This window comes from Meriones unguiculatus, chromosome 19, assembly GCF_030254825.1.
Source record: "Meriones unguiculatus strain TT.TT164.6M chromosome 19, Bangor_MerUng_6.1, whole genome shotgun sequence".
Classification (NCBI taxonomy): domain Eukaryota; kingdom Metazoa; phylum Chordata; class Mammalia; order Rodentia; family Muridae; genus Meriones; species Meriones unguiculatus.
Genome location: NC_083366.1, coordinates 49,186,458 through 49,306,054, shown reverse-complemented (window position 1 = coordinate 49,306,054; position 119,597 = coordinate 49,186,458). Strand labels below are relative to the sequence as shown.

The following is a 119,597-nucleotide window of genomic DNA, read 5'->3' as shown; positions in this document are numbered from 1 at the left end:
ACTGGATAAAGTTGGTTTTCTTTAAAAAACACAACTGTCCTTCTTCAGTTTCATCATGCAGTGGAACAATAGGTTCTTGTCTAAACTTTTCTGTCTGTGTCTGAGTATTTTTCTCATTTTTATTTATAAGTCTAATTTTTCTTCTAAGGCTTGTATCTTATCAATCCATTTTTCATATTTTTCTTTTTCTTGTATATCTAAAACTTTTTTTTGAGAAGGCAAATAAAGCCACTATGACTATTAAGGATAAAATATGAAATATCAAAACAATAATAATCATAATTGGGGTTGAGCCAATTTCAGTTAAGTCATTTAGTCCTTCATTTTCTACTTTCATTTTTCAAGCCATCTAAGATAGCACCATACAGGGTCCTAGCACCTTGTATTATGGTATTTCCCATCCTTAACTTTCTCCTTGACAACTTCCCAGGTGACTTACCAAATCTTATGGCCTCTTAGTTTGTCCACAGCTAGAGTGATTTTTCTCTGTCTGTGTGGTGATCATGTTATGCAATGGAGCACCAAATGTTTTTAACAAAATCTCAGTCATTTGATTTTACCAATGAAGACTCAAGAGTCAGATACTGGGGTGAAAGCCTGCTATCTCAGAGAGGCAGAGAAAACATCCAGCTGACCTTTCTCCTCAGCCAATGCCCCAAAAGAAAAAGGGAGTTCTCCTTCTCAATGCAACCTCAAAAGAACCTCAAACGGAATGTCTCTCTCTGTGTGTGCCTCCTGACTTCCGTTTACTCGGTCTGATTTTTTTGTATGTTGACTTCCTGTCAACTGGTTGCTTGTTGCTCCTTTGACCTATACTTGACTTTATTTAATCTTTCTTTTTTATTTAATCTACCTTTCATTAAAGGTGTGTGCTAGGGCCGAGCCACAGTGTGGTTCACAGTGTGATCAAATATCCTGCAACAAAGAGCAATGCACGTGCTTCGAATATACAGTGGCAAGTGCACATTCCCTTTCCAAACAGAGAGAATGGGAAACCGTAAGGAGGAATTGGGTTAGTATGAGAACCAACCCAGCTCCACAAAGGCTAAATCCTTTAGCTTTGTCTGGCAGCCAGAGTAGGTGACAGCATGATATAAGCTCTAACAAGCCTGGGCAGTCCCATTCCTGTGGCCTGGCTGGCCGCAGTTCACCTGGTCTCGCTCTTTGAGGCTGAATCTATTCTTTGTCTACAACTTTCCTAGGCAGTGAAAGTTGAAGGAGTGAGGAACATCACCTTCGCTCTTACATGCCCTGACTGGCTTCCTGAAGTGGCACAAATACTTCCAAACCCTGGCCTCTCAAGCTTTCTTTCGACATCTCAGTAGAAGCCTACACAACCCCATTACCCTCTCAGATATACAGTGCCAGTCAGCAGTAGCAGAGTAAGGATCACTTGCACTGTGGCTGGGGTGACCTGAGTAATGGGATAGCTAAAACATGAGGAAATGAACCTAAAGAAAAACATTCCCTAGACAGCTCTGTGCAAGCAGGATAGGTCAGAACTCACTCATCAGAACAAAGTCATTCAAAAAAGTTCAATACTCCTCAGTCCGTGATGAGTGGAAACTTGCGAATTCCTGAGATGTTATCCAACTCTCTTTCCTGATATCCCATATAAAGCACTTGATTGTGTGTGTGTGTGTGTGGGGGGGGGTTATCTTATAGGTTTACATGTGGAAACCAGAGGTCAACATCTGTTGTCTTCCTCTGTTGCTCTCCACTTGGTTTCTGAGGCAGGATCTCTCACCTGCAAGTGAGGCCTAGGCATCTGCTTGTGTTCCCACCACCCCAGTGCTGACGACATAGATGCTTGCTTCTGCCCCTGGGTTAAACCTGGATGCTGTGGATTTGATGAAGGATTTGCGGTCTTCATGCTCACAAACACTTGACCCACTGAGCCATCTTCCAAACCCCTACTTGATTTCTTTTTAATGGTGTTAACTGCTTTAACAACTACACCCACCATTTTCTGATAAAGGAGAAAGTTTAAGAAAAAGAAATCCTTCCTTTCTGCTTTCCTGACTCTCACTGTAAGTCTTACCCACAGAAGCCAGCAATATCCATGCTACTGTCTCCTAGCTGTGGTGCTTTGCGAGGTCTTCCACATAAGCCTAAATAGTTCAGCGCCTTTGAACTTAGTCTTACACGAAGTGTTGGAAGACCCCGTTACTAAGGTCTCAGTCCACCATGACCAAATAGCTGTCTGAACTCAGCACAAAATGGAGGACTCCCTTTTTAGTGGGCCTTTCTTCTCTCTGCCTGATTTATCTGGACAGCATCTCTACACACAGTTGCCTGACCTTATTTGAATGACCACACAGTGCCTCTTACAAACGCTAAGTGACTGAGCATATCAGTCCTGCTGTTTCCCCCTGCCCTTATGATAATTATTATTTTCTGAAAGACCAGTCTTTCCTGCCTGTATAACAACTGGGTACTGTGTTGTGTCCAATTAGTCTTCCCCGCCTATATTCTAAGAACTCTCATATACCTTATCCCTGATACAATAAAGTGAGCTGTCTCTCTGAAGACTGACTCCTGGAAGTTTCCTCCATCATACTCATGACTGTCTAAACCCCATTAATTGCTTTCGCTCCCTTTGTCCTTGTGGCCCAGTGGCCAATGACCCCTAAGGAAAGACAGGACCACAACAAAGTTTCAGGGCTTGTACAACAGGAAGACAAATTCGTTGCCAGGATGTCATGTAAGTGGCCTCTGATCCAATTCCTAACAGAATGTTCATTTTTATGTAAAACAGGAGAATAGCCTTGACTTGGCACACTCCACATCAGCATTCCGAGTTCCCATTAGAATTTCCTTGAAGCTTAGACCTCAACATCTGAAACTTTATCTGGTTTCTCCAAACACCTCTCAACTCCTATTGCATGCCAATTCCCAGGGCTTCTGAAGTACCTCATTTTATCTAGTTTCATTAATGACTCAATTTCTCAGTACCAATTTTGTGTGTGTGTCATACTTCTCTCTATTGTTATGGCATAACAACTTACAAGAAAAAACTTGGGACTCCCATTATCAGTGTGTGGTTGCTCAGTCATGTTGTCTGTGGGCTGTGATATTCTATACATTATAGTAAGAAGCACAAGGCAGAGAAAACTGCTCACTTAATGAATTCAGGGAGAAAACGAAGAGGAAGAAAAGGAAGAATAGGAGAGGGAGATGATGATGATGATGATGTAGAGGAGGAGGAAGTAGAAGCAGAGAAGAAAAGAGAGAAGAGGGGGAGCAAAAGCAGGTGCCAATACGCCCTTCAGGGACACACCTCCAGTGACCCACTTCCACCAACTAGGCTCCGCCTCTTCAACTTTCTACCACTTGAATCACCAGCTCAGGTTCTCGCCTTCACCACGTGAGGAGGTAGAAACTTTAAGAGGTGGGGTCTAGTTTGAGAAAGACGCAGTCTATCTATAGAGCCCACAGCTCTCGCAGCTTTAATACATTTCTTAAGAAAAAAGCATTCTCCCAAAGTTTCCAAGCATACAGCTTACCCTTCCATTTTCCCAAATAATCTCTCTACCCATTTTCTTTGTGTTGTCAAGATGTTTAAACCATAGAAAGGCTGGACATCTTCACTGAAGATCTTTATCCAGAGAGCTAAATAAGATCAAAAGAAAGCTTGTAGAGAGTCATTGAGACAACTCATTACACCTTTTAGTTGGTTTTAATTCTGGATATAACTGAGCTGTAATGCCATTAGCCTCCCATTACCTTTGCTGTAGATAGCACGTGTTTTATGTGGACGGTCTCTGCTATCTTGTGGGCTCTTCTTTCTTCCACCCATCCCCACCACTTTTCTCCTACCCTTTCAACCCACTAACACTACTTAAGAGAGTGAACAGGATAGAGAGAAAGGAAAAACCCCTGAAAAAGCCAGGTGTCGGAAAAGAGGCAATGGGTATCATTAGACTATTTCCTGCTGATTAGGAGCGTCAAGCTCCTTGGGTTAAGTCTGATCTTCCCTGTCAGAATATCTAATTTCTTCTCCTTGTCTTTTCTTTGATTACTTAACAAACCACGAACAATAGCAACTAACAAGCCACCAATGATCCACCACGCCTCTTGGGGCCCTGGAATTTATATAGTACGTGAAAAGTCCCCAGAATTCCAAATGTGACCCAGTTACAGAAACTATGCAGCTGGCAGAACCATGCTTCTGCTGGAGTATGTGACAGATCATACACAGCATCTGCAAAGTATTCCCATAGCCCCAAACCTGGAGTTAAAACATTCTTATTTTTGTGTTTAAAAAAATTTTTTTTAAAAACTCACTCTACTTTCTATTGCAGTATTAATAAAAGTTGGGTTCTCACTTGGAATTGATGTCTTAGTTAGAAGATGGGTACCTTGAAAAGACAAGTGATCATTATTCTTACAGCTTCAGGAGATTCTCTGCAAGTCATTTACATATCATTGAATTTTAGCGTGCTGTACCAGGGTAAACCAAAACCCTACACCCCTGGAACATAAGGAATGAAATGTTTGGTGTTTCCCATTGTTCTTCAGAATTGCAACATGACCTTAACACATGGCAACACAGGATACCAGCCTCCAGTTGTCAAACGCCTTGACTCCTTGTACATTGAATAGAACTGGTTTTTCCTAGTTATGGGCTGTACTCTTAACATTCATGTGTCTATACTGTTTTGGGCAGTGAAGGTCTACCTTTAAAAAACTTGTTTTCTTATTTTAACATTTGTTGAATCAACCAAAACAAATGTTCTGACTTCTACACGACTTTAAAAATGAGGACAGGCACCATGCCTGTTTCAATACCATGATGTTCTGGGCTGAATGTCTAGTAAAATGATCTTAGATGGTTCAATGGCTTGCTAGCTTTAAGGATCTCACTGGTAGCTCCTCATCAACCCCCAAGGAAATAGGCCAAAGGGAATGGAAGGCTCATTTGCAATGAAGCCATTTCTAATTTCCATGACAAATACATTTCTAAGTGACTTTATCCCCATGTTAGGGGATGAAAAATCAATAAAGCACTGAGTAGTGAATCCTAGTGAAATATCAGTAAAGCCTACGAGTCCCACATGAATTTTGTATTTTCCTAAGTTTCATAGAACTATAGTGAAGCAATCTTTAAATCTTGCATCCATCCCTAGAAAAGTGGGATAAATGCCTAGCATGGTGACACATGTCTTTAATTCTAGCACTTGGGAGGCAGAGGCAGGTGGGTCTCTGAGTTCAAGGCCAGCCTGGTCTACAGAGTGAGTTCTAGATCTTGAAAAACAAACAAACAAACAACAACCAAAAAAAAAAAAAAAAGAAAGAAACAAAGAAAAAAATGGGGTAAACAAGGGAGTTTGTGGCCATATGGTATTGAGGGTCAAGAGATCATGGGAAAATCCAATGAGGAAAGCAAAAAACCTCCTTTATCTCTGAGGAAGTTGTTTCAAAAAGTTTTGGGGTCACTCACAAGGCCAACGGCAATCTCTTCCTACTCCAGGCCACTGCAGGACATCTGAACTGTAAAACTGCAAACATACCTGACAGCTTGGGTTCCATTTGGTTACCAGATCGGAGGTCACACCTGACTGATGTCATTTCCCTGCTTGACACTAACCATGAAAGGAGCCGAACCTTCACCCACAGGCAGATAACAGAGGGGGCTCCCACTATCTAATTGGAAAGCCCTAAGGATTGGACTTCCAGAATTCTCAACAAACAGCCTGAATAGGAACAAAGCAACTGCCCTTCAATGCTATGTTCAGAGCTTCCAATTTCATGCCTGACATGAGGGGCGTGTGTGTGTGTTGGGGGGGAGGGAGTCACATAAAAGACATCAAAACAAAGACGGAAAAAATAGAACAAATTAAAAATTAATATCCTTGGGCAGTTAAATAGTCATCAAACAAGTAATACAACAAATTCAGGCTTCCAAAAAATAATAATAATAAAATAAAGGGATAGAGAACAGAAGGAAAAAATGAGGGGAGAGATGGAAGGACCAGAGAGGGAAATACTTAAAAGAAAAGCAGGCCCTGGGAAATTTAAGACAGGGCGGCGACAATGAAGGACCAAAAAATAAAGGTGATGAAATTTCCCAGAAACTACAGCAAGAAGGAAAAATAAACAGGGTGGGATTACAGTAGAGGGAAAGATAGCAGTATATCCCTCCCATGAGGTCCCCACTGGTTCTCCAGCTAAATCTAACCACACCTCTCTACCTTGTCCATCCCACTCCTGATTCAGTTTCCTATGTAGCATAACATTGATTCAATAAATGCAGGACTGTCTTTCCTTCATTGGTGTTTCCAACATCAAGATTGATTAATGTCAAAAAGGCAATATTTAATGATGTTTCTAAAAGAGAGAGATGTCTTAGAACTGTAAGACAGAGATTTCCATCTGGAAAGGTCCTAGGGGCTAGAGATGGCTCAGTGGTTAAGAGCATTGTCTGCTCGACCTGGGTTCAATTCCCAGCACCCACATGGCATCTCACAACTATCTGTAATGCCAACTCCAAGGGATCTGACACCTTCACACTAATGCACATAAAATAAAAATTAAATTATTAAAAAAAGGTCCTACCAAACGCACATACAAACTTGAAAACTGTGTATACACCAGAAACAGAAGGTTCTATAAGCTTGTAGTATTTACAAACCAAAGCTACCAGATCAGAATGTTCTCAAACTTCTAAATAGCAGGATGGGAAAACAGAAGACAATGGACAAATAAATCCTTACATAAAATGTATTCCTGGCCGAACTATCAGAAAACCTAAAGGAACACAGACTATCAGCACCAAGTACAGTCTTTAAGGGTCTATACTAGCTCTTCCCAGTACCCTTCAGTGACAAAGCTACTGAAAGAAGTATGCTACCTTAGCAAGAATGAAAAGTCTCTGGAGTACATTGCTTTTCTAGGTTGATGGAGCTAGACATCTCAGTAGTGGGACACCATGTGCAGAAAACACGTATTCTCACCAGGAAGGCAGAGGCACTCCCAGGATGACAGCTGGTATCAACTTTCACTGGCTAAGGAATCTCTAGGAAAGATCACATTAAAGGAGTAAGAAGTGATTCACTAACTCTAGTGGAAATGTCTACAAAGTGGTCCCTGAAATGAGTCTGAGAATTAGTATCTAGTCCAAAGGCAGCAGGCCCAGTGATAGTGGCATACCTTCAGGAAACACAAAAAGTAAGAAACTGTATTTAGGCATACAATCCTACAGGTAAATAAGGACTATTGCACTTGGGGTGAAGTGTGCTAGGAACACTGGCGTCTTTCACAGGCCACTTAAAACTACACAGGTGCAGTCCTTTAAAAGAATAAAATGAGCGGGGTGTCCTGGCATACACCTGTATGATCCCAGCACCAGAGAGGCTGAACTTAAGGACCACATACACGTTCAAGGGCAGTCTGGGCTATCCAGTGAGATTTTCTAAACTATGGTGTTTTTTCATTCACCGGTTCATTCATTCATTGATTCATTCATCTGGTTCTAGAAGTGCAGTGGTGGCAAGCACTAGTGCCATCAACCCAAGGAGGAACATTGAAGAACTGAAGAGTACTTTGAAATAGTTTTATTGGCTCATAAGACCTTTGCATATAAAAAAAATACCCAAATCACTATGCAGTATTAAATCACAATTACATTTTCTCTTACCAATTGGAACTACCCAGAATATACATTTTTTAAAAGAAAAAAAAAAAAAAGCCTACTGAACAGAATTTTGAAATGACATTATGACTTAAATACTATGACAAAATAGATAATTCCTTATAACATTAATTAATTGCACAAAGCTGCCAGGTATTTTCATAAGCATAATCATTGCACAGAGTGCAAATGAACACAATTTCAATGGTACACATTTAGCTCAAGTAACCACCTTCATCTATGGAACTCTTAATTTCTGGCACAAAATGTTGGTCTGTTTTAACTTTCCCCAGGCAACCAACTCCAAGATCCAGTGACCTCTGGCCCTCCTCAAGGTACGAGCATCCTATTCAAGCCCTAAGAGTCAACACCGCCTCTGCTTGAAGAAGTCAGCTCCTCTCAGTTCCTCGGGCAGGTAGTCCTGGTCCACAGGCTCGCTGTACATGGGGTTGTACTTGTAGCCTTTGCCATAGCCCAAATCCTTCATCAGCCTGGTGGGTGCATTCCTCAGGTGCAGGGGTACAGGAGGCAGGGGCCCCTGGTGACTCCGCAGGCAGGCTTTTACATTGTTATAGGCACTGTGCACCTCAATGGACTTTGGGGCTCTGGCAAAATAGACCACACACTGGGCCAGAAGCACCTAGGACACAGAAGGGCAGATGCCATGAAGTTCTGTTTGGCAGAGTACTTTGATTCCTCCTAGCTAATTCTTAGCTGATGTCCGTGTTTGTTTGTTTAAATTAATTTTTATAGCCCCCCTTTCCATTAGTCTAGACAGTTAGTAACAATGGAGAAAGTCCTGTGAGGTGAGAGGAAAGCCAGACCAGTGGTTCTCACCCTAAGAACATCTCATAATCAGATCTTCCCCCGATTCATAAAGCAAATGAGTGGGAAGCTGTCCTGCATAGAGGTGAACTCGCAGCTTCCTGTCCCCAGAAAGCCTAGAACACTTCTGAGCCTCAGGATAGTTTAAAAACATGGCCTTGTTTCTGGTAACAGTCCTATAATTTTAGTCACGCAGGAGGCTGAGGCAGGAAGGTCTTGGGCTCAAGGCCTGCCTGGCTAGGGTTAAGGGTTATTTTGAACAACATGTAAGACCCCTTTTCAAAAAGTTAAAACAGGACTGTGAAAATAGCACTGTGGTATAGTACCTGACTAGTAATACAAGCTCTGGGTCCAAGCCTCAATGTTATAAAAACAAAACCAGACCACAACCTTACTGATAGGAAGCTCTCATCTCTCTAGGAGGCTAAGATTCTACATAACGAAGTATATAAGCTGAGCAGCTTGCTTAATGTGCCTAATGCACTTATGATGAAGGCAGGACCTATATTCAAATCCACAAAGAACAGGACACAGAGTGAAAGAGATTTGCAAAGAACTGAGCTGATATCTTACCTCACACTCGGGCATGCCTATAAAGTGACAGCCTTGGTAGGCAGCAACTGCTTGTGCTAATGCTGATGGATCTGCCAGACCTGTCATATATAAAGAGACAAAGTGAAGTTTAAGTCACAGCACATCATTGTTCTGACCCGTAAAGGATGCTTTTGCAACCAACAACCAATGCTGCATGCAGACTTAGGGACAGAACACCCACCACAATTACACAGATTTATCTCTGATTTCCAACCACATTAAGCAAGAACTATTTATTGAGCTACTGTTGGTGTCAAAAAATGGCCTCTTTTGGAGAAATACATTCTAGTTGGAAAAAGAAGAGACTACATATGACAGAATGAAAGTCTAAAGGCCATGAAGCCATTATAAAGATGGATATATTAAAACATGGAATCTACTAAGAGAAGAAAAAAAAAAACTTTTCTGATCTTTGTCTTGAATGGTGTTCAGAATCTTCTACAGCAAGAACCCACTAGCCAATGGAAACCTTAACATCTGGCTGCAAAGCAAACCAAAAATAGCTCTCGTATTTCAATATTATGAATATTGAGAGATCACCTCCAAAGGAACAGAAGCAGTGACTTTCTGAACAGTCAAAGCACATGCACATGAAGCAAAAGACCACTGAGCTCAAGACGAGTCTTCTTTTCCCCTGCCTATTCTGCATGATTACATGACATTAGAGTAAGCACACACCCCCTCTCAGAACCCCAACCCCACAGACTCTACTCCACTCACCAATGTCCTCGCTGGCAAACCTTACCAGCCTCCTGGCCACGTAGAGTGGGTCCTCCCCTCCCTCAAGCATCCGTGCCAGCCAATACAGGGAGGCATTCTGGTCAGAGCCACGCATAGCCTTGTGTAAGGCAGAGATGCAGTTGTAATGTTCTTCTCCTGTACACCAGAGAGAGCACTGTCACATGACTGTCTTATGAGCCTATATAATACACAAAATAGCTCTAAAGCAGGCCCCAGTCGTGCTGGGCAAGACAGGCATGGCAGCTGCCCTCCAGCCATACTCAGTAGGGCAAAACCTGGATTAGCCCACACTCACTCAGAGCCCCATAGCACAATCCTGTTCAGAAGAGAAATTCCTGATGGCTATGCACACTGAGGACATACAGACACAGAGACTGGCAAAGGAAATGGAGAGGACAGGCACTCTCAAGCATGATCTCTACCACAGTGGATTGTCAGAGACAAGAGAGAGAGGAGAGATTATCTCATGTCCGGGTTTCATCTTCTGCCCACAAAGTCTATTTGAGTCAAACTGACTGGGCCTGATCATAGTCATCAGGATGGAGGGAAAGTGGCCAAGACAGCTGATACAGCCCATTTGTTCCTCAGTGTCACTGCCAGCTGACACCCTGATATCTGAAGCCCATGGTCATTAAACCATAGACTGTGTGGGGACATTTGTGAGGGAGGATCTGAGGGTATTGACAAATCAACTAAAGACTCTTATCCTGAAAGTACTGTAGCTCATCCTCACCATTTGGCTTCAGTTCATCTTTAATCCTAGATTTACAAGCAAACAAATTAGCAAAATATGCTTTAGAAAAAACATTTAAGGTCAGGAAATAGCAGCTAAACAGTTGTCAAAAATAAGCAGTACTCTTTATACATGTTCCATGCCTATCTGACCCTCCTCTCATGCAAGTTTAAGGACATGACGCCTGAGAAGGGAAAGTATGCTGGTTCTAAGTCCTTACAGAGAAGCACCTGCTCTGCGGTCATCAGGATCCACATCAACAACGCCACTGTGTTCTGGTGGGCACAGCACTCTGGCTCCAGAAACAAATCCCAGCAGCTGCTTAAGATGACATTTGATCTCCGAACGGAGTGACAAGAAACTGGTTTACCCAAGAGAAAACATCTAATAGGCTGATTGCAAACTCCAAACCCTAAGGAAACCCATGCCAGGTCAATGGCACAAGTCCAATTACTGAACTTTTATGAATAAGCAGTATCTCCTATCTGGGGCTTCTCTAGTGAAGTGAGCCATGGCCCCTGACTGGAAGTGTCCTGGTTCTATCTTCTGCCCACAAAGTCTATTTGAGTCAAACTACACAGCTTTGGCTCCTTTTCTGACCTTCTGGTTTGGGCACTCTGAACACGGCTCTCTCTGCAGGGAATGGCCTAGGTTTGGGAAGGGATAGGTAACCACCTCTAGTCCACTCTCTACCTGTCAATCCTACACCCCCTAACATAGCTTACTCATCTTTACTGGGTTAACACGAGAGGTAAGCCAACTGCACAGTACAGTGAACTAAAGCACAGGCTCTGACCCAAGGTAGTCTGGACCTAAACCTTAAACTCACTAGCAATGCAGACTATGGCAAGTTCTCCATGCCTCAGGGTTCTTACTGGGTAAAAAGTGGCTGTTCTAAACACACAGGCCTTATACAGAGCAAACACTACAGAAGAACTAAACTTGTTAGTGTTAATTACGAGCCTAACTAGTAATAAGTCTATTTTTGCTTGTATTACATACTGCTTAATAATTGGAGATTTCATATTATTAATCTAAAAGGATGAGGTCAGTGTAAGTCAGACCATTAATTCCCATTCAGAAATTACTTCACTCTGATGTAGACACATCTGATCTAGTTATTGGATCTTAATAGTGGGCAACTGTGTAGTTTGTGACATTGAAAGAAATAACAATAATAATAATAATAATAATAATAATGCCTTCTAAGGGTAGTTTTTTGCTTGTTTTGGTCTCATCAGAGTTATAAAAAGTCCCAAGAGTCTAAGCTGACACATTTCCAGGGAAATGGTTCTACAATTTTTATTTCTGGAACAACCTGTAAAAGCACATGAGAATGTGAATTAAATTTGCATATCTAATAATCCCCTGTGGAAGAGACATGCTGATATGGGTGGGCAGTGTAAGCACACAATACAGACGGGCATGATGTGTAGGGTCTTCAAGGTTGTGCTACCAAGTAGCTTCCACTGCCTTCAGCTCCTCCTGGGACAGCAAAGAGCTAGTAAGAAGGTCCTCCTTCATACACAGCTCTCTAAGGCGAAATACCTCCTAGAGTCTCCAGTCAATAACACGTCTAGATAGAGTGACTTAGTGACTCTGTGAGGCTGGCATGAAGGCACATTCATGCAGTCAGTGAGGAAGTACATCTTCTTGGGAAGTAGATAAAGCTGGATTTTAGGATCGGTTTTAGTACATGCTTTGTGAACTGAAATGACTTTTATGTAAAGTAGGGATAATATTAACAAGCTACCATCTAAAGTTGTTTGAAAAAAAAAAAAACCTGTAAAGCACTCAAAGACCATTCATGAATGTTCTATGGATTTTCACTAGTGGCCTGATAAATGTAAAAGACAGTGCAGTCAAAGGAAAGACTCTGGAACACTCACAAGGGGAGATGAAGACTATTGCTACCGGACTTCCAGAAAAGGGTGGATGAGAAAGTGTTCACTTCTGAAAAACGTTCAATTTGCTCTCATCTCATATTTGGGTAAAAGCAAAGTAGGGTGCTATGGCTAGATGTTTTACTTCCCAGAGTTTTTGAAGGACCGAGAAGACATTCAAGGGAAAGCATGTGAAAGGGACTCCAAGCTGGGGCCTAGCACAATACAGATGGGATGAGGTATCCAATGTGTCCTCAGCACCATTTACACCACACAGTACTATCAGCTAGGAGTACTTTGGTCACTCAAGATGTGCAGCAAGCCAGCTCACTCATGAGAAGCAGGGCCAGGACCAGAGTCATTCTATAGCCCCCCCCCAATTCTCTAGCCTATAAGGAGAATGCTCATTATCAAGAAATGCCAGAATGGAGCCTTAGGCAATGTGAGACCTACAAGGTTCAATTATCAGCTTCTTTTTCTGGCAGGACTTTGAAAGGCATGGAAACTCCACTCCATAGTTATGCAACATGATACCATCCAGAGTTGCACAAATGTTCTAGAATAACAGTTCAGTCTAATCTTCAGTAAGCCATCTTCATCTCTACCTTTCATACAAAAGTTACAAATATGCTGTGCTTATGAAATTTAATATTGCGAGCTCACAGATTTAATAAGAGCTGGGATATCTGCCACCTATAAACATTTTTTCTACAAAAACACCTAGTACACACAGCAAAATTAAGTTTCAGATCTACTACAGACTAGCAAAATCCTGTAAACTTAACTTTTAGACTAAAAATGAAGGATTTTTAACTCTCAAAGCAGTAATTCTTGACTCCCTTATTGACTTTGTAAGTGACCGCAAGAATCACTGTCCACTGAATTCACGGGCTTTTAAGCTGCCATGTTTTACCAGGTGCTACCAAACAGCAAGAGGAAATCCGTATCTTACAACCTTATAAGATGAAAGGCAAGCCTCTGATTCAAACTCCTCAGCTCTCATTGATTCTTATCAAGGCAGCTTGTTTACGCCTGTCTGAAGTTCAGCTCTGTGTAGGAGGCTTACTTTTATTATAATACGCAAATTAAGTTAAGAATCTGGGGCTTGCTTTGGACCCGGCTGAAGGTCAGAGGCTGTGAACTGTGGACACACATTTGGCCCTGCAGCTCTACTTTTCCCGCATTTCAATTCCTCACCTGCACGGTCATATAAAATGTGAGAGCGCTGTAGGCCTTCTTTCACATCGTTCTCAGTAATCAGAACTCGGCTCGGAGAATAAGTTTGACCACTCTTCTTACAGAACATCTTTCTAGAGCTTAGCCTGGCCAGCACTGCCAGTTGCAGTCCATTCAAGCCAGTCCGGGCATCGCCATCACTGAGGTAAGCCAGAGTGTCCACTGCTTTATCTTCTATGAAGACAGAGGGCCTGCAATAGAAACCAGTGTTCATTACCAGTACATTCAAGTCTCACCTTCTCATTTTGGAGCACATCTTAAATTAAACTTTAACTTCACAAAGCATTCTATTTCAAAGGTTTTACTATTTATTCTGAATTCATATTGCTAACATAATTTAGCATTAGACTAAGAATTGACCATATTTCCTACGTCCTGAGGGTATGTCATTATATGAGCTACAGGGTATCTCTACTGAACTGGGCTGAGGAAGCCTCTTGAAGGGAAGGAGGGGACCCAGCCTGTATGCTGCAGTCAATATTGTGTATGAAACTACCTACCCACCCACAAAAGTAATGTCTGATGCTTTAAAAACAGCCTCTGTGGAAGAAGAGAAACAAAAGTAAACCCAGCAAATTTTATTTGAAAAAAGCCATAATGACACTTAATTCTTTGTATGATAATAAAAATAATTTTTTAAAAAACGGCATTCTTCTCTTTACCAAAGGTGTCCTAGATTTCTGGTTATTCACTATGTGTTTTAGAGTTTCCATTGTGTGATTAAACACCACAACCAAAAGTAACTTGAGGAAAAAAATTTATTTCATCTTACAGTTCTAAGATAACAGTCCATCACCAAGGGAAGTCAGGGCAGCAATTCAGGGCAGGAACTGAAACAGCAGCCGTAGGGGAATGCTGCTTACTGCCTTGCTCTCCATGGTTTCCTCAGCCTGCTTTCTTATACAACTGAGGACAACCTGCCCAGGGGTTGCCATGGCACCGCCTCCCATAGGCTAGGCACTCCCTCATCTAGCATTAATCAAGAAAATACTCTACAGATTTTCCTAGAGGCAATATGTATGCAGGCATTACATCTTTTCCCAAATGACTCCAGTGTGTCCAGTTGACAAAAAAAAAAAAAAAAGCAAGAATACTATAGTTCTCATCATGTAGTTTTCTAACACTGCTTTCTTCTCAGATCTTAAGGACCACATGAGTCCTGCAGCTCTCGTGACAAGCCTTTTTCCTTTTTAATGGCAGCCCCAACAAGCAGACACTTCACCAGATTCAACACATCTAGACTACACCGTTACCATTCTACAGAGCCTAGGAAACATTTATCAACTAGAGATGGGATTAGAGATGGGATTTTTCTGAAAGACGAATTAAAAGAAAATCAGAAGACATATACTGAACAAAACGTGTAAAGCAAGGGCCACAATCAGAGGGGTGCAGCCCACTTCGCCTGAGTGAGAAGGGCATGTCAAGGAGGAAGGGGATGGAAAGAACAAAAAACTGCCTGACTACCTCCTTTTTGCCTTGGAACTAATAAAAGCAGTGTCTTCCATCTCCTAGGAAAGCCCCCTAGTGACACAAAAAGTGGGAGTTCTAAACCGTTAGATGAGCTGTTGACGACCATTCTCACCTTAGCATCCCCAATAAATGCTGAGTGTAATAACTGAGAATGTAGTTTTTGAAATTATTTGTACTATCCTACAAAGCTGTCATCCAGGGGCAGCAGAAGTCTATCCTTCTGCTGCAGTCCTGATGCCTGGGGGATAACAGGCATTCCATGTCTGTGTAATGAGTGGAGTAATTTATTAAGCTTCCTTACTATCTCATAGTGAGACACTCATTTCTTAAAAAAAAAAAAAAAGAAAAGAAAGCATTAGAAAACAAAACTCCTATTTCTATCAACCACAGATAACAACCACATTTTCATTTGTTAATTTCCCTTTATGATTCAACCAGCCATTAACAACCTAATTTTTTATGTAATTTTTTAATTAATTAATTTATTAGTTACATTTTATTAACTCTGTATCCCAGCTGTATCCAGCTCCCTCATTCCCTCCCAATCCCACCCTCCCTCCCTCATCTCCTAACTGCCCCCTTCCAAGTTCACTAATTGGGGAGGACCTCCTCCCCTTTCATCTGACCCTGTTTTATCAGGTATCTTCAGGACTGGCTGCAAAGTCCTCCTCTGTGGCCTAGCAGGACTGCTCCTCCCTTGGGGGGAGGTCAAAGAGCCTGCCATTGGGTTCCTGTCAGAAATAGTCCCTGTTAACAACCTAATTTTTTTAATAATTTATTTTATGTACATTGATGTTTTGACTGTCTGTCTGTCTGTCTGAGGGTGTCAGATCCCTTGGAACAGGAGTTACAGAGAGTTGTGAGCTGCCATGTGGGTGCTGGAAATTGAACCTGGATCCTCTGGACCAGTAACCAGTGTTCTTAACCACTGAGCTATATCTCTCCAGCCCCAGTATAGCCAATTTTTAAAGTACAATTGGGATTACACTGTATAGTTTTACATTCTTCAAATAAATAGCTGCTCAGACCTCATTTCTAAAGCAAATACATGTTATATTAAACCTACAAAAAGTCAAAGGATAGAAGCCACACAAAGCTGGACTTTAAAATTAGCACTGTGGCACATATTCCTTCTATGATTGTGTCCTTTATTGCTTCAAAGATTTATAAATAGCACACTGTAACTAGGGCTTCAAGAGTGGACATGGGGTACTCTTAGAGAAACTAAGCCCCTCCCCTCCTTTAGACACTTAAACTCTCAAGCAAAGTATGTGTGCGTGTACATGCCTATGTATGTGTATGCGTGCACAAGCGCACATGTGCACATGCACACGCCCATGCGTATACTAGTGCATGTGGAGGCCTGAGGTTGATACACAGTAATTCCCCAGCTGCTATCCAACATCTATACTGAACCCAGAGCTTGCCTATGGGGCTAATCTAGATAGCTGTCAGTACAGGTTCTAACACGTCATTCTACTACTCCAGTGTGGAGTCACCACTCCTTCATCCCTGTAAGTATGATTCATATTCACAACTTCAGCCCTGTCCAGAGTATTTTAAAAAATAATAAATCTGTCAGCAACTCTGTCCAAATAATGAAAGGGGGGTTGCTGGTGGCATTCAACGGTCATAAACAAATCACAAAATGAAAATCTCCCCTTAAGAACACGGTACAGGAAGTCCTAAGGTTGTACCCACCACTCAGGTATGCCCTAACTCATGTTTCTATAAGCTGCAGAATAGTAACAGTAACACCAGGTGTATTAAAATACTCTAGGGCAGCGAGAAAGATCAGCAAGCAAAGGTGGACGGTGTGTGGGCAAGTCTGGAGACATGAGGTTAATTCTGAAAACCTACATAAAGAAAGAACCAACTCCACAAAATTGTCTGGCCTCCCATATGCTCCACGATACACATCACTCGCACACCCACACACTCTCTCTCTCACACACACACACACAAATACAAAATAATAAAACATTTAGGGGCTGGAGAAATGGCTCAGTGGGTGAGAGCATGTAACACACTTGCAGAGGAGCTGAGTTCAGTTCCTAGAACCAATGTGGCCCAGCTCACAGCCATCTTTAACTCCTGCTCTAAGGGCTCCGACGCCTGTTCTTGTCCAGCACCTGCATACCCATACAATGCCAGTGACAAATTATTAATAGTAGTAGTCGTAGTATCTTTAAAAATTACTAAAATTTAAAAATAAAATACCTTACGATTGAATGAGTTGAGGAAAGTAAAGTAAAACAAGAGCCAGTGAGATGGTTATGTGGGCAAATACGCTTGCTGCCAAGCCACGGTCTGAGATGCCCACCCGGAAGGACTGATTCTAAGAAGTTGCCCGCTGTCCTTCACATGCATGCTCACACACAAGAGGTGAGGATATTTCAGTTCGGAAAGAAACGTCAAAAGTTAAAGAGAATTAATTGGGGGTAAAATCTACTTTAGATTTAGAGTGAGCAACATTTCATAGTATCCTCCTGAGAGAGGTAACTCCATGGTAGGTCATCTAATTGTGTGCATGAGGTCCTGTTAACAGCGGTGTGAGAGGGGGAGGGAAACAATATTTATGGCTCTCTTGTTTTGGGGTGATGGGTTTATCTTGTTTGGGATTCCCAGATTCTAGAGAAGAGCCATTACTCCGACACCACAACTTACCTAAGGACAGGCACCTCATTCACCTTTCATCCTGCTCTTAAAACCCTGCCTAGCTGGCCAGCCATAGAACATTCTGGTTTTCATTCTACCCTCTTATCTCCACAGAGATGCACTTATGTGGTTCACAAACTGCTTCATCAGAGGTCTTCTATATGCAGGCAAGTTCTGTTATCATGGATCTGCAGTCTTTACCAGCAGCAAGTAGTGCAGGTTAAGAGCTAGAGTTTATACTCTGTCTCAACAGTACACAGAGCACCAACCACAGACCACACTCGGCATCAACCCCAAATTAACTAGGCACACAGAGAGCATGCTTTCTTCTTTCTGTCATTTAATCAGTGTGTGTTCATTATCTAATATATCATATCCAAAATATGTTTATAATCCCAGCATATGGGAAGTAGAAATCACTACAGATCAAGTTCAAGACTAGCCTGGCTACATGAGACTCTGTCTCAAATAATTAAAATTTAGATAGACACATAGATAGATAGATAGATAGATAGATAGATAGATAGATAGATAGATAGGCAGACAAATAGAAAAAACAAAGACTCTTCTTTTTTAAGATAGGGTTAAATGTATCACAAGCTAGCTTTGACCATATAGTCTAGGATGACCTTGAACTTTGTATCGTTCTGCCTCTACCTCCTGAGTGCTGAATTACAGGCATATGTCACAAAGCCCAATTTTTGCAGTGCTGGGAAACCCAGGACAACTTCATGCTAGGAAGTCACTCTATCATCATTCTATCATGTGAGTTATAGTCCAAGGCAACAAAGACTTTTAATATTTTTCTATTGCCATTCCTGAGCATATAAGTTTCAATCAGCATGTATCCTTTGTATTGTTTTAAACAAATAACAACATCCATCTCATCATTAGGCAAATAAGCTTTCATCTTTAGTTAAAAAAAAATTACATGTACACTAAACAACTGTCTTAAAATAACTTTAGCCAGGCCATGGTTGGGCACACCTTTAATCCCAGCTCTCAGCAGGGAGAAGCAGGTGGATGTCTAAATTCAAGACCAGACTGGCCTACAGAGTGATTTCCAGAACAGCTAGGCCTATATGGGGAAAATAAATAAATAATAATAGCAACAACTTTATGAATTATTACCAACTTCAGTTCGACCTGTGTACACCTCTTGTATACTCGGGGCCATACAAATTCTCGGATGAAAAGGGTCACTGGCGTACAGACTTTAAGCGGCTCTCTTGTACAGATGAACAAAGCAGTGGGCTACGAGTCCTGTGCTCATCTGGCTTTTATCTACTTGCTCTCTACAGGCACAGGGATGCACTTTTCAACACTCAGCCAATATCTAACATACGCAGGACTCTCAATGCCTCAGGAATGCATTAAAGGCCTAAGGATTTTTTTTTTAAGAGCATGCAGGCTCGAGTGGAGATACCTGGAGTTTATTAGCTAAGTAACTGAGAAGATCTGAGTAGGAATTCCAGCACCAAAACAAGCAGAAACTGAAACATTTCTGTCCTGTTGTAATGGAGATAGACAGTGTGAGAACTCAGTTTTGCAAATATAGTCAAACGGCATAAGCAACACCTGGAGCAGTCCTAGATGTCCTATTACTATTTCATGTACAGCCTTCAACAGTCTAGAATTTCTCTGTACATGTTCTAGTTTCTATCTAGAGCACCAAAATTCAACACATCAACACAAATGCACACACAGTCTTCCAGAGCGGAAGCAATGATGGGGGTCAGTCTTTTTTTCTGCTAGTTTAGTGTAACCAAACCTGATTAACGTGTGATAGAACAGATACACAGTTGATGCCAGTAAATAGAGTTTAGGTGAAAGCAAAATTTTATCCACAATAACTGAAAGACAAAAATCATGCTTGGCAATTGAGGTGGCACCCACTTCTTTCCGGAAGTCACCTAAATGTGTTTGGTTTTCTGTGACCTACGACATCTGTAACTTCTTGTCAGAAATGCTAGCAAGTGGGCCAATTAATGGAACTAATAATAATACTTATTTTACTAAGCTTACAGAAGATAAAAAGGGATAGTTTTACTAAAGAAAAGTTCTCATACCTGGCCAATTATCTCCTATGAAGGACAACGAAGAATAAACCATGTCTCTCATCTTAAAAGCTAGGATCCAGTCACACCCTACCTCATCATCAAGCACATAAAATATGCTTGACAGGGTGCTGAGGATATTGTTTGCAGGAAGGTGGAGGACAGAAGCAGCAAGCAAAAATAAAAAGAAGCCATAACTAGGATCAACTCTAGAGGAATCACAGGAGACAATAAGACCTGTTAGATATGGGAGGTCTGCACTGACTGCCATCAAACCATTTCAGCAGGTCTGTATCTGACTCTTAGTTCTTAATTTTCACACTTTATATGCCTGCAGATCACCTAGAAACCTCTCAAGGCACAGAACCTCTCCTCATGAGGATGAGCACCACATTTCTACTGACCTCATTTCATCATGGCAAAGCAGTGTGTGGGAAACCTAAGGGAACTTGGACAACTCAGTCCTATGAAATGTCATGAAATGCAAATGACCCTGAATATGCAGGACATAAAATTATAGGCTATTAGAACAACCAGCACACAGGATAAATATAGTCTCCTAAAGCTTAAACAAGTTTCTTTTCTTTTCTTTTCTCTTTTCAATTTGCCTTTACCACATGCTGACATGAGTCTTCAGTTGGCCCATGGATTCTCTCTGCATCCTCAAATTCCAATAATCTTTGAAAAAAAAATTTTTGTTTTACCTAACATTTGCAGATCTTTTTTCCTTGTCCCTAGTCCCTAAACAACAGAGCATAACAACTCTGAATAGAGCATTTTTTATCATATTAGGCATTATATTCTAGGGAGGGTGAAAGCACAGCTCAGTAGTAAAACATTTCTCTGTCATGAGCACAATATTGAGTTCACTGCAAAAATTATTTTAAATGGAAAAACAACAATTTACTCAGAATTTAAAGTACATGGGAGAATGTGTGTAGATTTAATACAAACACTGTATCTTTTTATATAAGAACATAAGTTCCTGTATCTTTATTTGTGAAGGATCCTGGAACTAATCCCCTATAGAGACTAAGAGATTAGATCAGATACAAAGACCTGAGACCCAGCCCGCAAGAGCGCAATGGTTGGATACCAGCAGATCCCAAACTTTTTTTTCTGGCCACAGTCCTCACTCTACTAACTCTATATTCCATCATAACTCTACAATGAAGCAACCTCATTCTACGCAGGGATCCTGGGCCAACTATTTCAAGGCTTTCACAAAGCATGGAGGCAGCATTCTTCCTACATGTAAGACAGGAGCAAATGGGAGAATCCAGACATAGGGAGAAACTGTTGAAACCTAAAACCTGAAAGTACAACTATGCCTTGTACTTTAATCCTTACTGAAAAGTGGCCCCAGAACTTGGCCTTGGAGCAACCACAAGCAGCTGTCTGGTCCACAGCATGAGGAGGTAGGCAATGACTTCTCCTCAGACTACCCTATGTTCTACTGCATTATTTCAGTCAGTACATGAACAAATGACTTCTGAAGAACATTTCTAACAATAAAGGAAAACCTCTGACCCAAGAAATCAAATGGATTAACCATGACAAAAGCTACAGGGTGGTCATGATGCAGAGCTAATCAACAAAAGGAATAAGACAGCCTCTTATACATACATCACTTTCTGTTAACACTTCTTTACTTTCATGGAAATGAGTTTTGGAGTATGCAAAATGTTTTAAGTAATTGTATGGGCAGTTACATTAAGCCTTCTCCGATACTTTGAACATAGAAATCTGAATCTAATACAAATCTCCAAAGATTAAATATGTATCAATTTCTTCTATTTAGTGAGTGGCTTGAAGCCTTTAAAAGAAGGCTTCCTATAGTCTTTCTAAACCTTTAAAACAAGTAAACAAGGAAAACGCATTAAGCATTAAAGCAAATGCCCAGGTAGCTACAATAACAAAGCAATATTAAAGCTCAAAGAGATGTAGACACACCTATCAGTAGCCACAAGATGTACCTTAAGAGAAGGGAACCCTGAGGGAGGTCTTGCGGGCACGGCAGGATAAAGCACTTTCCTTCTCTTTAATTTTCCTTGCAGGCGGATCATCAGTTTTCTGCCTCCACCCCCTCCGCTGGCCGAGGCCCAGCCCTCTTAGGCCCTCTGCCAAGAGATTCTCAGGGAGCTGTGGGCACCCAGGGGCTGTGCACAATCTACTTACTCAGAGCTGCAGTTGCTGCTGTGGCTCAGAGGGTCAGTAGGACGGCTAGAGTCTAGGACGTGGATTCCCAGGGAGTTGATCGCTCTCATTAAAATCGTCACCATTGCCTCTACTGGAAGCTTTTCAAGAACAATTACCCGGCAGCGGCTCAGAAGAGCGGCATTGACTTGGAAGGAAGGGTTCTCGGTGGTTGCGCCAATCAGTGTGATCGTCCCACATTCCACGTGAGGAAGGAAAGTGTCCTAATCATGGGAGGAAAAGAGAAGAAAGGGATTCCACCCAACAGCCATGGGCAGAAGCCTACGTAAGTTGTCTACCTCCTATTTCATTTTCTAATTTTACCTTTTCAGGATACTCATCAACATTGATTGATTTCATGTATCCCTCTTCGTTAGTATATGTAAAACTCAACTTTCGGGTGCCAGTATCTTAAGGTGTGGTCTTTTGCTGGAAGAATATGGTAGAATACCTACCTCAAAGTATAATTCCAACAGTTTCAACATAAACTACTTCCTTGCTTAGAAAAGTACCTTCTACCCAATGCTGAACTAGTACACAGTGCATGTACATGCACACAAGCTCTTTTGAGAAGACCACAGTGTTACTATTTCCAAAATGTTCTTCCCTTATAAGTATTCAATCATCATGTTCTTAACAAACCACCAGACATTGTCTAAAGGGGAAATGCCAAGTCAGTGGTCCTATATGAAACCTTTAGGTCAGCATCAGGCAGAACTCCTAAGTGTTGCTTTACGCACAAAGATTCAAATCAGGAAAAAAAAGGTTTATTAGTTTTGGGAAGTATTCATACCTGTAGTTAAAAAGCTATGACGACAATAACAAAAAAAGTGTGCCTGAAAAAAAATTTTTTTCTGTTTAGGTAATTTAAAAAAAGTTTTCTTTATAAAAACAAATTTATCATTTTTATTTCTTAAGGCTTTTTAAAATAGAGCATTAATATTTACCTTGACAAGAGCTAGAAGGCACGAAGAATAGAAAATAATCTTAACATAAAAATACTGGAGAAAGATAAAGCTAAACTTAGAGGGGAGTATGTGTGTGGACTTAGAGTCCAGGGTTTTCGTAAGGTAGATAAGCGCTTTGTACCCTAGCCCTAACTAATAACCTTTAGATTGAGTTCAACTGGTCACAATGTCTTTTTAGATTAAAAGCCTCTAAAAGTTGGAAACTGGATCAAAGGACCCTTTTCTTCCACGGGCAGCTCAGAGATATAGCAATCATTTCATTTATCAGAGGGAGAGAGAATTCTCTTGTCATCTAAAAATACTAAAGAAAGAAAAAAAATGGGCTTGAAGTTGGGTGGTAAGCCTGTATGTCTTGAGAATAATTAACATTTGTTTCACGTGTATATTGTGTTGTGCTTCTCAACATGATCTTACAGTCTATGTATCTTATTTTATGTACTTTATATCTAAAAAACAGTAAAAAGTTAATATACCTGCTGAGATTTATTGAACCGATGAATCTCATCAATAAAAAGGATGGTTTTTCTTTTGAAAAAGCTCTTTTCATTCTGAGCTTGCTTTATGACATCTCGCACGTCATTTGTCTTAGCATTTGTTGCAGATAATGTCACAAACCTTATGCTGTGCTTCTTGCTGTTGTTGGCTATGATGTGGGCCAAGGTGGTCTAGAAAAAAAAGAGTTTGAAAAACTCATCAGGAGGACTGGGCAGCATGCATAGGTACCACAAACAGTATCATAACTACTTAACCAAATATACTGGACATGAAAGAATGCTGAAGGATAGACTATAGAATTAAAAAAACAAACAAAACTAAAGCATTACAATGAAAATAGGAAGACAGTTAAATCTTAGGCCTATTCTGCCACCTCCTCCCCCTCCTTAACTCCTTTTGATTCTTTTTTGGTGGACTCTTTAAGATCTATGAATCCCAATAAAGAATGGCAGTCTTGATTTAGCAAAGCCAGGGTGACAGCTGTGACCTCTCACCAAAGAGAAAATTCTTTTGCCTTTGGCCAAGAGTATAATGCTGAAGGCCCTGGGATAAGAGTTGATCCCAGAACCTAGCTCAAATGGGAAGCCAGCAGATTAGCTGAGAAAAGCAAAATGAATGAGTTCTGAGGGCAATGATAAACAGGTAGCATGTGACATGGCTATATGCCACTTCTGAACGTCCACTCTAGAAGGAAATTAAAAGCAGCAACTTGATCTTATTAGTACTTACCAGAAAACAAAGGACTCAAGAAAAACTTTTTTTAAAGAAAGAATTTATTTTATGCATATGGGTATTTTGCCAGCATGCATGTCTGCACCAAGTCTGTGCCTTGTGCCCTGGGAGGTCAGAAGAGGATGTCAGATCTTCTGGAAGAGGGCATTGGATCCCCTGGAATTGCAGTTAACGGTGGTTATGAGCCACCATGCAGGTGCTGAAAATTGAGCCTAGGTCCTCTGGAAGAGCAACCAGTGCTCTTAATTGCTATCTCTCAGGTCCTCAAGAAAAACTCTTGATTCAGTATCTGGCACTTAATGGGTGCTCAATAAACACTTATTTCCTTCCATTACTAATACTGTTAGCAATTCAGTATTGAAAACAGGACAAAAGAAAGAGAAGGCTGCTTACTGAATGACAAACTGTTACTGAATAGAAAGATAGTACTTTATTTTCTAAAAGTTCTACAGCTGAGTATCATTAGACTCTGGCCGCTTGGTAACAAGTCCCAGCTTACCTGTGCCTTTTGGATTTAGGCTCCCTTGTCATATAGGCTTGTGACTATCACCAACAGCCTCACTGAGCAGCCTTGGCCCAGTAAATCTCTTGCAATCAGTACTCCATGACTCACCACTCATCTCCCTGCAGACCTTTTCAAAGCCTACAAGCATCAATAGCTGAACATTCTCATGTTGTTACACAGATGTCAGAATTACTACCAATGCTACAGACCAAGCCCCTAAATGGTGTAACCAATAGATCTGGGAGGGGTGGGCAAATGTTAGCAACTAAACAATTAGCATGTTATTTTGGAGGCTGGAGGTGTAGCTCAATGATAGATCTCAAGCACCAGAGCTTAAATAAATAAATATAGATAGATAGATAGATAAATGTCATCTGGGGTCCATTTGATTTATGCTTGACCAGAGAGAACACGAGTACAAGGAGGCACAAAAGGAATGATGTATTCCAGAAAATAAAGAGGTGTGGCTGAGAGATGAGCTGCAAAGAAAAACAGTATAAACATCAGGAATGTGCCTGTGTATGAAGCAGTCTGAACCTTAAATAGAGAAGGCTCCTCTCTATTTACATTCCTAGGCTCATTCTTTATCATCCATAGGACTAGGCATCCTATAAACAGGACTGTCACTTCACATTATCTCAACTACTCTTTCTGTGGCCTGTTCTTTAAACCCATGGTATCCTAAACAATCTCCTATGGCCCTGACACGATGATACACAGAACAGGACAATAAAACATTGGTGTGTTTCCAAGTAACAGGCAGTAAGAGAAAGTTATAGAAATGCCTGTTGAAAATGATGCACAGAAGGGAGATTTCTATTAGTTCCAAAAACCAGTTAGAATAAACCAAGTAGTGGGAGGCAAAGGAAGTATAACAGAAAGAATTTAATTACTTTTCCACAACAAATGAAGCATACAAAATGTTTCTTCCCCAATGTTTGCAGCACGCCCTTTGCTTGGAATTAGGTCACTACAAATCAGGGAAGTGGGGGTTCGTGGGAACACAGAGATAGCTCAAATCCCAGTCCCCATCTTCGTCTAAACCAAGAAACTGGCATTTTCCTTTGGAAAACGCCCAACAAGGGGGTCTTGGGAATCGGGGGGAAATGACATACTTGCTAGCTCATTACAAACTCGGCTCACGCACCAGGACCGCGCCCCCAAGCCTCAGACTCCTGAGGAGGGGTCAGGAATTCTGAGGACCGCACCCGGCTTAGAACACGTCCTCGGCCCCTCTGCAAGAGCGGCACTCACCTTGCCGCAACCTGGCGGGCCCCACAGGATGAGTGAGGGGATCTCGTTGGTCTCCAGCAGCGAGCGGAGCAGAGTCTCCTGCCCCACGGCCCTGCTCTGCCCGATGTAGTCCTGCAGTGTGTCGGGACGCATCTTGTCCGCCAGCGGTTTGCCCTCCAGCATCTGTCGGATCTCCTCGGCCGCCAGCGCCCGGGGATGCGCACGGCCGGCGCTGACTCCGAACGAGGCATCGGCGGCGTCCGCGTCCCAGTGCCCGGGGTCGTCCTCTCCGTCCACGTCCGCGTCGCCATCGCCGTCCACCCCCGCCTCCTCCTCTTCCTGCGCCTCCGCCTCGTCCCAGCTGCGCGGAGATGCACTGCCCGCCGCCGCCGCGGCCGCTGGCCTCTTCCCCAAGCCCTTCCTGGCCGGGCTGCTGGAGCGGGCCACCGGGAAGTCCGGGATGAGGCGCGCGCCACTGGGCGTGGGCGGTGCGTCGTAGCTCTCCCGGCTCTCGGTCTCGCCGCCGTCGTCGCCGTCCTCGCCCTCACCCTCGCTGCTCTCGGCCGCCGTCGGGGTGGCGGGCTGCTTCAGCGCCGAGCTCTCCGACAGCCGACGCCGCTTGGCGCCGGGCGGCGAGGGCCCCTTGGCCCGCTCCCCGGCGCGGTGCGGCCCGGCCGCTGGCTCCGCGTGCCCCGCGGGGTGCAGCAGCAGGCAGCGGTCCAGGTGCGAGTTGATATGCGCGGCGGGCATCATCTGCTGGCACACGGGGCACTGCACCTGGTGCAGCTGCGACAGGAAGGGGTCGTCTTCCGGCCCGCTCACCTCCATGGTGGCAGCGTCCCTTCCCGGCGCCCGCGCGGCTGCACCTGTCCCTGAGAACGCCGATGCCCGCCGCTAGGCCCCGTGCCGCGCGACCCTCGCTCGGGGAGGCAGCAGGACACGCACGGACCGAGGGAGGGCGCCGCTCATGCCTCACGTCCCGAGCTCCCGCGTCAACTCGCCCTCGGCCGGCAGCTGGCAACGCCTCGCGCGTCGTGTCGGGAAGTGTAGTCCACAGCGGGCAGAATAGTCCGCAACCGTTTGCCCCAATAGCCGCCGGCAGTTTTCCGCGTTGCACTCTGGGAACTGTAGTTCACTTTCATTTAACCGGGCCTCCTTTTTTTTTTTTTTTTTCGTCGCTGGGAATGGCCTGTCGGAGGCGCTGCTTGAACAGGAGTGGTGCGCGTGCGCACGCCTGCTCAGTGCCGGGGTGGAAAACAGCCGCCTTCCGCCCTTCGAGTAGCAGGAAAGCAGAGAGCAGCTCAGGAACCTGGCTTTCCAGGATTTTGGCCTTCTGGGTGTTGAACCAGAGTGACAGTGTAGTCAGGGAGAATTATTTTTAATAAAACGAAAATGAACTGCAAGTACCCCAGAGGTGCCTAGAAAACTGGAGAAAGGTCTTCCCCAGACTTTTGAATGAACAAGCAGCTACACAGGTGGACAAAAAGTTCTACTCAGAAGGCTGCTCAAGGAAATGCAAATAAAAGAGTTCCTCTCCTCCGTCTCCTCCTTTATTTTTACTTTAGGGCCTGTCACCCAAAGTACTTGCGTAAGAGATATGTCATAGCTGATATAATAGCTGCAAACTGGAAAACAAGCATTGTGTCCCCATAACAAAACGATGGCAGGCAGCCCTTAAAGGTGAATTGTAGCAGAAAGGAACAGGAAATGAGTTCCATAGACATTTATAAAATATTCCCTGGGTGTGGTGCTGCATACCTTTAATACAGGACTCAGGACGGACAGACAGTTGGATCTCTGAGTTCCGAGCTGGCCAGTGCTACATAATGAGGCCTTGTCTCAAATTTTTATTTTTACTTTTGTTAAAAACAAACAAAAAAGTAGTTGTGGCACTTTACATCTATGTATTACTGATTATGACTTTATTATGCGTTTCTGTAAGTCACTCCTTAAAAAGATGCGTACAGAGGCTAGAGAGGTGGCTCGGTGATTTTAAAAGCACTTGGCGGCTCTTGCAGAAGACTCACGTTCAATTTGTAGCGCCGTCACGGTGGCTCACAACTGTAAACTCCAGTTTCAGAGGCTCTGCCTCCTTCTGGCCTCTAGGGGCACTGCACCTAGATGGTGCACAGCTATTCATGCAGGCCAAAGACACACATACAAAAGTGATAAATCTTTAAAAGATACATGAATACACACGTGTAGATTGTGAGGAGTGAGACTTCTTAAGTTGCTAAGGCTGGAATTCTCCTCAACCTCTCAAATACCTAGGGGTACTGAAAATATCAAACTTTCGTTACTGTGTTGTTGATAATCAGAACTTAAATATATTAAGAGAAAATGAAGACTTTTAGGAACCTTGACAAAAAAAAAATGAGTTTTTGTTTAATCTACTACCCAACAGCATACCATCGAGAGCTACTATAAAAACTCTTTTTATTTGCTTTTTTTCCACTGAAGGTTTAATTATCTTAGTCTATGAAGTAAACTGGCAATAGCTAATGTGATGTGAAACTACAAATTCTGTTACATACCTAAGATCTGAGAATATTAAACTCAACGATGAACAAAATGGCTGGTTCATATAGGAAGTAGAGTTTCAGGGGTAAAGAAAGATGGTCCAGTCTCTGGGAGACCCCTTTTTAGTTCCTGTTGATGTTGTGATATATATTTGATCCCAAAGACAAGAATAGAGTTGACCATTTGAATGTACTATGTGGTGAAAATTCACTATATTTAATTTCAAGTTATCCAGAACTGAGTGAATCACAGTGTGGCCCTCTGTAAATCTGCTTAACTTCTGACTGTTTCCAAATATTAAGGAAGAACAATGACCTTACAGTCCATGTGAGAACTGAATGAATAAAATTAGTATAATGCCCCTTCCTGTATTTCTTCTCAAATCTTAGCTCTCTGAAGTTCAAGGTTTTCTCCACTAGATGGCGATAGTACAAAAATAAAGCATACCAGCAAGGACTGAAAAAAAAAAAAAAAAGAACTAGCCAAACTTTGTTTTTGAATCAGCATAAATACAAATGCATGTAAACACTGCTGTAAAATTACAGGAAATTAGATGTATTCACACCAAAACCTAGACAATTTTCCCCTTTAAGAAGTCACTAAGGGTTTTCAGCGGTCCTTGAGTGCTTACTTTGAACTGTGTACACCTTCCCTCTCCTGCCTCAGAGTCAGGGGGGAACCATGGAGTCATGAGAAGCTGGAATGCACCTTCTGATTCGGAAGTTCGATGAGCATTACCAGGATGTGACCCTGCTGTGCTTGGACACGGGTGGACTGTGAGCTTCCTCTGGCCCTTGTCTGGCCCCCTCGTGTTCATGTTCAAGTCTAGTTAATCACACATGGCAAGCATCTCAGCCACCTTCAGCCACCTTCATCAAAGCTGCCTCTGTGATCATCTGCAGCCGTTGCTCCATGATCCCCCTACCCTACCCAAAGCTCACGTTTCTTTCTCTTTTCTTCATCCTCTTGATTCTATGGCACATTGAGTATTACATTTATTCCAATACATTATAGATATTTTTCTTGGTACTGCAAGTAGGACCTTTAAACTCTATTCCCCTACCTTCATTGATATAAAAAAAAATGCATGGATTTTGAAGAGTCAATTTCTTTCATACTTGTGACTTCCTCGTAGTTTTAAGTGCTTTTAGGTTGACAACTGGTAAGACCAGCCCACGGTCTCATGCACATAAAAGGCAAGGCTGAGGCATCCGATTTTGTAAAACAGAAAGCTCCTCTGCTGAAGAGAAACTTACGCCGACACAAGAAGCATGTTCAAATCCACACACACTGTGAGCATCGTTGCGGGTTATGGGAAGAGGGGAGAAACTGCTTACTAACTTGATGGTAAGAAGGAGAACCGTTTGAAGTTGTGCTTGGGCAGAGACTGTCCTGCCTTCTCCAGGCTGCGTATTTTGCAGGCTTTTTTGGTGAGACGTACCTTGTTTCATGTGAGTGGTGAGTTTGTAACAGCAGGGGGCATCAGCTGAGTGAGCAGCTTTCTTCCACATATGCTCAATTAGAGATAGCTCATGGGGAGAGATAGTCCTTGCAAAACATCTTCAGAGAGCTTTGTGCTTATTTACTTTATACCTGGTCTCTAGCCAATTTAATTTGTAACATAGTAAAAAATAAATAAGTAAATTTATCTGATCTTTTTCCAGCTGGCACAGATCTTCCAAATCTGGGGTTTTCCTGAGTGATAAGAAGACTGTGTTATGCAAATAAGGCAACGCTTAGTGTTCCCTGGGGTTGAAACCTGGGAGGTGATTTAATCAGTTTTGCCTAGAAGATGAACCTCCACTAAAAAGCTCAGCAGAACTTCCTGGTGGCGAACACAGTGAAGTGAGAGAGGGTGGTTTGCCTTTACGTGAGGAAAAGAGGGCGCGGAGCACTACACCTGCACCCTGGGCCTTAGTGCTCCAAGTCCGGATCTGGAGTGTCCCCCGAAGACTAGTCTGCTAAAGCCTTATTTGTCAGCCTGTGGCACTACTGGGAGATGACAGAACCTTCATGAAATGAGTCCTAGTGGGAGGCCAGTCACTGGGGTCACTGGAGAGGTGTCTTTGAAGAGGATATTGGAATCCTAGCCCCACCTGTTTCTTTCCTAGCAAGGAAAGCTGCTCTGAGTTCAGCTTTCATTTTCCTATTCTGATGTTCGATTGCCTCACCTCAGGCCTGATGACAATGGAGTCAACTGATTCTGGAAGGACCTCCGAAACTGCGATTCCAAATAGACCTCTTCACAGCTATCTCAAGCATTCAGTTGACAGCAATAGAAAGCTGACTAACACACCGTGGCCTGCAAGGCTCGGGCTGAGTAGCTAGCTGCAGGGATGGAATGAAGAAAGGACAGACACACATACAGAATAACCGGGACACGGCGGGAGTTTCTTTTAACTCTAGGCCCTGCAACCTGAAATTGCAGCATGTTTATTACGTGCACCCCAGACTGTGGCGTGTGTGTGTGTGTGTGTGTGTGTGTGTGTGTGGCAGTCAGGGTTAGTTAGCCTGGATAGGAAGGAGGTCCCTGGAGGACAGCAGTCTCAGACTGTAAACATCGGGGAACAGGAAGCTAAGTTGCTAGTCTTCGTATACACTGACCAAATTAAAGCACTAATACTAATACTCTTGAGGAGAGCTTTGCCACCCCTCTCGAGCCTGGCCCACATGGGGAGCCAATTTTGCCAGTGTCCCATGGGTCCAAGGCTTTGGAGTTCTTGATAGGGCTGTGCCCATTGTCGACAATACTCAGGGCTTGCCCATCTCCCTGCACACTCTCCCTTTGTGTCTCCTCTATGATGAAACCTTAACCACTTAAGCGTAGTTTCTCTTTTCAGTGAGTTCTGTTAAGATTTTCTACTTAACTATCCCACATTTGCACTTTCTCAGTTAGGAGCGAAAGTAATTCCTAGCGAGTCAGCTCAGTGAAAAGTGGGAGGAGCCATTGTGTAGAGAATGTGGCTTTTCCACCAGCAAAGGATGTACTACCTGAGCAGCATAGTGTCAGAACTGAATTGCAGAATACACAGCTGATCCCGGGACAATTCTTTCTGAGTTTTCCATCCTAGTACTAAATGATGCAAAATTATTGGAGAAAGCACGCATCTTTATCTTATGAGCAACTGACAACAATCTGTATTAGTCCTTGACTTACGAACAACAAAACTCTGTTAAGGACACCCCCCAAACTCTATGATCTCCCCCTCAGCGAGCAGCTGTTATGATGTTTAATGATCTGAAGCACTCAAGGTGGTTTTTATGTTCAAATCCAGCTCCCCACCCTTGCATACCATGCCTCCTCACCCTAGAGTATCTTTCTAGCCTTCCACTAGGTAACCCTGGGTTACCTTTCTACATAAAGCCGCTATTGTTAGCCTCTCCCTGGCCCCGGGCCACTCTGCTGCTCTTTGCCATATGCTTCTTTGACCCCAACTATCCCTCCTAGCAGTTACTTGGCAGTTTCCCAACCGCCAGTTTCTATATCTGTTTCCACTCCTCCTGCCAACCTCCACCAGAGGGTAAAGCTCTTCTCCTCGCCAGCCAAGTACTGGGCCTCACATGCTGTGGACTGTGCTGGAATAGAATCAGTGGGTGAAAGCAACTGGGCAGACTTAATGTGTAGGCTTAACTCATTTTGCCCAAGGCTAATGCTTTGGAACATTCTGTTTCGACTGGGAAAACCACCTGACTGGCACTTTTAAACTAGTAAAAGTCAGATGAAGGCTTACTGCTGATTTAGATATTTCGAGAAGCCTTCCAAAAAGAAAAAGAAAAAGGAAAAAAAAAAAACACACATTTTCAGAGGTGAAAGTAAAATAGCCATCTAGGAAGAATGAAGAGATGAAACAAACGAACAACAGCAGGTCCTTTCTGAAAGCAATGAGCTTGACTAAAGAGATGTTTGGCAGCCATGTCATACATTTTCTTCTCCTGATACTGCATTAGGTCAGAAGTCCAATGGCAAGAAGGCTGAAGGTGAGATATGAACAAAACTTTCAGGAAAGCAGGTTTTCTCCAAGATCTGAAAAGCCCAAAGCCATGTTCCCGGGCTTTGCTCTGGCCACAAAAGATGGTGGTTCGGGGAACAGCTGCTTCGGGGAAGCAGCTACAGCACAGACCTTTGAGGATGTGTGTGGGTGTCCTCAGCAGGCCACTAGTGGGGTCTTCGTCAGTGGCCTCACTGATGGATTGGTTGTGAATACAGTTGAGTCTTTGAGGAACTTCCAGAAATACGTAGGGGGACACGCTGGGCTCTGCTGAGCTGAATGGTAAAGAAAAAAGGAAAATGCAACTACAATCAACACACAAAGAAATAGAGAAAACAGATTTGTGTTCTGAATATGGAAAGAGATCTCACTGCAATAGTAAAACAAAGCCCCTTTGTAAATACGTAAAAGCTCCAAGACACAGTATGTGAATAACCAAATAGACATGAAATTTAAATGCAAATTAAAACCATAGTGGATGTCACCCCATTCCAACAAGAATGGCACAAACAAAAACTAGTGAAAATATTACGTTTCTGCCAAGAAAATACGTAATAAATGTCAGACCTTTTCTGTTCCGTGTTGTAAAGAATAAAAGGCTGGGAACTGTAATGGAAAAGTGACACATCTTTATTTGTAGGTTGTATGTACCAAAAATTATGTATGGAAAAATTATTTTGAGTGATATCAGTTTAACAAGTTGTGTGCTTCAGATATTCAATATTGTAAGTAGAAAAAAAAGCTTAAGAACAAAAGCAGGAGACAGCACAAATATGCATTACCTAAGAATAAACCTGATGAAAGATATAAAGAGATGGTTTTCTTCCTACATTGGAGGGAGGTTGTAGAAATCTCCCTGAAAGAAAATGAAAAGGAATGTGATAAATGGAGAGATATTATATACTTGCAGTTCCTAATGCTCGTTAGTGTAAGATGTGAATTACTGCCAAACTCATTCATAGATTCAGTTCCATCCCAGTCTATAGGTGTGTGTGAGTGTGTGTCTGGGTGCATAAACTAACAAGCTGGTTCTACAAATGTTTTACATGTGCTAAGAAGAGCTAAGACATCCTCAGTGGGTTGGGGGAGCCTCTCAAAAGATAGCCCTAAACATGAGTATTACTGCAGGAAGCAGGCTGTCTTAATAATCAGTGAAAAACGGATAAACTTTTTTGTAAGAGATGATGAGAGAACATATGAGAATACTGGATCTAGTTTAGTTCATAACAAATTCCTAAATGGGAAGTTCAAATTATGAAGTACTCAGAAAATAAAATCTATTAAACACAACATAAATAAAATTATTTATAAATGTTATTAATAAAATATTTCAAACATAACATTTAAGACATATTTGAAAGTTCTTACTTAATGATAAAATAATAGAAATGTATCAAAGCGGGATATTAAAATCTTTGTATATGCATTTAATGGAAGCAAAATATGCATATATGTGAGAACTTCAACCATTTAGTCATTAGAGAAATACAGTTTAAGTGTTTAAAATGCTACATTGTTACATGCTCACTAAATTTGCAAAAAGCATTAAAAAGAGTAAAAAGTATTACTGGGAAGCTGGTGGGAATAAATTACTATCTACATTTATGTGCATTGTAGAATTCAGAGCAGCCTCAAACCAAAACATCCACAACATCAGTTAATAAGTAGTGTAATAAAAGCATAATTTGTATAGTTATAAAATGGAATATTACATAAGTAAACCTAGCAGACACACAAAAAAAATAGTAAACCAGAGAAAGACTGTTGGAAAAAAGATACAAAAGAACACAGGCAGTATGGCTACACTCACACACAAATCCTAAACTGGCATGAAGTTATTTGTTTCCAGTACACATGTAAGTGGTAAAACTATGAAGAAAATCCAGGTAATCATCATCTAAAAACTCTGATTAGAAGTTAGTTTGAGAGGAGGTAAAGAAATGAGATTTAGGGGTGCTGTCAGTATTCTAGTGTGTGACCTGGTGGTAGCTTTATAAATGATCATTATTCTTCTTAAGCTATATTTACAGTTCATATTTTCTATATGTAACAGCCCAGTGTGGGAAAAATATTTTACAGGTGCATTGTGGAATAGTAAAATTAAAACACTCGGAAAGGTTTTGCCTTTTAGAATCTAGGTTAAAGTTTTAGCTGATATCTTTTGTTTGGGGGGGCGAACTTAGTAACATTTATGGCAATAATAGTATCAATAATAACCATAACAGTTGCCATCTGTCAAGTCCCTGGGACACATCAATCACTTTCACTTCATTTCCCATGCCTCATCTCTGTGAGGTAAATATTGTTACTCTCATTTAACAGACGAGAATAACCAATGCTTAGGATGACCACGCAGCCACTCTGAATTTGCACAATGAGCAAATCTCAACTTGAAACCTCAGCTTACTCTCTTGAACACCCACCAGTTCTCACTGGGCTAGCCTCTTTTCTGTGTTATCGTTTTATTAAAATAGAATTTCATTCAGGTTAAAAAGAGAATAAACACTTATAGACCAGTGGATAATGTTAGAAAAGCATAAATTGTACCTGTTGCAACAATCTTGTCTGACATGACATTTTCTATTATCTTTTCCAGATATTATAATTTACTTAATATTTATGGACTATATCTACTTAACCATAAAAATTGAGATTGTATCTGAGTGCAGTCTTTTAATCTAACACTTGGGAGACAGTGGTAGGTGGATCTCTGTGATTTTAATGCCAGCCTGGTCTACATAATGAGTTCCAGGACAACCAGAGCTACAGAATGAAATCTGTCTCAAACAAACAAGCAAACAAATAATTTAGAACCTACTGCAAATACTGTTTTGGAATCTTTCAATTTTTTCTCTCTCCCAACTTGATCATTAGATTTATTCTTATATTGTTAATTATGACTAATGATGCTACTTTCCTCATGGAAATACTGTGCTGTTTAAACAACTCTTATATTTACATTTTATTTTAATGTTTTATTGCAAAGTCTTATTATTATGTTTGGCAGTGCTGGGGATTGAATCCCAGAGGTACATACTCTCACCACTGAGCTAAATCTTCAACCCTCATTAATGTTTTGAACATTAAAAATGTCACTATTATACCTTCAAGGATAATATCTTGGTACAATCCACTCCTTCAAAATCAAGCTTTTAAAAATGCTTTGATGTGGTCCAAGAGTGTGCTCAAGGTGCCTTTCATAATGATTAGCCAGGACTTCGTCTTCTACCCGGTATGTGAGAGTAGTAACACCCCCCCCCCCCACACACACACACCTTGCCAAGCTTCCATCACAGTGAACATTTGTTCTGCGTGGGAACCGCATTAGCAGTGCCTTCCATTCTCTTGTTAGCTACAGTGAGTCTTTACAGACTACTGAAGTACTTGCAACCACATTCTTCAACTCTTTTGAACATACAGAATAAACACTGGCAACTCTGAACTGTTCTGAAGTTGCCCAGTTTACATCTTGCCTAAAAATCTTTTACCTTTCATAGCAAACTCACCCCAGCAGCGGGTGAGGTGTCCCCAGCATCCCCTTCCCCCAGCCGTTACCATCCCCCCAGCACAGTGTTTTTCCTTGTAGAAACTTTCTCCCCTGAGCCTTGCCGTCTGGGAGAAATCCTCCAGCTTTGGTGAGAGAACATGTCTTAAGGTTCGCACTTCTGTAATTTCATGCCTCGTTGCTATCATAAGCTGCTTCTGGCTCCTCAAATCCTCTTCCAATTTAGAAGGTAGAAAGGCGTTTCTAAGCACGTAAATCCACTGTTCCTCTACTTCCTGAAAGTGATGATTCATGCCATAGGATGGGGGTGGGGCTTGCAAGTGGACAGCAGCCTCCTGGACAGCCATCACTTGCTTAGAACGAATAAAACAAATAGCAGCAGTGTGAATTTTACCTTGTAGCAAGCATCTTACTTTCCTCCTTGGGCTTAAAGAACAGACGAAAAGAAATACACGTGGGGAATGTGGGGGAAAAGGCAGAATCCTACAGTGTTGGGGTGGAATCATAAATATGTGTGAATGAGCACATGATATAAAACACTAATGATTTTCATTGTCATGACCGGAAGCAATCAAGGAGCATACCTGTGCCCAGTTCTTGATTTTTAAAGAGCATCTTTGTGGCCTAGTTTTGATATTGAAATGTCTTTCAATGTTCCTTGAAGAAATGGAAAATTAAAGAAATAGAGTGGAAAGGTTCCAAAAAAAAGTAAAGAGTAATCAAAAATAGTATTGGTGCATCAAAAGTACACAATAGCTAACACAGCAGCTCTGTTGATCAAATATGCAACAATTTGACAATGTGAGCATCAAAATGAAGAATGTAAGGTTTTGTTTGTTTGTTTTACTTTATACTGACACTTCAAAGAGAGATGCAGGTTCAGGAAGGAAGCATTGTGATTTAGAATAATGCAAGTGAGTTTGTAAGAAGTGACAGGCTCAGTAACTCACTGTATTACATAATCACCATGGTAATCCATCCAATCAAGATCGCTATTACATAATCAGCATGTTAATCCATCCGATCAAAAATAGATACCAAGGGCCTGGGCAGTGAATTGCTGGGACACAGGATTCTCAGAGTCCCATAACTTAGGTATCGTTTGAAAGAGAAACAGATAACCTTGCATTAGAGAAATCTGGTGGACACCACTATACTCAGATCATCAGATTTACCGTTACTAGCTAATGACAGCATGGATGGCATTGTGTGCCACCTGTTGGTATATCCTGAGACAAATTTTTCTTGCCACAAATCTTACTCGGGTTCTATATATAAAGACACAATCAGGCAATTCAAACTGTGATAATTTATGAAGCTATGTTTGTCTGGAGTTTTCAAAAATAACAATTCCAAGTAGAATAAAAGCCAAAAGAATAGGTTGATTGCTTCCTAAATAAGGAAAAGGGGATTAAAACATACTTTACAGCAAATACACTATGGGATATTTGACTGGTCCCCGTTATGTGAAAATGTCTTCCGTCTGAGGAGATACACTTGTGCGTACAGGGATGAAGTCTTGGGAAAACTGCAACTTCTGGAAGAAAGACAGAAACAGCAACTGTGGAAAACACTAACATTTGGTGATGGCAAGAAAATCATAAATAGCTGCTTACTGTACTCTTCTCATAAGGCCTGTGCAAGTTTGAACTTGAAAATGTTTGAAATTTATCTATTTTTACTGTACTGGGGACCAAACCCAGAACCTCATGCACCCTACACAAGTGCTTTCCTACTGAGCGACATCTTTAGCCTCCAGGTTTGTTTTATTAAAGGTTGAGAAGCACAGGTAGACAACAAGACGGTGTAAAAGTCATAGATAGCTTTGGGGACTTATTGGCCAATTTATTTGTGATGCATATTGCATGATGTACTTTGTTCCCAATGAAATATCATGTGCTGTTTTCTAAATAACGTATCAACTCAGTGATAGATATTTGCATTCAACAATAAATAAAATGGCGTATAATTAAAAGAACAGCTAACCCAACCATTACAGGAATAATTCAATAGGACAGTTTTTAGTGTGTTTAAAATAAACTAATCTTAAACGTTCTTATTTATATTTTTATGTAGTTTTATAGCACCTCTTTTGTTTTCACGTTTTAAACAGTAAAAGAAGCAGAAAATGAATTACATGCCTAAGAAATATGACTTTGTTTCTTTGTTTGGTTTCTGTGGCACTGGAGAAAAACTCAGGGCCTCATATATGCTGGCAAGAACTTTACCACGTAACTAAGCCTGTAGCCTGCCTGGGAGTTTTACCCTCCTTGGTTTTTGTTACAAAATATTTAGCTACTTACTCACTGTCACTTGGAAATTTTAAAGGTCTAATATCAAATGGACTGTAAACAAGTCTGGACATTAGGTAATAGCATTCCCCTCTTGGCTGAAAGAATTCTATGTCCAATGAGATAATAGTGAGAGAGGCTAACTTCATAAAGCTCGCAGTTTTAACCAATTACAAAATCTCACTTCATATGGCATTTGTACAAGAGGAGAAGTATGGAACTCATTCTCCCATTCATCCTTTTCCTTTCTTCAGCCCCAGCTGCCCCAGCACTGTGGGTTTTATTTATGTCTCCCTGGATCCCAGCCTTGGTCACTTGGAACAGCTGGTTCCAAACGGCCCAATATCACCCCCTCCCTCCTTCTTTTGACAAGCTTATTTCTTTATGAATCATATTAAAACTGATTTTCTTTCTTTCTTAGTGACATTAACAAAGTGTACTTTGCAGATCACAAAATTCACCCTTCTAACATATACGACTCAATGGTATTTTAAGACATTTGGTGAGTTGTGTAATTGTTATATCATTCACCACCCAGTGAGATCTGTTTACAGCTGATTCTTGACACCACACTGTTTTCAATGTCTATGGACTGATATGTATATGGGACATATATATATATATAAACTTATATATATTATATAATATATATATAATATTATATATAAATCCCATAGTATATGGCCGTATTGCATAGTTTCTGGCCTTTGTTTCTGGCGTTTTCATTTAGCACCATGTTTTAGTTCATTCATATTATAGGAAGTATTGGTATTTTACTTCTGACTAGTATTCTATTTGCATAGAAATACCATTTTTTATTATCCACCTCACCAAACTAGCTACTGGACATTTGGGTTGTTTCTTATTGTGGCTTATGTGCAAGGGTTTCATGTTCTTGTGTCTTCATTTCTCTTCCCTGTGTACCCAGAAGTACTAGACTTATGGGAAGTAACTTAAACTGATATCACACTTTCAAAAGCTTCTGTGCCATTTTTCTATTCCCATCTCCTGTCTGATGAGAGCTCCCCTTTCTCTCCATTCTAGTCATGTTTGTCTCTCTCTATCTCTTTATCATTAACCCTCTCCCATTGGGTTCAAAATGCTATTTTGTTGTGATTTGAATTTGCATCTTTCTGATGACTGATATTCTGCTTGTTTATTCAAATCCTGTGTCTGTTTTTAAAATTGGGACGTATGTCATCCCATTAGTGAGCTGTAACAATCTGCTGAACACAAGCCCTTTATCAAATCTGTGCTACCAAAGCATTTCCTCCTGGCCGTAGCTGTCTTTTAAGTTTTCTAATGCTGTCTTTTAAAGAGCAGAGTCTTTGAATTTTGATGGAGTGCAATTTATCAATTTCTGCTTTTAGGGTCATACTCTCTGGTGCTTTGTGGAAGGCAGAACACATGATTATTAAGTAGACAGCTGGAATGAGGTGGCCTTTTACCTGCATTTCGATATCCATGATGATTCCTCCACTTTTGTGTGTAGAAGCCTGTTTTTCAGGAGAAATTCAGAAAGCTGTACACAAACAGAAATAATCTACATTTTTTTTCCTGGCCTGCTTTCAATGCAAAGAGAAGGTGAACGATCAATGATACTGATTCACGTGGCTCCTCAGCTTAGAGTCTCTTCCTCGGGTAGTGGGAATGTTGCCTAAAATAAAGTTAAGAAATTCTGTTTTTGTTTCCGAGAATTTCATATATGTATACAATGAAAAATATATCCGCTCCCATTTCCCTCCTTCAACTTTCTCATATTCCTCCAACATGTCCCCTTTCCAACGTCATTTCCTCTTAAAAAGATTTTCCTCTTAAAATAATTTTTCCCTCCCCCCAGCAGCTATCAACTGCTAGTAAGGGGTGAGGCATGGAGAGCACCCTTTAGACTGGTTTGATCTTGTACAGATCTTGTACAGGCAAGCACAGCTGCTGTGGGTTCAGAAGTGTGAAGCCACAGGATGTCCAGAAGACAGCCCATCACAGCTCCACTCCTTTGAATCCTCCAGCTCTCACATTGCCTCCTCTTTAGTGATGTTCTCTGAATCTCGGGATAGTGGGGGAAGGTGGTGGTTTGAATAAAGATGTTGTATTTAGCACTGAACACTCAAGGTTTACAATCAAGGGTTTACAATCAAGGTTTACAATCAATGGTTTACAATCAATGGTTTACAATCAAGGGTTTCTTAGGTCTGTGAAAGGCTGTTCTCCTTCTGTTTACATTTTGAAAAGTCACGTAAGTCCAAAAATGTCAAGGAAACAATGGAAGAGTATTTCTGGGACTTTTTGTAGCTTTACTTTTAATTTTTCTAGGCATAACAAGCATCTTTAAGCATTTCAGAGCAAGGGAGAGGAGTATGAGAATGCACATAACACCCAGACAGGTAGATTTTTGTGGTCAACTATTGTGCCAGATACCTTGTGTTCCCAATCATCAAGCTTGAAGAGTGTGACTTAGCATAACTGCGTCACTGTCACCAAAGTTGATAAGACAGACAGCATGGATTCTTTCAATTAACTAAAAATTTAAGACACTAGATACAGTCAAGTCTGTCTAACGATTAAGTAGCAAATACTTATTGAGTACATATTATATATGGCAATATCCATAGGTAGATGACTGTACAAACTTGCATCTCCATCCTATACCCTTCCGTAGAACTCCATTTCTATGACTATTGAACTTGAATGCTCAAGGCACTTGTCAAAAATTGAGCTCCAGACTCACTCCCCACCCCCAACATTGCACCTCCCACGGCTATCTCATTTCATATCACCTTCTTCCTTCAGGTGCACAGAAGGAATCTGTAAATCCTTCTGTCTACCGTCTTCCCTTTTTACCTTGTGTCTAATTCATCACAAAGCCTGTTAGCTCTAAATGAAATGTGGAAGCATGCCTGGGATTCTAGAACCAAAAAGGGGGAGGGTGGGATGGTGAAAATTAACTATTGGATTATAGTAGTGCATCTTTTGGCCCTGGCTGTCTAATGCTTGTGGCTAGGAGCCAAAAAGATAAGAATTATGGCTTCATTTTTACAGTCTTACTTGAGGGTGTGGCCACCCAACACACATTTTCGTCCTTTATTCTGAGAAAGATTTGCCTTTGTCAGCATTTAGACACAGTTTAATGATGCCTATAAATGTTCCTAACTTAAAGTCAGTTTAGCCTTTTGGGAATATTTTGTTGAATAATATAATATCTTAACATTAATAATATAATATCTTAATAAGATAATAACTTCTTCCTGAAGAACTAAGTTTTTGAATCCTAGAAAAATAGCAACAGTTCAGCTTTTCAAAGAAGATTCTGCTAGAATCCATCAAATGCTACTTAAAATAGAAAACATCCATTTTCGTTTTTACTGACGACATTAATCTAAATAAAAAAAAAATCAAGGGTGCCAGAGGCTGCTGGTGGCAATGGGTCACACAGGGCTCAGTAAGGGCTGAATGGTGACAATTGTCTGGGTCGTGAAGAGTTCCAGAGCTGTCTATAATGTCAATTTTAGTTTGTCAGCAACGTAAGTTTTATATCAAGTATATAAATCTAGAAAAAGTAGACCTGGGAAGATGGTTCTTTCCATGAGGATTCGGGAAGAGTCCTAGTGTTGCTTATAAGAAGAATCTGTGAGAAATACACCTCTAGTCTTTGTACCTGCATGCGTATGTGTGCCTTTGATCCTCCCCGTAAATGGAGACCTTTCTGATACTATTAAGACTGAGTCAACTAAACAATACTTGCTACGTGAATTCAGAAGGACCCCTTGCCACATTTGGATCACTTCGTAACACGTCCAGACAGATGTGCATGTAACTTTTGGCTTGCATCCCTTGCATTCTGGCAGCTGCAATCGGGTCTGAGTGGAGTATGAGACCACCAAGCACAAATACAGCCCAGTGACTACAGGGGTACCGAGAGGGGAAGGTAAAGGTGATATTTCATCCAGTGTTCTCGGTTCGTCCTCTCCTTACCTGACCTTTGAAATGGAGCCATCAGCTTTGAAAGGCCTGACATCTAAAATTAATAGTCTTCCCCATCTGACCAAGAAAGCAACAGCTGAGCAACATGAGATCAAGGAACATATTAGTTATAACAGGGGCTCAAAGTGGCATTTGAGAGGGAAGAGACTTCCTCTGGTGGTAGACACTTGTCACTCCAGATCACTTCTGCCCACTGAGAGTGAAGGATCTTGCCAGAGAGTTCTGCAGTCCGTTTCAGTTCTGCAGATTCCTCTTCTCTGCCGGAAAGAATCCTCTACTCGTGGAGTGGTTCAGGCTCCAGGATGTCCTCCTACAGATGGTAATCACTTTTTGTTTATTGCTGTATATGCTCCAATCTCACTTTTCTCCCTGGGTTGCTTTAAATAACAAGTCCTTCCATACTTCAGGCAGAGCTCAATGCTCAGTATTTCTTTGTGGGATGGTTATGTTTTAAACCTAAACTTCTGTTGTAAGGTGTCTGTTTTTGTGGCTCCCTGATCCAGTTTTGGCAGGGCCTGCAATTCAACATTATATCTTAGCCACAGCTTACTGTTAAACAGACAAGCATCGGTCTACTTAGATTAAAATTTCTTTCCATAGAATTTTAAAAAATACTAATTAGTGGTGTACAATGAATTAGTAGAGGTCTGGTTGATGTTATTTGCATTTTTTTTTTTTTAAAAGTAAGTTCTTTAGAAATTTGTAGAACATTAAATTTAACTCTAGTAGGGTATTTTACTCTATGAATTGTAAAAATAAAGTCTCATTGGCAGAATTAAAAGCGATTGTTATTAGAGAAAATGCAGCAAATTTCAAAGAATTTCAAGCAGGGGCCTCGAGAGGTAGCCATGGAAAAACACAAATCCAAATCTTTTCTTAATCTTTGTCCCCCTATATATCGGAGTAGTTATATATCCAGAACTGTGACTTGTAGCATGTGTGTAACCTAATTTGTATGGAGGGCATTTCAGAGAGAGCATGCGAAGCTGAGCCCAGTGCGCAGCTGTTAGCAAAGATGCAACGAAAGGTGTTTGGCTACATTCTTCATCTGAACCGACTTTCTGTTGAAAAATCAATACCACATGTCTCAAGCTGTAGGCAGGAGGAGTTGGTGTGTGGCTCAGAGGTAGAGCTGTTTGCCTAACATGGGTGGCTTGTTGGGTTTAATACCAAGCACTGAATAATGTAAAGCGGGGTTTGCATGCAGAGAATCGCTGTGGTGGAGACAGTGCCCAAGAAGGAGGCCCAGTTTCCCGAGGGAGAAGGGGAAGCCCCTCTTCCTAGACAAGTCTTTCTTTCCTGCAGGACTATGAGGAGCAAGCTATGCACAGTCAAATCCCCCCGGCCCTCAGACTGTGTGTTAACTGGCCGCTTGACATGGTGGTGGAATTTTCAATTTGCCTCTTATCTCCTACAGCTTCCCTAATTTTAGTCTGTGAAGAAAAAAAAAAAACACAAAAACAAAAACAAAAAAAACACCGATAATGAATAGTATCTAGGAAAACACACACACACACACACACACACACACACACACACACACACACACTACATCTTCACAGCATGGGAATATGAAACTCAAAGCAGGGCAGCCTGAAGGGACAGGAGTTTGGACTTCCAGGGTGAATGGGAGTAAGAAGTCTCTGGAAGGACAAAGGAGGGATGCACAGACATCAAGGGTGCAAATGAAATCTTTCAGATGGCAGCTACCTGAAACGGTCATTTCTATCAGCATAGGTGTCTTGCTCTCTGTCTCCTCTTCCTGTGACTGAATCAGTCTTTTCTTGGCATCTACAAAGGGGGGAGGGGATGTATCAGATAGAATTAGCTCTATTTTCATTTATTACTTCTCAGTGTAGATGGCTCTAAACTTCCTTTAACAAAGGGATTTTATTTCCCCAGCCATTCCTGTATGTAAACGGTCTTGTGGTTTACTTGAACAACCAATTTGAAAGATACTGCATAAACATAATTGGGGTTTCCCTCAGTGTATGTCTTATTTAATGTAGTGAAGGATATTCATGGTCTTCTGGGAGGGCACGTCTCACTATTTGATTTTTGTGTGAAAATGTGTAATATATATATATGTAAATGTATGCATATATATATGTATATACACATATATATATTCCTTTAATATATATATATTCCTTTAAATGTTCTAGCAACAGGAAAAGTTTTGGTGTGAATATCCACATTGCTCCTGATTTGGAAAGTTGATGGTGAATATGTGGCCTGAACTGTTTTGTTTGTTTGTTTGTTTCCTTTCTTTATAGTCAAGAGAAGAGAGTACTGAAAAGCCATGATTGTGTCCTGCTCTACCAATCCGAGACAGAGGGAGATGAAAGCCCCACTTCGGACAGCAGCCTGCTCAGACTCACTACCAGCATGCTGAAGGTGAAGAGGCTGGAGGAGATCAGCTCTTGCCACAGCAGCAACCCTCTAGAGAAGGTGGCCTTTTTTCAGTGCATGGAAGAGGTGGAGAAGGTGAAATGCTTTCTGGAAGAGAGCTCTGGCGATCTGGATCTGCAGTCTGGAGACAACGAGGTAACCATGCTCTGCTTTATCCCATAGGTGGTGCTACTTGTGTGGCCCCCTTGGGGTTCCGTGTTGTCCCTTGTGTGTAGAGCTGAGGAAGCCTGGGAATGGACGGATTTCTGTTCCGCTTCTCTAAGGACTGTGTGTAGACTCTACACTTGAGTTGCGTTGATAAGTTCAGAGGCCTTTGAATGTGTATTTTACCTGCAGTGGTTGAGGAGTTCTGAGGTGAGCTTCTGGGGACTGGGAGTGTAGCTCAGTGGTAGAGGCTGTGCATAGCATGCTGGAGACCCTGAGTTCCCCACCATCACCCCCCTCAACCAAATTCGCATGTACACATACACACACTTATATAGAATGTGCTGGGATGACAGCTTGTGGGCAGAAGGCGGGGGCCCGGGTGTGCAGCTTCTAATTTCCTGAAAACCCTGAGCTCTGTGAGAGGTAGAGCTATTAACAGCAAAGTCCAGAGAAGGGGAAGCATTTCTTGCTGATGATGTGATGGTAGAGCCTTGTGATCACCGTGCAGAACAAGGGCTCTGGGCTGCAACAGATTCGCACATGGAGTTGCCTAATCTGATCAATGAGATGCTAGGTGCTGCTGAAGTAAGTTGGATAATACGTCCAAAGCATGGAAGCATTTATGGTGCGTGTGTGTGTGTGTGTGTGTGTGTGTTACATAGGGAAAACAGCACATATTCAAGATATGGGTATCTAGGTGTATCCACAATGTCCTCATATCTGATTCTGTGGATTTCTAAGTTACCCTGTTCAAAAGATGTGCGCCAGAGAGACGGCTAAATGAATACAGGTGCCGACCACACAAGTGTGTCAGCCTGAGTTAGAACCCAGGAACCCACATAAAGGTGGAAAGAAGATCTGACTCCACAGAACTGTCTTCAACCCCTCCCCCGACTTGTGGCGGCACGTCTGCCATCTCCCATCTCTCTCACATGCATAATAAGCAGAAAAAAAATGTAAAAGATTAATTTATAAAAAGGTTTAAAGATGAAGCAAAATTTAAAAATTGTAGGGCCTAGAGAGATGGCCGCATGCCTAAGAGCACATACTGGCTTTGAAAGCACCTGAGTTTGATTCTCAGCTTCCAGGAGAGGTAGGACACAAGAGCCTGGGACTCCAGCTCAAGGGACCAGATGCCTCTGGACTTCACAGGCACAGCACTGCAGTGAGCACATAACTCTAACTCAGACACATAATAAATACAAAATGGTTTACTTATTTTTCTTATCTTAAACGATTTCCTTTTGCAAATGAATCTGTGATGTTATTTCACAATGCATATTGTATAAATTTGGGATGAGAAGAGTACTAATTTGGTAAAATTCACGGTCCTAAACTCCATCTTCCTGCCACAAATAGCTGGAGCTATTGAGGTGCATGCAAACATCCAGCTAATTAGATACAGAAGAACAAATTGCCATAGGCAAAATGTAAGTGAGATATGAAAGACGCCCTCATAGGGACCATTAATAAGACAAATAAACAGAATTTATTTTCTCCTCACGATTTCTCTAGGAAACAGAAAAACACATCATTCAGCACATTGCAAGACAGAAATAAACTAGTGGTTTATATGGGTTTGATTCTGACATAATTTTGTTGTTATTATATTTGTTCATTTTTTTGTTTTGTTTTGTTTTGAGACAGGGACTTGTGTAGCCCATCAGGTCTTAAACTCCATAAACTCACTTAATATGGCCTTGGATTTCTGATCCTCCTGCCTCTACCTTCTAAGAACTAAGATTACAAGGTGTGTGCCACCGTGCCAGGCTTATGTGACAAAACTTCTAAATTAACTGCCTTTAAAGTGTGAGGTAATGGTGAGTTGGACTATACGCTTTCTTGGGAAGAATTGCTTTTATGATTATCAACTGTTCCAGATGTTAATGTTAGGAACCTAATTTGGAAACTGTATGTTTTGGGCTTTGGGTGAAAAGTCTGCAGAGTCTGCAGAGACCCTAAAAGAAGGGAACAAACATTTAGTAGCAGGGTCCTTCTGGCTTCCCTTCTACAGCTGACACCATCAAAGGTGGAAACAAGTGATAGGGAGTGCCATGTGTCCAGCGCAGTTTTTGTTTGTTTGTTTGTTTGTTTGTTTTGTTTTGTTTTGTTTTGTGAATGGAGAAGGGCCCAGTGATGTCAGCAGTCAGTATCTCTGTCCTTCTCTGGCTGTGTGCAGAATGGAAGGTACAGGTGTCAGAGGCTGGGTGTTCTCCCTATGGTGGTCAAAGCCTAACCTGTGAGTGAAGCACAGCCTGCAGGCCTAGCACTGCCAGGTAGAGAAACCACCTCATCAGCTCAGGTGTATAGACACAGCTGTGCTGCCATGGCTGTCTCTATCTTCTTCAAGACCGCAGTAGATCTTTACTGCACCACTTTTTTCTCTCCCGGGACTATTAAAAAGGCCTGTCAACTTTCTCACTTTACTCTCTTCTCCCCCCGCCTCCCCCTTCTCCTTCTGAGAAGATTAGGGCTGCTAATGGCAGAAACATTTGCTGGCTGCACTGAAAGGCAATTTTCACTGGATTTCAGACACTCTGGGGACGCAGCTTTGTTCTGGAAGCTTGGAGAACAGTTTCCAAAAGCAACTTTATCTCCTCTCAGTCCCAAGAGCAGAAAAACTGTATATAAATTTAACAACCTGTATTTGTTAAAATAGCTCAACGAAACTCCGGATTCTTTTTTTTTTTTCTGCTCTTAACCAGGATTTTCTATTTCATTTATTTTCCTTTCCTTTCATATTTTAAACTGCCTTTCTCTTCCTCTAGTTTTTGGGTGAATTATTAAATACTGTATATTCTACTTCCTTGTATTCAAAAAATTGAATTTATTCTATAATCTCAACTTTTTTTCTTTGATTTTTCTTCATTTTCCACTTGATTCTCTTTTCTAATGCCATTTTCTATTACAATACTGCTTAATTTAGGAAGGTTCAAGACTTAAAGTGGGAATTCACAGGCTTGCTTCCATTTTCTTCTTCCTTTACATCCCTTATCTCAAAACTAAAGACTGAAGGGTGGCGGAGGCCTCTCCCTAATCACGGAGCTGGCAATAGAAAGGAAGTGATAGCCACCTGCTGTAAGAATAAGGCCAGAGCTCAACTTCCCTTCCTCCAGATGTTTCCTCTTCTTCCTTTACACCACATTTACGAGCTCTGTAAGTCCAGTCCTTGAGCCCAGTCTCAACCTCTACTAGGCCACCATCAGCATCCTATAGTCATCACTTCTGGGTCCTCTCCAACCTGACTCCCCACCAGCATGATTATCTTACCTGCAAGAATTTTGCACAGGTCAAGGACTCTCTCATGCTCTCTGAAAATGCTCAGTACAAAGCTAGATTTTACATTTTGTGCCTAGGTCAAGCCCTTGCCCAAGCCCTCCCACGAGGACATCTGAAACACTCCTTCAAAAGAACATGCACATATGGAAATTAAATAAATGATTGAATAAAACAGTTTGCAGCAGAGAACCACGGAACACGACACACCAGCTCTGGACTTGTTCAAAACATATATTGAAATCAAGTAGAGCTTAGCAAGTACTTGATCTTAGTAGCTACCATGTACATACAGTGAAGCTGTAAACAGTGATACTCCTCACATCTGCAATTATAAATACTTTGATATAATCAAGTGTAGAGACTTAATGAAGTAATTATATTCATACTTTTGGTGCTGGAGACTCAACTCCAGGTCTCGAGGATATGCTGTACCCTCAACCCATAGTTCTACATTTTATACTCAAGACAATTTATGCTCCCCTCTCTTGGTTTTCCCCATCTTCCTGTGTGATCCTACTTTCCCTGTCATTTACCTGTGAGGGTAAATTTCCCAGTCACTTACCCTGAAGGCTTGGTCTCAAAGTACAAAAACTAAGGAGCATTAACATGTAGACGGTCCATTTGCGAAAATGTGTCTTTGTGGGCCACTCCTCCAGAATTGAGCTTAGAGGGCTTTTTCAAGGTGGATTACCTCTGAATCTATGCTAATCATGATTTGTACAGAAAAGTCCTCTTTAGTAAGCTCCACATTTCAGGGCTGGGAATGCACTGCAGCTGGTGAGATGCTTGCTTGGCATGCACGAAGCCTGAGTTTGAGCGGTAGCCCCACATAAACTGGGCATGACGACCCATTCTGTGCTTGTAAACATAGTGCTTAGGAGGTAGAGGCAGGAGGATCAGAGCTGAAGATCACTTTGAGCTAGACAGAAAGTTTGAGGCCAGCCTGAGGTGCATGAGACCTTATTCAAAAGCAAAAGAAGAAGGAGAAGGAGGGGGAGAAAAAGAAGGAGAAGAAGAAAGGAGAAGGAGAGGAGAAGGAGATGGAGAAGGAGGAGACCTCAATATACAATACCACCACCACCACCAAAGACAAGTGCAGTCTACAGACAAGTCCCATCTACAGGGGAGAAGATTAAGATGGTCCAAGTAGAGACAGGCTCTCATAATCTCTGGGATGTTTAAATGCCTCTTAGAGATATTCAAAGACTGAACCAAACAAAATTATTTCTTTGCCAGATGGGCAAAAAGACCGGAGAGGTTTGGGTAAAGAATGGCTGTCCCTATTTTGATTGAGTTGGCTGTTTTAATAGCAGGTGGCATTTCCTGACAGCTGCTATGAAATTGTGCCATCAGCTGTGTTCATGAATACTATTCTTAGGCCTCAGAATTGCATAGTTAAGAATGGAGGTTTTTAATTTTTGAAGTTACATTCTTTCACACACCCCTTCTTTTTGCCCCTTGCCCTGCAATGTAAAGAGAAAGCTTCCTAGGTGACATTGGCCCAGGCTAGGCAGTGGATGCCGGTTACAATGCAGCTACTAGTCCTTGACCCCGGGGACAAGCACATGTGTATCAGTGTAAATCATGACCGGTGATCTCCCTTAGTCCCTGCACCTGTCGCCGATCTGTCACCAAAAAGCCATCATGTGTTTCCTTTTAAAGAAGTGGAGTATTAGCTGATGCTGTAACCGGAGACGCTCAGTGCAGGACTTCACAAAGAATCCCATTGCGGTTCACAATTGCCCACTCCTCAGAGCAGAACAGGGAGCACGGGGGAGCTTAGTAAGTGGTTGTGCTAGAACAGGGCAGGGAAGGTGCCTACCAGCCCAGGGACTTCACAGCTGCTGCCCGAGAATGAACTCCACATTTGGAAGAAAAGATGTCTGGATTGTAGGTAGCGTGTGCCTTCTGTCGTCTTCAGTCTTCTGGCGCCTGTTTCGGTCAGTGGCGACGTGGGGAGGCCCCAAGCAGGCATCTTCTCTTGAGGATGCGCAGGTAGTGAAATCCTTTTGAACTAGAGCGGATTCATTTTGCAATTCTCTTTGAACATTTCCAGCCCAGGAGCGGTGCTTGCCAAAGGCTGTTGGTCCATGCCTTGCTGGATCTTTGCCCGGGGCTCCTTACTGTCTTAGGAGAGGCTGGGATAAGAATAGTGACACGTGGCACCTTTCATCATTTCTAGCAATTGTACCAACTTTCGGGGAATCTTGAAGCAGCTGTGTCTGGAATTAATTTAAAATCGGTGGTCTGTTTGGGGTACGAGAGCTAAAAAGATTGCTGGCATCACTTCATTCTCGTCCTTTTTATATGTCCTTGTCATAAAAGAAAAAAAAAAAAAAGATGTAAGGTCTGTCCTATTCATAGGAAATCTGTTGCAGGCACAGCACTGAGGGGTGCTGAGTGCTGGGAATGTCACCCTTCATGCTTTGGGCTGCTGCTGATATGGCTTTCCATCAGCTATTCCTAGGATGGAGTTTTATGAACCACCACAACAACAAAAATCTAGAAGAGAAATAGTTTTCAGTGTAACGAGTTTAGTACTTTGGGAGAAGTTGTTCATTCCTAGGAAAACAGTTCTTCATTATTTTATTAATTATCATCTGCTAAGTCATTTTTATACACTTCAAGTAGCAAACACTACAGACAACCATGTGGAAGAGCCCTCCTACTAGAAGGTGGGGCTCACAGCAGTGTTTCTTAACACCTTTTTCGTTATCCTCTTTCAGCTATCCCTCCCCCAGTGATCTGGTCCATGAAATTTTATTTCCTTTTCTTATTTATTTTTTCCTGAAGGGCTAGAGAGACAGCTCAGTTGGTGAAGTATTTGCTTGCATGAGGGCATGAGTTTGACCCCAGAACCCATGTAAAAATGTTGGGGATGGTGACCTATCTTGTAACCTCAGTGCTTCCTGGCCAGCCAGTCTAGTCTAATTAGTGAACTCCAGTGAGACCTTGTTTCAAAAGGCAGTTGGTGATGTTCCTGAGGACAGTGCCCCCCCCCCCCCCGCGACCTTACACAGTGCTAGGCATCAAACTTAGGGCCTTGAGGCTTCTAGTTGAGTGCTGTGAGCCACATCACAGCCTTTTTCATGAACTTTATTTCTACAGATACCCTGGTTGCAGTATATACTGTTGGTTACCTGGATGCATTCTCTCTCTGTGTCTCTCTGTCTCTCTCTGTATGTATGTATATATGTGCACATCCTTTGCACATACAAAAAGTAAGATTTTTCTACATCCTTCTCCACTAAGAACTACGGTGCTATTGCCCCACTGTCAATACATTACTTATAGCTTAAAAGATTTCCTGAAGGGGTGGTTTGAGAGCATACTCTGGTGGTCTGCATACTTGTGTTATTTACATCTTATCCTATGAGAAGCTGCAGGTCCGGTTTTTGATGGTGTTCAGATATCACAGTTCTAGGCTCCCCCAAAGCTTGAGTGTTTCCTGAGGTCCCTGCAGGAAGCATGGACACTTCTGTGATTATCAGGTTTGTGTTCAAAAGAACAGACAAGTCTTGAGATAACAGTTGAAGACAAGGTAAAATCAGTGGCAGAAAAACGGCAACAGTAAAAAGAAAGAATGAAAGAGAAAGAAAGAAAGAAAGAAAGAAAGAAAGAAAGAAAGAAAGAAAGAAAGAAAGGTCCAGAAGTATACACAAACTTATCTTTAGTCCAGTCATGGTTGTCTATCACACCCAGTCACTGGTGTCTAAACATTCATCATGTCTGGATGTTTAATATTTCCTTTATGGGAATTATCAGGAGGGCTACATTTCTTCCGTGAGAAACACTGTGAAGGCATTCAGCTTTTGTGTGGAAAAGAATGACATCCGCTTAAGCTCTGGACCACTGGTATTTCTACCTCTGGCAGCTTCCAGTGAAAAGTTTAACAAGCATTTAGAAGTACTGCTCATATTTTTGTAAAGGTCTTTTGTAGCTTTTTAACCATAAAGAAGAGCTCATTTATGTTAGGTTTACAAAATAGATCTTACCTTTTTTTTCCCCCATCACCAATGATTATTTATAATGTTGGCAATGGATTATCTTAAAAATTTGCCCAAGCACAACAGCTTGTCAATTTTCTATCATGGAGGTGTCAGAGAGCCCATTTGTAATGTTAACATGCTGCCTCCCTCCAGTCAAGGGGTAAAGGCTTTGCAATGTGTTATGTATAGATTCCAACTCACATACAGTTCTGATGCTCTTGAAAATGTATACAGATAAGTACACAACGTGTGTGCTGTTCTAGTGTCTCCAAATAATCAAAATCATGATTACTTTATATAATTTCTGTTATACTATAAAGAAACATCTCTATTTTACCTATCTCTATCAAAGTTAAAAGAACATATGTATATAATCATTGCTAGTTATGTTTATGTTTCTAGGAAAAAAGAATGCTTAACACATATGTTAATGAAATTCTAAATATGATTTATCAAACTGTGTTCTTATCATTTCCCCAAACCATTATTGTCATAAAAATGTACATTTATCTTTTAGCATTACATGGACTTCCATTTTTCACAGGCTATCTTCGTGACCTTTGCTACACAATTGGCCCTCTATATCCCTGAACTGCACATCTGTGGATTCAGTCAGCCATGGAGAAAACATTCTGTCTGTACAACATCTGCTGAATTTTTTTCCTTGTAATTATTCCCTAAGTAATAGGGATATCAGCTATCAGCATTCACACTCTTAGGCACTATAAGTAAGCCAGAGATGATGACTTAAAGCACAGGAAAGGAGGTATCCAATCACATGTGAACCCTGTGCCATTTTATACAAAAGACTTCAGAAGACTTGGGAGGGATTCCGGAAATAGATCTCCCAAGTATACATGCTAAAGATGTCCTTTCATGTGACTTTTATTTTATTTTTTTGCTAATATTCCAATACACCAACCTATTTAAAGCAATTTTAGCAAAGCAAAACAAACAAAAAACCAGAACAAAACACAATTACAATTTTGATATGCTAAGTACAGATTTTCCAAATGCACAGCAATGTATGCACAGCACAGATTTTCAAACGATTTGTTAGTATGTGACCTCGGAGAACCTGAAACCCTTCATGACTAGGTAGTCCCTGATCAGCCTCAGGCACCTGCAACAGGAACTGTTTCCAGGTCTTTGCCCAGTGGCACTTGCTTCTTTTCCCTTTGTTCGGTCTATTATGGGGATAGCAATAACAAAGTCCAAGGAAACCAAGTTAAACCAAGTTTTCTAGAGAAAAGAGAAACTAAGATGAGGCATTTACTAGAGAACGTTGATATTGGCGAAGTTTGCTTAGGGTTTCTATGTGGCCAATGCTGTATATCTAGCGTCTCCAAATTGCCATTTCTGAATTCTCACCAGAAAGCAGATCCTGAAACCAAGGCTTGTGTTTGGATGCTTAATTTGAGAATTGGCTCCTAGGAACTGGCGTGGGACCCTGGAGTATGAGATATTGAAAGAAGGAAGCCCCGACTTGATGCTAGCTGAGTTGATCACTGTGGACAGGAGGACACGTAGCTGCACCCCTGTTGTAGGACTGAAGTCCACCACTCTCTCTCTCTCTCTCTCTCTCTCTCTCTCTCTCTCTCTCTCTCTCTCTAAGTTTAGCAGGCCCTATGGCGTGTTAAGTGGCATCTGTGTAAACATGGGTTTACCTGGTGTTCTCTCAGAAATGCCAGAGAACTCTAGGGAGGAGGCAAGATGCAGTAGTGACAGGAAGAGGGTGACAGGAAGAGTCCCCATTTAGTGGCTTCAGCAACAGCTGCAGCAAAGACCAGACTGTGTAAAGAACACAGAGAGGAACACATACTCGAATACACTGATGTTTCAGAGGTCAGCCTTGGAGGTCTTGCCAATCAAGATAGTGTTCTTTTGCTCAGTTTGTAATTGATTTTTTTTGTCCCTGTTCCCAGCATCTATCAGTTTCCAGCTTGTAGTGTTACCAACTCATTTTTGGTATTATTGGCTTATGTGAGGGAACTTTTGCTCAAATTAAGATGAATTTAAGAGGAGGCAAGCACTAACATCAAAAATAAGGGTTCACTGAGACAGGGTGTGGTCTCGGGTCTCAGGACTGCTTCTTGAGGCTTTAGGAACAAAGCTTGTATATGAAAGCATCCAAGGGGTGCACACCTTTAATTCCATCATGCAGGAGGCAGAGGCAGGCAGCTCTGTGTGTTGGAGGACAGCCCGAGATACAGGGTTAGACTCTGCCTCAAAATAAGTTTATACAGAAAAGGTGTGTGCTTACCAGACACAGCGCTCACTGTTGTACAGGGTCCAGGATGCCTGTCCACCCTGTCTGGTCTCTGTCTACACACGATTTTGCACTCGACACAGCCATGATGCTCATGAACACTGTGTCCTTCTGCACCAGGCTCATAAAAAATGTTGGTGGCACATACAATCATTACCTATCCGTGTGTGGGGTGCCTGTTATGTGGGGAGCGTCAGCTCTCTGAACCTGGCTGTTGGTGGAAACCCCTTCTGAAAGCAGCCAGTTTTCAGCAGGCATCTCCAGTGGGCACCAGGGCCTTCCCTGTCCCATCTCAGAGGATTACACTAGTGTTTCTGCAGGGAGCTGGGATTATCAGGTTGGCTTGTGCGCACATCTTTGGGAGGGGTGGTTATTTGACTGTTAATTGTATATGGGAGGGGCCATTTTTACGGGCTGGACCCTGGACTGTGTAAGAATGAAGCTGGCCGCATCACACCAGCAGTTAACAAACAAGAAAAGAGCAAGCATGAACAAGCAAGAAAACAAGTGCATGCCTGGTTGCTGCTGATCCTCAGCTGGCACTCTTGACTCCCTGTGTCAGTGTGCTTGCCACAACAGAAATGAAGGACGCCTGACTGCTGTCCACATGTGGTGAAAGGTAAACTCAGGGTGGCGACCATGCTTGTTCTCAAAACCAGCGCAGAGGGTTGCCCTGAGTTTCCCGACAGTTTCCAGTCCCAACCCTTCCGCTCCAGGGGAGTTCTTTATGTTCTTTGAATAGCAGTGTGACCTTGTCCCTTTTGCTCACACTGACATAGTCTTTGGATAAAATAACGTAGCGTGTATATGTGAAAATGCTTCGTCAAATGGGAAAGGCTGTAACTGTTACATGCATTGCTTTCTTACACGCGTGAGCCTCGGGCCCATATGTCTTCTTACACACAGAGATGGCCCTGAACGTGGAGACAGTCTCTGTATATGTGCTGAATATTTTAATATTTCATCTATTGTTTTCGGAGGGGAAATTACTTGATTTATGAGTTCATTTTCTAGAATTAAGATGATGTATGCTTTTTAAAAATACCTTCATAAATCTTCACTGCTGCTCCCTGGCCCATGGCCTCACCCAGTTGGATGTTCCGCTGCTTGCAGGTCATGGTGGTGCTTTTTGTTAATGACTTTGGTGTGGTTGCAGACACTCTAAAGTGCTGTGCTGTGACATGCTGATTGTGACTCAGTGACTGGAACACACACACACACACACACACACACACACACACAGCCTTAAAGCACAGATCCTGAGGTACCTGACCTTGGAGGCCAGCTTTGAAAGGAGGACTCAAACCCCAAGGGTAGTGAATTGGACTGCTCCTGAGATTCCTGACAACAAGGAGGCACTATCTTTTCTGAACTTTTCTTCCAACCCATCTTCTGTGCTGCCAGAGCCAGCTCTTTTATTCAGAGCTCTTGTCTCTCCTAGGGGTTTCCCCCTGGCTTCTTGCCACATTGGATCTATAGATCAAGATCTGGCTCAGTTCCTTGACTGGCACCAGCCAGTCCCTGAGGTTTACACCTTGGCTCGTGGGTTTTAGCTGTGCACCGTCACTGGTGCTTAATTTCCAGGAGCACACCCAGGAGTTCTCTGAATACCTCAGCATCTAAGCTGAATGCCTGCACAGCCGGGGGCGAGTCCAGAAATTCAGCTGTAACAGGTGCGGGTTTAATGATCTTGTCAGTGGACCAGGCATCAGGAAATTCTAATAAAAAAGAAATAACTAGGCTAGGGGCCAGTGGAGTGTGAGTTCACATTCCGACTTGTCTAACCCTTAGATTCCAGTATTTGTGTTCCGCACATGAGCAAGCTAGGTCTATTCCTACCTTTCCTATGGAGTTTAATGTACATTATTAATGAACTTAGGATAAGGATTAGGCATAAAAATGAAATAATCATGCAAAATTTAAATTCACAAATGTATCTAAACTACCCATACCAGAGTCTAAGCATCCATTTGAATCATTACATATAGGTTTTATATTAACTTAATTGAAAAACAAGTTTTTTTTTTTTTGTTTTTTTTTTTTTTAAGCTGGAAATGTTCTGTGTTGGTTATGCTTAGATGCTGATAAATGTTGTCAAAAGACAACTCGAACTTGAAGTGAAAATACATGAAACCCACTGACAAAAGCAATTTCATTTGCTCATGGGCCCTGGTAGTCTCTCTCAAAGAGAGGCAGAACCTGTCAAAACAAGACTGTTCCTCTAGGTGTTAAACAGGATTAGATTCTGTTCGTGAGTTCTCTTTTCCCTTCAGTAGAGATGTGTGGTTCAGGGACCCGTTCGGATGACTTGGCAAGCGTTATTTAGAAGCGTAAGAACTGATGGCGCTGGGTCTCATTGAGTTCTGAACCTTCTAGAACGAGCACCTTGCACCAATGTATTATCCCTCCCTAGGGCTGGGGGCACAGCCCATACATAGCATCTCGCATTTTGCACACGCGTGCTGCATCCATTTCAGTTCTGTTCTTGGGGCTGTGTATGCTGATTACCTATTTAGGGTCTATGCCTCTAACCTGGTATTTCTTTATTTACCCAGATATTGACCGATGTGTAAGTAGTCCTCACGGTCTGTCTTGTAATAAATACTTTATAAACGGGGATGGAGCTCAGGCCCATGCCTAGCACTGCAAAGCCTTGAGCTCAGACCCCAGCAATGCAGCGGCAAAACCTCTGCGATAACCTTAGGAGACAGATCCATCCCTGACTGATCACCAGCGTTTATGTTGCCATAGTCCAGCCACTGAGTTGGGCACCTCGCACACTGTGTGTTGATTTTCACAGTCGCCCCCGCAAAGTTCTCTGTCTACAGATAAGTAAGCGAAGGTTTACTGGGACTAGGAACTTGACCAAAGTGATACAGCGGCCTACAAACAATGGTATTTCTTTCTGAATTGATTCATTTGCTCAACATTTAAAACTGATACATAGGCTTAACTGCAGAAACTTTAACTAGAGTTTTTTTTTTTTTTTTTTTTTTTTTTTTGTGGAGAAGTTTTTGGGTTCATAGCAAAACCAAGAGAAACTTAAGAGAGCTATGCCTACATTCCCATTTCCCACAGCACAGACCTCCTAGCAGAATGCGCCTTTGTTCTAACCAACAAGCCTACACTGATCTTCTATAGTTTGGAGCAAGGCTCACCGCTGGTGTTATACAGTCTGTGGGTTTGAACAAATATAAAATTTCTTGTGTATCCCATTATAGTAATTTAAATTAAAAAAAAAATTAAATATTTGTAGAAAAGCCAAATTTTCCAAGGGCAATTTGTTTTATCCTTACATGATCTGCAGCTTTTTTTTTTCCGATTTAACGACCGCTCTCATTGTTTGCTTTTCGAATACAAACAGAGGGCCTGGGTAGGTTTTAAAGCTCTACATTGCCAACCCGCAAGCCAAGGCTCTTGTCCGCAAATGCAAGGTAACAGCGCCCTCCAGTGGGCAGAAGCTGGAAGAGCTAGTGTGAGTGTTTGGTGACCTTCGAGGCTTTTTTTACCCCGCTGGTGTTGAGCATGGAACCTAGGCCTTTCGCATGCTTGACAAGGGCTCTACCTCGGTGCCGCACCAGCTCACGGTACTCTTTGCGATTGTTCAAACCCATGATAGCAATGACAGGGCAATGACAGAAGATTACATACTCCACTGTTTTGTCAATAGCTCCTATGAGCTCAGAACTTTGTCTTGATTATCAGGTGCAACTGACATTTCACCAAAACCAGCTTTGGGAAGGTAGACAGTCTCAAAAGACACTGTTTCTCTTTTTGTAGCATGGCTTGGTATTTTGTTTTCCTTGCAGGCTTGCCTATTTGTATTTCACTTCACTGTGGTTGCGGGACGAGACATTTTCACTTGCGGTACAGATGGACATGTATGACCACGTATTTGCATTTCATCTGGCCTCTTGCTACCTCTGTGATGCTGGGCATGTTCTGTACCCCCTTTCAGTGTACTCCATCGCGTGAGGTTAGTACTGTTGACCTCACCGAGGTGTTGCCTACTGTATTTTGCACAGCGCTTGGCACAGAGAAGACACCGTAAAGAAGACAATACCCTTCACTTGTGTGTAGCTTGTTCGAAGGAGTTCACACAAGCCCTCTCTACCTCTCGGCTCTGCCCTCAGCCCAGCTTTCACTACCAGGAGCCACTTAAATGTCCCCCAGCTGTGTGCACCTTCTCTTTCTCCTGCTCAGAGCCCCATTTACTTTCCTGGGAGACATTTCTCCTTTCACATTCTTTGTTTTCCGTGGGTGGGAATTTCCATGTTTCTGAAGCACCCAGGGCCAGTCCTTTAGACATCTTGAAACTGCACTGCCATGCTGGACTCTTCTCATCCCCACCATTACACTCCATCAGACATTATCACAGCATGTGACCTCTTGAAATGTGTCTTATGATTCTTTTCGTCCCTCCTGGAGTGATGGCAAAATGAGTTAGCTTGCCTTACTCTCATGTAAGGATATATACAGAAGAGCTGCCATCAGATACCGTGAGGAGGGAGAAAGGAGTTTCAGCATGAATGAGCTGCTCTGCAGTGCTAAGATCATACACCATACATGTGAGGATGCAAATACTGTGTGAAGGGATCCTGCTACCTGATGCGTGACAAGGGCTTCACAGACACGAGATAAGGCAGGGGTCCATCGGTTCAAAGGTACACACTACTAAGCGGCCCTTAGGAGCCAGGTGGTGCCCCTCAAGGCCAAACCTGGTGCAGATTGTTTCTAGAAATCATCAGCTCTGAAATTACGAAAACCACCCTCATCAGCCTAACGAAAGTAGCAGGAGAGATTCTCTCAGTATCTAGAACCCTGTCTTTTCAAATAACGTAGGGCTCCACCCAGCTCACACAGCCAAGTCTCTGTTCTTTACTTTCTACTCTCTGTCTTCGTTCCCAGAGAACTGTCATGAGAGCTCAGGAGGCCAGTTACTAATGTGGTATTGTATCCTAATGGGATTTGTTGGGAATAAACGGAAGGCTAGAAAGTCAAGAGGCACAGCTCTTAATCTGGTCAAGAAAATGACACATTTCTGCCTTTCTTCATGTTCCATGAAGCCTGTGCTACCCAGTTCTTACAAGTCAAATGATAGGATCTCGCCACACAGTGTTTACTTCATGCTTTTGACCTTACAAAGGTACACTCTCACTATTAAATTAGGTCTTGTTTAACATCTTTTTGATGCTGAGCCATACTATAGCCCATGAAATAAAGAGTTATAGCTGAAACCCATTAAAGTTTACTTTCAATTATTCTACTTCAGTATTGTTTCTCAACTCAGAAGGAATAGCCCAGGGGACTGTAAGATGGGATGCAGGACTTCATTTCTTGATCCCAATAGTCTTTCTACTCAAATTCCTATCCCTGGGGTCCACTCAATAGCTGTGTGACACTAACCATTTTTTTTCTTTGTCTCAGTTTTTGTATCATCACATTGGTATAAAAATGGCAGTTTTGTCAAATAATTTGGGGGAAGGATTACATTAGACGATGATAAGCAAGTGGCTTGATGCCTGGCGCAGACATCAAACTCCACATTGACTCCTGCTCATGCTTCTTGATTCTCCACACCTTTGATCATTTTTCTCCCCAAGATGGCTTTTTAAATCCTTGAAGACCAGATTCAAACTCACCACGGATGGTTCTAATCTGGCCTTTCATATACACTATGCCAGGCCTGTGCCAGGTCTGTGGCTACTTCGGGTACCTTTTATGATCATTACTGTTACGCAGGCAAACTTCCATGTCCAGAAGGCTAGGGCTCTCTCTCCATGCGGATTACTCCCTGTTTATTTATTTTTGTATCATATCCTTCAGTGAGACAAGTCCATTTACATTTGTGTGCTGTTTAGCTATAGCTTTTAGGTATAATTTCTTATTTCAAGTTTTAGAAGTGAAGGCGATTAATACACTTAGTCAAATATTTAGACCAAGTCATGAGTATTTGGTCAGTAAGGATATTTGCATAACTCAGGTTTGCCTATTTGTTCCCCCCAAGATCTTCAAAGAGAATACACTGGAGTGAATTTTAATCGTTTCTCTGCAGATAGGATCGATTTTGCAAGGTCAGTGTGGTCTGACACATCTCGACTGTCTTCATTTAGTATCAGCAATAAAAAAGACACCCGTTATTCCAGGTGCCTCCTGTCCCCTCTGGAAAGGAAGGCAATCAGCTTCTCCATCAGAATTTATTAACTTTTACTCCCGCAGTGGCGTTAGCACACTGGAAATTGTTTTTAACGACAGCAGTAAGGCATTGCCCTGTTTCCGGTGTCCCTTTTTGACCCAACCGAGAAAGAACAAGCCAATTTAAATAGTTTGCTTTATAGATTCTACTTTGTCAGTTATTATTTTATGGGGATGCAAAAAGGGCCACTTACCATAAGCTGGGATTTCATTCCTCAAACAGCAGCCCATGCCTGCTGGGCAGCACTGATGTGGACAAGGGACTTGTTCCGCATATGAGCGCTCAGGCCCACCCATGGGTTGCTACCTGGGTGAAGGCTAACGTTCGAAAAGCATCAGGATATTAATTACCTCCAGAGACTGAAGAAAATGAGGAATTACTTTTTTTCCATGACAGCTGCTGAAATGTGATGATGGTACAGCTGTGCATATGTGCTTAGCTAGGTAATAGATGCATACACATTCACATTTCTATAGCTACATATATGTAGATCAAGTATGTGTATTTATGGTGGCGTGTATGTGTGTGCCTATGTGTGCAGGAGTGTGCATGCTTGCGTGCTCTCAAGGCTCTCTCAGGCTAGTCCTTGAGAACTAGGCAATATCCTTTCTTGAACATTTTAAGAGCATATTTTCCTTGATAAAATAAATATGTCTATTAATAGTTGTTTCCATTAGATTTCCCAGGCAGACAAAACACAGAACTTGTCTCTCAGCCAGTCAGATAAGCCGGGGTGAGAGGACATGTGACTGGCAGCACACCCTGCCTTCCCTGGAAGGGTCACATTCATCCCCAGGGAAGGTGGTCTGGACACCAAGTTCTTTACCCATTTGGAAGAATGCTGTTGTGTGACAGGACAGCAACAGACTGTGCATCATGGAAATTCCTTGGTCTGCCCTTGTCAGCAAGGCAGCAGGTGGTTTAACTGAAAGCCATTTGTGTGCCGAGTACAAGAACAGGCTGTGAGATTCTCCGTTGTCACCAAGTTACTCTGGCCAGGTGCCCCCTGGCAGGGTGTGGAAACCTAAGTGCTGATGGTAGGGAGCCGCTGGATCTTACCGAGTTCTGTCGGTGCTAATGTTAGGCTCACAATTCCCAGGAAAGGTCAGTAGGGTCTGGAGCTTACGGCTCCATCTGGGCTGTGCAACTTGTATTAAATAAGCAACCTTGGCTTCTGCGCATTTCAAGACACTCTGATATTTCGTATGGGAGAAGAGCTACTGGAAATAAGCACCCCTTGGGGTAAATATACAGACGCCTAGGCCCCACAAGAATCCTGCAGAAACTGCTAGAGAGGGACTTGGGAGTCCGTGTGCTTAATAACGCCAAGGTTCTGATGAAGAGCGTGGTTAGCGCTCTTCCTGGGTAGCTGTTGGATCATGATCCACATCTCGTTCTTTTTCCCTTCATGCTTGTGGCTGTTACTAAAAAGATATCATGTTACTTCTCGGGGATTTTTTGAGGCTATAAAAACATTACATTTTAAAATATTGACCTATTTCTGGCCTGCCTCCTCATTAACCCTGCCTCTTATAGTTAAGTTAGCCTTGTGGCTCCTTAGGTATCTTGGTAGATTCTAGCTGGGGACCAGCACACATCTTAGATAGCTTTGTTTTGAGTAGATGCTCTAGGCCTAGGAGCTATTTACTGAATTTTTTCTTCCTTCCTTTGCTTGCTTGGATTCTGTGGTCTTGGTTTATAGGAACTATGACAGAAAATTGTGAGGACTGTAGTTGTCATGCGCACTTTTCCACTATCACTGTAATATTTCCTTTCTCTGACTTGCTGCTGGGAATGGACATTGCAGCCCATGTTTCCTACCTTTGTGTGAGTTACATCAACACTGGGATAAAAGATGCAAGTGGGATTAAAATTTTGGTTATTTCATTGGTCATTGAGTGAGAAGGCTTTCTTTAATAGAAGACTAGCTTGTTGGTCTTAGTACAAGAAAATTAATAGGTAGCTGAGGTAGCAAAAGTGAAATGTGCACACAAGACCAGTAGGATAAAAATAATTCTGCAGAAGAATATAGATGCCACTAGCTTTGAACAAAGACTAGAGACTGCCTTTGCTCTACGTGAAAGCAGGGAGAAGGCATCTCCCTGAATAATTACAAAGCAGCACATCTTTCTGACAGCTACTTGAGAACTGACTAAAATCCAACTCCATGGCATTAGCTTAAATCACATCTGAAAATAGATTGAGAGAGCAGACAGGGACAGAGGTTAAGGAAGGCTTCTCGTCTGGGAGGAAGAGCCAAGACTGGATGGAGGGAAGCCCAAACTTTATGCAACATGGGTCACTCCCAGGAGAACCGAGACACCAGTCCAATTCCTTTGGCCTTTCTTGCAAGACACTCTAGAGTTTCAGTTTTAGCATTAGAAGATCGCAGTCTCCTGAGATTTTTGATCCAGCACTTTCCTGGACCCGTCAGCTTTGCAGAATCACATCTCGCTTAGCACACATAGCAATCCCAGCATCATTTCAGAGCTGGCTGATGAACTCTATGAAGGTCAGGGTCTTTGGGGGCAGACCCTGTGTCTGTACGTGGGGCCCAGGTTGCAGCTCCTGTCAGTTGAAACAGGAAGACTTGTTCTAATCCGCTCAAGCTGATTCGAAGTCTTCATTAAGCGCTTCCTCTGTGCCCAGATATTCACGACTTGTAGAGGAGGTTAAAGTGACAGGATTGCCTGTGCCTACCATGACCAGCTGTGGAACCCATTTGCACTTCTCCAGCTTTCTGGGTAGATACCAAGGCATGTGTTAATGCTTTTCTCTCATCTAGACATCTGTGGAAGATAAACAGAAGCTGTGCACAGGCCTGTGTCCCGCTTAAAGTCAGCACTCAGCAAATGCTAGCTAAAATAATTACTATTACCATCGTTGGTGTTACTCTAAGAAGTTGTTATTTTGTTAAGGTTGAAATGACTGATTCTACAAATCTGGACAAAAACAAGACTGAGAAAAATTGAGTATGGGTTTTGGATCCTGTAACCCTCCAGGTGTGTTCTGTCATCCTCCAAGTGTGTCTGTTCTCCTTCAGGTGTCTCTTGTATAGGCAGGACCAGGTTGACTTCTGAGCCAGCTAGGAGCAATTTTGTGTGTGTGTTCACTTATGTTTCTGTAAAGTGAAATGCCTTCAGTACCCAGCAGCCTGATGGGCTGTTGGCCTAACCACTATGTAGAGGGACAGCATTGTGACTATCTATTTTTTAATGATTACCTTCCTCTTGCTGCTACTTCTTCTTCTTTTTTTAACCAATATCCATAGAAACCTGACATGTGTTTTAGTTGATGTGTTCCCCCTCAAGCCGATGTGTTAGTCAGGCGTGATGGTGCACGCCTCTAATCTCAGCACTCAGGAGGCAGAGGCAGGTGGCTTCTCTGAGTTTAAGGTCAGCCTAGCTTATATAGTGAGGTCCAGGACAGCAGGGCTGTGTAGATAGACCCTGTTTCAACCCCTACCCCTATAAAAACCATATGTTAAAGGCTTGTCACTGAGTTATACCTACCAGATGTATGCTGCTGCTGCTGCTTCTGTGTGTGTGTATATGTGTGTGTGTGTCATGTGCATGTGTATGTGAGAGAGACAGAGTCAGAGAGAGACAGAGACAGAGACTCACAGGAGGTAGCAGGCCTTTAGAAAGTGGGGCCAGCTTGGCACGATGGGAGATGATGGATCTTTAGGAATGGCACTATTAGACGGCACCCAGGACTTTGGGAACATGTACTTTGAAGGGGTAGAGTGACCCTAGTTTCTTCTTATTTCTAGTTTTACTTCTGTGGCTATTTTTCTCTGCCATACATTTCCACCATAGTGTGCTTTGTCACCCCCAAAACAAGACCAATCTATCATGTCTTGGAACCTTAAGAACTATGAGCCTGACTCAAACATTTCTCTTTACAAGTTGATTGTCTTGAGTATGTATAATAATGAAGAGCTATAACACAGCATAGAAAGCTGGAGTCCTAGGGAAGGACATTCATTTACTTCACGAGGATTTACTGCGTATGCTGGGTGGATAAACAAATACAGTGGGGAGTAAAAGCACCAGCCTAGCCACACCCCACCCTGACTCAGTGATGGAGAAGGCTGCCAAGGGTTAAGGTAAAAAAACAGGCATGGGAGGAGTATACAGCGAGGGCTTTTAACTTAACCTGTAGGATTAGAATGGCTTCTCGAGCAAGTGTAATTGCAGCTGGCATCGAAGGATGTCCAGGTTAACCCAGGGTGGCCCAGAGGAGGTGCCCCATTGAAAGCTCAGTGGGGAGTTACAGAGGGTAGGGCAGAGAGTAGGGATGGTGGGGGCCCAGTGGTTGGGGACTTTTTCAGACCTGCCTTACCGGAGTCTCCCGAGAGTGGGACACCAAGGTGAGACAGTTTCCATCCTTCAGGCAGGGCCCATGGCCTGTAATATTCTTCCCATATTTTGGTTACCGTTAAAAGTTAATTCTGGCAACCCCATAGCTCATTCCTGGGACCTCTTTGAAATAAAATTATACGTGGTACCATTTCCCTTCCCTCTGAAATTCCTATTGCTGTATTTTTAGTACATTGGGGGGGGAGTAAAAAGCATCACTTACTTCTAGTTTTCCATACAACCTCTTCTGATGACTACCTTCTTTTAAAGAGTTTTTTTTTTTTTTTCAAAGGCTGAAGCCTGAATTAACTTCTCTGTGAGAAAAGGTCTTTTGTGGTTTATAAATTTTAATGCAGGATACTAACTGCCAGGATATTCTTGGACCACAACCAGGGCTTTAAGCAGCCTTCTGTAGCAGCTGAAATGAGGCCAGCCTGACCTGCACCTGGACATAGGGTCCTTTCATCCTTCACGTTCAAAGTCAGGGGACCTCCTGGTTTCAACCTTAGGACACCAAGACTTTCCTTTTAAAATCCATTTCCTGGAAATAAGTCTTTGCTGTGCTGATGGATAATTTTTCACTTCATATTTTCTTAAGGTGCATAAATTCAACGTTTTCCTCTTTAAAATAAGGGAAAAAAAACAAGGCATGGGAGTCCACGGTAAGGCTCATCTTTGTATAAAACAGCACAAACCATTGCTGTCCTGGGATTTTAAACTATTCATTAGCAACAGGGGATTCCTTCACAGCCTTATTCATTCACTATTCCTCTTCAGACCCTGAACTTTTTGATTAAAAATGCTGGGTAAGAAAAGGGTGCCTGGAAATTACTCTTACATGAACGCCTGAGCAGTTAACCGCACAGGGACCTGCTTTGCTCCCATGCCTATTTGGACACCCTTAATCAATGTGGCAACGAAGAAAAACTGGGTTTCCGAGACGTAGTGCCTGCCTTGTGCTTTAGACATCTCCAGCATCAGCAAATTCTTTCAGAACAGAGCCACTCTAAGCCAGCCAAGTGCAGTTTTACAAAATTTAAAAAGGCATTCCCTCTGGGTCTGTAGATTGACAAGGACCTTCTACGTGCACTGGAGACTCACATCTTGGCCAGCTGACATGCACCGGAGACTCACATCTTGGCCAGCTAACATTCTGGACTTGGGCTTAGCCGAGGGAGCATAAGCTGGCCTACCTTAAATTCGACTCTCCAAAGAGCAGCTGTGTTCAGTGTGTGACCCATGCACTATGGGTGGGCCTTCTCTAGAGACATCCCCAGCGCTTTGCCCTTAGCCAGCTGCCCATTGATTGCCGCTGAGCTGCTGACACTGTTCAGTGGGTAGGATGGATAGTGGGGCTCAGGTAAGGCAGTGCTTTATGGAGAAAACCCAGCATTTAGAGATCAACAGCTGTGTTTCTGGGTGGAGGTGTGACCATCTCGTGAGCTCAGTGGTTCTGCTGGAGGAAAAAAACAAAACAAAACACAGTAAAGCGACCCTTTGTGGTTATGTGAATTAAAAAAAAAAAATCACAGAAGGCATTGCCTCTAAGATATATCCTAACAGTGTCCTTTTTGTGTTTGTCAAAAACTCCCCTGCTGATGATCTCAGTGTGTAAATGCTAAACGAGGCTCCTGAAAAGGAGCCTCCTAGAGAGAAATAAAATGTGACCTTTACCTCCTCTAAAATGAGGGTCAGGCTTATAAAAGCACATTTGAAGAGCAGAGTTTTATGTGAGCACAGATAGTGGACATTAACATAAAGTGGGGACATCCTGGGAACCATCGCACTGCAAAAAGGAACAGCAGCCAGCAGAGATTTCATTATCATACTGGGCACTGGGGTTGCAAAGTGAGGAGGCAGCAATGCAAGGTGAGAGGGCCCAAACCGCGCTCTTGCTGGGCACAGTTAATGTTCTCCGTTTCTTTCTGGTGGTTCTCAGGGTTGGACCTGGATGCATTTAGTCCAAGCAAGACTGAGGTCTCACGGAGTGTACCCATTGGGAGCAGAGTTGACAAGTGCTTTGAAAAACCAAGGGGAATCACATGTGAAGTTGTGTGATTTCCACATCAGGAAGAAGCCTGCCAGGTCCCAAGAAAATTTTGGTTGCTGTGGCAACTAGAACAGCCGTCCCTCCTGTGGATCCCTAACTGGTTCTCAGCTTCAGCGATCTCTGGAGTGCTCAGGCCCAGGAAGCCAGCAGAGCAAGCAGGAAGAAAGAGGTCTCAGACAGGAAAGAGTGCAGGGCCCCCATGCAGATGGCCTGAAACAGGACCTTGCTGAAGGCGAGCATGGGAAGGCAGATGGGCTTAGGCCATAGGGAACTGATTAAAGGACTTTCAAAGGCCAGGCATTACCAATGTGTTTTGTTTTGTTTTGAAGCTCTTTCTTTGGATAATAAATAAAGGATAAGTTAAATAAAAGATGTAAAGTGGGCCCTCCAGAGGGGTTGATTTTGCAGAAAATAGCTGGGTTTCTCGGCACTGCTGTGTCCACTGTGAATAATATTCAAAGCAAAGTGTACTGCAGTGGGATTTGTTGCTTAAAAGTTGCCCCTCCCCCAGTCCAATGATAGGGGAAGTCCTCCTCCCCTTCCATCTGACCCTAGTCTATCAGGTCTCATCAGGACTGGCTTCATTGTCTTCTTCTGTGGCCTGGTAAGGCTGATTCCCCCTCAGGTGGAGGTGATCAAAGAGCCAGCCCATGAGTTCATGTCAGAGACAGTCCCTGTTCCTATTACTGGGGAACCCTCTTAAGACACTTTGCTGCCATGGGCAGTGGTTCTAGGTTATCTCCATGCATGGTTCTTGTTTGGAGTATCAGTCTCACAAAAGACTCCTGTGCCCAGAATTTTTGGTTCTGTTGCTCTCCTTGTGGAGCTCCTGTCCTCTCCAGGTCTTCACACAGTACTTTTAACCATATTCATTTCCCTTCCCTAGCTCCTCCCGGATTGTCTTCCACCTCTCTAACCCACCAGGCTTCAGATTCTCTCTCTCTGAAATGTGGCATCCTTCACCAATTGGGGTGTCATCCTCACACACGGGTCATGCTAATCTTCTCTATACCGTTCCAGTTTAGTTACTTGTGCTGCTGAAGAGAGCACAGGTTTTTCTTTCCTAGGAAAGAATGCTCTGCCTAGGAGCCAGCTTCCCTCTCCTCAGAGGGTATGGGACACTGTCTAGGGTCTCAGTTGGCATCCGCCCTCCTGCTCACCATTATTTCTACTTTTCTCAGTGACCATTTAATTCTAAACATTTCTGAGGCTCTCTGGAGTCCTGTGCTTTTTCTCAACAGCAGAATTTTAAAGCGGTGGAAATTTCCTGTGCTTGAAGGGGCAGTGGCTTGGTTCTGTTTTGGAGGGCAGCAGCCTTTGAGTTTTACTTAGTGGAGCTTGTTCTTTAGTCCCAGGTGCCTGCTGGGTTCCGCCCTCGCTGCCTCTGCACTGCCCCTGTGTGCACAGAGGCCTTCGAAAGGACCACCCTTTCAGATCACACTCTGAGATGTCCCCAATTTAAGTGCATTAGCTACCACAAAATGGGTCTTTCCTGCTGCGAGGTAATAAAACCACGTGGAGGTATTTACTTGGTAATTTATTGAGCCAGAGTTGTCTTCAGTTAATTGTAGACAGATCTGACGATTAGGGAGCCACATTGGTTTGCGGTTCCTTTGGGCCATTCCAGCTTTTTTTTTTTTTTTTTTTCTGTGCTTCCTAATCTTTGGTAAGAACTCAACAACTCTGGGTATGGCCTCTGTCTCCTCTGCATTTGAGCAATTTTCTCTAGGGTGGAAAGGAGAGCATGCCAGAGTTGGAATCTACTTAAGCAAATACCTAACACTGAAGATCTGGTTTCATGCTAACTGCTTGCCTGCCTTCTAAAAACTCTTCAAACCATTTCTTGGGAGAAATGGATATGGCTTTGTGTGCCCAGATCCCCTTCTCTCGTCACACCTACTCCATCTTCTCTGCTTTTTATTACATCTGTCTAACCAGAAACATTGTGCTTGTAGAAATTCTGTCAGCAGAGAGTCTCAATACTGTATTTGGACTTCTCATATTCAGTGCATATTTCATAGACACATCCAATGTGTAGACAGCCTTCTTGCAATTATTCTAATGCTCCTGTCTATGTGAGATATTTGGCAGTATGTGTATCTGATAAAGCAATAAATAAACCGAGAGAGAGAGAGAGATGGTGTCCTGGTATCTGGTATAGTCTGCTTCTTGGGAGACGCCCTCAAATCAATGTTTTAAAGATAAGAGACTAGGAATGTTCACTTCAGTATATAAAAACAGAGATACTTTCTTCCAAATACTAAGATAATTCTATCCCAGAATAAGCTTATGAAGTAAGACATTTGTGGCTAGATATCCACCTGCCAGGCATATCATAAAAGGCCAAGTCCTTAATAAACACATGGAGCTTCTGAAATACAGAATTATTTGAAATATCAAATTCAGATAAACTTTGAATTCTGATGACATGCTCTTACAAAACATAGTTATTTTAAAATGCTCTGCCCCTCAAGACTGAACTTAAAAGAGAAATTTAACTTCTTACCTACATCTTACTTTCAATAGAGTATCAGTATGCTTGAGTTTTGTTTTTCTTATGTTATTAGAATGCAAGGCTCTCCACATCCCATGTTCTTATTACCATTATCAATTATGCTTTTGATAATTCTTTCCTCATTTGGAACCTGCTTAGAACATTAGACTAGGTAGGCCTCCACTGCTAATGTCATCATTATAGAATAGATTCTTCAAGATATCCAATAAATGAGAAGCTCTGGAGGAGGTTCAAGCGTCTTGGCTTTTTATCAACAGATTAAAAAGAAAATAAGGAAGAAATTCAACAGAAGAATTTCTTGGTGTTAGCCAGTTGTCTCTATAACAGTATTTGAGATCATCAGCTTGCAGGAAGAAAGGGTTGCCTGAGGTTCGAGTTTTGAGATTTCAGGCCATGATCGAGCTGAGTTTTTAGATCCCTGGTAGAGTGTCAGCATGTCATGGCACGAGTCAAACCATTCACCCAATGAGGGGTTGAGAGTCCCACAATCCCCTTCTAGAACATACCGCCAGAGTCTTCCCACCAGGCCCTCCCTCTTATAGGCTCTACTGCCTCCAAGATGTGCCACACTGGAAACCAAGCCTTTAACACTTCCCATCCCAGCCATAGCACACATTCTTTTCTAGACAAATTTCCCTTGGCTTTCATTTACCTTTCATAGATCATATCTTAAGCGTGGGCTGACAAAGGATTTATAACTACTTTTCTATATGAATTGGGTCTTGATTTCTCCTTAATGGGATTAAAATCAGAGGTGCCATTTTTATAGCTCCTCCTTTTATAGGACCCTCTAGAATTCCTGTCCCTGTCCAGGTTAAGCCCCTATGGCCCCTTAGATTAGGGATGACTAAGCATTTACTAGAATGTCCTGTATGTAGATAGTTCATCTGAGGTAGATGCTGGACAAAGAGAAATGTCACTTTTGGTTACAAGAAGAGAACAATGTCAACTTAAAAGTGCTCTGTTTATAGAGCGGTGTGTGAAAGGTGGCAGCAACTGATTGGAGGTTAGACTTCCATGAATGTTAGCAACCTAATGAAGGGCACCTGTCTAGCCAGAGATGACTGGAGCCATTTCCCAATAAGCTCTCAATGAGTGTCAAAAGGCCAAATCATGGAGTTTCTGAGAATCTCTGACTGGACTTAAATGAAGAAGAAATACAGAAAGACAAATACAGACCTAGCACTGCCAGTAAGGGTGGGAGAACCTTGTGGTGAGTCAGAGCAGAGGAGGTCACCTAACTATTTTGACAAACCTTTGCATATTCTGTAGTTCCTAATATTTGATTGTTGGATTTATTGAGCAGATCTGTTTCGAGTTAGAACTGTAAGGCAAACTTTCCCCCATGTTCTGAGAGGATGGGAGATAGAAGAAATAATGTTTCAAACCTTAATTAACTGCTTTAAGAAGCTTTTTTTTTTAAATCAAGGAAGGGGTCTGGAGAGATGGCTTGGTGCTTAAGAGCCTTTGCTGTTCTGGAAGATGACCCAGGGTCAGTTCCCAGAACCCACATAGTGACCCAGAAACATTTGCAACTTCAGTCCCAGAGGGTCCAACGCTCTTCTATCCTCCTTGGTCACCAAATGTGCAAGCAGTATACATATATACATGCAGACAAGACACACACACATACACACACACACACACGAGTGTTTAAAATAAAATCTAAAATAAAATGAAGTTAAAGAAGTACACATAAGAAGCTTCCATTTTATTGAAGAAATGCTAATTATTGAGATGATGTAGCAGTGACTGTCATGCTCAAATTAGGACAGTCCACTTATAACTGTAATATTAAGTGCTTCCGATTGTTATGATATAGTACGTATTTTGATATCTTTATTATATGTTTGTGTGATCTGAAGACTCATAAAGTTCTACGAAGTTCTTGTGAGAACAGCAATCCATATTCCTCTTCCCATTCTGTCTTCACCAGAGGTGAACACTGTCATTGAACAGACTGATGCTTTTGGTACTTGCCTCTGAATGTCCAGATAGTATATTTGTATCTTTTGCTTTTCATATTTAAGTGTTAAAATGACTACACACACACACACACACACACATACACACACACACACACACTCACCTTTTTATGTTGTCTTTCTTGGTCACATTCTCCCAACATGGTATTATTACAATTCTTTTGTTAAATAAGAATTAAGTGCTTCTAGGAAATCCTACTCATGGCTGATGGTGAAGTGGAACATTATCATAACTTTTACTCCTTGCTTAACTGCCTGCCATCCCCCAGGGTAATTGGTTGCCTTAATCTAATATTTTTTGGGGGGGGATTACTAAAGAATATCATTAGTTCAAAACTGAACTATACAGTAATTATCTAAATCATTTCAAAACACGTTCAGATGTATTAGATAGTCTTACAAACTTTAGGTCTTGGAGGAAATTCTTCAAATAAGTTTTGCTCGGTCCTGACTTTATCCCGCTGCACCTAAAGCACAAGTGGTGTGATAGTAAGCTGTTTACTGTATTGTATGGCCTCTGTGGTTGTCCTCCTCTTCTTCCTCCTCCTCCTCTTATTCCTCTGTCATCATTGTTAGAGACCCGGAACAACTTCACATAGACCCTGCTCATTTACAGCTAGAGATAATGGGTTTGGTTAAAGTTTATCTTTGTCTTATTTGACAAGAAGAGAATTCAGTTTTGAAAGAGCCTTGTAGGTATGGGTCAGTGGTAGTATGCGTTGCCTAATATGTGAAAGGCCTTGGATACCATCCCCAGCACTGAAAACAAAATTAATGGACACGCTTACAAACTGCTTGCTAAAACAGGTAAGAGAAAACACTAGCGGTTATAAACGGGATAAGACGTGAGTAGAAAAACCAACTGGTTCTTCCAATAACGAATGCTGCCTGATGATGTGAACCTGATGTTCAATACTCCTGACCCACAGTTTGATAATTTTTCTGATAGACTTCCCATCTGTTTAGGCTTAGAATTGTTTGGACTTATGAAAACAGTGGCAAGACAAATCATGAAAGGTCAGGTGTCGGTTATAACTAACAAACTAGCAAGAGCAGGCAAGCAGCTCAAGGTAGAAGATGCTGCGAGTTCTTGCTAACACTTAATACTGACTCATTAGCACCGTCCATTCAGTGGTTGGACAGAGTGTTATTGTGTATTTTACTGCTTTTAAACTGGCAGTTTTCCTAGGGCATTGTCACCCTCTTTTGGTTCCTTCTGGGCTGTTAAGGAACATGGAGGCAAACTATGTCTCTGTGTTCCAGGTCACAGTGTTGATGTTTGTTTTTCCCACGCATTGCCCTTGGGTCTTCCTTCCTGTCTTCCTTTCCACTTCCCTTCTCTTCCTGCTTTCCCCTCTGTCCCAGATAAACATCCAGTGTGCTTATTGTGCGTGTGAAGCTGGCGGGAGTGTTTTCTCCATGCATGGGTGGATGTAACTCAAGAATGTAGCCTGAGATTTAGCTGCACATCCTGCCCTTTGAAGAGTCTTTTTTTCTGAAGAATGCTGGCTTTTCCTGGGAAGCCAGGAGACCTTTGCGCAAAGCCAGCTCCTATTTTCATTCGGTCTACCACAGCAATGAGAGGGTGTCAGAAGGGTGAAAGAACACACTGGTGTGAGTCTAGAGACTGGCCTTAGAAAGTCACCCAGAGACTGCATGGCTTTTCACCTTATCAAAAGTTAAGATGACCAACCATCACCCTCTCCCCAGTGTCCTCACTGCTTCTTAATGTAAGAACAAAAACATTCAAAGACACCCTCATAATGGCATCGGTGCTTCTGTTATTTTGTGTTGAAGTAGTTAAAACATGACAAATGGCTGTTTTTATTCCTTAGTCCTTCAAGTGAATGTGAATTTTACTAAGAACAAAGGAATAACCCAGCATCACACATTCAGTGTATCAGCTGGTGATTATAAGCATCTTCTAGCAGAGCCTTAACTATGGCAGGTTAAAAATGTAAGAATTTAAGCACCGTGATAGAGAATTCCAGGGGTGCTAGTTAGAGAATGTTAGTCCAGAGTCCACATCTGTGTTTCCCCATGGGTCCAAAGTAGCTTCCAGGCTCTTGTTGCCACACTGCTCTTCCTGAAGCCTGGGAAAGGATAGGTGATGGATGAGCAGGCAGTCCTCTGTAGAAAAATGTTATTCTTTTATGCTTATTTTATTGCCCCATCCATCTGCAATGGAATGTGAAGGACGTAGCTTCACAGATACCTGTGTGGATGGAAGACGAGAGAGGATCGTGGACAGATTCCCAGCAGCTCTTGACTTCTCTGATGGAGGCAATACTGGGATGCAGAGAGCCTTGTGTGCATAGCAGAGTCTTGGTTGTGTGGGTTGGAGACAGCAAGACTCCTCACGTCTACCACACTCTTTGGCTCTGGGAGACATCTTGGGGTATCGGGTTTAAGGCACTTCTCAGAGCAGGCAGCCGAAGGTAGCAGCAGAGAACACGAAATGTGAAGTCAGAAGATGAGGGTCTGAGTCCCAGGCAACCTGCTCGTCTTCGTAGCCTCTTCCTCCCCACCCCACCCAGGAGAAGAAAAATACAGAGTGAGAGTTCCTTCTCTGAAAAGCTTGGGGCTGGAAGTGTCTCGTATATTGAAATATTTTCATTTACCAGGGTCATATCTTAAAGATGGGACTGAAGTCTAGTGAAATCCATGTATGTTATATCAGGCAGCTTGCAAACGTGTACGGACTGTCATGTCATCCAATAGTTTTAGAATGTCAGAGGAGGTTAAGTGAGACACTTTTTCTCATTGTGGTCTATGGCATTTCAGAAATGACAAGTTTTGGATCGCTTTGGATTTCAGATGCAGGTTTATAACAAGGTCTGCCTACAAGGCCTTTTTTTGGAGTGGGGGGGAATGGCAGTGACTTAATGCTGTCTCTAAGACATCTGTCTTCAATCAATAAGACCTCCAAGTTGAAAAGCCCAAGAGTGTAGTCTGACTTCCAGCTTAGGGGTGGTGGTGGGGGACATGGGACCTGCAAGGTCCTCACTTCTGAATCCCACTTAGTACTGGGGTGGGGGTGGTGCAAGGTCACAGGCCCTCTCTCAGCCACAAACACCCACAGCAGGTGTCAATTAGATTTCAGAGGTGTGAGGCAGTCTGTGCCCTGGAGGTCTGCTTGGGGATTGGCCCTATAGTTCAGGGTTTTCACTTTTTATACTCGCTCGTTTACAGATGTTTGATCAGGTGTGAACTCCTACCAAGAAGACTGTAAAAAAGAAATTTAACACGTGAGCCTGAATATGCCTTATGAAGGGTCAGACTTTGCAGGAATTACCACTGGACTTTTAAAATATGGACAAAGTTGCTTTCTTTTTCATTTCCTTAGGCTCTTCTTGGTAGGAAGGTTCAGGAGTTCACAGCGGCCTCTGTGGCTGCTGTCATGGTGCTGCCTTTGCTCCTCATCTTCCTTGACCATTGGTCTGACGCTTCTTTGAGTTCCAGTCCTCAGGAATTGAGAACTCGGCAGAAGAGCTCCCTTCTTTTAACGTGGGACACCAGTCTCCTCCCGTTAGTGACATCAGACAACTGTAGAGAGCTTATCATGTGCTGACACAGTCCCAAGTGCTTCCTGTGTGGTCAGTCACCCGCTACGCAATCACAAAACCCACCAGGCATAGAAAGTTGAGGCGAAGAAAGACTTAATAGCTTGCCTAAGATCGTGTGGCTAAGAAATAATCAGGCTGGGATTTGAACCTGGGTTATTAATCAGTTTTAATAAATAATAAAGTGTTGGTTTCCCCCCAAAAAGGTCTTGCTCTGTAGCCCAGGCTGCCCTTGAACTCATGATAATCCTGCTACCTCAGCTCTGGTTACAGGTGTGACTTACCATGCCCACCTATTTTCAGCATCTTTCAGGGCACAGTTCAGGCTTTAAGTGCATTCATATGGTTGCACCCATTGCTTTCAGCCCTCTCCAGACCCCCACCGACTTCAGCATCCCCAGAACTCCTGATCTTCACAGACTAGAAAGAACACTATTAAACACCCAACACCTTCCTAGCCCTTGGCAAACCTTGCTGTGTTCTCCATCTTACAACTATATCTATTCCAAGTTCTCCCGTAAGTGGATTCACATACCATTTATCCTTTTTTGATTGGTAGATTTCACAGAGAATAATGCTCTCCAGTTTGTCTGTGCAGAACTAGAATGTCCCTCCTTTCTAATGCTGCTGATTCTTACTCTGTAATCACTTACTCATTCTTCCATGTCTAGGTGGCTGGGTTTCACCCTTGGGCTGTTGTAAGTAGTTCTGCTGTGGACACTGGGGTGTGCCTAGCCCCATTTGATGGCCAGTTTTATGTCAACTCTACTGAAGCTAGAGTAGTTTTTGGAAGAGGGAACCTGAATTGAGAAAATCCCCCCCCCCCCCCGCCAGAATGGCTTCTGGGAATACCCGTGGTGCACATTTTGACTGATGATTGATGGAGGTAGGACAACTTACTGTAGACAGTACCACCCCTGGACTAGTGGTCCTGGGGGCTGTAAAAAGGCAGGTGGAGCAAGCCATAAAGAGAAGGCCAGTGAGCATCATTCCTCTGTGGTTTCTCTTTTAGTGTCTGCCTCCAGATTCCTGCCCTAACTTCCTTTGATGATCTGGAAATATAAGCAAAATAAACCCTTTCCTTCCTAATTTGCTTTTGGCCATGGCATTTTATCACAGCAATAGAACCTTAGACATCTTGTTTTTCATTCTCGTGTGTATAGACCCAGAAGTCCAATTGCTGGCTCATATGGAGTCCACCTACCTTATCAGAAGACAGTGCCATTTTATATTCCTGTCAACACTGCACAAAAAGGTCCAGTTTTTCTACTTCTTTAGTGATGTCCCAAATTTGGCGATAGCCACTGTTATAGAATGCACCTCATCTTGGTTGGGTATGCATTATTTTTCACACAAGGAAACAGTCGTCCCTCACCCTAACTTTGTATTGGGGTGGCCACGACTTATGCTTTGCAAAGGAAAAACTCAAAAGCCCCATCCCCTATCAAACGGCAACTCAGGACACATTTGACAGCCTCTGCTTAGGGCTAAAAGTGGGATGTGACCTTTAACAGGTACTGGCTGCACCACCATCCCTTGCTGTTCCTTAGTGTCCTCCCAGGATAGTCGGGCTCGGAAATCCTGTCCTGACCTGGGTGGGGAATGTGCTGCCTAACCTATTACTAGGGGCCGCTTTCTGTGGTTGTTATGTAAAAAGGACAGTGTTTTTCCATGTGTAAGGGTCAAGCATGGACACTCCTCCAATTTCAGCAGAGGTGACAAAGACCAATACCGAGATCCACACATGGAGAACCTTCTATTTCAGCAGTAGAGAGGGTATCAGTGTGCTGCTATTTTTGCGTAGACCTTGAAACTGCCTGGTCTAGGGAAGACTAAATTGAGTTAACATCTCATTATTTTCCCTTTTCTACAAACACTTTCGCATATGTCACTGTACATTTTTCTCACAGTTTTGTGGAATATATGCAACAGATGGAGGCAGATGTTGTCTAGGCCTTCCTCAAGAGCACACGGTTTCGGTCCTTGGCTGCTTGGCTCCATTGCCTTTGGGCCTGTGGCAACACAGAACATCGCGGTGGGAAGTGTGTAGTTGAGAAGCTCATTCACCTAACTTAGGAGGCCAGGAAGTAAAGAGAGAAAGGAGGCTGCGCTCCCAGTATCTCCTTCACGAGCACAACCACAATGGCCTAACTTCTTCCCATTAGGCCTTACGTCCTAAAGGTTTCACCATCTTCCAATGCCATTACCTGGAGTCCAGACTTCTTACACACAGGTCTTTGAATAATGTTCATTCAGACCACAACATCTGGCGTCCAGCTCCAAGTCACTCTTGGCTATGTCTGGCTTCTACGTGGGTGCTGAAGGTCTGAACTCAAGTCCTTATGTTTGCATGGCAGGCAGTTTATGGACTGAGATAGCTCTGCAGCCCTGACGTTGGATTCTTAGGTAGGGGAAATGTCATCACATTTCAGCTCTGCCATGCTCCAAACTCCATACTTGCACAGAGAAGTCACAAATAAAAGAGGACTTATGTTAGCTCATACTGTTCTTTTGTGTGTGTGTGGGGGGAGGGTGTCATATTCTATGGTCACAACTCCATTGCTTGGGGGACTGGGCAGGTGGTGGCAACATATCATGGCAAGGAAGCTGTAGTGGAATGAACTTCATCTTAGGCAATCTGGAAATAGAGACAGGAGAAGACTGATATCCCACAATCCCTTTGAGGATATATTCCCAGTGACCTAAGACCTTCCACTAAGCCTTGGCTCTTAAAAGTTCCACTATCTCCCAACAGCACCAAGTCGAAAAGGAAAACCTCTAATACATGTCTAGTGAAGAACATTCCATATCCAAAAAAAAAAAAAAAAAGTATAAGATGTTGACGTAAGATGACATTTTCTTTTTTATACATAGAATTCGAAATCCTTGGGTTTGGGGATATGACTCAGTAGGTAAGAGCTCTTTCTGGGCAAGTGTGAGCACCTGGGTTCAAATTCTCAGCACTCATATGAAATGCTCTATGTGGATGCACATGAGTGTTGTGCAAGCGGAGGAAGAAACATTGCTGGGGCTGCTGGCCACGAGCTTGGCTCCAAGTTCATTGAAAGGCTCTGTCTCAAAAGAAGAAGGTGGAAAGAACAGGACAGGAAACATCCCCTTAGCTCCATGTACATAAAGGTGTGTGTACCCACATGTATCTCTCTCTTTCTTTCTCTCTCTCTCACACAGACACATACTTTACAGTATAACCAAATGTTAAGATTTAGTAAACATTGTTTTAAAGAAATTAAGATTCATTTTAAGATGGTTGGTGTAGAGATGAAGGCCGGATGAATTTACCAGGAGGAGTGAGAATAAATGTGCCCAGTGTTCATAGATGCCAAGAAGGCTAGTCGGGGAAAGGACTGCCAGAGTGCTATGATGGCCAGGGTAGAGAGAGACGTCAAAAGAGGCAAGTGATAGGCATTGCAAGCGGGAGGCAGGCCACAGCAGCTGTGGCGAACTGGTCCAAGCATCTTCCAAGAGAATGGCCTCAGCTTTAACAGCTGCACAGCTTTTAAGGGGAGGTAAACATTCTGGGTTGTCTTTTAAAAGGTTCCATGTCAGAGTTGCTCATTTAGAAAGAAACCCCATGATTTCAAGGATACAAACAATATAGGATAATGTCTATATTTCAGAAGATGAACTCAGCTCTTTCTATAACATAAAGATTCTACATGGAAGTACCCACTTCCTCCATGGGAGCCAGAACTTGTGGTGATGAGGTGGAGTGCAAAGTGACAAGCTAAGAGATGAAGTGGGCTAGGACACAGAGTCCTGACTAACCCAGAGCAGCAGCAGTCAGTACCCATGGGCTGACAGAATCTTAAGCACTGGGTGATTATCAGGGCGGCTGTCCGATTAGATATGGAGGGCTTGTGTCAAAGTAAATATACAATCTTTTTGGTGTTGGATAATTCCTTCTGTTTTGTTAATAGGTGAGTCACTTCCTCCCCCCCCCCCACATAGTCAAGATGACAAAGAAGATTCCACTGTGGGGCAAACCTGCAATGTTAAACTCTGCTACGCAAAGATCAGTTCTTGTGTACTCTGGAAAAGTAACTCAAAAAAAACATTGCAAAAGAGTGAAACCACACGCAACTCTCAAAGGCCAAGTTTTTAAAAGCAGGGTTTCCATTAAGAAATATTGCTCATGAGCACACGTAAATTTTCTTCATTACATGTGTGTATGAGTGTATGTGTGAAAAGACAACTCTTAGCAGTTCATTCTCTCCTTCCACCATGGGTTCGGGGGATTGAACTCATGAACTCAGGCTCATATGGCAAGTCATTTTACCCCCTGAGCCAACTGTCTGGTCCACCCATGTTTTTAATATTTCTATGTATAAATATGTTTGTAGCTTTATTGACAGATTTTCCAGTTTTTTAAATTTTTGAGCTAGTGTTCTTTGATTATTTTTGTGAATTAGGCAGGGAAACTTTCTTTAACATTCATTGCTTATTATTCAAGTGAAACATGCTTTAGTTCAGGTTATTGCTATCAACATTCTTATTTCTAAGTGTCAATAAATTAGATTTTTTTAAAGAAGGGAAAGGTTATATGTGCTCTATGAAAGTAAATTTGGTTAAATCAATACTGATGGAAACAGTATTTAAATGGAATGCAATTTCATTAAAATAAATACCAATTTTATATAAAAAACCAACCTTGGTTATTTAATCATTTGAGAAAAACACAGATTTTAGGATTTTGGGTAAAAGTTGGTTTTCTTTTTTTTTTTTTTGGCAGCTGAAATCCTAATTTTTATAATGTTGATTTTTATACGAGTATAAGTCCTCATATGTTTTTCTTTTTCTTTAAACTCTAAAGAGAAACTGAATTTGACTATGATATTTATTCATCATGATATTGTTAGTAGAGAAAAAATTTCAGATGATACAGACAGTAGGATTAGCAAAATGTTCTTATCATGTTTATAGCATCTACCTGGAGCCTGAGCTTGTTCGTTTTCACATAACATTACTAGTCCATTAGACAGGAGAACTTCATGCCATGACCATTAGTTCTGTGGGGGTGATTAAAAAAACAATGAACAGCAGCAAAGCCATTTCACCAAAAGCACTTCCCATGTTCAGCTTTGATGAATGTTGCCACGGTGCGTGGGATATTTGGGCACCTCCGTTCCACCAATAAATGAGATCAGTTTGGGAAGTAAGACAATCTAGAACTGAATCAAATCAAAACGAAAACTTTTATTAGGGATTGTTAAACGACAAGTTGAACTGATCTCATTAACGTGTGCATTTAGACCACCAGCTCAACTTTAAGACACAAAAATAATGAGATATAATGGCCAGGGTTGCTTGTATGTTTTAAAGCAGTTTCTCGTTTCGCAATGTTGACTTCCTTTCTGCGACCTGATGAATTATGTCAGGCTGTGAGCGTAAGGTGTGCAAGGCTTCAGTCCTGGAGAAGAGCACACGTACGCAACCCCAACCTGTGTTGTCTTATGCAGCGATTGCTCACGCTGGGTGCTTCAGGTGGCTGTGTCTGTGCGCTTCTGTAGGGCAGTGTTCACAAAGAAGAAAAAGTTCATTAAGCGATTGGGAAGGCGCAGCTGCATGTAGTAAACACAGATGGAGCGTGGTTTTATAGGAGGCGCCTAACTGGAAACAGACTTGACTTCTGTTCTTGGGGATGCCCACAGCTGAACTTTCCATCTGTGACCGTGGTGTGCACAGGGGCCAGCTGTCACCTCATTGTAAGCATGTATTTACTGCTGCCCTCGGTGTAGTGGGAGAAGAGCAAATCTGCATTCGTTTGCTTTCTTTGAGCACGTGCCCTGCACACGTCTTTTTCTATTCCTCTGGAGAGTTGCTCCGTTTGGAGAGTTCCACTGCTAAGGCAGGAAGGTGGCCCTCATCGTTTTCAAGCACTGCGCAGGCTAAGGCTGAGTCCAAGGCTTCTCTTTAGATGCCAAAGGCATTGCCACATTGGATCTCAGGCACCCTCTCCAAGCCCATGCGTTAGGAGCTTGGTCCCCAAAGCGGCACAGGAGGGAGATGGGGTGACCGTTGAGAGGTGGGACCCCGTTGGAAGGCTTTAGGTCATTGGGAGTACAGCACTGATAGACATTATGGGATACTGGTCCTTCCTTTTCCTCTATCTTTCCTCTATCTTTTTATCCTGAAATATAAAATTTTGTCTATGATGTATCACCAGAAAACCCAGAGCAGTGGGCCCAACTTACCCTCGACTGAAGCTTCCAAAACTATAAACACAAATATTCATTTTTTTCTTTGTAAGCTGATTATCTCAGGTATTGGTTACAGTGATGTAAAGCCTCCTAATAAAGTCATTGATCTAGCTTTCTTAGTCTTGCCTGATATCATACCTATTCTAAAAGCTCTCTACTGAGAAATACACGACACACACAAAGCACATTTTGTTGAGTCTAGACATGTACAACCCTCTTGATGCTATCACCTTGAGCTAGGTCCTAAACTTACCCCCAAATTTCCTTGTGTTTCTTTGCATGTTATCTTCATTCACACGAGAACAGTCACTTTAGAGTTAAGTAACAACGTGCTTCTCCACAGAGGAATCTAACCAGAACAGAAATTAAGGCATACATGCATACAACACCTGACTCAGAATGTCTACTTCTGAACAGAAAACCTAGGATTTATAGCAAATGGAATATTGAGTTTGTGTACTCTGGTCACCTCAAGAGATCTGGACACTTGGGAAACTTTGTTGGTTAAGTCTGTCTGGTTGACATCCCTGATGCCATGAGAGCCTGACCCCAAGGAAGCTTCTGAGAAGCATCTATGAACTGCAAATGCTAAGAAAAGAAGTACAGACTGCTTAGCTACAGAGACGTTCTGAATTAAGAGCCTCACTACTGGGAAGTCCTTCACAAAAGAGAACGGATTCCAGGAGTGAAGATCCTTGGCAAAGGGCCTGAGGGGTGCTTTATTATGTCAGAAGCTTCAGGGTATGCTCACTGATTGTGTCAGGCTTTTGTCTGTGATTTTTATAAAGCTGAAGAGACAGCACAATAACACATATAATATATTAATATACAATAGAGCTAGCTACACTAAAAATATTGTAAAGTGTTCTCCCCCCACCCAAGGCAGGTCTTACTGCATTGTCTAGGCTAGACTAGTTCTGAACCTCAGCCTCATAGATCGCTGGGACAATAAATAGGCATAGAGCTGCCATGACTGGCTATGAGGAACTTTAACAGTAAAATGTACAGACATTTATCTTATACCTGTTTCACCTGGAGGCTAGGGGATGTAAATAGAAGTTTCATCCACTATTTCAAAGGAAACAGCTGCGGTTTGCTCTTGCCTTATGGGACAATTATTCCATAATTATAATAAAGTGAACAGTGGCAGTGACATCAGCTAACTCAAGCCTCTTCTCATTTCTCATCAAGAGCATTCATGAACTGTCTGTCTGTGCTAATGTGCTAATGCATGTTGAATAAGTTACAGTCAGTGTAGAAATGTGAATAACAAATCTTAGCCATGCACATTAAGCAAACGAACATTTGCAATACGTTCTGATTTTCATTAGAAATAAGACATTTGTTGAGAAGGTGGTCAAATGGTAAATTACTGTACAAAACCACACTAGGAATAGAGTTCCAGATGTTAGCGGTGACACAAACATTTGCAGTCCTAAAGAGGTCCAAGAAGACCATAGGTTTCCATAGAGGTACAGATTGGCAATTTTCCCTACATGAAAGTACTTTTGGGCACTAGAGGATTCTGGGATCTGCATATAAGGGTCTAGGGCTGAAGGAGAATAGTAAAGTATATTATATCGCAGGCTGCGAGGAACATTTTATATAGGTGTTCAATGCACTCAGTCACTGCCTGGAATTCATCTCCCCCACTTACTAATGAATGAAGCATCTGGACACTAAGTTAGATGTTAGAGATCCTGAGATGCGTAGGCAAGGCCAAACATGCAAACAAATACTCAAACCAGTCTGATGTTACACGTGTGTGAGATTCATGGCCAACCAAGGTAGATAATGAGGATGCATTCTTGAGAATGAATCTACAAAGGAACGCTTTGCCAAGGTAGGTCTTGAATAATGCATGGCAACTCCACACGCTTTTTTCAAAGTTTTTTTTTTGTTTTGTTTTGTTTTGTTTTCTTTCTTTCTTTTTTTTTTTTTTTTATACCACTTGCATCAGAATCACTTGCAAACTCATGAGAGATGTTCCTGGGCTCTAAGCCAGATTAAGAATCTCAGAAGGAAGGAGATTTATAAGTTTTAGGACCGATGTGCCAAGCTCTAAGATCAACAAATGCATTGTCACCGTTCATCACACACTTGATTTTTCAAAGCCCACTTTTCACTTGCCCACTGCAGTGAACTTACAGGAATAGTATAGAGATAGTAAGAATCACTTGCTTTTTCTTGAAAGCCACATGGACAGCAGCCTGTTGTCATGGAAAGATTATTTCAAATTCTATTGGTCTTTCCTGGTCAGTACTGTTTACTTATGGGGATTCGCCAGAACTCGCCTGTCAGAGCACACCACATTACAGCGTGGTTCTGGAGTCCCCAGATGTGCCTGACATTTACCCTCTGGATAGTAATCATATGAAGGTCTTAGCAGAAAGAGAGAGAGGGCTTCTGGAAGTCTCAGGACGTCCCCTAATTAGCAGACACTATAGAGTTATTTTGATGTTGAAGAACAGGTAAGGTACCAGGACACTAGCTGAATGTCCACAACAAAATAAAAAGCTATTAGCATATTCATCACTATATCACCAACTTACCACTTTTTTGTGTATGTGGAGGGGATGCTACAAATCTATTCTTTTCACAGTTTTGCAATATGCAATACAGAGTTAGCTCTAGTCACCATCCAAGAAAACAGTTCATTAAAACCTACTCCTCTGGCAAAATTGAAACATTAAACCTTTGATAGTTGTCTTCCTGAAGGAATTGGCTGAAATAAAATTACTTTTATCCCTTTATGCTAATCATCACCTTTATAAAGAAAAATTAAATTTAAACATTTGTTTTCACCATACAGTATTCTTTTCACTGAGGGAGCCAATCCAGACACAGACTCACTTTCTACATACAAGGGTTCCTGCACTTGTAGTCTCAACCAACTGAATATTTTGGGAAAAGTCATCAGTTTTGAACATGACTGAAGTTGTCATTATTTCCTAAGTGCTGGAGTATAGCACCCATTCACACAGCATAGCATAACAATCAGCATCATTAGGAAGCTATAGACAGTTGGAAGCATGTGGAATATGTGCATTTGCCATGTAGGGACTACACCATTTTATGCAAGAAACTTGAGCATACGTGGATTTTAATGTCAGCAGGGATCCAGGAACCAACCTTCTTCAGATGCCCTGATAACTGTATTCCCAGTTCTCTGGAACTCACTCGTGCATGGTTGCACCATCCTTCATGTTGCTTTTCTCAGAGAGCCAAGTCTGACCAATCTGTAGATCCCAGAAATTAGTAGAAAGTTCTAGGCGTGATAGATCCATCATACATTGTTTTCCTAGCTCCTTATGGGAGTCCAGGTCATTGCCAAGGCCTGGATACTCTGAAAACCTTACTGATGTTATTCCCAATGTTGGTTTCTCACAAGTGGTTGCCTTTGAAGCCAGCTCAGTGTTGTTGTCCACTTTCCCCTTCCCACTGTCTCTGCTATGAGCTCATGTAGGTAAGAGATTAGCTGGTGAGAACCTGTAAGGATGGAGGCAGCATTAAAAATTTTTCATAAGGTCATCACAAACATTTGTGTAATTTTTCACATCGGTCCATTATATGGATGTTCTATTTCCAAGTTCTCAAATTTTAACGTGCACAGAAATTATCTGAGGACTGGTTGAAAGGCAGATTCTAGGTAGTAGGGGAGGGAGCTAGATTCTGCTTGCTTTGTTTCTTTGTCCCCTACCCCCTTCCTTCCTTCCTTCCTTCCTTCCTTCCTTCCTTCCTTCCTTCCTTCCTTCTTTCTTTCTTTCTTTCTTTCTTTCTTTCTTCCTTGTGCTGGTGACTGGATCCAGAGGCCAATCACTCACTATACCTCTGAGCTTCTCTCAAATCCTTTGTATGCAGTTCTAATAAGCTTTCAGGCAATGCTATGCTGCCAGTCCACACACCCATTTTGAGCAGAATGGCCAGACAGCTAAAGGTTTCCTGTACTTGGAGCCAATTAGGTTTTAAAGATATTTATTTATTTACCTAGGTATATGCTATGGCGTCTGTATGGTCAGAAGGACACTTCTGGGAGTCTCAAGTTTAGCTCTCTGAGGTCCCTACCATCCACAGGACCACACATCCCCTGCCCCTAAGAGACACTGTGTTTATCTACAGCATTTGCCAGCACAGGACACCACTGAGAGCTGAGCCGGGGGATAGAGGTTGAGTGGATGAATGTTTGGGGCAGGAGACAGAAGATGAAGGAATAAAAATGAGTCTAAAATAAAACGCATATTAAAAACACCAAGTAAAACGAATGCTCTTAAAACTGTCTGCAGTGGAAGAAATCAAAAAGTTTATTGGGTGATGAAAAAGTACTGTAAACCTCTTGTGCAAATCTTCCAAGAGTTAGCCTTGTGCAGTATAAAAAGAATTTTACATGTAAGAGTCAGTTTAACCAAATGAATATAAAGGAGCGGTGATTCTTTCTGAATCTGGCTTTTCATACACCGACTCACGTTCACCGTTTCTTAGGAGTGGCACTATTTTTAACATGTTCAAGTGTTATCCTGCCACAAAATCCCAAGGAGGCTAAAGGATACCGTGGCTTACGCTTTTCAGATTTACTTTTACCTAGAAATCTAGAAATAATTTTGTTCCCTGTCACATAACATTTCTCCCCATCAGCTTGAGCCCTTCCTTGGTTATTTATCTGTGATCAAGAAGCAAACCTAGGGTCTGTGGACAAAGGACCAGAGATGTGGTTAGGGATATTGGCTTTTTATTTTAGAATTATCCTTGAGTATGCATAAGCTATACTTTTGCAAGGGGATTTGAGGCTCCTAGGGTGGTACTTGGGACTGACTTCCACAAACATATTGTATCCCTGAGTCAAGGGTGAGAGAGAGGCAGGGGTTTGTAGGTGCTTTGCTGTGGATGAGACTGAAGACGAACACAGGTTTTATTGGAATGAGGAAATGAGCAGCTGACAAGTGAAAAAGGGCATGGGGTAACGAAAGATGGACTGGCCTAAACCATTACAGATGGCGGCTCGAAAGGGTTGCAGTATGTCACAGTCACACAAGTGTGAGTGGGGTTAAGAGGACCGTAGGGTCCTGGACCCACCCTCTTTCCTATCACTTTTATTAGAATCTTTAGGAGCAGGGCACCAGACATTTGGAGCCAAGAATTTTTGGAGCAAAAGAAGGCAGATGGGCAGGTGAGGTGGTAAGCTGGGTACACAGGTCAGGAGAAGTCACTGTCTGAGGAAAAGCGAGCAAAGCCAAAGTAGAAAGAAACAGGAGCTGAGAGATGGCTCAGTGGCTGAGGGCACTGGCTGCTCTTTCAATTCCCAGCACCCACATGAGACTCACAACATAACTCCAGTTCCAAAGGATCTAACATCCTCTTCTGGCCTTCTCAGGCTCTGGTCACACATGTAGTACACACATACATGTAAGAAAAACAACCATATACATAAAGCAAAAATAAGTATAATATTTAAGGTATCTTAGCCTGGTTCCGCTCAGCCATCTAGTATAAGATAATGCTTCACGAAGTACCCGGTGGGACTAAACATTAGGCAAAAACTCGTAGATGGCTTGTTTTAAGCTGGTTTTCCTAAAACTGACAGAGATAGGCTGGGCTAACAGCATAGAGGAGAGCATTCAGAGCTGTGACCTGTAACCTGCCCCAAAAAAGGTAGGATAGATACTGGGAGGTCCACACTCTGATCTCAGTGGCCAGCCCCAGTCACTGGCCTTTTAAGGCTCCTTCAGACATACTATCGATGTGGGCTTTGGGCTTTTTTTTTTTCTGCTGGAGAAGGCTGAGGAACACAGTTTGCTTTTAAAAATTGGAACTTAAAAAAAAAACAAAAAACAGTTCACATTACATTTTCATGCATCTTCATTTGATGGTCTAATTAGACTCTGCTGAACTGGCAGCTTTAACATCAGCCCCCTGCAGTCCGGTTTTCATGGTTCTGAATGAAGCTCTGTTCACAGATGTGTGGACACACCCAGAGGCTTCCATTTTCCGGGCAAGGCTATTTACTCAGGTGACTGATTTTGCTTGATGTCATCCGCAGCTCAGGGAGGAGCCACCCTCGGTTCTGAGGTCAAGGCCAACACTTTCCTTCCTGGATTCTGTCAGTGAGACCCTGTGCTAGCTTACCCCACGCCAGTCCCCACAGCCCACAACACAGGCTGTGCTGTGTGAAAGAGAATTCTTCCTTTCTGACCAGGATCACAGGGTGTTTTCTCTGTGTTTAGTGCACTGGGAATTGAAGAGCATCTGCACATGAAGGAAAATAGATTTACTCTCAGACAAACAGTCTCTAAGTCTAATCTTTCATCAGGGTGGTGAGATGGCTCAACCGATTCAGGTACTTGCTGCCAAGCACGATGACCTGTGCTGAGTTTCCAGCACCCAGAATGGCAGAAGGAGGGAATCAGCTCTAGCAAGTTGCTCTCTCGCCTCCATACTCTGCCGTGGCACACTCATTCTAAACAAACAGCAAATGCACATAAAATGTTAAAATCAAGCTTTTACACTCAAACAGGAAAATGTAGGCGCTTTTACTATTTCTTCTAAAAATTGTTCTCTTTGTATTCTTTCGGGAATTATTCATTTTCAATTCTTTCATCAAGAACCCCATTAAAATTTAACACAGTCATTTTAAATTGTTGTAATTTTGTTTTTGTATTTTGGCTCAGATGATCAGAAAGTGTTCGCCATGGCATCACCATAGCAACAAGATACAAAACCACTATTTGGGCAGTTTTTGTCATGTTCCAATTGTGATGTTATTAATTTACTGTTCTGCGGCAACTATAATCCCCAAAAAGCAGGGATGCAATTATCCATGTAACATTTTGTTCTAAAGTGAAGCAAAGGATATGAGGGTCAGTGTGAGGGAGGCTTTAGAGATGGTCCCCAGGGAAGCCTGGCTTTCCTGTGACACAGCCTAATGGCACAACACTCCCACACTGGTAGAACCATTTTTGCAAGTACTTCCTCCCTTCACTGCACATTGCTTTCCTGAGCAATAGAGAGAAAAGACTCCATATTCCAGCCAGAGGACAGATGTGTCACTCAACACAACCACACAACAACACAAAAATTAGCTACAGTATTGTTGAGGTCTCCTGAAGTCTCACTTTTACTGTCACTGTTGAGGTTAAGTCCATTTTAGCATTTATTTTTTTTAAAGGATAGTTTTTGTTGAATGGGAATGGAAGGGGGAGTAGGCAAAGTGGTCCTTGTGGATTAATTTCCCTTTCAGTCAGCCCACCACTTCTGAAAAAGCAGGTTTGAAGTAAAGGACAGAAAGAAACTCATGCTCAGGCAGTAAGTAGGTGCCCAGAGATGACGTGGGTGTAAAGTCTGTGATGAGCAGCAAAAGCAGCCATCTGAGAGATGAATCCTGACCTCACGTAGACAGTACATTGTAGAAAGAGAAAAACAGTTTTGTGAGAAATGAACTGAGATGTCTAATTATGTACTCGTCCTCGAACCAGCTAATTGGAACGTTCTTTTCTTTTTTCCTCCCAAACACAAGATTCAAAAAAAAGTCTGAATGTGACGGGAAATGCTGTTACCTGGTGTCTTAGCTTGCTTTCTGTTGCTGTGACAAATACCATAGCCAAAGTGTTACTTGGGGAGGAAAGGCTCTATTTGGCTTGCATTTCCCAATTGCAGTAGATCATCAAGGGAAGCAGAGGGCAGAGACTCAAAGGAAGGAAAGGCACGAACCAAGCAGGACCCTGTCTGCTGGCTTGCTTTTCATGGCTTGCTCAGTCTGCTTTCTTACATAACCAGGACCTCCTGCCCAGGGGTGGCCTTGCCTACAGTGGGCTGGGCACTCCCACATCAATCATTTATTAAGAAAACATCCCAAAGAAATGCTCTCCGGCCAGTCTGCTAGAGGCAGTTCCCCAGTTGAGGCTCCTTTTTCCAGGTGATAAGTTTGTGTCTAGTTGACAAAATCTAAGGAGCTCACCTAGAGAAATGAGTCTCTGGTCTATCTGATTTTCACACAGTTGTCAGTAAAAGTTTAGCCCACTCTAAAGCATTCATCAATTATGTACATTGATAATGTGTGTGCATATTTACTTTTAGAAGCATTTATTATAGTAACTCATAAATCATGCTTGCCCAAATTAATTCATTAATTTATGGTTGTTTGTTTGTTTGTTTGTTTGTTTTAGAGACAGTGTTTCTCTGTGTAATCTTGGCTTTCCTGGACTCTCTTTGTAAACCAGACTGGCCTCAAACTTACAGAGATCTGCTTGCCTCTGCTTCCCCGAGCGCTGGGATTACAGGTGTGTGCCACTGTAACCTGCTCCCAACTATATTAATATATGTTTTAAAACATGTAAACTATAACTTTGAAACAGAGTTGTAGTAAAAGGACCAGGCAGAAACCGGCAAAAGTATCTACGTGCAATTGCATCCATTATTTTAAAATGAATGAATAGGTGAATCTGAATTAACTGAGCTCTTCTGTTCATCTCAGCCAGCACTGTGAATCCAACAGAGGAGCACAGTCCTGATGAGGCTTTCATCCCTTCCGGGATGATGGGAACGGTTTTACGAATTTCTTGTTTAACAGCACTTATCCTGACTTCTGTACTCATAGAAAACAAATGTCATTTTTGGATGACAAAATGTATCTGTGGACCTGTCTCTTATCTAAGGAACTTCTACGGAGGAACGAAAATGCAAAGTGAAAAGGCGTCGGAATGAAAATCCACATGGTTGTTATGTAGGAAGAGGAAAGGAGAAATACTACTTCTGTGTAGTGGAAATGCTTCAGTTCAAAGCTCCTCTAGATGTCAGTATTACATAGGGAAATGAAACTATAAAGAGCCTGTGGCAATGAGTGGAGGCCTTGCATTATTTAAACGGTAAAACACATGTGACACATTAGGAAAAGGAAAACTAGTCCTGCTTGGTGACTGGCTCCTGTGCCTTCAGGACTAACAGTTCTGTGCTTGGCCAGCCCAGACTGCACTGAATAGTACAGTCCCACCATGCTCACACTGGCCACCAGGTACCGTGGCCCAACTGGTTCCACAGAGTTATATAGCCAAACTCTTACTTTTACATATTTTGACGGGCTGGGATAAAGGAACACGCACCAGGTTTGCATAATTATTAAGCTTGCTTTTGCTCTCACTGTAGTCTTTATGCCACCCAGGATAAATCCCAAAGCACAGTACAAGAAGGAAAATTACCAACAGACAAATATAAAATGCAATCAACACACTTTGTTAAACTTCCCTATTTCACTAACAAATGTAGACTTTCCAGAATTAAAACTAAAATTTCTCTTTCTGCTCTCTTGCACGTTAGTTCTCATCTTTTAACTTAAGAACACATGTATCTTCCTAGTTGTGTGGATGCTTTTATTTGATGACCCCTGCTGTTTTTCTTTTTACTGTGTGGTGCTTACTCTGCAGTAGATCCCAATCAATATTAACTTTCCAGTTTGTCTTAAAATCTCTTTCCATATCAGAAAAACAGTACAGAGTACGCTGTCACTTAGAGCACAGGCCAAACAAAGAAATGAATTAGAATCCTGACTTCATTATAAAAAACGTAGTTGATAGTCTCTCTCTCAAAGAATTTCTGTGAATCACAAATGAGTTGACCATGCAAAAGTGCATTGAAGAATTCTTTACAAACTGTGGCCAGTACGTGTTAGCTATCGTTACCATTCTCATCATCATCATCTCCATCCTCATGACCACACTATTATCATCATCTTCTTCTTCATTGTTATCATCATCATCATCACTTTGTGATATCTCTAGTCTAAGCATCATGGCTATAATAAACCCAACATCTTGGAGGAAACAGACCAGCAAAAACAGTTCAGTGAAATATTACAAGGGACACCGGCATTAGCATGCGGACCACTTCTGTGTCCACATTCATAACCTGCAACTGGCTTGGCCTAAGAAAATTGAAGGCCTTTCCCCCTGCCATCACTGTGCTTGCACTTAAAAGTGAAAGGCTTTCTATAGCTTTGATCTCCATCCTTAGCTTTCTATAGATGTAATAAATGTGCCTCTGTGTGGTGAGGTGCCCATCTGGGAAAAAGGAAGCTTTCTGTATTGTAAATGCATTTGCAATTTGTCTGAGTCCTTACACTCTTCATTTATGTGATATTTCATATCTGTAAACCCTCCTGGAACAAACTGTATTCTGCTCCAAAGAGGGGGGACTGATTTCTCATGGCTTCACATGATTTCCTCAGTTCACAGTGTATAAATTAGAGTTTGTGTGGTTTAGGCTACTGTTCACCTTTCACATGGTGTGGGAAAGAGTTTGTTAAGCGAATCTAAGAAAACTAGGATTGTGAGAACATTTATCTGCTTGGGAGAAAGGCATCCTCTAGGGAAAGAAAAAGCCTGCTGTTAAGAAGCTCACTGCCTTCATCTCCTCATAGTTTAGAAAACTCATTCACATCTTTAATACAACTAAAATGGAGGTCAAGGGTGACGTACACATTACCAGTGCCCTTTAATGAAATAATGAAGATTGGCTACCTTCTACACACCATGACAGAGTTCTGCAGAATTCCTTTGAAAACAGTGAGCTCATTTCCTTTGATATTGCTGTCTGTAGAGGGTTTTATTAATTCAGACTATGTTACATTTTACATGACTGTCAGCTTCTGTGCTTTTGCCACCCATGTTTGAACTATATAATATAGTAGTTTCAACTTGGAACAAGTTTTTCCCTTACTCTTGAGGGAATTTAGTAATCTTTGGAGACATTTTGCTTTATTAATGTTATTTTTAGTAGCAACATTTCTGTTAGACAATAACAGAGTTGAGATGTTTTTCACACAGCAGGGTAAACATCGTCAGTAATAATGTATGCACTGTAAGACTAATTAAGAAATTAAACTTCAAGTGTCTGAAGTCTTTTTTTTTTTTTTTTGTCATCTCAGCTGGAAGGCTAGGTTCTCCTGGCACTGGTAGGGAGGCCAGGCATAATGCTATCCATCTTATCATGATATGATGCTCTTTTCATGGGTATTACATAGCCTGTGTTAGTAGTTTTGAGGTTAAGCGGTGTGTATACAGTAGGTAACCTCAGTTGCTTGATTGTGCACCCGCAGGCTGAGGAAAATGTGTGGTCCAACCCAGCACTGAATGAACGGACAATTGTCAAAGGTGGAAGGACATCAGCCCTCACAGGTAACATCCTTAGGATACTTGCTTAATGATCATCATGAGAGTTCTGTTGGTACTTTTTTTTTGGGGGGGAAGGGGTTTCAAGACAGGGTGTTTCTGCATATTTCTGGCTGTCCCTGAAACCCACTCTGAAGACCAGGCTAGCCTCAAACTCATAGAGAACTATCTGCCTCTGCCTCCCAAGTGATGCTTCTGTTACACTTAAGAAATCACACATTCCTGAATTCTGTAAGAAGGAGTGCTATTTTATTAATTCATATCTTTGTCTGGTTGGCTTTGGCTTTATCAGGGTTAGGGTGACTGCAGTTATCAGTCAGCTGGGCACGTATCATTTTGTTTTGCTTCTGAAGGCTTAAGTCTGTTGTCAAAAAGAAGCCAGGTTAGAGATGCCATTAAATAAAGCCCAAACTAAAGTTGTCATGAGCATTCTTCATTAAAACATTTTGTGTTCTGTGGCTTCTAGAGAGACCTGCACCGAAAGACCAGTTCTCATCCGAGAAAGAAAAAGTTACCAAGCTCAACAAGAAAAATGCTGAGAAGACCAGTGCCTCTGAAGTGCAGAGGAGCTGTGTCATATGTCATATGGAAAGACAGGACAAGGCAGATTTTGTTCCAAGAAATTCCACAGAGCTGAGAGAAAATGCAGGTGGAAAAGACAGTCCATGCATTGAAAGTCTGGAGAGACCAGAAAGCAACATCCTGGCAGATAAACAAGACACTGAGGATAAAAACGGATGTCCGTTTTTCAAAGATGGGCTTCCTTCTGAAGAACGAAGCAGAGGAACAGAAGCGGAGGACAGAGTTCCGACAGCTGCAAGTGAGACAGTGCCAGACAAACATTCAACCGAGAATCAGCACGTTGATGAAATGGATGGCGGCCTGTGCCACGAGAGGTAGCGTGACAACGTTACACACCCACAGTTGCTGTCTCTTTCAGGCCTTTGTGCGATAATATTTGAGGCCATTCTGAAAGAAAAATGAAGACAGTTTTAAAGGCAGTGTTTAGAACCCATTCTCCTATCTTGCATTAATTTTCATGGCTGCGTTTTCCTATTATTCTGCTATTTCTTTTTCTCTTGCCTATATTTTCAGTTACTTTTCTCCCTCCCTCCCTGCTCCCCTCCTTTCCTTCCTTCCTCTCTCCCTTCCTCAGTCCCTTTCTTCCTTCTTTCTTTGCTTCCCTCCACCAGGGATAGAGCTCAGGGCATTGTTCAGTCTAGGCCCATGCCTCCTTCCTGAGCCACATTTGAGTTTTTTTGTTCTGTTTCTAAATCTTACACCAACACTAAGACCACAATCTTCAGTATCTCCAGCAACCAGTACCCTTTAAAGATCAAGTAAAAAGTTTTCCTGTTTAAGAATAAAAACATCTCCTTTCTAAGGCTAAGAATTAAATAATGATTATGCTGAGCTGTAAATTAAAACCCCAATCTGAAAGACTTAGCCTAATCCATTAAACATGGGTTGTTTCTTCCCTAGTATTGTAGGAAGGAGATAACGGACTAAGTTTCTTCCTTAAAATTAAAAAGTGCCAAGTACAAATTCAGGAATTTTTGTGTTGCAATTAAGGTTAGGTGCTCTGAGTTTGTTTGGAGCAAAAGATATCCAAACACCTCTCATGGGGAGGGGGGAAGGGCCTTTAAGATGTCGTTATTACTTAGCTTTAGTACAATGCATTTAAAATTAATCTTGAAGAAATCTGATTTTCAGTGCATTAAGCATGGGTTGTTATTGACGTCCTTGACTACAAGATGTGCTTCAGAAGATCTGGACCTGCTAAAAGACATTAAAGAAGCCACTTCCTCCACCGATCATGGCTCTTCTATGGTTGCCAATCTTTAGGGAGATTATTGTCCCTTTTCTATAATTTCTCTGTTCTGTTAAGTTTCATAAATGACCACTTTTGGGCTCACGGTGAGGTCCTTGGAAGACTCTATGTCTGGTAACTTACTTACATTTTGATGTCCTCATCTGCTGAGCTGGTCACCTCTGTGACACAGAGCACATCTTCTTCCCCAGACACCATCAAAAGAAAGTTTCAGTTCCAAGACTTTGACAATCTGCACATTTTTTCCCCCTTGAAATGCTGAAATCTGCAAATGTGTCTGGCTTTCCAGGTGCGTCAGTAATCTAAAGGCCATTTCTACACCAGGAATCCTTGGAAATTCGGCACCAGGGTCCACTTTCCAGAATGCTGAACAATCGGAGTCTCCCGGCAGCAGTAAGCGCAGAGTGGTGGAGGAGTGCTTCCTGAGCGAGGACAACAAAAAGAGCAAGATAGAGGTCACCAGTGTGGGGGAGGAGCCCACAACTAGGACTGAAGAAACCAGACAAGCCAGGGGCCTGGGTGACAGGCCCCAGGATGGAATGACCTCCTCTAGAGACCAAGACCCGGAAGACCCACTGGGTAGGACATGCCTTTTGTTCTGGACAAAATAGTTTCCTAGCTATCCCCAGCAAAAATTCCAACTTTTCTCTTATCCTGACAGCTTTAAGGAGACATATGCCACATTATTGCCATTTGTATGTTTAACTTGAACACTCTTCATGTAGACAAGAGAAACAGTCCTCTCTATCTATCTATCCATCTATCTGTCTGTCTGTCTATCATGTATTATGTATCTACCTATCTATCTATTTGAGGTGTGTGTGAATATTATGTAGTATATATGTGATGCCTATAAACGTGTGTGCTCCAGGTGTGCATCTTTACATGTGAGGAAATCACCAAGTGTCCTGGTTATCATTTTCTATCATATTCCCATGAAACTGGGGCTAGGCTTGTAGCCATAACATTGGGGTTACAGGTACAATGCTAGGCTTTGTACTTGGATCCTAAGGATCTGAACTCATGTTGTTAGGCTTTCACAAAAAAGCACTTTTACCCTCGGAGATATCTTCCCGGCCTGATCAAAATCTAAAGCAGTGAATGCTTCCTGAAGAATTCCCTCATGATTTTCTTTCTGAGTATATTTATGGCACGAGAGGCGAATGTTCACATCAAATTAGATTCCAAGAGATTTTTGCTTTCTGAATATAAAAATGCTAAGTTAATTAAACAAAATTAATATTACTATTTGATAGTATACTTGGAACAAGGTAAGTGCTCAGGAAATATATACTGGATAAACGCCAAGTTTAAAGAACATAGCTGTTTTGGAGCCAGGCAGTGGTGGTGGTGGTGGTTCCCCTTTAAATCCCAACACTCAGAGGCAGAGGCAGATCTCCGAGTTCCAGGACAGCTAACTCTGTCTCGAAAAACCAAAATAAATAAGTAGATAAATAAACAGCTGTTTCTACTCCCCTCTTTTTGTACCCTTGCTATATCTATGTAGCAGCTATTTTAATTAGTAAATGGGGATGAATGAGTTCATGAACAGCAATGGTCATAGGAAAATATGAAGACCATTAATTAGGAGAAATTTTACTAGTAGCTGTGCTGTTAGGATTCATGCTGATGTGGACTCTCACTTAAATATATGAGATGGAAGGCAGAAAGTGGGAGAAACTGGATAGCTGTAGAATATAGCTTACAGAGTTTTATTGGGTGCTTTATTTCCATTTAGCCAGGAAAAAAAAATCATCTCTGTACTTTAAGTGCCTCTGAAATAAAGCCTGAAACATTTTAAAAAGTAATACATAATATCAAATATTTCAATGACACAGGATATAATTCACGCTCTCCCCCTTTTCTCTCTGCTTTAATTAAAATATGAATTATACAGGGGCATTTTACAGAGAGATGGATCAATTAATTTCTCACGGTCAAATGAAAAATGGTCTCAGGCCTAAAAGCATACAAGAGAGAAATAATTGTGGTGCTGGAGAGCAAACCAAGAATGTTGTCCATGCTAGGAAAGTGCTTTTCTGCTGAGCGTCAGCTTCACCCCCAGAAGTGGGACTGTCGTGGGACTGCAGATTTCTCACTGCCTTGCATTTCCTAAAAGCTACCCTAAAGAGTGTGTGAATGACATTTCTTTTCAAAGACCCTAGATAACATAGTCTTGAGTTACAGTCCATTCATAGATGGGATGGAAATTTATGTTCTGGGGTCATTAGGAAGAAGACAGGTGGTCGATTGCGTTTCAGTCTTACGTGAGCAGAGTTTTTACTATGAGACACGCCGCTTGATGCCTTTGAAAGGAGGTCAGAGTCCTTGATGGGCAGCCCTTTTCTTCTCGTCTTACAGATGATGTCTCCGCTCCCATGGCTCCATTTGATCATCGGATTGTAATGGCCAAACATGCTGCCGTGGACAGTTTGTACACCGTGAGCAAATCTGAGATCTTAGGAGGGTGAGTGAGGCTCTGTTTGAACAGCCGCTCAGTAAGAGCAGGGAGCCCGACATGGCAGAAATGTTTGCTGATCTTGACTTGAGAACTACAGACACTAAAAACAAGTGTTTTAAGTTTTGATCATTGTTGAAAATCGATTTGTCCCTTGTCCCAGAAGGTTGTCGTGGTGGCTTTACTTCCCATTTAGCGTCTGCTTTCTGTGCCATGTCATAATGTCTGAGAGTAGGAAAAAACCCAGTGTGAGTCACCGGAAGGTCCAGGGATTGTCCAAACCCAGGTTTAACTCTTAGGAGGTGAAAAGCATCAGACCAATCTATTCCCAGTGGCGTGCTTGCTGGGTTTCCATGCTTGCTGTTTTAGCTTTAACTGTTATTTCCACCACCAAGTACAGCATGGCCTGTTAGTAGTTAAGTGTTCATTATGTAGTAGCTCATATTTTGCTAGGAGGACATATTGAAACAGGTCAAATACCACTGGGTTCTCAGAAGTTTTCCTAGGTTCATCTTCTCTATATTAGAGTATTTATATACCAATGTCATCATTTAGGTTAAAAAAAAAAAAAACTCTCCCAATGTGTATAAGACTATAGGCTACTAGGTAGCATTATTGGGTCATGGTGGAGCCTGTAGGAGGTGGGGAATAGCTGAATGGAATTAGGTCCCCAGGATCATGTCCTTGAAGGGACTAGTGGAAACCCAGTGGCTTCTCATCCTCTTCTACCCTTTGCTTCCCAGCTGCCATGAAGTTAGCGGCTCTTTGTGCTGTGCTGTGCTGTGCTGTGCTGTGCTGTGCTGTGCTCTGCTGTGCCACACACCCAAAGCATCAGGGCTGGGCGACCCTAGGCTGAACCCTCTGAACCCAAGAGTTGAAACAAGCCTTTCTTCCCTTAGGTTATTTAGCGTATACCTCATGTCTGTGTTCAGCTAGCATGACACTAACCAGTCTGGTGTGGTCCTTCCAGATCAAGTCATGTGAAAAACCTAAGCATGGAGATGTCAGTGTAGTCAGACAGTGACGCGACATCCCTGCTGCCCAGGCGCTCCTGAGAATAGTGCTAATGAGGGTAAAAGACACTTTCTTAATCAGGGTTACAGGGGGAGTACTTGGAGCTGTGTTCGTGGGTGCCGGCGAAGAGGGCCTCTGTAGTGAGAGTTGGAATCGAGGTAGTGCTTATCCACATTCATAGCAATGCAGAGTAATTTGGGGCTGCTTCTACCCCTGCACATGTCAAGCATCATCCCCCTCATCTCTGCAGGTGACAAGAATAGGGTCTTCTCTGGTTCAGTGCGTTGTTACAGAAGCTTTGCTTTCACTCCCTGTCATGATGGCCACCCTTGCACAGAGCAGAGACCTTTATCAAATAAGCATTAAGGGAAGCAAATCAAGCTGCTCATGTGTGTGCATAACATAAGTGAGAAGCTGGCATATTCTGTTTTCTATTATAATGAGATACTGAGGCTGAGTCCTTCATGATGGACACAGTTCAGTTAGCCTACAGTTCTAGAGAGTTAGGAACATGGCACCGGCACCCACTTGGCTGCGGTGAAGGGCCCTTTGGCTGTGTCACATCGTAGTGGATGACAACATGGAAAGTGAGAGACAGAGAGAGAGTTAGGAGGGGAGAGAAAGGGAGGAGACAGAGGGAGAGAGAGAGGGAGAAAATGAAGGAGAAAGAGATAATGAATCACATAATAGAACAGGAATGCAGCGAGTGACTGGAGTTTGCTTTGTAACTACTGTTTCTTGAGAACTAACTAGGGCCCAATAAGAACTACATCAATTCATCCCAAAGACCTCTAGTGACACAGTTATTTACCAATAGGTTCCAACTCTTAAAGGCTCCACGCAATTATCAGCACCTCTGTTCAGAGGACTCAGTTCCTAGTACTTGAACCTAAAAGGGCACACTTAAGCCATGTCCATGGAAGCAGCTGTCTTTTTTTTTTTAAAGGGTTTATTTATTTATTATTTATACAGTGTTCTACCTGCCTGTCAGAAGAGGGCACCAGATCACATTATAGATGGTTACGAGCCACCATGTGGTTGCCAGGAATTGAACTCAGAACTTTTGGAAGAACAGCCAGTGCCCGTAACCTCTGAGCTATCTCTTCAGCTCAGCCATTATCCTATAAACTATTAAACTGATATCTAAGCTAAAATACAAGTATTCATTGGGGACTTGTTGGCCACAATATGTACTTTTGATTTTACATATCTATGTGCAAATTGTTATTATTTTATTTAGATGGAACTTCTAGAATGATTTTGATATCCCTGACCCATAGTTTGTATTGTTTATGTGCTTATAAATTCTATTTTCTACATTTATATGTGTTCAGAAAGATTCTGAATTGTCTAAAATAGTGGCTTTCAAATTTTAGTATGCATATAAATCAGCTGAAAGTACGGACGCTGGGGCCATGTCTTCCTGCCTGCAAAGGACAGGTGCAGGGCTCAGGAAACAGTATTCTTAATGTTCCATGTACAGGGGAGATATATATGACCCATAAAACTCACCTTGGCCAGTACTGTTCCAGATACGGTAAACGTGATTGTAGGTTTGCTCACTTGAGAGACGAATGCCTGGGGAACTCATACTGTCCCCCTGGCAGAGACTGCTGTGGGACCCTGCAGACTATAGTCTCACTCGACCTGTCCCTTCTTTGACAGGGGCCGTTTTGGCCAGGTTCACAAGTGTGAAGAGAAAGCAACTGGCCTGAAGCTGGCTGCGAAAATCATTAAGACTAGAGGTGTAAAGGACAAGGTAAGGGCCGTGGGAGGTGGGTCTCTCCATCTGGAACAGACTCCACTGTATTAATTGACTGGTTTTTTTTTTCTTTTTTTCTCCTCAGGATGACGTGAAGAATGAGATTAGCGTCATGAACCAGCTGGACCACGTGAACCTCATTCAGCTCTACGATGCCTTTGAGTCCAAGCATGACATCGTCCTGGTCATGGAGTAGTAGGTGTCCTCTCCCTTCCGTTCACCTTCGCAGATCTTCTGCACGGCACTCATGCCTCAGCCGGAACCACGGGCAGCGCACCACTGGATCTGAGTTGCAGGAGAGATCTTGCCAGAGTCAGAAAGGAAAACTGCCTATAAGTGCAATCTCCCAGTGGGACTCACTGGTCAGACAGAGCAGGACAAAATAAGTGCAGCATGTGTCAAACCTGGGTCCTCTAGATCATCCTGCTGGGTGATCTACAGGAAAGTGGTTTGTGAGTTTTTCTCCCTTCAGTGGTGATTTCTGTTAGCCTCGGTGCTATGTTCTAACACTTTTAATGCATGCCTGAAATTGGACTGGTAACTAGAGGATAACTAAATGCCCAAGGTAGAGATTAACTAACAAGTTAGCAGCTCATAGTAAAGCAAAACAATTATGACAATTTGTTATGCAAATACAATCTCTATCTCAGAATACCCTGTGTTACACTGATCACAGGTGACCACGAGTAGCTAAAACCTGGCAAAATGGAGCTGTGGATGAGGGGTGGTTAGCGTTCATGAACACAAAGCACACGCCAAGCCCCTGGTACTAGGCTAAACAGCTTCATTTCAGAATCACTTTTGTAAAGACTCACTCAGCTCAGGGGGTATAGCGCCTGCCTAGCATGCGTGATGCTCCAGTTTCCATACAAAGTCCTACAAACAACCACCATCAGCAACACAAAACTCAAGTAGTTCTAATACTTAATAGACACAGAGAGTAGGTTCATTTTCACTTCAATTTTTAAAATGGTGGGTTTGTTTGCCATGGTATATAAAGCATTTGGAAAACTGAAGTATCCAACATCAGCTACATGGAAGCATCTTGCCATTACACTTAATCTAAGAACCCAAAAGGTGAAGACTCCATCTCACTTTCTGCTAACGCTGAAATCCCACCTTGTGTGTCCCTGAGTCCTCTTCATCCTCATTATCTGTAAAGTGATAGATGTGGCTCACCTAGAGCTGCAGCCACCAATAAGAGGGACTTTGAAACTTCAGTTCTGTGACATTGAAGCTATATACTTAAGGTGTGAGGCTGGTATCCAGCATAAGAATTGTAACCCATACAATTAGAAGGTAAGAAAATAACTACACACACACACACACACACACACACACACACACCTGTGGAAGAGCTAGAGGCACTCGGGCAGCATGAGAAAAAGTGTGTGGTGTTCAGGGAGTCAGAACTAAAAGTTTTACCTCTTCCCTCTGCAGTGTGGAGGGTGGGGAGCTGTTTGATCGTATCATTGATGAAAACTGCAACTTGACAGAGCTGGACACCATCGTATTCATGAAGCAGATCTGTGAAGGGATCCGGTACATGCACCAGAATTATATCCTCCACTTGGACCTCAAGGTAGAACATGTTTCCATCCTGTGAAATGCAAAGCCTCTCTATTTCTTCTCCCTGGCGGTTCAGGGGACCTGAGAGCTATTCTGTGCCAGCTTTGCAAAGTTGTATTGTCTCTGGCCATGTTTTCAGGAATTAATAAAAATCTGGATCTCTCTCTGCCTTTCTCTCTGTATGTCTTTGTCTATCTGTCTGTCTGTCTCTGTATCTCTCTGTCTGTCTGTTTCTCTCTTTCTCTCTGTCTTGCTTCTTCCCCTAGCCCAGCCATGAGCTAGCCTCCAGCTAGCCTCTCAATTCAGCTGGAACAGACTCATGTCACCATCACCTAGCACATTCAGGATTTCTCAACTTCTGTCGCCACCTTCAGGGACCCTTATTTGCATGTCCGTCTTTGGAGACTTTTTTGAGCTTATTGTAATTACCTGTATTAAATTAAAACAGAAGGTCATTTCCCTAAAAGTGTAGAATTAAAAGCAGTCCATTCCCACAGTATTCCTTACTCCTTACTGTCAGAGTATATGGTGGGAGGATTTTAGCCTTCAGTTCCCAAGTTGTACCTACCCTTTCCAGATCTTAAGAATCCCCAGTAGCCTCTTGAATTCTTCCAGGAAACTGGCTTGGGATTTACTTTCCTATGAGTTTGCTGAATACCGGGTAGAAACCATGGAGAGTGGAATGCAGAGCAGGTTCCAATGCCAAATAGCAGAGGGGGGAACCTTTCACAAGTCAGAAACTATGAGGCAGCCAGTCCACTTCCTTCCCACTCTCTATCTCTCTTCATTATGCAGCCTCCAGAACTAGACTGTAAATAGTTTTAGATAAAACCAACAAAAGACTGAACCCTAGTAACCCTGATCCCATCTATGTTCGAGTCAGTATCATAAAGTGCATCTTCTTGTGTGGCTTGATCATTTTCTCATTTCCCTGTTTGCACAGCATGACAGTGAGATAAATTGTGTATTCTATGTAACATACCATATATTGTAAGTCTCCAGGGATAACACAGCTGAATAAATCTGGCCTCCTTAAATAGGTTTCCATGGGCCTCTCTTCCTACAACTTGGCTTCCCTCACTGTCTGGATTTATGTGCCTTGCCTTTCCCATTCACTGTTGCACGGGAGGAGGAAGGGGGGAAGTGGTACATAAAACGACCAAGTCAGAGGTTAAAGATCATTAGCAAAGTCCTTGGCCACGATGAATATTATAATGAGCGTTTTCAAGGAGCACTTTTGTTCACTGTGGATATTCTACAGATAGTCCTAAAAGGATTTGATTGGCAGCTGGAACCAGGCGCTGACCTATCATAAGTCAGATGACTCCAACCGTGGCTTTGCATCATTGACGGAAGATTTGCAATGGGAAATTTTAGTTATGGCTTATATATAAAGATGATAATAAAGGTGACAGCTGGATGGCCCACGAGGGACCAGGTTTTTTTCAGAGAGCTTCTTGGAAATAAAAAGACTGAAGACATTGAGTGTGCATCAGTGCAGAGAGTCGAGAGGTGACTTAAAAGCAGTCTCCTATGTAATTTTATTTTCTACAAATCTTATCTCATAATGGACATTGTTTAGTTTTAACGTCATAGAAATTATCTTTTTGAAGTGCCCTCAAAGATGTTTACTTACATGCTGCAAAATACTTTTCAGAATGCCATGGTATTCTCTAATGACAGAACAGTTTTTACTTGTTCGGTTCATTATTTAAGCAGGACTCCTATTGCTCTAGTACAGCACCCACTTCTATCTAAAACGGCTTTTACTCTCAGACATTTGTTTTAGAGACATCTTGGGGAAATACTTCCAAAGATATTACACACAACCGATTAGATACTGATTTGGAGACACTACATCATTTCACAAAATGTGTCTGGGTTTCTGCCTCGCTTGGACCTCTTTTCCACTAGACAGGATGTGGAAGGGGGCATGGCCCACGTAAAGGATGGGGATGGAATCCTGGGCACCTGGCAGCTTTGCTAATGCCCGGCTCTTAGTGGAGTTGAAATTGGGATTTAAGAGTTCTTGGCTCTTCTTTGAAAATGCTGTTTCTTTTCTTCTTCTTCTTCTTTTTTTTTTAATGGATGACCTTGGCTTTAAATGAAATTACTTATTTTTCCCAGACTTAAAGTTTTCTTTCCCAATAAATATAGTTACATCTGCAGGACATTCCAGGGACACTGGGTAGTGGTACTTGATTTTGTCCCCTCCCCCAAGCCTGTCAGATTAGCAAGGCCAAGTTTTATTAGCATCTGATTCCAAGGGAACACTTAGTCAAGGACTTTAAGCACTGAGACTGAGCTCAGTGAGACCTTGGAATTTTGGAGGATGAAGAATGAGTAGGAGACAAAAGCCTTCCTTTAGCTTGCGACTTTCCCATAGACAAAGCACAAGGGAAAGATCCAGAGGTCAAAAATGTTCGCATCCTACGGCATATTCAGTGTGGCTGTTTAACTGCATCAGGCCATTTCTCCTGGAACTCGTAAATCTTGGGGGAAATATTTCTCCAAGAAGGAAATGTACTTAATACTTTAACAGGAGGAGGGCTCTGTCAGTTCTGAGCTGGCCTCCACCAGCCCGTTTGGAAAGTGCTGGTACAGCCTCCCTGTTTCTCTCCTTGCGAAGGCCCCTGCCTGAACTCATGCCTTATGGCAATCTGTAAAACCATGGAGAGGGACAGGCAGGGTAATGCAAGGTTGGAAGACAACCCACAGCCTCATTCACCACATAATTAGAGGAGAAAATACCCACACAGACAAACCAGGCCCCGAGTGAATACCCATACAGACAAACCAGGCCCCGAGTGAAAGGCCTGATATGTTTTTCCTGAGCATCTTGTATTTTTAGTTGTGGTTCAAGGACAATTTGAGTGAAAGATGGTTGTTTTCATTGCTAATGTGTCTCTTTCTCCTGGCAGCCTGAGAACATCCTGTGTGTGAATCGGGATGCTAAGCAAATAAAGATTATTGATTTTGGATTGGCCAGAAGGTATGTCTGTTTGGATGTAAGTACAGGGATAGAGGTAGGGGATGGGAAGCAAAGATGAACATGCCTTCATTTAGAATTACTTTAATGAAAATTGCCTTTACCCTAACCCTATCAGATTCGAGATTTGAGCATCGAGAAATTTCTATGACCCATGTAATTCTTAAAAAATGAGAAAAAAAAGTCTTAGTCCAGTGAACTTCGTTAACTTAGAAGAGAGTCATCCAGAATTTGTGCTTATCTCAATTTTTCCATTTGTTCCGTTTATAAAGAGAAGACTTTTAAAAGGTTGGTAGTTTAAGTGAGACTATAGCGGGGTCTGGTTTCTTGGGGGAACAAAGAATTTACACGAGTATGTAACAGCGCAGTGTGTTAATGCACAATAAGCAGATACTGTGAATTATTGCATCATCTTGTCGATTAGGAATGGCTTGTCCTGGCTGGCCATGGGCATGTGAAGGACGGTAACAGGGTATTTGTCACAATCTGTGTTTAGGTGTGTCCCAATTTTTCAGAGTGGATCTCTCACAGCTGTTTGAAAGTATTAAGGTTTTTATGGTTTATTTTTACTTTTAAACTCCCCAGGATGTTTTTTTACCAGTTTTTGACACTACGCAATTTCTGGCAAAAGTTTACTTATTTCTTAGTTTGCTGTATAATTGAAGTTAGTTTTACCGTTTAAACGGTGCCTGTTTTCAAAGTTCATTGGTTTGGATTTTTGATTGACATGCCCAACCCTCACCTTGTACCCTCAATTTCAGATACAAGCCCAGAGAGAAGCTGAAGGTGAACTTTGGAACTCCAGAATTTCTTGCCCCTGAAGTTGTAAACTATGATTTTGTTTCCTTTCCTACGGATATGTGGAGTGTGGGCGTCATCACATATATGCTGTAAGTGACTTCCCAGTCTCTCACACACTCATCCGCAAACTGTGAAACTGTGATATTCTAGAAGCTTTCACTAGAATGAAAGCCTTGATCTAGGTATTTAGAAAAACAATGTGTCATCTCCTATTGCTTAGGTTCTGTTGCATCTTACAATCAAAAGGAGGGAATTCCTCTCCCCACTATATCTGAAAAAAAAAAAAAGTCATGTATGTCTTCTCCACAGGTCACCTTAGGTCACATGATACCACTAAGACCCCTAAACATAAATTTTTTTAAAAAAATTCTGGGTATCTGTCTGTTTATATCAGTTTACACAGATCTGCTTGGGTTGTGCCTGAGCAGTGACATTCTGGGTATGTGACAGTACTTTGTCTTGCCAGCTGTAAAATACTTGAAAAGAAAATTTGTTTTATTGTTTGAGATTTACTGAAGTATAACTTCAAACTCCCTTGCTGCAGTTGCAGTCGGGAATGAGAGACACATGGTCCTGGAGGCAGTGATGGATTATATACATATAGTTTACTGCTGTTTTCTTGCTTTTATATTTAAGTGACAAAAGCATCCTGCCTATAAGGGGTTCAAGACTGTTTAAAAATATACTCACCCTGAATCCTGTGTCTTGTAGACTCAGTGGCTTGTCACCTTTTTTGGGCGATAATGACGCAGAGACACTGACCAATATCCTGGCATGCAGGTGGGATTTAGAAGACGAGGAATTTCAGGACGTCTCAGAGGAGGCCAAGGAGTTCATCTCTAAGCTCCTGATTAAGGAGAAGAGGTAAGCCAAGAGCACCTCATGTGGGAGGAACAGGGCTGGTCGAATGCTGTGTGAACCAAGGAGTTAGTAGATCCCGTTCCCTCAGCAGCAACCATGATGTTGGGCAGGCTCTGAAGGCAATGAGGCTTGACTCCTTGACCCAGTCTACTCGTGCCCAGGACTGTTTCAGTCACGAGGCTGGAAGTGGCTGCAAAACTTGTCTCTTTCTGAATTCTGTAATGAAGTGGCAGCAAGCAGGCCCTTCTGGTCGGCGTCAGGTGACCTGCCCTAGTTCTTTCATGTCTATACACATTTATGGGCCAAACAGTGTTATCTGCTTTTTGGACATTATTTCTTTTAATCACAGCCCTTAGCTCCAAGAGGGAGAAGTTTCTGTTATGACTGCTTTATGACAAGATATTATGTAGTTCCTATGCTAGGAAGGGGCAGGAATGACGTTAAATGTAAGCTGATCTTTCTTCAAGCTCACACTCTAACTGTCATACACACTTGTATTTTCCTCTTATGCTAAAAACACATTAATTTAAACTTCAGTGGATGAACAACTGTGATACTGAAATATAGGGGCTTGGGCTTAGGGTCATAGAGTGGGAAGGACACTGATTATTCACTTTAGATGGCTTTCTATCTAAACTATATGACATCTTCAGAGCCAGTACAGTTAATTTATTGTCGTTGTAGCATTTAGGCCCAACTATAAAATTTTTTCATTGTTACTTCATGACTGTAATTTTGCTACTGTCATGAATCACAATGTCAATATTTTTCAGAGGCAGAAGTTTACCAAGGGGACCGTGACCCACAGGTTGAGAACTGCTGCTCTAAAGGAAGAGATAACTTGGCTGAATAATAGCCTCAGTGTCGGTGGTGGTGGGAGGAGCAGTTTAGAAACTTAATTTCTTTGTCCTTGACTTTTATTAGGCACAATAACAGGCAAGGTTGTTATTGTTTTACATTTATGGATCCTAGACAACACAGAGATGGGAAAATGCCAACTTTTTTAAACTTTGGAGGATGAAAAACTCTGTATTTACTTTGAATGTCCGTGTGGGATCTGTGTATTTTTAACTTCTGGATACTCCTGTCGTGTCTGGAGAAGGTATCACAGTCTCATGTAAGGAAAGTGTGGCTGAGAGCCTTGGAGTCCCCGTGGCTAGTACTGAGCAGAGCTGGAAGCAGGTTTGCTGGACTCTGGCGTCTGAGTCCTTCCCACTCCTACAGTCCGGTGGCTCTTAAGTAGCCAAGGAGTATCAGATAACATTTTGACAGATGAGCACCTAAGAGCCTTTAAGCCAACACTTGGATGAAACTCGGGCCAAATATCGCTGTCATCAAATAAAGATGTGGAGTGCAAAAAATGAACCTGAAATATTATTAAAAGTCAGTTATGAGTACAATCTTAATAACTCTCTAAGTAAATTTTAAACACTTTTCATTCGCGTGGAGGAGTAATCATCTCTCAGCACCATCCCCTCGAAGTGATCAAGGGAACCCAACAGCAAAACCTTAGGGTACTAAAAAGAACCCTGTGAGGCTGGTGGGGCTGAGGAGATTTTAATAACATCTGCATGTTCAGGGTCCTGTAATGGTGATTTTTCTCAGTAACTTCATTGCAAGTGAAGACTTTAATATTTGGCATCTAATAAAGCAATTGTAGTGAGGTAATCCTCAACACTGAAGCTCCATGACTGCTCGAAACTGTTCTGCAGAAGCAGATTTCATATAGCAGCACTCAGTTTTTAATATGAAAGGTTATTTCAATGGGATGTTTCTCAGCACACTAAGTAAGCTTAGAAATTTTAGAGTTAGGCTGTAATATGAATTTTATTACTCTTTATGTTACTTTTTTTTTTCAAATTTTGTAAACCTTTATTCATCTCCAAAATAATATTGTTTCTTTGTAAGGTAATCTAATATATTCTAGTATGATTGTGGTAACTCTCCCGGTTCTGAACTCTTCAAAACTCTTTCATTGTTAACAGCCATATTCAAATATAAATGGTTTTTGAATTCATTGAAAATCACTGTAGCATTTTATTATAACTAAGAAATGTGCATTTGTTTCTCAATGGTTTGTTAAGAGTTCAATTTAAGAGTTCATATCACAGAATAATTACTTATATTTGAAAAAAAACCATTCAATACTAATAAGAATTTGACAAGTGTCCTGCTTGTGTTACCAATGTTGTTAGAGGTGATGGTCACTTCTGGACATCGTCATACCAAATAATTCCATAAGACAGGCTTGAATATGAATACTAAAACCTGTGACCTGAGTCAGAGACGGATTACTGACGGAGGTATTGTTTGGTGTGTCCCTCTAACATGCTTCTGAATTTCCCTTTAGTTGGAGAATAAGTGCCAGCGAAGCCCTCAAGCACCCCTGGTTATCAGACTACAAGCTCCACTCAAGACTGAGTGCACAGGTGACCATGCTTCCTCTTTCCTCTTTCTTTCCCACTTGTGTGTCTCCTCAGAGGCTACAGCCTTTAATGAGATTTCTCCTAATGTCTTTGCTCACAGCCTCAAATCTCGTACTAAAAATAAATTTCTTGAAGCGTTTTATTGAGATATTAATGTTATATTTTTATGTACGTTTCATAGATTGCTTTTAGCATTATGAAATGACTGCATCTGTTGTAAAATATGCCGCACCACAAAACCCATACACATATACAGATATATGGCTTGGGGTTTGTAAAAACACAGTTTGGAGAAGATATGCTAATATACATTTAGGAGAACTCTCTCCCCAAAACAAAATTCAGAATTCTAAATTCTCTATTCATCTTGCATATTTTTTTCTCCTCTGAGCACCAGATATAACTAATAATAATACTCAGCTTGGTGTGAGTATATGTTTGAGCATATGTGAAAGAGATTGTTATTGGAAACTAAAGACACAAGTATTTATTGAGTGCAGTTGAATTCATACTAAGCTAATCTCTTAGGGGGAATCTCTCTCTGCTCCCATCACCTTATTCTTTGTATTCCAACTTCCTCGTCTGTCTTTGTGGCGTAGATTTCATTTCTAAACTTCAGATTCACATGTCTACTTGTATCCTAGCTATTTCCACTTGGGTCTTCTCAGCCCTAAGTCAAAGTCATCTCCATCTTACCTCACTTTCAACCATCCTTCCAGCGAAGAGTGCCCATTAGGTGGCACCAATCAGCTCATGAGTATCTCCTGTTTCCTTCTTGTCTCAATCCCCCATCTCATACTTCATTAATCTCCAAGTTCTGCACCTTGTATGTTCTATGTATTTTGGAATCTCTGCAGCTCTTCTCATGCCTTGTTTCCCTGTTCTGGGGCACCTGCTCCCCAAATTGCTACAATGGCCTTCTAACTGGCTTTTCTGCCTCATGCGCTTTTCCCTTCCATATAGCCATGGATTATAGAGATAACACAAAGGCAGATGCTCTGCATTAAATAACTTTACTCAACACGTTGGCTGCTTACCTAGGATAGATGAACAGGGAGTCAGTATGCCATCACCACCTTCTGCTTCTGGCTTAAGAGAATATCTCTAATGCGTGCATTCGTTGGGTGGCTAGTGCCATGCTTGGGACAGTACATAGTCTCCACACTTGCTTTTCCTCCTGCTCTCCTCATCATACACACTCCCTGGGGTTTGGAAAGGAACTTCTTTCTGACCAGCAAACTCAGGTTCTCAGTTTTTCCACAGCCACATTTTATTGAAATTAAATCTACATCTAAATTCGGTGTCAGTACTGAGTTTTATTTGTGTCTGAATATACCTTTCCTTGATAATTGGTACTGATGCCAAATAAAAATAGACTTATTACCTAGCCAGTACCTCACCCAGACTGCATAAACTGCTTATTAGGGAGACCAATCTATTTTGAGCCCATTTTCCACCGATGTATTTTTAACCAGGAGTCTAAATACACTTTGACATGTCAGGACAATATAGAAACCACAGCAAGGAATTAATGACACTATCCAGGCTAAAAAGTGTTTAAAAGTATTTTAAACCATGTGATCACAACTACAAAAATCACCTTTTCATTATGCCACTCAACTGGTGATACCCGAGGCAAATAGACATGACAAGAAAATAATTTTAAGATCTCTGCACGAATCTGTCATTATTAAAGTTATACTCACGTGGCACTGAATCCAGCTGCTTTACAAAGATCGACACGTGTAACTCTCATACTGACCTTATAAGCCTGGCATTATTACTACCCCCATTTCGTAGGTAAGGACACTGAAGCGGGGACAGAGAAGTGCTGGTGTCTTGTCAAATCTTTATCACTCTCCTGATGGGTGGGAAGGGCTTGGAGCAAGTTTCTAGACCCACTCCAATCCGATATAGGGTTAGTGCTCCTGGGTGCTATATCCAACCAGTACATTTTATTTTTCAATGAAACAGAGGCTGAGCATCCCTTATCTACAGCGCTCTGGGCTAGAGGAGATTTTGGCTCTCTCCAGACTGTGAAATATTTGCATAGACAATGAGAACTCTTAAGAATGGGAGCCAACCTTGGCATGGCATGCCCTTGTTTCATATACACATTATGCCCACAGTCTTCAGGAAACAGTGCAGAGTTTTCAGTGAGCCCGCATTTTTTGACTGTTACTTGGACCACAAGGTGAGGCATGGGCTTTTGTATTTATGAGTTGTGGTTTTGGAACTCAAAAAGTTTCAGATTTTGAAGCATTTTAAATTTCAGATTTTTTGGATTAGGGATACGAAACCTGTTGAGACCAATATTTTGCAGGTTTACTTTTGAAGTAATCTATCTTATATGTTCTCAAAAATAAAAAAAAAATGTGTTTGTTTAAAATAAATTTTTAATTTTGATCCAAAACTATCATTTTGACCTAACTTTTATTTTAAAGTATTTTGTGTTTTATTTATCCCTTTTAATTGTTTTATATTTGAAAGCTCTTAATTCGCTTTTGATCAGTTGAACATGCCATCTTCTTTTAAGAAACATGTTTCTCTTTCTTTGAAATGGAGGCCTAGAAGTTCTCTGCCTCTTGGCATAGGCTCTAAGTGACACAGTAATTCTGCTCTGTCTTATGTCCCTGACCTTACACAACAAATTCCCACCAGAAACAGCCCTCTTAACTATCAGAACTCAGTAGGTACCTCCTACAAAATCCCTTGGTGCTCTGGAGCTAGAGAAATAAATGTGAACAAGGATGATGCGGCTTCTTTTCGCCTAGAAGAAAACTTCCTTGTCCCCTTCCTCCTGTTCTCAAATCTAACAGATCCTGCTGTTCTCCCAGTGGACGATAGAGCACGTAGGCCAGTGCCCACAATGACTGTCAGTCATTTTTCCATCATTATAACAAATATAAGAGATGATGAAGTTCTTGTGATATGTTTTTTTTTTTTTAATTTTACATCACAGTTATAATTTCATTGCTATTGGGCCTGTGGAGATATAAAACAAGAGGGTTCACTTTGTGGCCAGGAAGAGAAAGAAGAGAAGAACAGGGTAGGGTCCTATCATCCTCTTCAAGGTCATGCCCCCTGTAACCTATTAGAGGTTCCATCATTTCCCAGTAGCACCACAGGCTAGAGACTAAGCCTTTATTTAGCATATGGGCCTGGGGAAGGGACAGGACCATGAACCCATCGGCAAATTATCAGTTTTTCACATGCTCTCTTACTGTAAGTCAGAAGCTGATGAAAGCTGTTCTAACCCTTCCCCTAATGTCTCTCGTTTTCCTAGAAAAACTGCAGTTCTGCTGCTCAGAACCTCACGACCAAATAACTCACAGAAGGAGCCTTATTCAAAAGGTTGGTCTCAAGCCTTCTCCAACTCCTCCCATGGGAACAAATAAAATTACATTTGTTTTGGGGAATAACTGGGATTGCATCCCAGGAAAACCAGATTGCAGTCGTCGTGGAAATGTGTCTCGGAACTGTTGTCTGCGTGGTGTCTGTGTATTGCTTACGCGAGTGGAGTTAGAGGGAAATCGGGTATTTCTTACACAGATATTGAGGGAAACAGGCAGGCAGTCTTTGAGCTGGTGGGCTCCAATTAGATTAGTGTGTTTTCTTCACTCCGACTTTACCTTGTCCCAGTGGAGGAAGTACGGTTTCCTGCTGTGTGGGTTGTAGATAGTCCCACACCTCCGCTTGCAGAGTGGGACCACTGAGATAGCACAGGCAGAGCCCTGAGACTTCCTAGCCGAGGTGGGCTCCAGACTACATAGAAACCGTCTCGGGTTACCCCTTACAGTTGTGTAATGTCAGAGGCAGTGGGTGACACCCGGGAGAACAAAATGAGGCTACGTACCCTTCGCCTGAAAACAGTGAGTGAGACGCCCTGTTGTTTTAGAAGCAAAAGCCTGCATTCCCCGACACAGCAGCTGCCTCTGACCCTGGCTTTGCTTCCTGACTCCAAGAAACACCATTCCACGCAGATTCAGATATGGGTTCTTGGCCCCGTGTTCAGTTCTTGTTGAATTATTAAGGGGTGGCTTTAATGTATGCCTTCTTTTATACCAGTAATGATCTAAAGCAACAGGGAGCCAACCAAGAGAGACTTAAAGTACCAAAATTTAGCCCTTTTTGAAGGAGATACCTCCCTAATCTTAGAGAGAAAGCACACACTCATTCTTGCAGCTAAATTTTAAAAGCTGCACAGGGCTTTGTTTTTGAAATGGGCAACTAGCCCCCTCCCCAACCCCCATTTTGTGGTGCCTGGGACAAATCCAGAGCCATAGGTATGCTAAACAAGTGCTCTACCACTGAGCCAGGACTCCAACTCTAACTGGTTTTAATCTTTTATTCTGATCTGTATTTTTCTGGACCAGGGGTTTCCGCTGGTCTATCTGCCAGGATATATTCTTTTCAGTGGCCTTGAAGGAAAGGGAATAAATCAGCACATCATAGTCAGAGGCTCAAGCCAGGGCTTGGAAAATGCATAGCCTTCTGTGTCGGGGTTAAGAGTCTGTCATTTATTTAAGAATCTATGGACAGTCAAGGAGAAGGTTCGGGATTCACATATACAGGACATTCTTGTTTGTCAAAAATTGTAAAGGCAGTGAAGTGGGAGGAAGCAGAGCACTTTAGGGCCCACGGGAGCCCCAAGCCTAAGTGACAGCTTTCAGCCACAGCCTGCACTGCGAGCTGTGAACAGCCAAGGCCCCAGAGCAACCAGGCAGTTCTAGTCCCACCTCTCCTCTCCCCAAACTCTTCCTTTAGAAGCAGTTTTGTCCCCAGCCACCACAAACCCCCAGGGTTTGCCACAAACCACCTTCCCACAGAGAGTACTGGAGTGACTTTTAAGCCTGGTGGGAATGAACGCACTGGGTGACAGGAGGTTGCATTCCAAGGCAGGCCTGTCGCCAGGGTCTGTGGGGGAAAGAATGAAGAGGAAATGGTGGTGGGAGGAGGTAAAATCCTTCCATGCCAAAGCTGTCACTTTGAACCCACTGTGATGGAAGACAGCACAGCCCTTGCAGGGACAGAAACGGAAGCACTGAGCTGGTCATACTGTACAGCTGGGTACACTCTTTGCTGGAATTACTGCGCTCAGACAGGTTTGTCTCCTGAAGGTCTTGTGGGCTGCCTGCCTCCATTTCCCAGGCTCCTCTAGATCTCCTTGGCTCATGGGTCTCCTTGCAGGCCAAGAAGAATGGTCTCAGATCGACACAATCTGCCTGCTTCATTTTTTGCTTGCTTTCTCTTTATTCTCAGTTCTAGAGGTAGAACCCAGTCTCATGCTTAACGGGCATCAAGCCTCTATTCATAAATTAAAAGTTAAATTTAAAGTATTAACTCGGTACAGCCAACTCCAGACCAGCCTGGTCTGTAGAATGACTTCAAGGTCAGGCCAGATAACTTATTAAAGCCTGTCTCAAATTTTAAATCTATAAAAGAGAGCAGAGGCTCCAGCTCACTGGCATAGTGCTTTCCCAGTGTTCACGGAGCCCTGGGTTCAGTGCTCTGCCTCACACAGAAAGAAAGAGGAGCATGTGTATGGAGGTAGGAGTCAACACTGAGCAAGCCCACTTTCAGAAGATGAATGAGGTTTCTGGCAAGATCCTATGAGTGAAAGTAAATTTGAGATAATTTTTTTTTTTCCTAATCTGTTGGTTTGGGCTGGAGAGATGGCTCAGAGGTTAAGAACACTGGCTGTTCTCCCAAAGGTCCTGAGTTCAATTCCCAGTCAACCACACGGTGGCTCACAAGCATCTATAGTGAGATCTGGTGCCCTCTTCTGGTGTGCAGGCTCACCTGCAGGCAGAATACTGTATAAATAATAAATAAATGCATCTTTTTTTTAAAAAATCTGGTGGTTTGGTTAAAGATTGTTCTTGTGGAAAACAAAAAGATGTGGGTCCTACAAATAAGGTGCAACTCACGATGTAAATTGAGGCACATAAATATTTTTCAAGTCATTAGAGGTTTCTTGATGCACCAATGAAGCGATTTTAAAAGCAGCCCGGCCGCTGTCCATTCATCATTCTCAGCCTTGGGTGTGGGTCCTTTCTCATCTCTCAGGCATAAGGGCTGTGATGTTGCTCTGTGCCTCAGTCAGATGTGTGCATACGCCCTTACCTTTGTGTGGCTCTGACCACACGTTCAACTGTAGATAGAAAATATTGGGGAGGAAAAAACAACAACAACAAAAACAAAAACAAAAACAAACAACTGTGTCTGTGCTAACTGTGCCCACAGTTTCCTAAACAGGGGGGAACAATCATTCACACAGCTTTATACTGCTGCCACTATTAGTCACTGAGAGATGATTTTAAACATGTGGGGATTCATATGTAGGTTTCACACAAATTTTGTGCTACTTTATATAAGGAACTTTGGCTTCTGTGGATTCTGGCAAATGTGGGAGGGTTGGTGGAACACTCTCCCCCCCCCCACACACACACTGATATGATGGGTGAGCAAATTCCCTGCCTGGCCCAAATGCTCGCTTTGATGCTGAAGTCGGGTTGACCGTGGACTGACTGATGACAACAGCACAGGAGTAGCTATGCTTCAAATGAAACAAAGAGAGCTTTGTCCTTCAATATTGCAAATAATGTTAAAATACTCACAGGGACTTAAAAAAAAAAGCAGCCCTGGTGTGCAGTGGAGTCTGTCAAACGGTTTCTTTCTGTCTCACGCACGTACACACATACATTATGAAAAGTCATCTGTGGTTTTCCTACGGGGCACAACCAGCTAATTACAATTTTAAAGTCCTGCTGAATTAACAAGATTGGTATTTTGTTTGCTTTGCAGGAAAGCTGCTGCGGTTGCTGCTGCTTTGAGAAGGCTTTTGGAAAAATCAGCAGTTCTGGTGCCTTGACCCCTGTGTTGACTGGCAGCCATAGCCTGGGCAGCCTTGAACTTGAACTTGGAGAGGCTCTCTTGTGCTCAGTGGGTGACCCAGGGCTGCTCCCCAGGGGCTCAGGCAGATGCCCACATCCCACTCAGTGCACAGAGGGGGAGATGTTTCTCTGCCTTCTCGGGTTCTTGCGCTTCGATGTTTGCTTTTCGTTGTGGATATGTTAGTGGGGTAGCAGGCATGCTGTGCTGTCTCTCAGATGACCAGAGCAGTGCTTGAGATGTGAAAGTCTGGACGATGCATCTGGAGAGAGAAAATGGCCTCCAGCCATTACACTGTGCTTCTTAGGGGGGCAATTGTATCACCAGCAACATTCTAAGGTCTGGACACTTTGATTTGCATTTCTATGTGGTCTGAAATGGGGTGAATTTGATGCATAATTCGATTGCTGGAACTTAAGGCTTCTAAGGCAAGAGCCATCACATATAGCACCTTCCATGTATTCTGAAATCTCTCTCTGTTTCTCTCTCTCTCTCTCAAGTGCAACAGTTTCTACCCAGTAGCTGATTCCATGTTCAGATTCATAACACACCGTTTTACAGAGTGTTCCTTGCTCTGGTCTACTGGGCAAGTTCATCTCCCTTGAATGCATTGGTTTGAGGAAGAGTATATTTGTAGTTAGTCTTTAAAATGACAACCTTAAATAGACAGTCAAGAGCTTCCCTCAAGCCCTAGGTGACACCAGGAGGTGATGGATCTGTGCATTCTGGGGAAAGACAATGCTCAGCCTCCAGGGTTGGTGACTCGACAATGGCTCTCCAGCTTCTGGGTAAACTGAAACGCTCAAATGACCAATAATCATAGCTATACAAATTCACAACTCTGCAAATTCTCATGGGGGTCAATGTTTATAAGGGCAAGGCAAAACTAATTTTTGGGTTGCAAACTTTTTTTTTTGAGACAGAGTTTTATTGTATAACCGTGGCTGGCCTGGAACTTGCTGTGTAGGCCAGGCTGGCCACAAATTCAGAGCTCTAACTGACATCTGCTCCAGAGTAGATATAAGTACTATTCCACTGACATTCAGCCTCTCATCTCCAAATAGTCATCGTATTTAGTTCAGCAAAGCAATGCCTTCTTTTTAGCCATAAATTGATGTCACAATTTAGCCATAAATCGATGGGTAAGTATAACCTAGTGGCCCATGGCTAATTGCCAAGCCCTCACAGCCATCGGCATGCCCACCAATGACTAATGCTCCTCATAGTCTTTTCATTCCCGACTCTGAAGAGAAGGGGAAGTAAGTGCCACTTAGTGAAGGCCAGTATCCATTTTATTGTTGCGCTCGCCATAAGCATCTGCTTCTTCCTGCCAGCGTTCTTATGCTGTGGCACGTCTTCCCTTCTTTTGGCCCTTGCATTCATCCAAGGTTGGTTTTAATATTCCTATTAAATGTTTCTTTCTTTCCTTCTTTCCTCCTCCTCCTCCTCCTTCTTTTAAAGAAAAGGCACACACACACACAGAAGCTGGGACGAGCAGGAGAAGTTCTGACTTCAATGTTCTATTACTGTGCTATGCTTAGCTGATGCTGTTCCCTGAGTATGGGGGGAAAAACACAAGCCAGTTCATGCATTAATTTTCCTTGACCACAGCAGGCTGGCTTTCACTCAAATGCTAAATGGGACACAAGAGTCTGGTTGGAAACCCTACATAGAAGGGCATTTTCAGTTCTGGGCATGGACTCTCCTCCGGCCTGAGGAAGGGATCTTAGGCAAGACATGCAGCTTTCATTCTAAACTCACATTGGCTGGTCCTGTCACATGTGGAAAGGACAGCTTAGGTCGCACACAGGCACAATTTCTTGGCCACCTGAATCCACACGATGACCCCACAGCTAGTGGGCATGATGGCTTCAGTTTTTTCAGTTTTGTTTTTTCAAGGTTTAGAAAGGAGACTGCTTTGAGAGTGGATCTTCCAATGCGCAGTTAAGCTTGCACATTTGGATAGGAAGGCAGGTAGCCCCATGCCAGCGGGAGCATTTCATAGGCGAGCTGAGATGAGTTCCATCACCAAGTTGACGACTACAGACTGAGTTACTGTGGTGCAGGAGAAGATCAGTCTAGCTTTGCCTGGGGAGATCAAACCAGATGCCGGTGCAGACTCAGAAGTTGGGGCTGGCTGTTCTACAGCTCTTGTCATCAACTTTTCCAAGGGGGGTGATCGAGATTTGGAGGGGCTGTATTCTCCTCCACCCTCTTCATGGACAAGAGGCTTTGTTCCACCGGATGCTTGAAGCTGCCACTTTCTTCAGCTCATGGAGGAGCACCAGCAAATCTTGCTGTTCAGCAAGAAATAGCCTGTAAGCAACTGTGGAGAGAGTGTGTCCATGTTCAGAATTTGGAAGACACCAACACTTAATCAGAATCAGTTGTTATTTAAGAACAAGGAGAAAAAGGGCTCGTGCTCCCATTTGCTTCATTAAAAATTTTTTGGAAGACAGCTTAGAGCAAAGCTTTACAGGTTAAATTAGGTAACACATATGTGTTGAGATCCAGGAGTTTATTTTTGGTGGCTTTTTGTCCAATTGATACTAATTTATTTTCTTTCTTTAAAATGTAAATAGGCATGTGTAATTTGACGTTTTGAAGAATATGTGAATAGTTATGAAAATTAGAAGAGTCAATTTTTCTTGTTTTGGAATAAAAAAAAATGAATTTTTATACCAAGGAAATGAGAGTTATGCTCTTAATTCATTCCTTCTCCTCCTGCATCCTTCTTGCTCCCTGTTACTCCCTCGCCTGGACAAGGGGTGCCAATCTATATACATGTGCTTTTTTAGTTTGGGCTCTGGGCCAGCTCGCTTGGAAAATTTACTTGTAAAAGTATAAGCAAGGAGGAGAGGCAGGGGCCTGTGGGCTGTGGATGTTAGGCTCAGCTCTGCCATCTCTGTGGGCCACACAGGCTGAAGCTCAGTGTTCAGTATCTCCAGAGCGAAGACATTGTGCTTTCTTTTTAATTTTTTTCTTCACTTATTCTTTTTCTTAAGTTAGAATGTAGTCCATCTTCTTCGTTATGATATTCCTCTAAGAGCCAACCAACCTGTCTGCTTGCCTCCCTCTTTCTCACTTCCTTTCCTTTTTCTTTCCCTCCATCCCCTCATTCCTTCTTTTCTTTCTTCTTCTCTCCTTCTCTCCCTTCTTATCTTCCTTCTGTCTTTCTTTCCATTCTTCCTTCCTGCCTGCTATCCACTTCCTCTCTCTCTTCCTTTCTCCTTCCCTACTTCCCTCTCTTCTCTCCTCTTTCTTCCTTATTTCCTTCCTTCTTGCCTGCCTTCTCTTTCCTCCCTCCCCATTCTTCTTTCCCTCCCTCCCTTCCTTTATTCCTTTCTTTTATTCTGGGAATGGACCCCAGGACCTTACACACACTAGGCACAAGCTATACCACCAAACTGCACATCCACGCCTCCATGATCTTTTTGAGAATAAAACTTAATTTCCAAATGGCAAAGTGCCTTCGGTGACACAAGAAAACAGATGAGTGACACTGGGTTCCAGATTCCAATTATGTCCTTCGGTAGCCTGAAATCTTCAGTTTTTCAAATTAGAAGCATCACACATGTCTTCTTGTCCTATTTTGGTGAGGTGTTTCTGTAAGTGACCTAAATATGGATAGTCTCAGCTTCCATGAAGGCATGGTTCCATGGTTCTACAAGGCAACCACCCATTCAAAAGAACATAGGCAACCCCTGAGTGGAGAAACTGGACATGCATTTTGCTGTCACCCTAGCTGACAGATGCCAATGTGTCCTTCTGAAGAGGTTCATTCATGCAGATCAAATCTAAAAGTGGATTGTGTGGTGACCGAATATGTCGTGTATATTTTTATTTCTGAATGTAGGAGGAATATCTGGCTGTATTTCCTTGCCTTGTGAAGGTGTACTGTAAGCGATATATGTGTGTTACATTAAAGAACAATATCTTATTTTCTTTGTTCTAATTTATCTTTGTTAATGATCTGAACTGTTCAATAAAGATGCCTTGGCAAATGCAACAAAATCCCCCTCCTTTTTGACAGTCTGATGATACATGACATTAAGATCTCCAAGGTACCTTTAAAAAGCTTCATGCATATAGGGGTTCCAAGACCCTCTGTGTGACTAGCAGACGGTTCCACAGGAGGAAAGTAGCTTTCTCGCTTGATATGGTTGTTCATTGAAGGAGTTATGATTTTTTTCCTATTGATCTAAAAATATTGACAAACATATTTATATCTGTGCAAGTTGTCTGGGGCCAGAGTGAAGTGGAGCTGTCCAATCCCTTTAAGACAGTTTCATGACTCTTCAGCATCTGCCAGTGAGAACCTCATGGCATGGACCCCAATGCCGAGTGGCTGCAGTGCCGTAGGCTGCAATGTTGTCTCTCAGGCCTGAGTGTCTACTCTGGAGATGTGACTGTTCAGCTCCCAAATCTGCAGCAATGTTGGACCTGGTTGAGGCCTGCAGTGATGTACTCTTGAGCCATGGAGTCCCTACCTAGGGACACAAATTTTCTAGTCCCTCAGTTGGCTTGCTTTTTCCGCCAGAGTAATTGTACACCCCTCTTGAATCCAGTCTCTCAGGCCTGACCTTTTAGGTGAGTCATCTGACTTG

The 119,597-nt window shown here is 42.3% G+C and overlaps 2 protein-coding genes and 1 non-coding gene across 3 annotated transcripts; 1 reads left to right on the top strand and 2 right to left on the bottom strand.

Moving 5' to 3' along the window:
* Positions 1 to 7,541: 7,541 nt before the first annotated feature.
* Positions 7,542 to 27,004, bottom strand: Wrnip1 (WRN helicase interacting protein 1). Its single transcript, XM_021653667.2, has 7 exons — positions 25,984 to 27,004; positions 23,471 to 23,662; positions 22,012 to 22,253; positions 13,607 to 13,836; positions 9,773 to 9,928; positions 9,032 to 9,111; positions 7,542 to 8,273 (listed from the first exon to the last, which is right to left on the bottom strand). The coding sequence occupies exons 1-7, from the start codon at positions 26,788 to 26,790 to the stop codon at positions 7,998 to 8,000; spliced, it is 1,983 nt and encodes a 660-aa protein (XP_021509342.1). The 5' UTR covers positions 26,791 to 27,004; the 3' UTR covers positions 7,542 to 7,997.
* Positions 27,005 to 42,420: 15,416 nt separating this feature from the next.
* Mylk4 (myosin light chain kinase family member 4) lies at positions 42,421 to 118,954 on the top strand. Its single transcript, XM_021653668.2, has 15 exons — positions 42,421 to 42,567; positions 44,525 to 44,795; positions 92,313 to 92,391; positions 92,852 to 93,281; positions 94,506 to 94,795; positions 96,578 to 96,683; positions 99,354 to 99,447; positions 99,536 to 99,645; positions 100,891 to 101,032; positions 103,941 to 104,011; positions 104,770 to 104,898; positions 105,521 to 105,673; positions 108,021 to 108,099; positions 111,383 to 111,450; positions 114,904 to 118,954. Exons 1-14 carry the CDS (start codon positions 42,551 to 42,553, stop codon positions 111,422 to 111,424), a joined length of 2,013 nt encoding a protein of 670 aa, XP_021509343.1. The 5' UTR covers positions 42,421 to 42,550; the 3' UTR covers positions 111,425 to 111,450; positions 114,904 to 118,954.
* Positions 67,895 to 68,001, bottom strand: LOC132649394 (U6 spliceosomal RNA). The gene has a single exon (XR_009587830.1). It is a non-coding gene; the product is annotated as a U6 spliceosomal RNA (small nuclear RNA).
* Positions 118,955 to 119,597: the final 643 nt, after the last annotated feature.

Coding starts and splice junctions, on each gene's coding strand:
- Mylk4 (XM_021653668.2), top strand. Junction 93,282..94,505: donor GGCGGCCTGTGCCACGAGAG/GTAGCGTGACAA, acceptor CTGGCTTTCCAG/GTGCGTCAGTAATCTAAAGG. Junction 99,448..99,535: donor CTAGAGGTGTAAAGGACAAG/GTAAGGGCCGTG, acceptor TTTTCTCCTCAG/GATGACGTGAAGAATGAGAT.
- Wrnip1 (XM_021653667.2), bottom strand. CDS start 26,790: ATGGAGGTGAGCGGGCCGGAAGACGACCCCTTCCTGTCGCAGCTGCAC. Junction 9,929..13,606: donor CATTTTATATGACCGTGCAG/GTGAGGAATTGA, acceptor TCTGGTGTACAG/GAGAAGAACATTACAACTGC. Junction 9,112..9,772: donor GTTTGCCAGCGAGGACATTG/GTGAGTGGAGTA, acceptor TATATATGACAG/GTCTGGCAGATCCATCAGCA.